Raw genomic sequence first — 138,290 nt, 5'->3', positions numbered from 1 at the left:
TCACAACAATGAATGTTTATTTCTTGATCATTTGCACCCAGCATGGGCTGCATCTCTGGCCAAATGTTTTCCTTTTGGAACCCAGCTGACATGCTAGGTAGGACATGCGTCTCTGGTGGAAGGAAGGGAAGAAATCTATGGCGGAAACATGGAAATGTTAAGGTTCCGCTCGGAGATGGCATCATATCACTCACAAAATTATGTCTTTGGGCCGAAGAAGTCACGTGACCAGGTCTGGTGTCAGTGACACAGGAAATATTAGCCTTCAGAGTAAGAAAGAGCTCTGAGAATAAAAAATACAGTCTAATCTGCAAGTTTAGTAGAGTTTATTTGATCACAGGACACTTCATGAATTGGGCAGCACCTAGAACAAGCAGAGGCTTAGCAGGGTGAGCAGCTGGCCTTTACGGGGGCAAACCAGTAGTGCTGTTGCTAGAGGTGGTCATTTGTGCTAGTTGCGTATGATCGTGCACAAAGTCCCTAGCTGGTGGTTTCTGATTGGTTAAGTCTCTAGTTTTGTTTCACTGTTTACTTTGGACTTTGGTTTGCTTACATAGGAAGCCAAGGCACTGGAGCCATCTCAGCCTAACAACCTCCTAATTAAAAAGTTTGCAGCACTGTAATTGGGAAAATAGTCAACACTTTAAAAAAATTGCCTAGTTTGAGTTGTTCACCGATCCAGAAAGCCATTCCTTTACGATAAATACAATGAATCTGTATTTAAAATTTCATCATTTCATTTTATATCTTTAGACTCAGTGGGACTTGATGTCTTTTTTTTTTTTTTGTAAGATTTATTTATTTATTTGAAAGAGTTACACAGAGAGAGAGAAACAGAGACAGAGAGACCGAGATTCAGAGAGAGAGATATCTTCCATCCACTGGTTTACTCCCCAAATGGCTGCAATGGTCAAGTCTGGGCCAGACAGCAGCCAGGAGCCTGGAACTCCAACTAGGTCTCCCATGTGGGTGCAGGGGCCCAAGGACTTGGGCCATCCTCTGCTGCTTTCCCAGGCACATTAGCAGGGAGCTGGATTGGAAGTGGTGCGGCTGGGTCTTGAACCGGTGCCCATATGGGATGTCGCAGTTGCAGGCTGTGGCTGAACTGGCTGGATTACAACATCCGCCCCAATGTTGTCTTGTGGGATGAATCCTCCTTTTTCAGGCTTGGTGTTTCTGACCCTTTATTCTCCAACATGAATTTTTGGATGAAATTGTAAAGTTCAGTGAAAAATTCTATTGGAATTTTGCCTAAAAAATGTAATGATATAATAAATCCATACACTCTCATGACTGTGCTGTGAGGATGTCACTGCCAGCCCTCACTGGATCCCCATCCATTTCTCTCCTTCAGAGATGCTGCGGGGAATGTCCTGGCCAAAGCCAGCCTGCAGACCATTTGCATGGCCCACAAAATAGGTGTCTGGTGCTTTTAGAGATGGCTGCAAACTCACTGATCCTTCTCCATCAGGAGGGGGTCTGCTTCCCCCATCTTTGGGTCTGGGTGGGTTTGAGTATGGTGCACGTTACAATGCAGGACTAGAGGCAGGGTCAGGAAGGCCATGTGGCCGCCGCCTGGCTCTCCTGCAGTGCCACTCTCGGGACACACTGTCTCAGAACCCAGTCATCAGGCTGACGAAGCCCATGGCGACGTGAAGGAGCCATGTGGAGGTGCTCCATGGACACCCCCAGCTGAGCCCAGCCTTTGAGTCATCCAACCCAAGCACCAGCTATGTGAGAAAGGAAACTTCCAGATGATTCTGTCCCAGCATTTGAGTCTTCCCAGCTGAAGTCCCAGACACCGTGGAGCTGAGTCAAACCATCCTCACTTACCCTGTCTCAATTCTGACACAGGGAGTCCATGGCCACATTAAGACGGTAACTTTACAGCACTAAACCTGGGGTGGTTTATGACATGAAAATATTCATGAGAATGTAGTGCTTCTAGGATTTTTGATTCTATTGCCAGCACTTAAGATTGGAGGATTTCACATTCAAATTTGGATTTCTAGATTTTAATGAGAAAACCGAATATCTGGTCAAGCTGGGTCTGCATCCCTATTTGGCAGAAAATGGTCAGAACTACTCCTTCGAGAAGGGACATGGATGGCCTGTGTGGCTTAACTTCATGTGGCTGGGGTTTAAGTCACCTGCCTGTTCCCCCTGTGGCCATGCAGCCCAGTGCCAGAACCATCCTATCCCCCCATGGGGCACCAAGTTTTAAGGATCTTTGCTTCTGGTCGATGACTTCTCCTTTGCTTCACCCTTGACCTCTGTGGGTGCCCCACTCTTATCCCTGGAGCTCCATAATCCTACTGAACTGGGCAGGGTTCTACCTTTTCTCTGCTGAGAAAACCGCTCAAGCGAAATGGAAACCAGGTGGGGGCTGGGGGTGGTGAGGGCTGTGTCTGGAACTTGCTGCTGTGAACAATTTCCTGGTGATAATCTTTCCAATTATCCCCCAAGCTGGAACTGCTGTGTGAAATCAAGCTGGGTGCCCTTGGCTTATCCTGTGCATCTTGGAGTCATTACAATCTGGCTTTAGATTTTAGGGTAGGCTGTCCAGGGTTCAACAAACCCAGGATGTCCAGGATCCTTGACACACATCGCAGTAGTATAGAAACTTTGAAACAGACATAGGACAGATTTTAGAATCTCAGGGACAGACTTAAAGATCAGGCTCTCCTAACACCAAGCATAGATGAGCCAAGTACAAATTCTAGCAAATATGACTTTGTTTCTTTGTTATTTTTTACACAAATATAATTTACTTTATAAGTTTCTATGCCTAAGTAGCAGAGACTTGATTAATTAGTTTAACAGATGTGTATCGAGGGCTTCTGTGAACTAGGAATTTTGGAGGGGAAAAGGGGGAGATAGGAATGGACCTGTCAATAAAAACCTCTGGTGCTGTAGAGCTTCATTGTCAATCAGTGGACAAGACAGATGAAAACCAACCAGATAAACACATGATCGAATGCATCCGTGGTGACACATGCTCTGATGGAAACTAAGAAGTAGGAAGGGACAAGGAGCAATGGAGAAGGAGTATTATTTTACAGGGGATGGTCAGAGGAGTGACCTGAGGAGGTGAGCCTTCTGTGAGTCTGGAAGCTGTGAGTGAGTGAGGCCCACGAAGACCCAGGGTCCACCTAGGTGAAGGGCACAGGAAGTGCAAGGCCTGCGGCTGGAGTTCCAGCCTTTTGTGGGAAAAACGGTCGGAAGACTCATGTGGCTGGATGGAGGAGAAAGAGAACAGGCTGAGATTGAAACCCCAGTTGGGGCTGGCGCCGCAGCTCACTAGGCTAATCCTCCACCTAGCGGCGCCGGCACACCGGGTTCTAGTCCCAGTCAGGGCGCCGGATTCTGTCCCAGTTGCCCCCCTTCCAGGCCAGCTCTCTGCTGTGGCCCGGGAGTGCAGTGGAGGATGGCCCACGTGCTTGGGCCCTGCACCCCATGGGAGACCAGGAGAAGCACCTGGCTCCTGCCTTCAGATCAGCGCAGTGCGCCGGCTGCAGCGTGCCAGCCGTGGCGGCCACTGGAGGGTGAACCAACGGTAAAGGAAGACCTTTCTCTGTCTCTCTCTCTCACTGTCCACTCTGCCTGTAAAAAAAAAAAAAGAAACCCCAGTTGGTTTAAGGTTCTTCTTCCCCGCCAGGCTGTGTCAGTGCTCAGGGGCTTACCTGACCCCACGGTGGGAGGAAGCATCCAGTTTTGGCTGCATGATGGCAGCTCCTGGACACTCCTCATTCTGATTCTCAGTCTGGATCAGTGGCTTTGATGCCTCATCTGGGCTCCCTGCAGGGGCCTGGCCCTCCTGGATTCTGTGACCTCAGGGGTCTGCAGGGGGCCACACAGATCTGTCTGGACAATTTTTTCAGCTCCGCTCCTGTGACAAGAAGGAGTGCTCTCCCAGGGACTCAGCTTCCGCCTGTCTTTCGTGGCCTGGACACCTGGGAGACATGGCAGGCAGAAGGTGGAAGGAAGGCTGGAGCTGGGTTTTGTGAAGCTTAAAGCTTATATCATTTTGGGTAACTCTCTTTAAGAAAATGGAAATTATAAATATCTGTTTAGGCCGGCGCCGCGGCTCACTAGGCTAATCCTCCGCCTAGCGGCGCCGGCACACAGGGTTCTAGTCCCGGTCGGGGCGCCGGATTCTGTCCCGGTTGCCCCTCTTCCAGGCCAGCTCTCTGCTGTGGCCCGGGAGTGCAGTGGAGGATGGCCCAGGTGCTTGGGCCCTGCACCCCATGGGAGACCAGGAGAAGCACCTGGCTCCTGGCTCCTGCCATTGGATCAGCGCGGTGCGCTGGCCGCAGCGCGCCGGCCACGGCGGCCATTGGAGGGTGAACCAACGGCAAAGGAAGACCTTTCTCTCTGTCTCTCTCTCTCACTGTCCACTCTGCCTGTCAAAAAAAAAAAAAATCTGTTTAGGCCTGAATAGTCATATTTTTAAAATGAGAAAATTAAAATACAATAAACCAAAAATTTCAAGAAACTGACCAAACTCTCAAGCAATACAAAATCTGGAAAAATATTTTTATTAACTGTCAGACAGCCCCTGTCATACTTTCCCTTTACGTTTTTGGCTGCAGATTCTGTACCAGAATCCATGCAGGTAAGAGGAAGGAGGGACAACCTATTTGAAATGCTGAAAGAAAAGAATTCAGCTCAGAATTCTATATTTAGCAAAAATATCCTTTAGGAATGAAGGTGAAATAAAGACACTTCTCAAGGGAAGGATTGTTCAATTAAGAGAATTGTTAAATAACAGAAATCAGAAGAAGGGGGAAAGAATGAAGGAAGAGCAATATAAATGATGATAACAGGTCATGAAGTGGTAAATATCTGGGTTAAAATAATGGACTGTTCTTTTCCTCGTGAGTTCTTTAAAATACATTTGAAAGTGAATTTTTTTCCAGTGGAAACTTCAATGTGTGTATTGTAGCATTATAAAATACAACTGTAATATGAGGGGGGGAGTATGGATGTAGGTAGTGGTAAAGTTGCTACATTCCACTTGGAGTGGTGAAATCTTGACTCTAATTAGACTGTGATGGGTCATAATAAAGCAGTAAACAAAATGGGTTAAGATGGAATATTAAAACATGTTTAACCACAAAAAAAAAAAAAGGGAATGGAGAACAGTAGAATGAAAGACAGAGGTAGCAAACAAGTAAACATGTTATTACAAACAAGTAACAGGCCTATTATTTAGATAAACCTAAATTCAAGTCTGTCAACAAGCACAGTAAACATAAATGGTCTAAATATACAAAAGATAGAGGTGATCAAAATGGGGTAAACAAAAACCAAGACACAACTGTGTGCTATCCGCAAGAAACTCATTTTTTTAAGATTTATTTATTTGAAAGGAAGAGATACAGAGAGGTAGAGGCAGAAAGAGAGAGAGAGAAAGAGAGAGAGAGAGAGAGGTCTTCCATCTGCTGGTTCACTCCCTAAATGGCTGCAATGGTCGGAGCTGCGCTGATCTGAAGCCAGGAGCCAAAAGCTTCTTCTGGGTCTCCCATATGGCTGCAGGGACTCAAGCACTTGGACCGTCTTCTACCACTTTCCCAGGCCATAACAGAGAGCTAGATTGGAAATGGAGCAACCAAGTCTTGAACCGGCACCCATATGGGATGCTGGCATTGCAGGTGGTGGCCTTACCTGCTGTGCCACAGCACCAGCCCCAAGAAACTCATTTTGAATGTGATGATATAGACAGGTTAAAATTGAAAGGATAAAAAAATTATATAACATGCAAATATTAATTGCAAGAAAGCTAGATTTGTGGAATCTTGGAGGGAAATGGAATGTTAGCTTTTTAGGGAATCCAGAAGATGGTACTATTTCTTTTTTTTCAAACTTGTATCCTTTTTTTTTTTTTTTTTCATAAAAGCTGTATTTATTTGTTTGAAGGGTAGAGTACAGAGAGAGGGAGAGACACAGAGGGATATCTTCCATCCCTTGGTTCACTCCCCAAATAGCCACAATGGCCAGGGCTGGGCCAGACCACAGCCAGGAGCTAGGAATTTCTTCTGGATCTCCTACATGAGTGGCAGGGGCCCAAGGACTTGGGCCATCTTCTGCTGCTTTCCCAGACAAATTAGCAGGGAGATGGATTAGAAGTGGTACAGCCAGGACTTGAACCAGTGCCCTTGTGGGATGTTGGTTCTGCAGGCAGTGACTTAACCTGTTGTGCCACAGCACCAGCCCCAGTGGTACTATTTCAAAAACCCGATAAGAAATTGTACCTCTGTATGTGCAGTTTCCTTAAGACAAAATAATTTTAAAATTTAAACTCTGGAAGGAAATAAAAGGAGTCCCTGGAGGTGAAAACTTCTCAAAGAGTCCTATGTCATTATTTTACAAATGGGGAAAAACAGTAAAATAATGCAAGAAATTGCATTTTTGTAAGTGATTACACCCCTAGTCTCAATTCCTAGTACTCATGCTCTCTGCAACCCACACCATGAAGGGGGTGACTATCGTCAGCTACGTGACTTGTTTTGTCCAGTAAAGGAGCTGCAAGTGAGGGTGTGCACATGTGAGGCCTGGGCCTCACGAAACCTCTCAGACTTCCATCTGCTGCCTGTGATTTTGCCTTCACCAGGAAAAGAGCGACAAAAGCGCATCCAGGTTCCCGCAGGAGGAAAATGAGAGACATGGGGCAGAATCGCCCCAGCTAGTGTGCCCTGGTGGATCCCAGCCACAAGCTGTGCCCCAAACCAACAGTCGCAGGAACAGCCATAGCCAAGATCAACAGAATCCTTATTGGTTGACTCCCTGAAGCATGTCTACAGCAAAAACGTTGTTTCAAGCACTGAGCTTTGGTGTGGTTGTTACACAGCAACAGCTGAGTGATAGAAGGGAGTGACCTTCAAGGCCTCACAGTGGGTTAATTATGCTGATGGAGCATAGTGAGTGTACCCCGGATGACCCAGCAAGACTCAGACAGGGCTCTGAGAAGCACTGACTCCCACAAGCAGAGTGTTACTCCATTTCTAATTCTTCCTGCACCTAGAAGGACAAAGTCTCAGTTAGGTGCTATTATGTCTTCAGCACCTCTCCAAATTTGCTAAAATATTTTCCTTTCCTTTTTTTTTTTTAAACAAAGAGAGAACAGACCTCAGGTTATATTTTCTTCATGGACAGGAGTTATTAGGAGCCGATGTTCAGCCTAACATTTAAGATGTTCATGTCCCACATTAGACTGCCTGGGTTCAGTTCCTGGCTCCAGCTCCTGACTCCAGTTTCCCTCCGGGGCAGAATGTGGGAGTTGGTGGTGGTGGCTCGAGTAATGGGGTTCCCTCTGCACGTGTGGGAGACCAGGATTGAGTTCCTGGCTCCTGGTTTTGGCCCCAGCCCAGCCCCCAACAGGTATTCAAAATAGAGCAGCATAGAAATGAAGGAAGAGGCATATCCTGCCTACAATGAAGAGGGGGGTGCAGTTAGAGTAGCTCAGAAAGCAAGCCGCTCTATTCTGGAACATTGTGCAAAGCTGCACAAGAGGGCGCATTAGGATTTAGAAGAGCTTCTTTGAACTGACTCCAAAAGCCCTCTTCCTAAATGCTCAGGTTAATGGATTTAACGTAAAAAATGAGTCTCTGTGAAGAATCAAGGTCAAATCCCATACAAAATTATAAGAAAAAATTCAACAGAGACCAATATCTCTTCTGATAATGAAAGCACTTCAGAGAGACATGCTTGCAAAGCTGATAGAAGTACAGTGCACTATTTCAAAACAAGCTAAAAGACATTAGGAACAACACAGCAATTACGTTTAGAAATAAATGCATCATTTAGGAACTAAGGGTAACCTAGGAGGAAAGAGTGGTTACACCCAACAAAGAATACCTTAAGAGAAAGAAAGGTGAAAAGGAAGAAAGTTCTTAACAAAAAACAATGAAGAAAAATATTTTAAAAATAAAAAGTAAGTGACAAATTTCATTGGCAAAGAAGATCCACTGTATGGATAATAGGAACCCTTGAAAGAAAAAATCACAACCAAGAAATGGAATAAATATTTAAACAAGATAATTAAAAAAAAAAAAAACTTCCCTGAAACCAAAAAAAAAAAGTTTGAATTTACGTGTAGGAGTTCATACTGAAAGAGCATCTTCCATCCTTAGAATGCTGGCCTCTCCTATCTTCAAGAGTTTAAAGAAAAATTTTAAAATCAAGAGTACATAACATATAGAAAAATCCTTGGATTGTCATTGACTTTTTTTTTGACAGAAACATTTTATGGTAGAAGAAAATGAAGTCACATCTTTAAGGTATTCATTGAAAGAAAATGTGAAGCAAGGATTTTATCCCTGTCAAAGCTATACTTCAAATATAAATGGTGTGCATGTTTTCAACAAGGATATTTTTTCTATGTGCACTTTCCAGAGACTCCATTAGAAAGTGAGCTACAGACAACAAAAATGAGCAGAGGGATGTCAATATAAAGACAGGATGAGCATTGATGCTGACTTTTACAACTGAGGCTAGATGGTGGTGGAAAGGAAGAGTGAGTAGTAAATATGAATCCTGATTGTAGGGAGGAGAAGAGAAATAGGGCGCACAAAAATATTAACTGTTCTCACTAATTATAAATAAGATTAGTGGCATTATTTTTATTCATTTTTAAGATTTTAAAAAAGACTTATTTGTTTATTTGAAAGGCAGAATTACAGAGAGAGTGAGACAGACAGAGAGAGAGATCTTCCATCTGCTGGTTCACTCCCCAAATGGCCACAATGGCTGGAGCTGGGCATCCGAAGCCAGGAGCTTCTTCTGGGTCTCCCACATGGGTGCAGGGGCCCAAGCACTTGGGTCATGCTCCACTGCTTTCACAGGCCATTAGCAGGGAACTGGATTAGAAGAGGAGCAGCCGGGACTCGAACCATCAGCCATATGGGATGCTGGCACTGCTGGCGGTGGCTTTTACCTGCTATGCCACAGCGCTGGCCCCTATTTTTTAGATTTTTAAAAAATTTATCTGAGAGAGAGAGAGAGAGAGAGAGATCTTTCATCTGCTAGTTCACTGAACAAATGGCTGCAACAGCCAGGGCTGGGCCACCCAAAGCAAGGAGCCAGGAGCCAGGAACTCCATTCAGGTCTCCCATGTGAATGGCAGGAACCCAAGCACTTGGGCCATTTTCCACTGCTTTTCCAGGTGCATTAGCAGGGAGCTGGATCAGAAGCAGAGCAGCTGGGACTCAAATCAGTGTTCTGCTATGGGATGCCAGCCTTGCAAGCAGTAGCTTAACTTGCTGCACCACAAAATCAGCCCCAAGATTAAGATTAGTGGTATTGTTGTTCTGAGACTGTTGTGTTTGTAATGTGGGATAGAAGCCATGACTACTAACAGACTACTGCTGTTCTAATTCTGTCATCTCTTGTGATGTTGAGAACCAGGATGCTCAGTGTTGTTTTTTAAAAGATGAATAAGGTAAAAGTAGTTAAGGAAATGAGCTGAGTTCTGAGTTAGAATTAAAGTACTAGTGTGAACTCATGAGTCCTATATGTGTACATGAGCTTTGTCTACTGAAAAAGCCTAGAAAGATGGCCAGCCCAGGGCCAGTGAGCATCCTGACCCTGAGACTGCAGTCTTGAAACGGCATCTTTCACTAGAGGGGACCAGGACTCCTTGAAGAAAATGTCTGGTTCTGGCCGGCACCATGGCTCAGTAGGCTAATCCTCTGCCTGCGGCACCGGCACACCAGGTTCTAGTCCTGGTCGGGGCACCGGATTCTGTCCCGGTTGCCCCTCTTCCAGGCCAGCTCTCTGCTGTGGCCCGGGAGTGTAGTGGAGGATGGCCCAAGTGCTTGGGCCCTGCACATGCATGGGAGACCAGGATAAGTACCTGGCTCCTGGCTTCGGATCAGCGGCCATTGGAGGGTGAATCAACGGTAAAGGAAGACCTTTCTCTCTCTCTCTCTCACTGTCCACTCTGCCTGTCAAAAAACAAAACAAAACAAAACAAAGAAATGTCTGGTTCTGACTCTCAGGCAGTACATGAGGGCAAGAAAGGCTTGGGTTGGGGTACTCTGACTTGATACAGAGAGGCTGCAAAGACTGATGCAGGATGGGCATGGGATCTAGCAGTTAAGATGCGAGTTGGGTTGCACACATCCCATATGGGAAGGCCTGGTTTTGAGTCCTGACTCCTCTCCCAACTCCAACTTCCCACTAAGATAGACCCTGGGAGGCAGCGGATGCCGATTGAAGTAGTTGGGTCCCTGCTACCACCTGGGCTGGAGCCCGAGCTCCATCTGACCCAGTCCTGGTGATTGCAGACATTCAGAGACTGTACCAGCACACAGGAGTTCTCTGGCTGTCTGTCTCTCTGCCTTTCAAACAAGGAAACGCCTACTTTACAAGAAAAGTCTAAGGACTCAGGAACCAACTTGAAGCAGTACTGGCTGAAGACAGGACAATTTGAGTGTCAGTTAGAACAAAAATGCAATATACTGAACACTGTAGTAAAATACACTTAAATCCATGACTTTTAGAAGGACAAAAGAATCAAAATGGAGACATAGGAGGATGATAGGGACTAATTCTTCATCTGAAAGCTGGTAAGTAAAGAATTATGCACTTTTTTTCTTTTATTTTTTGACAGGCAGAGTGGACAGAGAGAGAGAGAGAGACAGAGAGAAAGGTCTTCCTTTTGCCGTTGGTTCACCCTCCAATGGCCGCCGCAGCCGGCGCATCACGCTGATCTGATGGCAGGAGCCAGGTGCTTCTCCTAGTCTCCCATGCGGGTGCAGGGCCCAAGGACTTGGGCCATCCTCCACTGCACTCCCGGGCCACAGCAGAGAGCTGGCCTGGAAGAGGGGCAACAGGGACAGAATCCGGTGCCCCGACCGGGACTAGGACCCGGTGTGCCAGCGCCGCAGGCGGAGGATTAGCCTATTGAGCTGTGGCGCTGGCCAGAATTATGCACTTTTATCTTTGAATTATTTCACTGAATAACTATATTAGTTTGCCAGGATCACCATAACGAAAGTGCACAGACCGGGTGGCTTAAACAAAAGAAATCCGTTTTCTCACAATTCTTCAGGTTAGAAATACAAGGTCAAGGTGCCTGGTGGGTCCCTCTGCCTTGAATGCAGTTGGCTACCTTCTCACTGTGTCCTCACATGGCCTTTTCTCTATATGTGTGCAGGTGGAGAGAAACAGAGGTCAGCATTGTCTCTGTCTCATTTTATAAATACACCAGTTCTATCAGATGAACGCCCCACCCTATGACTGCATTTAACCATAATTACTCTGGGATCTAGCTTCAAAAACTGTCATTTGGAGGTTAGTGCTCAGCAGATGAATTTTGGGAGAGATACAATTCAGTCCCAACAGTAACCAATGAACAAAGAGAAAATAGCTCTCTGTAAAATTATTCCAGTAAAAAAGTTGGGAAAGGGGTCTGCAGCAGGTTAAAGCCCTGGCCTGCAGCGCCGGCACCCCATACAGGCTCTGGTTGGATTCCTGGTTGCTCCACTTCCCATCCATTTCTTTGCTGTGGCCTGGGAAAGCAGTAGAAGATGGTCCAAGTCCTTGGACCCCTGAACCCGTGTGGGAGACCCAGAAGAAGCTCCTGCCTCTGGCTTTGGATCAGCTCAGCTCCCACCATTGCAGCCATTTGGGGGAGTTAACCAACGGATGGAAGATCTCTCCCTCTCCCTCTCTCCCTCTCTCCCTCTCTCCCTCTCTCCCTCTCTCCCTCTCTCCCTCTCTCCCTCTCTCCCTCTCTCCCTCTCTCTGTAACTCTTTCAAATAAATATTTTTTTAAAAAGTTGGGGGAAAAAGAACCTCTTTATTTTCCATTCCCCAGTTGAATGTCAGGAGCTTGTCAAAGAGATGGTTAGACACGCTATGCCTCATGGTGAAAGAACACAGCATCTGTGTTCAGGCTGCTGTCCAGGTGCAGTAGACCCAGTGGACAGAGGACCCTGTTGAACTTCCCAGGAGTGCACAGTCAGCAAAGTGCAGACTGTGGGGCTCTGTACAGGTCAAATGGCCTGGCTTCTTCAGCAGATGGATTTTAAGGAAAGGAAAGGAATGGAGAGGGAGCCCATAGAGACAAGCCCAAAAGATATATTAACTTGTTTCATTTTTATTTAAAAAATTTTTAAAGTTGTATTTATTTATTTATTTGAAAGGCAGAGTGACAGATAGAAAGAGAGATGGGTCTTCCATCCACTAGTTCACTCTCAAAGTGCCTGCAATGACCAGAACTAGGCCAGGCCAAAGTGAGGAGCCTGGAACTCCATCTGTGTCTCCCACATGGGTGGTAAGAATCCAAGTACTGTGACCATGATCTGCTGCCTCCCAGGTGCATTGGCATGAAGCTGAATCAGAAGTGGAGGCATAACTTAATCCCAGGCACTCTGATTTCAAACTCACTGTGCCACAACACCAACCTCAATTTTTAAATTAGAACAATTATTATTTATTTTCATTTTATATGAAAGGGAGAAGAGAGAGAGCCAGACAGAGAGATATCTTTCATCTATTGGTTCACTCCCCAGGTGCTCACAACAACCAGGGAAGGGTCAGGAGCCTGGAACTCAATTTAGGTCTCTCATGTGGGTGGCAAGGACCCAGGCACTTCAGCTAGCACCCACTGCCTCCCATGGTACACATTAGCAGGAAGCTGAATCAGAAGCAGGGGAGGACCTGAACCAGGCACACTGATATGGAGTGCAGGCATTTGAAGTGGCAACGTAACCACTGTGCCGCTTTTCATCCCCCACACACCCAATATGATATGTCCTGTAAATCCACTGCTTTTATTTGCTCAGTGAAATGGGAACATGTCATCAGTTGGGATGAGGTGGGGAAGGACATGTTAAAAATTTTGAGGAAGAGAAGGTGTGACAGGATTGCCCAGTGGAGCAGAAGAGTAAATTGACTAGAGAAATATGGTAGTGGTGTCAGGAAGCATGGGACTGGACAAAATATGCAACAGGCTAACAGTGGGGGTGGAGAGAATGTAAGGGAAGGGGCTGCATTATGTAGTCACTGCTCTCTGAGGTAATTTGCCAGTTGTAGGGGAAATCAGGACGGTGATAACCCCTGGTTTCAGAGAGCAGAAAATCACTGTGGAAGAAAGCAGCAGTCTTTGGCAGACTTTGGACTCCATCACATAACCAGTTGTCTCCTGGAACACTTGCTGGATTCTGGAGCTACCTGGTAGAGGAGACTCTTGGGATGCAGCCTCTGAGAAGGAGTTGAATATGTGATTGCAGAACCACAGGGAGCCTGACCTTCCTGGGGTTACCACGCAGCCCAGACTTAGTCCCTGGCTGGATGATGGTGATGAGCCCCACTCGGCCCAGTGGAGGGTGATTCTTGCCTGGAGGAATCAGTCATTTGCACTCTTTCATTATGCATAAGGAGTGGCAATGGCTTGAAGTTAGCCATGCCAAAACCAGGACCAAATATCTGAAAATGAAAATAAAATAGACCATAAAGACAAATACATGATGCTGACTTTAAAATATTAAAGTAAAAAATAGAGAAAGATATGCACAGAACAGGTGAAAAGATGGAGAATTCCAAGATTTAGAATCGCAAAAAAAAAAAAAATCATAGTTCTGGAATGTAAAATATAATATTTGAAGTGAGAGATCCATTAGATGGGTTAACAACAGATTAGACATAGCAGAAGGCAGGATTAACAAACTTTAAAAAAGTCAAAAATGAAATAATAGGAAATGCATGAATGTGTCATAGGCATATGAGACACAAAAAGATAAAACATATAATTTGGAATCCTAGAAAGAAAGGAGAAGGGGAATAGAGAATGAACAGTATTTGCAGAAATAAGGACTGAGAATTTTTCCAAAACCAATGAAAGACATCAACCAACAACAGTCTCAAGAAGCTCTTCAAATCCCAAGTGTGATAAATACCGAGAAAATTACACACAGCAACATTATAGTAAGACCATCAAGAAGCAAAGACAAAGAGAAAATCATAAAAGTAGCCAGAGGTGAATGACCCATTATCCACATACAAGCAACAGTAAGACTGTCGGTGGACTTCTCAACAGAAGTGATGGAAGCCAGAAGACAATGAAATTACATTCATGAAGCGTTGAAAGAAGATGCCAATGACCCAGAATTCTGCACCCAGTGAAATGAAGGCAAAATAAATATTTCAACACACACACACACCTGAAATAAATTATCACCAACAGATTTACATTAAAATACATATTCAGTAAAATGAGTTCCATAATTCAAAAGAAAATTATCCCAAAGCATGAACTTTGAGGAGGAATGAAAAATTATTGGAAGGAAAATTCGAGTTTATTATGCTCCTCACATCACAGCACTATTGTCTCAGGATGTACAAATGTTCTCATTTGTTTTATTTTCTTTTTCTTCTCTTCCCTCTGAATCAACTTTTCTATTCCCCCACCTCACTCCTCCATACCAAGGAAGCACCTACCTTAGTGTTGATATAATGTCTTCTGTGATATGTGTATCTCTGGGAATCATTAAATTTTTTCATATATATGTGTTTTAAATTCATACAGATAATATTGGCTGTACTCTCAAATAACTGTACACCATCAGATGGTAATAGCTACTGTGAAGAAAAATAAAGCAGGGTTCAGACTCAAGTGATCAAGAAAGGCATCTCTGAGCAGATGATGGTTGGGTAGAGATCTGCGTGGAGTCAGAGGTAGAGGGAACAGTAAGTGCAAGGTCCTGCTTGCAGGAGATATGTGTTTCAAACGCTCCTTGGAAGTTTCTTGGAGTCACCCATCAGGCCTCAGTGGATATTGTATCTTAAGCCCCAGTGACTCATTTGGTCCTAATTTTGATGATTTGTGGCACCTGGTGCTGAGGCAGGGCTGCCCCTACAGTTGTTAACACTTTGTAAATCTGTCTCTTTTAAGTGGCACCATGTGCATATGCTTTGGCACAGATATAATTGCAGGCTTGATTTTAATTACAGGAAGCCCCCTGGGGTATTAACTATGTGCTAGCAAAGGCAGTTAGATGTCCTGCAGAGTGCACATAACGAAGGATATGCTCTGGCTGCTGGGGCAGTCGGGTCCAGTCAGTCACCGAGGACCTCTGGGGCTACGGATGTAGCAAGAGCAGCTGAGAGATGCCCTCAGGTGAAGGTGGCCACCAGACCTTTCTTCCAAGGTGGTTTCCTTACGTTGGCTGCAGCTCTGTGGCAGAGGGAGATCAGGACCGCCTGCCCCACTTATGGGGAAACTGAGGCAAGACTTTCTCATATTCCTTTCAGGCCAATACCATTCTAATAATGAAATGTTTACTGAACCCCTACTTGGGGATCAGGGTCTGTGCAAATGTCAGGGATGAGGGAGTAAACAAGTTATGATTGCTACTCTCAAGGAACTTTAAAACTTATAATTCTGTGACAGACGGACAGACAAATGGAGATCTCCCATCCTCTGGCTTACTCCTTAACTGCCCATGACAGCCAGAAGCCAAGAACTCAGTCCAGATCTCCCACATGGGTGACAGAGACCCAAATACTTGAGCCATCACCTGCTGCCTCCCACTAGCAGGAAACTGGAATTGGAAGCAGAACCTGTACTCAAACCCAGGCACTCTGACATGGGATCACCTGGGAGGGCTTTACCATACCCACGCCTGGGGCCACTCCCCAGAGAGGCTGATGTTCATGGTTTCCATCAGGTCCTGGCCACCTGCATGTTAAGACCTCGCCCAGGTGATTGCAGTGTGCCCCCAAGTAGAACCAGTGGTTAGAATATGACTTAAATGTGACGACTTAAGTGATATCTTAAGAGCTATGCCAAACACTTACCCTGCTCCTGAGGAACTTAAAAGACATTTTCACATTTTAGTTCTGCTGCCTGAATAGTCTGTCTCTCAAGGGAGCAGTTTGGAGTCACGAAGCTGGAGAGTTGAAATCTAACTGCTAACCTGAACCAACTTTTCGGTGAAGCAAGGGGTCTCTGGGGCGCAGCTCATGGGCTCGGCATACTGCCAGGCTGCCTTTCTCCTCCCTCTGTTCCTTCTTCCCTCTCTTCTCTGTCCGTTTTTCCACCCCTCCCCTCTTTTACCAAGTATCGTTTGGGCACTCACTCTGTCTCATTCACTCTTCTGGGCACTGGGCTTCAACTGTGAACCTGACAGCCACAGTTTCTGCCCTCACAGAGCTCACAGTCTAGTGAGACAGACAATGACCCAGCAAATTTAAGACTATCTAGACCCTGATGTATGGTGGATGAATACAATTAAGTGTTATAATGAAGAGTAACACATGGGATGGGGATGTCCTGGCTGAGAAGGTGACACTGACACAGACACGAAAGATGAGAAGTGGCCAGCTGAGTGGCACTCAGGGGGACAAAAGCACAAGGGAATGGAACAGAAAATTCAGGAAATAATTGGACATATTTGAGGGACAGATGGAAGGCCAGTGTGGTTGGAGCACCTAAAACAGGAAGGGAGTGGAATAACTAAAATCAAGAAACAGATAAGACCTCATTGGCCAAGGGCAAGAGCTGAGATTTCATGCCCAGAGAAGGATTTCCAGAACTTTCAGCAGGAGTGTGGGCTGGCCTGGCCATGGAGGAGAGTAAAGCATAGAGGTAGGGAGGTCAGGGTACTGTGGGATCCTCCCAGGGAGGAGGTGATGGTCTGCTGACGTTGGAGGTAGCAGTGCAGGTGGGGAGAAGACTCCGAGGATGTGTTTTGGAGGTGGAACTGACAGAATATGTCCATGTATTGAATGTGGGACCCGAAGGCAAGAAGGCAACCAAGGCTAGTGCCCAGGGCATAGCGTGAGTTGCTTGCTATGGCCATTTGCTGTGACGGGGAAGATGAAGTGAGGATTCCAATTTCTGTGTGCGATGTGTTAACCCTGAGGTGCAGGTGCAGGTGCTTGTGAGTGATCCGCATGGAGCTGTTGAGAAAGTGCCAGGCTGAAACTCACAGAACAAGGCTGGGGGAGGGAGTCATCAACATTCAGTCATATTCAAAGCACTGGTTCTCAACCTGGGGGCACACTGGAATCACCTGGGCGAGCTGTTAACATGCAGGTGGCCACGACCTGATGGAAACCGTGAACATCGGCCTCTCTGGGGAGTGGCCCCAGGCATGGGTATGGTAAAGCCATCCCAGGTGATCCCATGTGCAGCCAGGGCTGAGGACCAAGGCTGAAAATGCTGGTTGAGACAGGGGGTGGGATGTTCTCAAGGTGTGGTCCCAGGACCAGCGGCATCGGCAGCACCTCAGGCTTGTTAGAAAGGCAGAAGTTCAGGTTTCACCCTGGATGGAATGGGGGTGAGACCCCATCACGGGTTAACAAGCCCTCAGGTAATGCTGAGACGGACAGAGGTTGGGGTGGGGAGGAACAGAGAGGAGGACAGGTGTAGGCCTTGAGTCTACCTGTATCTAGAAACTAGGTAGGGGCAGAGAGGCCAGGCCTGGGAGGGTGCAGGAGCCCCGACAGGATCAGGTACTGAATGCTCAGGGGCATGAGCGGTGGATTTGACAGCACAGAGGTGTGGGCCGAGACTGTTGCCTCCTGAAGGAAGCAGGTCATTGGAGGAGTAAATGGACTTTCAGGTAAGGCACTTGCCGTGGACTTGGGACCTAGGTTGTGCCCAATCAGTATTTGCTTTTCTTTGCACCTTGGGACAGTCTGTTAAACACATGCAAAGTGTTCCTGTTCTCTTCCAATACTGATTTCTCTGAACAGGACATGACTAATAACAGAGGCCACATTGTATGGTGCGCTGGTGACCTTCGGGGTACTACTAGCAACCCACGTTGTCACAACACTCTGTAAGGTAGAAAAGTAGATGGCAACAGACACTGCAAGCGGATTCCCCAGGAGGCAATTGTAACCACTCTTTCTTTGCTTCCTCCCACTAGAGAAGCTGCAGAATAGCATTTCCACCTCCCTTACCTCCTTAAGAGTGGCCCTCTCTGCCCAGTGGAGTGTGAGGGGAGGCCTTTGGGAGGCTTCTGTGACAGATGTGTCTACAATACAGAAGACAGGTGTGTGAGTGGAGTTCACAGATTCCACCTGTGTCCAGCTTTGCCCCTGGATGTGATACCTGCAGCTGTGACAATAATCTTGCAACCATCAGGCAATACACTTGTAGATGGAGGGCAAGCAGGTGGTAGGTGGCAGAGTGGAAACTCAACAAGGAACGAGGGCGTGGAGAGAGAGAGTGTGCGTGAGCACTTAGGTCTTTAAGGAGGAAACCAGCACTGGAATTCCTTGCTTGCAGGCATTTTTGTTTGTGAGAGATTGTTGCTGCGTAAGCTGCGGTTAGAGGTTCTGCTACTTGCAGCCCCAAGCATTCCTAACTGATACAGGAGAGTGTTCTTACTTACTAATGGAGGAGAGGAAACAGGAATAGGAAGAAAACAAGGTTTTCCAAGGGCCTCACCAGGTGCATGACCTCACCTGTACAGGCACATTTCTTGGATCCCTATCTCCCAAAGGGAAAAACCCAGGCCCATAAATCTTCAAGGAGATGACATTTCAGCTGAGAGCTGAGTCAGGGAGGGAGGTCCTCTTTCAGAGAAAAGGCACAGAATGTTCAAAGGCCGAAATGCTACAAAGGACCTGGGGCTGCAGGTGTTGACTTTGCACACTGTGCCAGAGAGGAGGGCTCAGAGGATGAGGCCGGCATAGTTGGCATCCATGAGAAAACACCTGTGCCATGGTGGATTAGATCCCTAACTCCTTACCTTTCCCGGTACCTGTGCACTTTGCTGTGACTCTTCCGTCTCCCCCACTCTAGGCAGAGTGTACTTGCCTGGCCTATTGATGTGGAGCTAGACCGTGTGACCTGCTTTGGCCTGTGGCCATTGGGCCACAGTGACAGCGGATAGTTCAGAACTAAGGCCTAGGAGCCCTTGTGTGTTCCTAACTGCCCCTGTTGTGCTTCTGCTATGGCCATGAGAAGAACACACCGTGGGTCTTGCTGGGTGTCAGGGAGGATTAGAGATGCAGGCAGTAGACCTGCACCCAAGCTTGGAACACAGCCCAGCCTGGATCAGAGGACTCTCAGCTGACCTACAGACCCTGGAGTGAGAGCGAGTTGGCAAAAGCCATAGAGCTTTGGGGCAGTCTGTTAGGCAGCACTGCTGTGTAGTAGCTAAGGGGGACAAATGGGAATGCATTATAGAGGGAGAGGCGGCCAATGTGGTCAGAATATCACATCGTCCAGGAGGAAAATTGGACATAGGCATGTGTAGTGAAAGTCTAGAATGACTGATAAATAAAATGAGAAAGGCAGCGTGCTCCAGTGTGGGAGGATGGAGGAGGAGCCTGGCTCAATGGAGAAGGGCAGCCCTAGAAAGCTTCTCGGAGGCTGTAGCAGCATCATCCAGGTGCTTAGCATGGAGCAGGGCGGGGGCTGGGTGAATGGTGTCAGAGGGACCACGTCCCCATGTGCACAGGGGGCAGGGAGGGGTGAGAGGAAGCTGCAGTGTGACTGGAGCTGCTCTTTTGCAGTCACTCTCCCCTCCCCAGCTTCCTGCTCTGTTCAGGAAAAGTGGTTGGTGGTCCACCTTGTGCCTTGCTCTTTGCAAAAATCTTGTGGAAATGCAATGGGTAAAATTTACCAACTTGGAAAAGATAAAAGAAACACAGCCCAATTATTCACTCGAGCCTCTCCCTCCCTTGACAGGACGTCTTGGAGTGTCCCAGCAGAGGTTCCCGTGCCTCAGCCCCAAGTGGCAGCAGGACTAAGGAGACCTCATTCAGACATCAAGTGGAAGGGCAGCTAGTGTAGCTGGGTCCACACCACTCGTGCCACTTGCTGCCACACACTGCCTCTGCTGAGCCCTGGTCCGGTGCAGAGGGCAGGGGAGATGGCTTCCCGGTGCCCTGGATGTGCACAGCCTTTCTCTCTGGCTCCTTGCATGCCCCAGGCTCGTGTTCCAGCGATTTAGTTCTCTCTGGTCTTCACTCCTACGCTTGGTCAGTGCTCCTCTGATACGGTGATGTGAAAATTCAGTGGCCAATGTCGGCAGAGAATTTGGAACAGCGCGTGGTGTGTGTAATGTGTGCAATATGAAGACCCTTCAAAAAGTTCATGGAAAGATGGAATTAAAAGAAAATTTTATTTTGGTGCAAAAATTTGCTTAAATCCAGGCATGGTATTTTCATAAAACACATTTCCCAGGAACTTTTCAAAGAGCCTTCTTTTTTTAACTCTGTGTAAACAAGAACTGTCTGGACAAGAGTGACTTCACTCAAGGGGGCTTTTAGCTTCATCCCATAATGTGTCTACCCCAAACCTTCTGTGAGAACCCAGGGATGGTGGTGGACACTTCTTTCCTCTGGACCTTGGCTCAGCTCGGGCCACGCTCATCCCACCACGACAGCTCTCCCTAATTGTGTTGCTTGCCTTTTTGAGCTGCTCAGAGTCCTTTCCAGAAAAGGACCTTCAGCAAAATGGCATTCAGAGCTGAGACCAGCCCTGAAGGACCCGACAGCCAGAGGTGAGGGGGGACCATGGCTAGCAGGGGGCCTTTGGCATGAGCCTCAGCTCTGGGGTGTTGCTGTGTCCCCGGTGATGCCCTCCACGAGGCTTCTGCACCTGCTGAAGGGGCCAGGTGTTGATGCAAGGGTCCAGACATTTGGGCCTCTTTGGGACACTCCAGGGGATCATTCTTGCTCTCAATTTCCTCACGAGCTTAGCCAAAGCTCTGCTGGCTCAGGTTGTAGTTTTTGTCTCCTCTTCCATCCTGCATCCTCCCTCTTCCTTTCATAGATGCTTGTCCCTGAACCCTGTCATTAGCAGCTGCCTGTGTGCAACCTAGCTTGCAATGTGCAGCGCTCATCCTGACACCTGCAGCCCAGATACCGTCTCCTCCTCCTCTTCTTCCCGTGTGATCCTGGCCTCCTTGTGCCAGCAAGCCCAAGCTCAGGCAGCGAGGCCACGGAGGCATCTGTTGTACCCTACTCCAGACAGTGGTGCCAGCTGCCTGGCGTTGCCACAGTCAGCGTGTCCTCCTGTGGCCAAGGCGGTCTTGTTGTTTCTCCTCGTCAGAGCAGTGGGCGGTGGCTCTGTCACCTCGTTATACTTTGTACTTATTTGTACTCAGTCTGCTTGTCTCATTAGCTTAGGAGTTCGTTCCTTCCTTGAGGATAAGGAATATTTTACTCATCTCTAAAGAGAGGGCTCTAATAAGTGTGTGTTGAACAACTGCCTATGAGTCTTGCTTCCTGCTCTGGACTCCCAGGCCCTCAAGGATGGGAATTGTGCCTTCTTCTCGCTTGGTAGCCCAAGGCCTGGTGGTGGTGCTAATTAATGATTGTTGGGTAGGCAGATGCCTGAGTGATCAGATGCCCATGGAGACAAGCTGCTTACTGGCAGGAGGTCTACAAGTGGCCTAAAAGCACCACCTGGAAGAGAAGGAGCAACTGCAACCTGGTCCTGGGGAAGAACTTCCTGAGCTGCACTAGGAAGGGCTGGGGCTGGGTTCCTGCACGTGGAAGGGACAGTGTGAGTGTGGAGCCCAACTGTCATTTCTGCCCTCCTTCGGTAAGTACCTGTCTGATCTCCATCTGAATAACAGCCCCTACATTTACTTCGCGGGGGTTGACCCCTTCCCTTGCCTCAGCTACAAGGGTAGGTGAGCATAGAACCCAAACTTGGCCACAAGATTGGTTTGGGGCTGGGCTCTTTGCCTAACCAGGCCTGTCATTGCCAGTATGCCTGGGACATTTGCTAGAATTTATGGGAAAGAAAACATAATCTGTCCTCTTCAACTGCAATTACAGAAAGAACACAGCTGAGTAGTTTTCAAGTAGCAAATGCATCATTTCACATAACAGGGAGTTTGTGGGCAGGGTAGCCTCAGGAATGGTTACTTGATTGCCCAATAATATGGTCAGTAGCCTAGGTTTTTATCTCCTATCTGGACAACTGAAGGACTTCAGCTTTGATCACATATTCACAAGGTGGCTGCTGCAGATCCAGGCATCACATCCATCCATGATAAAGATTAAAGGTGGAAAAAAGGACCTTTTACCCCTCTGTGGTTCTCATATCTATGGTCTATATTTGCCTCATATGCCAATGTTCTAACCAGTCCCAGAACAAAGGAGTTGCTTTAGATAGAGTCATGCATTCACAATGGGTAAAACATTTCTCCTAGTGGTGCAGAAGTTGGTTCAGAGTAGGGTGTGTGACACAACCTTAGCTATTGTCATGTTTTGTTGCTATCTAAAGGACCACAGCACATAAATAGATACATCTTTGGTATTACAATACAAGGTGGGCACTGTTAGGAGACAGAATTTCTTATTTTTTAAGATTTTATTTATTTATTTGAGAGTTAGAGTTACAGAGAGTGAGAAGGAGAGACAGAGAGAAAGGTCTTCCTTCCGTTGGTTCACTCCCCAAATGGCCCCAATGGCCGGAGCTGCGCTGATCCTAGCCAGGAGCTAGGTGCTTCTTTCCAGTCTCCCATGCAGGTGCAGGGGCCCAAGGACTTGGGCCATCTTCTACTGCTTTCCCAGGTCATAGCAGAGAGCTGGACTGGAAGAGGAGCAGCGGGACTAGAACCGGTGCCCGTATGGGATGCCAGGGCCGCAGGCGGAGGATTAACCTTCTGTGCCATGGTGCCGGCCTCAGAGACAGAACTTCTAAAACGACTCCTTAGGGAGTCAGTAACAGAGGGCAATGGTGAAAACAACTGAGAGAGCTCCCTGCTGGGCTTACCTCTCTATTAGTCTGCCCAAGCTGCCCAGCAAAATATCATAGACTGTGTGCCTTCCACGACAGAACGTGTGGCCTCAGTGTTCTCAAGGCTGCAAGTCCAAGATGAAGGCGGCACCAGGTTCGTTTTCTGGTGAGGCTTCTCCTCCTGGCCTGTAGACAGCCACCTGCTCACTATGTCTGTGTATGTGTGTGTGTATGTGTGTGTGTGTGGACAGAGAGTGAACTCTAGCGTCTCTTCCTCTTATAGGTCACTGATCCCTATTAGGCCTATTAGGCCTCCTCTTTTATGACCTTGTTTAATTATCTCCATCAAGACCCTGTATTCTAATGCTGCCACACTGAAGCTTAGGGCTTCAGCATACTAATCTGGGGAAGGACCAACACCTTCAGTCCCCAACACCTCTGAAACACGCGGGTCTGGGGGATGGGCTGAAAGCAGAACAAAAACCAGGGCCTTCCAGCAGGGGAGCAGAGTGAAGGCTATGCTCTAGGGAGTTCCTGCAGCCTCTGACTCCTGGGGGAGCTTGAGTCTCCTGGAGTCAATGGCTGGGTCACGTCATAAGCAGGAGCTGTCACTACGTTCTCTTGTATAACAAGTGGCTCAGAGGCCTGTTGTGGGAGTTGGCGGTAACCTAGGCCTGCAGCACCAGGGCAAATGGCAGCCGAAGCTTGGGGGATACCCACCAGTGGCAGATGCTTCAGCAGTTGAAGTGACGGCTGCACACACATGCAGGCTGCGTCTTGAAACCTGGTGTTGAGTGAAAAAGGCAAGAAGCAATGACATTAATAGCATTTATGTAAATTAGAATCATACACACAGAAAACAACATTGCATACTTTCCAAGGGCACGTGCATGCTTAAAGACAGATGCCAAATATGTTGGGGGCTGGAGGAGCAGTGCAGAGTGGGGGAGGGATGAATAGGGAAGAGGCATGAAAGGGACAAAGAAATGGAGCAAGGGAGGGGGTCTCGCTCTGGTAACACAAGTGTGGCTGGAGTTAGGCAGGTCACTAACCTAACTCTGCCCCTGGCTTCCAATTAGGGGAAAGCAGGAAGTAGGCATCCCAGGCGGGGGCTGAGGAGATCTGTGTGACTGGAGGCAGAGGGTGGGAGGAAGGTAGAAGAGAAAGCCTGAAAGCCTCCACGGCCCCTCTCCTGGAGGGCCCTGGGACCGAAAGCATTGAGCAGTGTTTTGGAGACGGAGCTTTGGATGGTTTTGGAGCTGGGCAATCATATGATTAAGTTAGGCTTTTGGAAGGACGCTCTTGCAGCTGTGAACAGTTGGATCAGGGTGGAGAAGGAGGTGGGCAGATGCTCTTAAACATGGCCCATGGGCGATGGCATCTAACAGCGCGTCACAAAGAGGCTCTTGGCTTGGGATGGTCAACTGGGGGAATCGGAGCCCCTTGACACTTTCTACACACAGTAATGCCTAAATCAAAGCTGTGAATATGCCCAGCAACTTCAGACAGTAACAGACACTTAGGCACTCTGTGTACAGAGAATGCCATGTGTTTTTTCTCATCTGATGCTCCAGGAGGTGGGTGCTAAGATCTTCTCCCTTGCAGAGATGTGTGAGGGGAACCTGCAAGCCCACCCTCTTCACCGAGAGGGCAAGCTGATGCTTGGCCCACTCCCTTCCCATTTATTTTCTGTTTTGCAGTCTAATTTTGGGCATATTTTTTCTATTTAAAGTTATTTGCTGGCAATAGAATCCAGTTCTCAAAGAGACAAAAATACCCAGAGTCTCTGTAATGAGGAACAGGGACACTCCCTTGGGGAGAAAGGGAAGAACAGCTCAGGACACACAGAGCTAAGTGCAGGAGAGGGGCTGGGGCCGGGAGCTGCCTGAGACGGGGCTGGGGGTGAGAAGGACCCCGTGAGGTGGAGAAGGAGAGTGGCTGCACCCCAGTCAGGCTGACGGGTCCCAATTACCCTCCACGTTCTACTCAGTGAACCTCAGGTTTCTCATCTGTAAGATGGAAGCAAAAAGCCCAATTCCCAGTCTCTGCCAGGTCACTTAAAACACAGATTCCCAGGTCCCAGACAGGATCCGCAGGGTCACTCCGACAGCACAGGGCTGGGCACCAGTATTTATATTCACATGCTTCCCGGTGAGTCAGGTGGGCTGGCAGCTAAAGCGGAGCTTCCAGGGTTTGGGGGAGTAGTAGAATGTTGCTCTCATCCTCGTCCTCCCCAGGGGTCACCCCCTTGATTGCAAATCTATCTTCATGATTCCGAGACATCTTCCCCCACCCCCACCCCCTACCGAGTTTCATTTTGCTAAAATCGGAGCAAGTCTTACTCTCAGCATGATCGTTTCCTTCTTCCCCCTGAAACACTGCTCCCATGTTGAAGGTGCCTCCTGTAGGTGAAAATGTCATACAGTTAGGGAAACAGTCTAATGCGCTTCTGTGCAGAGAGTTTGAAAAACACAAACATGTTTAAAATCACAGAGGACAACAAAATCACCCATCATCCCACCCCTAGAGAGATCTATTTCCAGTTTTTTGGGTATTTCTTTCCTACCTCTTCATTCTGCTGTTCCAGGCCTCCTCCTACCATCACTGAGTCCCTTAAGCACCACCTGTTCTACACACATCACTGAACGCTGGGTTAGGGCTGGGGGTAGAAGCCCTTCACTGATAGAGTTGAGGTCTGTCATTGCTTCATTCCTCAGAGTGCTCCTGCAGGTGAGGGTATTATTTATTGTCCTTTTAAAAAAATATTTATTTATTTGAAAGGCAGAGCAACACACACATGGCAGAGGGCAGGGAATAGAGAGATCTTCCATTCACTGGTTCATTCCCTAAATGCCTACAACAGCCAGGTCTAAGCCAGGCTGAAGCCAGGAGCCAGGAACTACATCTGGCTCTCCCATGTGGGCACGTTAGCAGGAAGCTGGAACAGAAGCAGAGCATCCAGAACTTGAACCAGTGCTCTGACATGGGCTGTCAGCATCACGTGTGGCAGCCTAACCTGCTACACCTCAACGCTAGCCCCGGGAGATAGTATGTCTACTCAGCATGGCAGGAGGTAAAGGACTTGCCTTTTTTTTTTTTTTGGACAGACAGAGTTAGTGAGAGAGAGAGAAAGGTCTTCCTTCCATTGGTTCACCCCCCAAATGGCCGCTACAGCCATCGCGCTGTGCCAATCCAAAGCCAGGAGCCAGGTGCTTCCTCCTGGTCTCCCATGTGGGTACAGGGCCCAAGGGCATGGGCCATCTACTGCTTTCCCAGGCCATAGCAGAGAGCTGGCCTGGAAGAGGAGCAACCGGGACAGAATCCGGCACCCCGAATGGGATTAGAACCAGGGCTGCCGGCGCCGCAGGCGGAGGATTAGCCTAGTGAGCCATGGCGCTGGCTGGACTTGCCTGTCTTATCCTGGTTAGTGAATGGCTGAACTGAGTTTTGAGCCCAGGCAGGAGGACCAGATGCTATCTCTCTGGCAGAAACCAGCATGGCCCCTGGAGGGAGTGCTTAGGGATTCCAGGTCAAAACTGGGACAGGGAGCTCCTGGTGAATCATGCAGAGGCTGTGTTAGCCAAAACCTGGCTCTGGACCTGGGGCCCAAGCTCCAATCCAGATGCTACTTCAAAACAGCACCTCCCTCATGAGCGTAACTCAGAAAGAAGACTTAGTTCAGAGGAACTAGAACCACCAAGGTGCAGAGGAAATGTTGGAAGTCTCTGACTTGTCACTGCAAATATAGATGCCCTAGAAGGTGAGGCTGTTTTAGCAAGTTCTGTTTTGGATCTTTGGGTTAAATTCTGGGAGATCTATGATAGGCTCCTATTATAAACTCTGTGTGTGTGTGTGTGTGTGTGTGTGTATTACAAAGATGAAAAAAGTTTGGTTCACAGTCAAGTAAAAACAGGAGTAGTTTTCGAGTTTGAGATCTGGCAAAACAGTATGAATATATCTCCTTCTGGTTCTGTTCAAGTTTGACTCAGAACTGCTATCCCTTCTCCACCAGGGATGGGGCACAGATGTCTGTGCTCTTCAGTGTCCTACAGTAATGCTGTTGAGTCGCCAGCATGGAGCTGGGCCATCTGAGTCTGCTATGCACAGTCCCCCACCTGCCTGCCTGATGCCCATACTTCTAGCACCCTTCCCTTGGCTGGGCAAAACAAAAACGGAGGCTTTAAGTCTCGAACGGGGCAGCTAAGAGCACCTCCAACCCTCGCTCTTGAAGCACAGGCAGGAGGGTAGAACACAGCAGTGCCACCAATCCCTGATGTCCAAGAGAGGAGGAAAGACCAAGGTGCAATTGGAAGCAAGGAGGTAGGCACTGTTGGAGCACCTGAAGGGAGCCAGGCACTAGAAAGAGCTGGAAGATGTGGAGCTGGGGTCGGGATGCCTGCGTTAGAATCCCAGCTCCTATACTTCCCTGTGATGTCCTAAGAGAGCTCCCATCTCTTGGCCTCTCCATTCCCTGTCTGGAATGGGGGTTGTGCAGATCAAACAAAGGGGTGCACACAGGAGCCTGGGTTGGTGCCTGGTGCGCTGCAGGACTCACTGAGTGTTAACTGCTGTGTCCTGGTCCTCTTGATTCCTTATCACAACCTCAAAGGGTCAGTGCTGTTATTTCTGCCGCTTCACCAATGAGGAAATTGAGGCACAGAGAAATTAAGTGGTTTGCCTAAGGTTGCAGAGCAGGAATTTAGACTTAGATCCATTTGCTACCGAATTCATGCCTTCCTTCTATTGGCTGGGCAACAAATGGAGACTGCAGTCCATGAGTGGCAGTGCTGAGATTTGAACCCTGGTCAGCGAAGCCCTGAGTTCTGCACTCAATGTGACCTAGGAGAACGTTGATCCTTGCACTTGATTGAGGTCACACCCACCAGACAGGACCCCGAGGAGGCAAGGCTGGGGAGATTCCAAGGCTGAGGGTTTTCTACAACTGGGCCTTGTTTTGAGTTAGTTATTTTGGAAAGCAGAGGGGGACCAGAAGGGATGGTCTCACTCCCAGGCATATGGGAGCCGGCTGTCAGCTAATATGGAAAATGATTAAGACAGTTTAATTTTTTTTATTTTTTATGTATACTAATAATGAAGCAGGAGGAATTTGGAGGAAGGAATTCTACGAGGCGAGGGGAAAGTATTACAGATGTTGGAATCACGCATGGGGATGGCTCTGGCCCAGGTGGCACTGCAACTCCTGCAGCCACGTGGGATGGAGGACGGAAGGGTCTGGGGACATCTGACCCAGGAGCCCTCAGCAACTTAGGAAACCCCCAAGGTCTCTCCAGGGGCAAGAGTATGTCTGGCCTGTTGGCCCGAAAAGCAGGCATTCTTCTCTGGGCTGGTTCTGCTCTCCAAGTCCCGGCACAACCCTTACACACACTAGGCAGCAGGGCGGGGAGTGGGGGGCAAGGGCGGAGCATGTGAGAGGCAGGCTGGGGAGGTCAGTGGAGAACTTGGCCTGGGGAAGCTGAGGCCTGAGGCACGAAGGGCCATCACCAGATGCCGCAAGGCATGGAAGGGCTTGGGAGACGGAGAGGCTGGGAGGGGTGAGGACCAGCATTTTTTGAGCATTTAATATGTGCCAAGCACAGAACCAGAAATTAGAATAGAAATGCATTTACTCAACCAAATCTTTTAGTATCTACTGTGTGCCAACCATTGTGCTGGGCACCAAGGACAAAGCAGAAAATAAGGCAGACCCCTTCTCTCAGGGAGCCTGCTTTATCAGGGAGGACAGGGTGATAATCCCATCAGCAGATGAACACACTGTCGGGTGATGAGTGGTATTGCAGAGAGAGACAAGGACCCTGTCCGTGCTGAGTGCCCACTGTGTACCAGGCCCGGGCTGAGTGCCCATTGGGTTCAGGCTCTGACTTCAGCTGGTACTCCTGCATCAACACCAGCTCATGTCTCGGCCACTTACCATTGCCTGGCACTGTTCTAAGTGCTTCTCGTGCATGAACTCATGTGATCCTGACAAGACAGTAGAAGGACCATGCAATTATCATCATCCCCATTTTACAGATGCAGAAACCAAAGTGAAAGAACTCACAGAGGTCATGGGAATGATGAAAGGGTGGGATTTGAACCATGCAGACTCCAGGATCTGAGTGCATAACCAGAAGGCCATACCACTACGGAAACACATTCAGAGATTGAGTGTCGTGCCATGGTCACATCATGGGATGACCCCCTGTGACCCTCAGTATTGGCCCTTCCAGACCTCCTTCCCCCTTCCCTCCACACCTCCCCCCTTCCCACTCTCCAAGAATGCCCCAGTCCCTTCCCTCCTCACCCAGCACGGAATCTGCACCTTCTTCTAGTGTGGCACTGCCAGCTTCTGCCCTCTGGCCTTTGGTTCCCGCCTGGCCTCTGGCCTCCCCTGTGGCCACACTTACCATCTCAAGTAGTACAGGTGTGTGTGCAAGTGCACAGACAGACTCAGATGTGTATCTGGCTCCTGCCCCAGAGTCTGAGAACTGCTTGAGTCACAGGGACTGTGTTTGAGTTTGAGCCATCACGTGTTCCTGGTGCCCACACGGAATCTGGCACAGAGCAGAGGTGGCAGAGAGGAGCCACTCCCTACTGAGAGCGTTCAGCTTCAGTGGGCTCTGGGCATTCAGCGTCATATTGCATAGTTTCACACGGAATGCCTAAGGTGCCAGGATCTGTTCCACGCGCTGGGGCCCCAGTGGCGAATGAGTCAGACACTGTCCTTGCCTTGGGGAGCTAACGTTTCTAACAGGGGATGTAGGACAAAAACCAAATAAACAAACACAAAAACAAAGTTAGAGGCCCAGGAAGGAAGAGAACAGAGGTTTAGGATGAGAGTGGTTGGTCGGTTGGGGAGGGGGGCCCAGGAAGGACCCTCTGAGGTGAGAGTGGAAGGGTAAAAGGAACACACAAATCTTGAGAAAGAGACTTTAAGATGCAGGGAACAGCAGGTGCAAAGGGCCTGTGGTGGGAAAGAATGTGATCCTTGTGGTTTCAGGCCAGGGGTTGTGTCTACCAGGCCTGCCTATTGCAAACAGTGCCTGTCCACGCGAAGACTTGGTGTTTTCTGAATGAATGAAAAGGGCCTTCTTAGGTTTCAGGCCCAACCATGCCTCTCCAAAAGCCTGAGGTTCTTCTCACCCCGTCCAACCCTGACACTTAAGTCTTGATGCACGTTTGAGGGAAGCACTGTGGCCCATTTTAGGGAGACACAAGGCTGGGGGAAATGATCATGGGCTTGGGAAGAGATTTGACCCGAGGGGAAATAGGGAGTCAGCAGAGGTGCTTGAGCCAAAGAGTGACTTCTGCAGCAGGGCCCGTGTTCCACACCAGTGTTTGGAAGATCTCCGAGAGAGGCCTCAGGTCACAGACAGGCCCGGACACCAAGAGGAGTGTCTGGAAACTTAAGCAGAGTGGAGACTATGACTGAGCTCCCCAGTTTGACCCAGTGTTCTGAGTTCTGGTGCTGCCTTCCTGATCATCCCCGAAATCAGTGGTATCAAACCAGAATTTGCTGTGCCCACATCTTGTGCAGAACAGGAAGCTAGGCAGGGAATGGTAGATAGAGACGACTAGGAACTGGACGCAGCTGAAGGCCCATACTCTCGTGCTGCCTTATTGACTGTTGGACAGACTGCTTCTCTGTGGGTGCTGGGCTTCCTTACAACATGGCGACTGGGTTCCCAGGGAGAATGTGCCATGACAAAGAGTTAGGGAGAACTGACTGACTTCCAGCCTTGTGAGTGTCACCTCTGCTGTGTTCCATGCACCAGAGCAGTCCCAAAGTCCCACCCAGCTCACAGGGGAGGTGAAGTAGACTCCCCTTGTTGGAGAGTGACAGAGCTCAGAAAGGAGAGGGTATACAGTGGTGGCCTGTTACGGAAAACACAATCTGTCATACTCAGCCACTCAACAGGTGGGGAAACCATAGTTCTCCCTTCCTTCTCAGGGGTGTGACTTGTCTGGGTGCACACATGGGCAGAACCCAGTGGTCATGCCTCCCAGCCTGGGAGACACACTCTGTCCTGGCAGGCCACACTCTGCATGGGCCGGCCCTCTCTACTTTGAGCTGGTGAGGGGCCTGTGGGTGACGGGGCTTGGCTCCACTGGCAGCTACACATTTCTCCTCCTGTGGGTGGATAGGTGGCTCTTGGAGCGCTCATGCTTTCTCACCATCTAGGCCCACCATCCTGGAGTCTTCCCAAGGAGAAAGCCCCAGAATTTGGCCCCATTGCCATGCCAGCTCTGGACTCTGAACAATCTGATTGACTGAACCCCACTCGGGTCCATCTCTGGCCTAATCTGTTGGGGCAACAGAGGGACCAGTCTATCAGGTAAGTGTGGGTAGGAGCTGTCCGGGCAGAGAGATTCAGAGCTGGGAAAAGTCTAATGAACATGCACTGATTTAATGGTTTGTGGGTTACCTTGTTTCCGTCACCCTCTATATCTAACCCTGTATTTCCTGAAACCATTTAGCTTACTCCCTCTCTACTGCCCCCAGCCACACCCAGGCCATCCTGGCTACAGCAGCCCCTCTCTGGTCCCATGTTCACACCTGCCTTTTTCCAGCTTCTCTGCACAGCATAGCCAGTGGGATCTTTTCCAAGTGTGAGCCGTGTGGCATTTCTCCCTTGCTCATGAACGCACCCCAGCTGACCTTGCCTAAAGTCCGGATTCCTAAGGGAGGCACCTGCCATCGTGTCTTGCCTCATCTCCTACCTCTTGCACCATGCACTGTGGCCACACTGGCATCTTTTCTCCTCCTACAACCTGCCAAGTTCAGTCTTGCCTTAACCCAGTCCATTGCGTCTTTCAGGTCTCGGTTCAAGCGTCATAATATGACTTAGGTAAGGCCAAATCACTGTGACAAAAGGGCCCTGAAGCCTGTGATGGCTCAAGTAGCCTAGTTTACTTCTCACTTCTGTAGTGGATGTGCCGGGACCATGAGTGCCTCTCTTCCAGGAAGTGACGCAGGGGCCCAGACTCCTCACCTTGCAGTTCCTCCATCCAGAGACATTGTTGTCATTTGCATTCAGGCAGAGGAAAAGGAAAGAGAACATGCAGGAAGCTCATCTAATAGGTTCAGAAGTGGCTCTCCCGACTCCTCCTGTGTGCCATTGGCGAGAGTTAGTCACGTGCCACACCTGGCTGCAGAGAGGACTTGCAGGTGTTGGCCGTGTCTGGCAGCCACTTGTCAGCCCCAACCATATACCAGCAAAGAGGAGAATGGATTTTGATTCCTCAGTCCAGTCACCTTTTCAGAGAGACCCTCCTCGACTCTCATCCTAAGAACGTCCCTCTGTCACTGTGCATCTCCTGGTCCTGTATGATCATCCATCTCCTTATTTATCTGTCCCCGTCTCCTTCTAGAAGGTCAGCCTTGTGAGGAGAGAAGCCTCATCTGGCTTGTTACTGCCAGACCTTGATCAGTGCTGGGCCTGTAGTAGACATTTAATCAATGCTTCTTGAATCAATGAAAGAAAAAGCTAGTGTCTGTTTTGCCAGTGGGGACACAGAGGAGACAGATGGCTTTGTGAATGGAAAAGGCTTTGTGCAAGGGTATAGCACTCAGTAGGAGCCCCATTCCTGCCTCTTCCTCTCCTCCCCATTGTCGGTCATGGGACCCTAGGTCTCAGGGAAGGGCTAGGCTGTGGTCGGTGAATCCATAGCCTGGGTTTGAGTATGGCTCTATCCTGATTCTGTGTGTGCCTCTCTTCTCTTCCATATATACCTCGGTTTCCCAGCCTGCAGATGAGGGTGCAGCAGATCGGCCAGACAAAATTCCACATTCCTTGTGGCCCGCCGAGAGTAGACGACCACCCCAGAGCATAACTGTGCCTTCTTTTTCCAACTGCCGACCTTTGGGAACAAGGTTCCTCCCCTTCTTGGTCCCATTCTGGGCTTAATAAGGCTTAATGAAGGGCCTGGGTGGGTCCAGCTTCTCAGTGGCCACCAGCTCATACTTCTAACTCGGAGGCGGGGTAGGGTAAGGGGAGCGTGGCTAATGACAGGGTCCTGGAAGTGGGGGGAGCTGCCAGCCTCGGCTGGCCTTTCTGGGCCTTTATTAACAGACCACACAAGGGAATGTCTTCCCAGGGCCCATGGTTTTTAATTTTTCCACTGGAAAAGGCAATTGGAAAGAGGTGGCCAAAAGGCCAAAGACAATCGCCTGTGCTTCTGTCAGCATTATCCTATCCGCCTGCCTGTCTGGCCACCCACTCATCCTTCCAATTGTGCATTCATTTACCCACTCAAGCTTCCAAGCATCTACCCATCTCTCCATCCATCCTCCCTTCTCACCATCTACCAGTTTACCTATCACTCAGCCAATAACCCATCTTTCTAACCAACCTGCTACCTATCTTCCACCCTTCCTACTTACCCATCCATCTACTCCCCATCTGTCCACTCCTCTGTCCATACATCCACCCATCCATTTATCCCTTTATACACATACACCTATGAGTCATTCCAACACAGGGCTATCCAAGATCTGCCTGTGCCTTGAACTAAAACAGAAATGAACAATTCACTCGTGGCCTTCCCTTCAGCCTTTACATGATATCATGTGATAAAAGCACACAGTGAAAAGCATCACTTTGTTGGATGTCAGACTTGAGTTTGAATCTGAACTTTGCTTTTACTCACTTTGTGACCTTAGATAATTTTGTGCAAATTTAAGTATCTATTTTTGAGCAACTATATACAGACTTCATGATAAATAAAAATTCTAGCTCAATTCTTACAGCAGCTTTTTGAGATGGCTCCCATACTTCTTATCTTACAGACACAGTCCCTTGACTGGGCCTCCACATAAGATTGTAAAGGTTGCCTACTGCACAACCCTTGAGAGTGTCTTTCACATCCCAGTCTACAGTAGCAGTATCAGAGTTGCAGCTGAGATCTACCAGGCTCAAAGTCAGCAATCTTCCTAGAGCACGCTGCCCCCTGGAACCTAAGAGGACCTTTCCCCTGGCCCCTGAGGTGTGGTCCCAGGAGTCTAAGCTCAGGGTGACCCTTTTCCAAATTCTGCTCTTTGTTTGGGTGGAGGGAGGGAAAGAGGAAGGGAAGAGAATGAAAGGGGCTGATCCTGTGATGTGGCAGAATTGGAGTCTGTGAGGGCTGGCAAAAGCTATGGTTGGAGGAATGGAGTCCAGGAGACACCCACAGATCCTCAAAGACCCTCAGATGCTGATGACAGCCAGCAGCATTGCCGAGTTCTTCCTGTGCCACACTGGGCCCGGTTTCCATAACTCAGCAGTGGGGAAAAGAACAGCACTGACCCCACAGGCTTGCGGAAAAGATGGAGTAAATTCAGACAGCCAAAGATGTCAGCTGGTGCCGTCGTGGACAGTGCTCAGTGAACCTCACTCATTAGCATTAGTTCTAAATGACCCCACGGAGTTCTGGCAGGACAGAGCCTTTCTTCCCCCTGCCCCCTTGGCCTGAGGTCCCACATGCCAGCTGTGGTGGCCGCCTCCCAGCTCTTCCGACTCCCTAGATGGTCCCAAACTGGTTTGGTCTCGATGTGGTTTTGTGTTTTAAATATTTTCATTTATTATTTTTATTTATTTGAGAGACAGAGAAATCTTCCATATACTGGTTTATTCCCCAGACGCCTATGCCAACCAGGACTGTTTCAGGCAGAAGCTGGGAGCCAAGGAAGTTAATCTGGGTGGCAGGGACCCAAGTACTTGAACCATCACCTGCTGCCTCCCAGGGTGCACATTAGGAAGCTGGAATTGGGAGCAGAACCAGGACTTGAACCCAGGCACTCTGATATGGGATGCAGGCATCCTGCTGAGTCAAACCCTGCTCTCTAAGTGTGGTTTTAGCTCAAGCTAAGGCCACCAAGGGTCAGATTGTCTGAGAGAGCATCAAGGAAGACTCCCTGAAAATGTCAACCTCTTCTAAGTACCCTTTATCACACCCCAAGGTCAAGCAGATGTTGCCTGGGAAGCAGGATGGAGGAGCACTTCTGAGCCCTGGCTCTGGGGCCAGACATAGCTCACTGTCACTCTTTTCTAATTGTGAGGGTTCCTTGGCCTCCCTAGGGCTATGTCCTCATATGTAAACTGGCAATTCCCAGCTGCCTAGCTGGTGCCCTCCTCACAGAAAATATCGCTTCCCCACCTGCCCAGAATTTGTTCCCATTCTACTGAGTTCATTCTTTCTTTTTTAAATATTTATTTATGGAGTTGAAAGTCAGGGTTACAGATAGAAAGGGAGAGAAAGGGAGAAAGAAAAAGGGAGAGAGAAAGAGAAAGAGAGAGAGAAAGAGAATCTTCCATCCACTTGTTCAGTCTCCAGATGGCCACAACAGCTGGGGCTGGGCCAGGCTGAAACCAGGAATCAGGAGCTCCATCGGGGTCTCCCTCATGGGTGGCCAGGGCCCAAGCACTTGGGGATCTTCTGCTGCTTTCCCAGGCCATTAGCAGGGAGCTGGATCAGAAGTGGAGTAGCCAGAACTCGAACTGATGCCTATATGGGATGCTGATGTCACAGGAAGTGGCTTTAACACTATGCCACAATGCTGGCCCCTCTACTGATTTTACTGATTTCAATTTGTGGACTCCCTTTGATTGGTGTCACTGGGGTGCCCTCAGGTCTCAGTCAATCAGGGTGTGCCATTCCTTGCCCCTGGTGATTGGTTCAGGGTCACGTGTGACTGTCCTGGCCCAGTCACTGTTGTGACACAGCCATCTGGCCTCCATAGAGCCCTGGCAATGAAGTTGATTCTGAAGGGTGCTGAACAGGAAGGTAGAGAGAAACCCCAGCCCTACAACCATCGCTGGAGCCCCTGGATCTGCCGCACCTGTGGCTACAGCCTGAGCTTTCCAGCCCAGCAAACTGTCTTGTTGCATGAGCCAGTTTTCCACAACCCATAGAGGCCATGGATACAAACTCAGGGAACATTAACTGGGGGGCAAGGCACGTTCCTCTCTCACGGTCAGTGTGTCTGGGTTCTCAACTTCTTCCTCGGGGCCTCGTTTGCCTTTGTGTTGTGCACTTGAGCTGCCTGGCTCCCTGGATTCAGGGCTCCAGCCGGGTACAAGCTCTTGCTTCAGAGTCTTTGTTCTGATGGTGCCTTTAATTAAGGGCTTCACAAGCACTTCTGTGAAGAGCTGTGCTGTCTGCTCTGTGAGGATTTAGGGGCCATCCCCAGGGAGATTGTCCCTGCTTCCAATTTTCCAAACTCTGAACCCCAGTTTCTCCCAGATGGTGCCTTATGAGGGCTAATAAGTGGGTAATTCTGGCTGCTGGGTGTGTTCTCTGTGTCCACCTCAAGGCAGCCACTGGCCTGGCACTGAAGACTGCAGGGCTGGGCTTGGAGCACTGGCCTCTGCGCACAGAAGCTTCAGGAGGGGAGAGGAAGTGACGCTCTCGGTCAGACTGCCCGGGGGGAGCAGAGCTCGGGCAGCCAGAAAGCGAGCACAACTTGGAGATGCCAAGGGGCAAGACAGGAGATGCGACAGGATGCAGGGTGCAGGGGTGGGAACAGGGGTGAATTGGGCCCTGCAGGTTCACAGCTCTTGCACTCTCCCTCTCTCTGATTGCTCCATTCCAGTGGTCCCTACAGGTTAAGCCAGTTCCCTCTCACCTGCACAGTTGCTCTAGAATCCCCATTGGCCTCCCTTTCCCCTCCCTGGATCCTCCGATCCACCGTTCCCCAGCGGTACCCATCCGTTCATCCACCACATATTCATGGGTATCCTGCAGGGCCCTAGGTTGGGAGCCAGTCCGCCTCCATAACCTTGCCTCCCTTCCCCCACCCCCTGCATCTGTCCCAGGAGACCATGCCCCAATCCTCTTTTGCCTGCTCTATCTTTGCACCTGGACTACCACTTTGCCCTGCCACTTTCCACAACGTGCTGCCTGCCCACCAAGGCAGAGTTCACCTCCTGTGTCACATCATGGGCCCCCCGCCCCTGCCACCAGCCCCAGGGGCTGCTCCTCAGCCTACTCTTCATCATTTTCCTAGGGTGCACATCTTGTCTTCCTTGCTGGACTGTGAGCTCTTTGAGGGTGGGAACTGTGCCCCCAGGGACAGAGCTGAGTTGCAGTAAAGGAACGCATTCTGACCAGCACGGGATCCTGAGGTCTCAGTGCTTTGGGTTAGAATCCTGGTGGCAGTGCTCTCCAGCCAGGTGGCTCTAGGCAAGCTCCTCATCCCGCTGAGCCTCAGTTTCTTCTCTTCTTTTATTTTTTATTTTTTGTAAGGGAAAGGGTTTATTGGGGGAAACTGGCTGACTGGAGGGAAGGAAGGGACAACAAAGGAAAAGAGGGAGAAAGAGAGCGTAAGAGAGAGATCAACAGAGAGAGAGAGAGCAAGAGAGAGAGAGAGAGCAAGATAGAGAGCTACGTGTTCAGGAACAGGTCCTGTTAAACCTTTGCTGGGGGGGGGGCAGGCAGGTAAATAGGAGCAGCGAATCCCATTAGGATGGGGATGGAGCTAACACCAGTGGTTGGGCCATGGGGTCACCTGGCTTCCAGCCATGACGATGTGGGCTAGATCCTAGGATGATATCTGGGGTGTATATGGCACCATAGATAAGACTGTGCCATTCTACTAACATTCCCCCCTTTTGTTTTTTATAAAGCAAGAGTTATATGGGATTACATCAGCCTCCAAAAGTCCAGGAGGGGTAGAGGGACACGGGGCAACAAGGTAGTCTCTGCTGGCATGGGGCGTCTCAAGCCACTTCTACTGGGTGGGGAGCCGAGTATATCCTTTAGCAGCATTTGGTTGACTGCCTGGTTGCTAAAGGCCTTGGTTCATTCCATTATCAACTCCTGTAAACACTTAAACAGACAGTAGTATAAAAGACAGGGTGAGAAAAGCAACCTAAGAGTGGCATTAACCAAGTAATGAGAGGATTTCATAGAGGAGAGGAAGTGAGAGGGGTCTTCGGGCCCTTGTGAAGACTGTTTGATGGATGTGGTTTAAAACTGATCTCAGCCAAGACTGGGAGAAAGGAAACTCATCTTTTGTGGGTAGAGAGGTTTGTCTATAGAGAAAATTCTGAACAATCATAAACATTAAGTGGGGGAGAGGACCATCAATACACACCAGTCAGGAGTAAGCCATTGAAGTTAGAGTATAGGCTATGATTACAAAGGAATGAGGCCCCAGGTGGGCCAGACAGGGTCTAGAACAAAGGACAGATTCATTATTAGGGGACCTAAGAAAGGTGCTGTCTAAGCCACGAATCTGTTCTCCGATTGAGGAGCCTTAGTTTCTTCATCTGTAAAGAGGGGATCACAATGTCCCCTTCTCATGCTTGTCGTGAGGACAAATGAGAGGATCCCAGGGCACATGTAGCAAGGCACCTGAGAGGTGGACAGAGCCTTGGCTGTGGGAGCCCCTGCAGTCAGGATTGTGGCTGGGAGGTAACTGTGACCCGGTCAGGTGGGAGCCAGGACTCGCCTGGATTCCCTCTGCAGACACTGGGAAGAGCAGCTGCTGACAGCTCCTGGCTGGGAATAGCCCTGCCCATGGACAGCTCCTTTGCCAGGGGCAGTTTGTGGCTGATGACTTGTTCATGTGTAACCCAAACACCTGGCCCAGCTGTCAACAGGGGACAAGTCTGGGGGGCACCCCAGCTGCCGAGCTTCCCAAGGACCAGCTGGGACCTTGGTTGCAGCTCCATTGTGTGGAACCTTTTCCCTCATCCCAGCCCTGTCCTTTCTCCGTCTCAGGTGTTATTCTCGGGCGTTCACTGCAGCAAGCACCCAGCACACTAGTCTCCACCCCCGAGTCTTTCTCCAGGAGCCCCCAGAAGGCACAGCAGGAGTCCCAAGTCATGGGACATCCAGGGATGGTTCCTAGGACTCTGGAACACCCGCCCGTGTCTTCCTTATTCCTTGGTTGTTGATCAGAGTGGCTGGCATGCTGACTTTGGGGCTTGCCCTCGAGTTTGAGTCTCAACTGCTTTGGACTGCTTTGAGGCCTTGAATGAGTCCGTTTATGTCTTTGAGACTCAGTAGTTCCATCTGTATAATGGGGCTACAAAACTCTTAGCATAGTGCCTGCAGTCCCTAGCCAGGTCCCATGAGGACTACTTCATACACAATCTCTCCTAGGGGACCAACAAGTCAGTTTAGATTTCAACCTGTGTGGGCACCAATGGTGTATTTCATCCCAGGCCCTTTCTCTGCAGCCTCCATAGCTGAACAAGTGTCCCAAGACTTTCTTTTTTAAGATTTATTTATTTATTTGAAAGGCAGTGTCAGAGAGAGAGAGAGAGAGAGACAGAGAGACAGAGAGAGATCTTCCCTTTGTTGGTTCATTCCCCAAATGGCTAGGACAGGCCAAAGCCAGGAGCCCAGAACTCCAACCTGGTCTTCCACAGGGTAGTAGGGTCCCAAGCATTTGGGTCATTATTTCTGCCTTTCTGGACAGTTAGTGGGGAACTGGATCAGAAATGGAGGAGCCAAGACTTGAACCGGTGCTCCTCTATGGGACGCAGGCATCAAGAAGCAGCTGTTTAACCCACTGTGCCACAATGCGGCCCCACCAAGGCTTTCTGAAAAAGTGTGGGAAGTTTGTCCATTTGGGAAGCATTATCCTATACCCTTGCATTTCACAGTGGCTGACAGAATATCAGGCAAGGATGGGTCACCTGTGTCATTAGGTGCCAGGCAGGAGTCCGTGTGCTCTGTACAAACCACGTCCTAGTAGCCCTCCAAGAGGGTTACTATTGTAAAAGTTAGAGAAACTGAGGCTCAGAGAGGTGAGGCAATGTGTCCTGTTCACACAGCAAGCAAGTGGAGGGAGGCTGTGTGGGGTACTGGCTCAGATGCTGCACAGACTGGACTGTGTAAGAATCCAGCTCCACTCCAACACTATGTTTCCTTGTAAGGTACCAGCCTTCAACTTGGCTGTTCCTTATCTATAAGATGAGGCTGATAATAAGCCTTACCCACTGATCATTGAGATGAAATAAGACAATACACACCTGCTGGCCGGCGCCACGGCTCACTAGTCTAATCCTCCGCCTTGCGGCGCCGGTGCACCGGGTTCTAGTCCCAGTTGGGGCGCCGGATTCTGTCCCGGTTGCCCCTCTTCCAGGCCAGCTCTCTGCTGTGGCCAGGGAGTGCGGTGGAGGATGGCCCAAGTGCTTGGGCCCTGCACCCCATGGGAGACCAGGAGAAACACCTGGCTCCTGCCATCGGATCAGCGTGGTGCGCCGGCCGCAGCGTGCCGGCGGCAGCCATTGGAAGGTGAACCAGCAGCAAAAGGAAGACCTTTCTCTCTGTCTCTCTCTCTCACTGTCCACTCTGCCTGTCAAAAAACAAACAAACAAACAAACAAAAAACAATACACACCTGCTGCAAGACAGACCTTTATTCAGACACCACGGCCAAAGCACCTGCCCCGCGCCGGGCACTGCTGTAGATGCTGGGGGCAGAGAGTGTACAGACACAATCCTGTCCCTAGGGAACAGACATCTGGAAGCAACAGCTCACCAGATGTCAGTAGTAATAGCTAACTGATTGTTGGCTGGTAGTATCTGGTGGAATTGGAGCCCACATCTGTGTATAGGACCCCTCAGAGAGGCTTTTCAGAAAGACCTATTTTGCCAGAAATATTTTTTGCCATAGCTCTTACCACCCCCAGCACAATACAGATGTGTTTATTCTGCTTGTGACCATCTCCTCCACTGGAATGCGAGCTATTTACTTTCCTCATCTCTACAATGGGACTGTGACATACAGCTAGGCTGCCACATTTCTGTAAGCTAAAGTCTTCAAACAAGGGTGGTAGACGTGGGTGGCTGTCCTCATCAAAGAACACACAGAACAAGGGGGCCTTGTGGTGATGGGGAGAGAGTTGAGGGAGAGCCCCAGGTGGCAAGGGTCTCTGAACTGACAGCTGACCACAGATCAAACGTGAATCATTGGATAAAAATGGAGAGGGATTCCTGGCAGGAGCAGCTGCCTTGGCAAAGACCTGGAGGCTGGCATTCAAGCCTCAGGTCGGCCAGGATCTCGCTCATTCTCTGCTTCCACGCCATTATGGGTGGTGGGGTTAACACCGACCACTTAGTGCTTCATCACTTGTCACTCACCACTCAGCCAGTGCCCTGGGGATCCTGGTGAGTGTCAGCACCCCTAGTCAGAGGGGCTCGCTGATAGAATCACTCATTCATTCATTCATTCCTGATGAATTTGTTTGTTCAGCAAACATTTCTCAAGGGCCTCCTCTCTGCCTTGTGCTGGTTCAGGTGCCGAGACCCAACACTGGGACAGCCGGGAGCTGGGTCATGTGGAGAAAAGCTGAGAACCATCCACACCAATGAATAAATGTAAAATAGCTGGTGATGCATTCCGAGAGAGCAAACATGAGGCTGAGTGTCAGGGAAATCCTAATTTCTATGGGGACATCAGAGAAGGCTTCCTGGAAGAGGCAAAAGTCAAGATGAAAGTTGACAGATGAAAGGAACATCTACTAGAAGAGTGTTAGGGGTCGAGGCCAGGGGAGGGGGTGGGGGTGGGGGTATGGTGTAATTCCACACAGAGGGAACAACACGCACAAAAGCCCTTGAGAAGGGGTGTGAGGGAAGGCAAGGGAAGGCTGGAAGGAGGCTAGTGTGGCAAGAGCAGAGTGAGGTTGGGGTGAGGGAGTGGGACTCGGGCCTCCAGGCCTGCAGGACCTCATAAGCATGAGAGAGTCTGGTGTTGCTCAGAGGGTAGTGGGAGACCATTGGAAATTTTGAGTAGGAAATGGAGATGATCCCTTAGCTGCTGGGCGTGGGAGACCGTTAGAGGCATTTGGGCAAGCAACGCCAGCCACCTGGTCCCTCCTCCAGGCCTCGTTCTTGAATCCCTGTGTTTGCACACACACTGTCACAAGGACTCAGTTCTTGGAACGTCAGCGTTTCCACTGTGGGACAATCTGAGCTGAAAGGCTGTTGCCATGTTGATCGGCGTTTCTCTATCATTTTGGTCCTGGGACCATTTCACTCTCTTAAAAACTATTGAGGACTCCAAGGAGTTTCTGTTTAAGTCCAGCGCCAGGACTAGAGTGAACTAAACAAGGCTCGCCTTGAGGGTAAAATTAAATTGCGCCAAAAATCTCAGTAATTAAGATGCAAAATTTAAGGCAATATCTTGAAAAATCCACGGTGAAGCCAAGGCAAAAGGAAAACCAATAACGTTGGACATTGACCTTGTCATTTCATTTTTTTTTTTGCATGAATTATTTCATTGCTGTCAGAGTGTTGGCATCATCACGTTTCACATCAACTTTGCAAAACTCCAGGGAGTGAAAGAGTGAAAAGGGCAAACAGTCTGGGTATTATGATGACAGTAGTCTTGTCCTTGTGGACAGCTGTAATGGTCTTGGGAACCCCAGGCTCTGCTTGAGTGGACAGAAATCTCCTTGTCATTTCCACCCTTCAGTCTTCTGTCTGCCCCAAGGGGTCCACCCATCCCTGCCTTCAGGGGCAGCACCTAAAAGGGCTGAGCTTTGGAGGCCCCATCACTTCTCTCTATCCTTCCTCTGAACAAGCCCCGCTGGGTTGATGAGTCTTAGATTGAGGACCACACGTTCCCAGGTGTGGACTGAGCAGCATTGAGTTCCTGTGTACCTGTCACCTCCCCTCCTGGGGCCACTGCATCTCGGTCCTGCCCTTGGGCCTTTCCCTGCTGCTAGCCACCTGTCCCACAGTGCCTGTGCCCCATGCCTCCTGGGCTCATGATTCAAGTTTCATAACCTTCCCAGGGGCTCTTGGAGAGCTGGCATCTAGCCAAGAAACAGAAAACCTCTGCCTTCCTTAGGAGGCCAACTTCCGAAAATTCTGTTTGTTGGTGGTGTAAACAGGATGTGGAGGCTAGCGAGGGTAGGCTCCGAGGAGGGCATCGACGCAGGAGAAGCGAGGCAGCAACCTGCGGGGGTAGCGGTGACGCCGCACACATTCCTTGCAGCAGTAAAACCCACGGCTAATCACAAACAGATCCTATCTGGCTGAAAAGCCCATGAGAGTATTTCAGGCATGGAAAGCCAAGACACTCTGGCAAAAAGATCTCTGTGAGTGAGATCCCAGTGGAAAGAACAGGTCTTCAAAGAGGGAGGTGCCTTTCTCTGAAGGGAGGAGAGAACCTCCACTTTGACTATGACCGTGTCTAAACAAGATAAGAGTCGGAGAACTCAAGGGGCTTCCATAGCCTTGGAAACTCATAACTGGTGCATAGGGAGATTACTGATGCCATAAACAGGAGTGTCAATTGGTAAAGTCAACAACAGGAGTCACTGTGCACTTACTCCTCATGTAGGATCTCTGTCCTTAACGTGCTGTACACTGAGGCTTAATGCTATAACGAGTACTCAAACAGTATATTTCACTTTGTGTTTCTATGGGGGTGCAAACGACTGAAATCTTTACTTAATGTACACTAAACTGATCTTCTGTAAAAAAAAAAAAAAAAAAAAAAAGAAAGAAATTATCAATTCCCAACTTGACTCTCACTGGGATTAAACATGACAATAGGTCTGATCTGATTTCATCATCATTTAAAAAAAATCATCTATTATTTTTCACTTTATGTTTCTGTGTGGGAGCAAACTGTTGAAATACTTACTTAAGGTATACTAAGCTGATCTTCTGTATATTAAGATAATCGAAAATGAATCTTGATGTGAATGGAAGGGGAGAGGGAGTGGGAAAGGGGAGGGTTGTGGGTGGGAGGGACGGTATGGGGGGGGAAGCCATTGTAACACATGAGTCGTACTTTGGAAATTTATATTCATTAAATAAAAGATTAAAAAAAAAAAAACCTTAACACATTATTGGAAGTGCTATCCATCCACCTGATCAGTCTGAAAAGATGGAGAAACAGACAAGTGAAGGTTATTATCTATTCATATTTTATTCTGTTAATGTTTCTGTTTCACAAATAAATGTTGAGAACAAAATATAAAAAAAAAAAAAAAAACAGATCCTAGCTGGCCCGGGCCCTTTCCCTGTCCACGCGGATTTCCTTCTTCAAACACCAGCGAGTCCACCTGGCTCTGCCTCTCTGGGGCATCTCCCCTCCCTTCCAGGAGCCTCAGTTTCCCTATATGCCAGATAAGGACTGGGCTCGAGTCACCAGCACAAGGTCCCTTCCGGCAAGCTAATATCCCAGGATCCAGACTTCTCGGGCTCAGAGTCCACAAGAGTCTGGAATTCCAGGATTATAAGATGCCCAGATTTTATGGCTACAGAAGTTGACGAGTCAATGGTAGTGGATTCTGAAGTGCTATGATTTTAGGATCCAGTGACTCCAAGAGCCTGCCCTTGTGACTTCCCAGGATTCTGAAATTTAGAGAGTTCTTTCATGATTTTAAAGCATTAGGGTCAGCATTGCAGACCAATGGGCAAGCCACTGCCTGAAGTGCCTGTTTGAGGTCCAGCTGCTCTGCGCCCAGTCCACCTTCCTCCAATATCTCAATTTCCACATCTGTAAAGCAGGGATCATGATAGCTGCTACCTCGTGAGTGGGTGGAAGGGTTATATGAGCTGAGATCTGTGGACAGTGCCTGGAGCGTGACTGCTTTGCACCTGCCATGCTCCAAGATGGATGGCTGTTTCTACAATCCTGGAGTCTGAGCTGTGTGTTTCTGGGCCTCCAACACTCCAGATTATAAGTTTCTAAGAATCCAGTATTCAAAAATTCAGTGGCACACCAATTCTCTCAGCTGCCTACGGGCATACTCTGATGCACACTCATGAGGATTTGCTGAGGGCAAGCCGAGGAGCCCAGCTGATCTTACTGACCCTGGCACTCTCAACTTTGAATACAGTGAAGAAGAGAAGTTTGGGGCCCCAGTCTTCTGAAAAGTGCCCTCATCTGCCCACAGCTCATGTCCCAGGAAGTAATTCAACGTCTGGCCAAAGTTTTCATCGGCATTGATGATTGTCTGTGCAAAGACAAGAAGACCATCCCTCCATAGCCTGGAACTCCCCTCTCGAGAACCTGCTGTGGCCCCCACTTTCCCTTGAATCAAGTTCTGTTCCTCATCCCAGTTTTTCCGGTCCTCTTGGCCACTTGAAGCTAAGGTGAGGTCACCTGGAAAGGGGGGCAGGGAAGAGGGATGGTTTCTTTGGGTCCGGATACCTCTGTTCTTTCACGTTCACACTACAAGTGTTTATTAAAACATCTAGTATATGCCAAGCTCTGGATTAGGCTCTAGGGACACAAAAGTGAGTAAGACAGACAAGGTCTGTGGTCTTGGAGGCTTGCAAAACCCATTTCAGACCCCATCCACTATGGAGTGTTCTCAGGGGCCATTTCCTGGATGTAGAACTTTGGGTTAGCACTCTGTGCCTCATTTGTAAAGTGGGCCAATAACACCATCGCCCACCTAGGTTACTGTGCAGCTCAAAGAGAAGGTGATGGTAAAGAGGTCAGCCGGCTCAGTGCCTGGCACACAGCACGTCTGCATCCACAGAAGCTGCTGTGGGGGAATCACTGCATTTCTACCCCCAGCCCCTTTGAAAGCACAGCATGCAGTGGGTAAAAGCCAGGTGGGCCTGGGCACAAGTCCTGGGGTGTAAAGGACGGGTAAGCATAGTGCCTGCTTCCCACGGCTGGTGCCTGGCATATCAGGCTCACCAAGCCAAGGCTTGGCCAGTAACAAGGACACATCTTCACCTCCCGTCAGCTCCCTCTGAGAAGTCATCCCCCCAGCCTCACTACTAGCCCAGGCCTTGTGCAGCACATGCTATGAACAACTCCCTGTTCCCTCTGGACTCATGTTTTTCACATTGGGGCTGAGCAAAATCTGCTGTCAGAAGTAAGCAGAGACTTTTTAGGCAGAATGCAGAAGGCAAGAGGGAATTATGGCTGGTTCTGAGAGAGGGACTCGCTAGACCAAGGGCATCCCCTGTCTCCCGGTAGCTCCTCTACGCCCCCCACGTCTCGTCCTCGTGGCTGCCAGGGGCTCCTGCCAAGGCCAACCATGAGTCCTTGGCCTCTTTAGGGATTAGGTTATTCTTTCATTAAGTTTGTAATTATTAAAAACAATGCAAGGCAAATTGCGCCGTGCTGAGCTGCGTAGAAGAGATTGAGGCTTTTTCCCTACCGGTGGCCTGTGGGGCCCCCACCCTGTCCTCAGTAACGGCAAACATTTTTAGGAAAATAAACGAGGACTTGGCCTTCGGGGGACTTCATGAACTTGACGCCTTCCCCACTCGAGACACTACCACATTAGCATGTCTGCTTGATCTCCCTGTTAATTAAAGGGGAGACTCGCTTCCAGGGCAGTTTCAACCCTGACCAGGCCTGTGCCCGCGTCCTAGAGGGCCAGGCCATGGTGGTGGGCTGGCTGGGCAGCTGGTGAACTTGGAGGTAACAATTTGTCTTGAGATGGAGTCCATGTTCCTGAATAAAGGGATTTTATGTTCCCTCGAATTCTCAGAGTACCCCGGCCTCCAAAGAGGGAGTTATTGGAGGAGAAATAGCTGTGAGTCCTCAAACCAGGGGCGCCATGCTGGAAAACTCTAGACCACTCACTGCCTGGACCAGCAGAACTCTCCTTTTCCCCTCTGCATCCTCAGGGCTCCCGCCTTCTTGGGAAGGCTGTGTTCCTGTGACCGTTCTTCTGCACATGTGTTCCCTCAACAAGTCTTTACTGAGCAACTACTGAGCATGAAGGGTTGGGAAAGAAAAGGCTCCTCCCCCAGTCATGGCATGAGTATGAATCAGCCATGTGTAGGCCATTGCCAGGTGGTAAGACGATGGCACAGTAAAGTAGAGCTTACGGCTGGAATGTGCTGGGAGGGCGGGGGCATCCTCCCAGGAGGTGATATGGAGCAGAAAGTCGCCCAGAAGGCAAGGGGAGCTGTGGGCTCTGGGGCACTTCCCCGAGGCAGGCACAAATCAGCCTCACACCTCCAATCCTCTCTCCCACTTCTGAGCTGCCTGGGCTGTCCCACTCTCCACTCTTGACCTGGCCAGCGATGACTTCTCTGTGTTTTACTTAATACATAATTTGTGTCTTTACTGACTGTGTCCAATGCATTTGTCAAACCAGAATGTAACACCACAGGCTGTGCAGAGAAAGTCCCCAAACCCACATTGCCGATTCGTTCCTGCTCAGCAGAATGCTATTTTCCACGTAAAATGCTAATGAAATGGTTTGCTGACCTGCGTCTGCTAATATAAAGGTGTTTTTCCATTGAAGACTAATGAAACAGTGGTTTTAAGATGGCAGACTAAAGGCCTCGCTACTTCCCTTGTAAAAAGTAAGTCTCCCCAAACACAAACAAGAAACAGAAATGCCAATTCTGTCTTTGAGAGAACTGGGAGACACTTATAACCCTGAACCACAGCGTGCAAGGAAGGAGAGTGGAGGGAGAAATGGCCTGGGGTGTGGCCTAGAAGAAAGTCAAACCCAAATGGTTGGGCTGCGTGGCTTCTGCACCGGTGAATTGCTGCACAGAAGCAAACTGACTTCCATAAAGGCTTAAAAACTGGGAGGTACCAGGTGTCAGAGGAGGCGCCGCTGAGCCAGGGACTGGACCTGGGGGGATGATCCGGCAGTCTGTACCAAGGACCCCTGGACCCCCAGGTGGTCAACCCTCAGCCTGCCCAGCCTCAGTCCCCAACAGCCCCACTCACATCTGGGCCAGCAGAGGGAAATTTGTTGTCTGGAAAAAGAAAAACCAAGACTCTCCAAAACCAGGGACAGCAGGCCCAGAGAAGGTGAGGTGTTCTGCCCCCTTCACTTGTCCCCGTTCCAGAGCATCACTGGGAGGGCTCAGGCCCTCCCCACTCAGGCAGGAAATGACGTGGTGAACCACTTCTAACACAAAGACCCACAGATGCAGCAATATGGGGCAGGAAGAGTGCCCCATAGGAAAAACCAGCCAGCGCCTTGATCCCCACCCCACACACAAGCCCACCAGCCAGCCACCGTCTGTACCCATAGCTTCCCATCAGATTGGTAATGTGACTGTGCAGCCAGGGATTGCTGGATATTAAAGACATTTCCAACATGGGAGACAGAAAACAAAACAAACCAAGAATGTAGAGGAAAACGACTTCCAATAACAGAGGATTTAGGGAAGAGGAGAAAACCTAAAACTAAATTCTGCCATTAGTATCTATTGAGACAGAAAGCTATTGTACCTATAAAACATGAACAGAAAGCAATTAAAAAGGAACAAAAAGTAAGAAAGTAACCATTAAAAATATATGCATCTGGAGCCAGTGTTGTGACACAGCAAATTTAGCTGCTGTCTTTGGTGCTGGCAACCCATATCAAAGTGCCAGTTGGATTCCTGGCTACACCACTTCAGGTCCAGCTTCCTGCTAATGTGCCTGGGAAGGCAGCAGACGATGGCCAAGTATTTGGGCCCCTGCTACCCATGTGAGAGACCAGGATAGAGTTCCTAGCTCCTGGCTTTGGCCTGGCCAAATGCTGGCCATTGTAGCCATTTGGTGAGTGAACCAGCAGATGGAAAATCTCTCTCTCTCTCTCTCTCTTTCACTCTCTCTGCCTTTCAAATAAGTGAATCTTTAAAAATTATACATGCCGTGATTTTCACAAATGGCCCCAAGTCCCTTCTGTCCTAGGATGCTTACCTCTTTCCAGTAAGACTGCTAATCCTCCCATCAGGAGATAGAGTTGGTCCTGGTTATCTGTTATCTGGTTATCTGGTGTGTTAACAAACCACCCCAAAATGAGTGGGTCAATTTTGTGAGTTATAAATATGGTCAGGGCTCTGTCGGATGGTTTTCCTGTTGCATGTGGTATTTTTTTTCTTTTTTTTTTTTTAATTTTTTGACAGGCAGAGTGGACAGTGAGAGAGAGAGACAGAGAGAAAGGTCTTCCTTTTGCTGCTGGTTCACCCTCCAATGGCCGCTGCGGCCGGCGCACCGCGCTGATCCGGTGGCAGGAGCCAGGTGCTTGTCCTGGTCTCCCATGGAGTGCAGGGCCCAAGTACTCGGGCCATCCTCCACTGCACTCCCTGGCCACAGCAGAGAGCTCGCCTGGAAGAGGGGCAACCGGGACAGAATCCGGCGCCCTGACCGGGACTAGAACCCGGTGTGCTGGCGCTGCAAGGTGGAGGATTAGCCTAGTGAGCCGCGGCGCCGGCTTGCATGTGGTATTAATGGAGACCACTCAGTGGTATTCAGCTAGGGGTGAGCTGCTCTGGAAGATCCAAGATTACCTCACTTACACATCTGGTGCCATTGCCTGGAAGGCTGGGCTCAGCTAGGACAGTCACTGTGGTGTTTCATTGGGACCTTTCCAGCTTGTTGGTCTCAGGTAGTCAGAACTCTTCCTTGGTGGCTGGCTTCTCCCGGAATGATCATTCCAAGGTAGAAGGGACATGGCCTTTCCTAGTTAGCATCAGAGGTTGTGTAGCATCACTTCTGCATAACTAAGGTCAGTCCAGACTCCAGCCAGGGAAGAGGTCCCGAATCCCCTCTCCTGATGGGACCACTGTGGATGGACTTGTGGGTGTGTTTGAAAACAGCTGGGCTGCTGAAGGGTGTGCCCCACCCAACAGGAGTGCAACCAAGAAGAGGGAGACACGTGTTCCTTGGCTTTTCCTGGGTGACAATGTGACTCAACTTGGTGGCTTAAAAAAATAGCCCCCATGTACTGGCCTTTGTGCTATGCTCCCTGTGGTTGTGGCTTGCCTCCCTCCCATGTCTGTGGTCAGTTGGTAGTTGGTGGCCTCACTCGCATATCTGGCAGTTGGCGCAATGCCAGCTTGGGTAATGGAAATGATTTGGCCATGGGTCTCTAGTCCTCTAGCAAAGCAGCCTGGGTTCACTGCCAGCTTGGGGCAAAGGCCCAAAGGCGTGAGTTCTCTTGCATCTTCTGCTTGCATCATGTTTGCTGTTGTCCTATTGGCCAAGGCAAATCACATGAGGAAGTCCAGGGTCACTGCAAGAGGAGCTTGGACAAGGACACAGGCGGGAGAATATTGTCATCTTTATTCTGTAAATAGTGTACAACTTGCAGTACAGGAGACTGTGGTTTCACCACAGGAGAGAGAGGGAATTCCTGATGGTATCTGCAGCCCGGGCCCAGAGCAAAACAAGTCCAGATGGGCACTGCAGGTCAGGGAGCCCGGGGGGAAATGGTAACAGCCTTAAATCACTGGATGGCTTTGTCTGTGGGAGATCATGTTGAGGGGTGTTTTTTGGGTCAAATGTTCAAGTAAAACTAAACAAACCAAAAAAGGCAATTACTAGTTCAAGGAGAAAGGGCTGAGAGTTTCAGAGGAAGGAAATGTCATTACAATGTAGTGCTGACTCAGCAGGAAATGATATTTGCATGGTCATAATAATGAAAACACAATATGAAGTCAACAAATTTCAATATTGATTGTATTGGGAGGAGAGGAGAGAAAAAAACAGGTATAAATGAGTTAAAATCCCTCCTCTTTTGTATTGGGAAGTCAACATATGATGTTAAAAATGAGTACATTATACTTTTCTCTAAAGGGAGGAGAGAACTTCCACTTTACTTATGGCCTTGTCCAAATACTGACAGAGTTTGTGGACTCCAAAGGCTTCCATAGCCTAAGCAGCTCATTTCAAGAGCCTTGAGTGGTCATTGATGTCATACATAAGAGTGTTAATTGTTAACAACAAGAGTCACTGTGTACTAACTCCCCATGCAGGACCTCTATCCTCAATGAGTTGTATTGAGAGTTAACTGTAAAACCAGTTCTCAAACAGTTTGTGTGTGTGTGTGTGTGTGTGCATATTGAAATCTTTACTTAGTATAGAGTTGGTCTTCTGTGTACAAAGTAATTGAAAATGAATCTTAATGGAGAATGGGACTGGCAGGGGAGAGGGAGCAGGAGGAGTGGTGGGAGTATGGGTGGGAGAGCAGGTATTGAGGGAAGAATAACTATATTCCTGAAGTTGTACTTATGAAATTTTAAGGAATACACCTTAAAAAATAAATTAAAAAAAAGAAAATGGGTACATTAAAGCTATGTATTTGTAAGATTCAGGAATATGGAAGTGAACCCCAGGAGACACAGCTAAATGCCTTTGGATCAGGAGAAGGAATGATCAAATCCTGGGAAAGGTGAGCATTTCATGACATTGCTCAAAGGCGGGATAGGTGCCAGAGTCTCGGCCCTGCTACCACGTGCACTCATATTCTTAGAGCCACCAAGGGCACGTGCTGAGAGAACTGGCCCTGCCTTTGCTCTGTGAGGTTGAAGGCATCCCCTGGGCTCCCGATGCCCCCTCATGTTGTCTAAAGGGCAATCACATCCTTATATCCTTGTCACTATGTTGTGGGGTCCATCTCAATTGAGTTGAGCCTTGCCACCCCCTCAGCTTTACACAAAGGTAAACTGGAGCTCTGAGAAAGGATTTGATCTTGTGGAAACTGGAGGCCTAGAGAGGGGTGCGGTGGGCAGAGCAGTGCTAGCTCTGGCTTAGCCATGAGGCCTTGGAGCCCTGAACTTCCTGGGACTCAGTTTCTTCACCTGTAGCATGAGTCACATACCAGGTCCTCAGGGTGCTGTGAGGGCCAACGGGGATCAGGTGACCCAATGGGTCGTTAAAGGTTTTCGTCTCTCATTCTCTTCAATGAACACTACCCTTAGTGTGTATATTTATATATTACAAGTATAACACATCACTCTATCAATATGTTATCTTATTATATAATATATACATACATACGGACCTTTAAAAATATAAGATCAAATATACAAATAATAGAATATATTATATATTGTTATAAATTATAATACTATGAAATATATTTTTAAAATAGAATTATCCATTGTTTTTCCTGTAACCCAGTGGGGTATGCCCTGCAGTCTAGGAACTCCACTTTGGAAACTGCTGGTCTAGGACGTAGCAGGTGTTTAATAAATGTAAGTACTTTAAAATATATAATGATTCTTACTATTAGAAAAAAATCTTTGCTTTTCTACTACACTATAAGCTCAAGGGAAGTAATGACCAGAGAAAGTTACCCTGACATGTATACAACAGGAGCTCGATAAATGTGTTAATGGATGTGCGTAGGGGTGAGAGAAGTACAGAGGAAAGAGCACTGGTGGAGAATGGATCACAGGCTCATTGTGTGACTCCAGACAGGGCAGTGCAACTCCCTGGACTTCAGCTCCCTCACCTGTTGGAGGAAATTAACAAACCCTCTCCAGTAGGACTGAGCTGACGGCAGGGGTTGGCTCTGTACATCCATCCCATTCCCTGCACCGGTGCTGCTGCATGGTCATTGCCATTGCTCACCCAACAAAAACCTTTCTTCTGAGCCTCCGCAATGTGCAGAGGAACATATTGAACTTAGCGTGCTTTCGGCTGCAAGTAGCAGAACACCCTATTAAATGTGGCTTAAACCATCGGGGCTACTATTTACACTGGTGTTGCATACATACAGTGAACAAATCTTTTTGTTTGTTTGTTTGTTTGTTTGTTTTGGACGGAGTAGACAGTGAGAGAGAGAGACACAGAGAGAGGTCTTCCTTTTCTGTTGGTTCACACCCCAGTGGCCGCTGCGGCTGGCACACCATGCTGATCCGAAGCCAAGGGCCAGGTGCTTCTCCTGGTCTCCCATGCGGGTGCAGGGCCCAAGGACTTGGGCCATCCTCCACTGCCCTCCCGGGCCACAGCAGAGAGCTGGACTGGAAGAGGAGCAACCGGGACAGAATCCGGCACCCTGACTGGAACTAGAACCTGGGGTGCCGGTGCCACAGGCGGAGGATTAGCCTATTGAGCCACAGCGCTGGCCAAATCTTTTTTTTTTTTTTTTTTAAGCTTATTTACTTATTTGAACATCGGAGTTAAAGAGAAGGAGGAGGGGCCAGCACAGTGTGTGGCATGTGAGGCCACTGCTTGCAGTGCCAGCATCCCATATGGGCTCCAGTTCGAGTCCGGGCTACTTCATTTCCAATCTGGCTCTCTGCTGTGGCCTGGGAAAGCAGTAGACGATGGCCCAAGTCCTTGCACCCCTGCACCCGCATGGGAGACCTGGAGGAGGCCCCTTGCTCCTGGCTTCAGATCGGCACAGCTCTAGCCATTGTGGCCAACTGGGGAGTGAACCAGCGGATGGAAGACTTCTCTCTCTCTCTCTGCCTCTCCTCTCTTTGTGTAACTCTGATTTTTAAATAAATAAATAAATAAATCTTTTAATAAGAGAGGGAGAGAGAAGGAGGAGACAGAGAAAAAAGATCTTCCATATGCTGGTTCACTCCCCAAATGGCCATAAGGGTTGGGGCTGAGCCAAGCTGAAGCCAGGAGTCTGGAACTCCATCCAGATCTCCCCCGTGGGTGGCAGGGCTCCAGCACTGGGGCCGTCTTCCACTGCTTTCCCGGCCATTATCAAGGAGCCGGATTGACTGTGGAGCAGCAGGACTCAAATAAGCACGTACATAGGTTTCACCCTCTCAGGGCAGCTTACCCCGCTGTATCACAGTGTCAGCTTTATAGCGTACAAATCTTGAGCTGTATGGCTCAAAGAATATTTCACAAATTTATCCACCACTTGGATCAAGATATGGGATGCTGAGGCCGGCACTGTGGTGTAGCATGTAAAGCCACCGCCTATAGTGCCAGCATCCCATATGGGCGCCGGTTTGAGTCCAGGCTGCTCCACTTCCAGCTCTCTGCTATGGCCTGGGAAAGCAGTGGAAGATGGCCCAAGTCCCTAGACCCCTGTACCCCCCTTGGAGGCCCAGAGGAAACTCCTGGCTCCTGGCTTCAAATCAGCGCGCTCTGGCCATTTCCGCCATTTAAGGAGTGAATCACTGGATGGAAGACTTTTCTCTCTGCCTCTTCCTCTCTGTAGCTCTGCCTTTCAAATAAAATAAATAAATCTAAAAAAAAAGTTATGGGATGTTGTTGACATCCCATCTGGCTCCTTCTTGCCCCTCTCCCAGCTTTTCCTCCCCCCCAGCCCCACCCACCATTGTACTAACCTGACTTCCAACAGCATGGATTGGTTTCCTGGTTCTTGAACTTCATAGGAATGGAACCATGTAGTATGTGCTCTTTCCTATGTAGTTCGATTTTTTAAAGATTCATCATGTTGTCTATGTCTGTAGTTTGTTCTTTTTTACTGCCAGAGAGTAAGAAATCTATCCTTTGATCCATGTAGTATATCCAATATATCCATATTATGTGTTCATGCAGTAAAAGGTGTAGTTGGTGCATAGATCTCACAACTTATTTTTCCATTCTCTTGTTTTCAGATATTGGTGGCATTTCTGCTGTTTTGCTGTTGTGAATAAAGCTACTATGAACATCTATGGGCACATGATTGTGTGGATATGTTTCCTTTCTTGAATAAATACTGAAGAATGCTGTCACCTGGTCATCAAGTAAGTTTGTGTTTAGTTGTAATAGCTACTGCTCAGCAATCTTCCAAAATGACTGTGCAATTTTTCATTTCCAATGAGTTCCAGTTGTTCTACATCTACACTAAAACTGTATTGTCAGATTTTTTTTTTTTAATTTTAGTCTTTCTGGCAGATAAAAGACTGTATCCTATTGTGACTTTAATTTGCATTTCCCTGGTGACTAATGAGCACCTTTTCATGTGTTTATTGGCCACTTGAATCTCTCTTTTATGGCTCCTGTTCAAGTGGAACTGTTTTTGGGCTATTCTGTATTTGAGGCCTTTGTCACAGAGATATTTCAGATGTCTTCTCCCTGAACATGGATTATTGCTTTGTTCACTTAACGATGCCTTTTTGAAACTCAGAATTCTGAATTCACTTTATCATTTTCTTGACAGCATCTTTTTGTCTTCTGTGTCAGATAACTCATGATGGCCAAGATTATTAAAATATTTTTCTATATTTTCTTCCAGAAAAAGCTTATTAATCCCAAGAGCTTTCTTACTGTCCCATCATATATGAAATATTTGGTCCTAGGCTTGTTCAGAGGCTTAGTTATGTCATTAAAGTGTCATGTTCCCTCAGTCCTTCACATTTACACTCTTCGAGTGTGGTGAAGATGTTTCCTCATGGTTGCAAGATGGCTGTCATAGCTCCAAGCATCACATCCTCACAAGACAATATCCAAAAGCAGGAAGGAAGAAGGGATGCAGGTAGATAGAGGGAAGGCAGCCTCTCTGAGAAGCCCCTAAAATCATATTGGCTAAAATTAACCATTCTCACCACAAGGCAGGCTGGGAAAAATCTGCCATCTCGGCCTCTGTCCTGGGACATAGCCTCTGCCAGGATGGGGGAAGCAGAGGGAGGAAAAGAATGATGTCTTAAGTATGAGCAATTATGTCCGTCCTGGAGAATCAGCAGCTCAGGTAGGGTGACCAATTGCCTGAGAAATGGAACTTTGAGAGCTGAAAGCAGCTATGTGCCAGGCAGAACAAGAGAGTCAGGAACCCTCCCTCAAGAGCTTTCACTTGGCCCAGTCAGGGGTGGACGTGACCCCGTCTCCAGCCTGGACAAGGAAAGGCATCCAGGCATGGGCAGAGGAGACAGTGTGAGTGAAGCTTGCCTGCTTCTTGGTTTCTCCCAGCCTCAGACTCCAGCCCCTGGCTCTGCTCTCTCCAGTGTGGTTCAAACTGTTTTTGGGTGTCTCACGTGTGCACCGAGGCACTGTGCTAAGCCTGAAGATTCCTGGACGAATCAGATCCTGATCCTGCCCAGAGGAGCTCCAGGCCAGATGAACAGAGAGGCATCAGCAAGTGTTGCAACGAAGCAGGCCGATAGAGGGCAGGTGCTCCTGGCAGGGCTCTGGGGATGTGCAGGCGACTGCAGGGGGAGGAGCAGAAAGGGCATTCAGGGCACTGTCCTTGCTCTAGTTTTCTCTTAAAGCCCTTGGGCAGTTGCTTCTTGGGAGTTTTATCTTTTCCTTAATGAAATTTTTATTTCCCCCTTAAATATACTCCCATGTTTGCAAAATGGTACATGCATAAGGATAGGCAGTGCACCGTCAGGGTAACAGCAAAAGGCAGGAAACAACCTAAGCATCCATCAGGAGGGGTTGAGTAAATGAGAGCTGGTGCATCGCCACCGTGGACTGTAGACAGCTGTAAGAAAGAGGCTGCTCTCCATGTGCTGAGAACAATCGCACACAGGGAAGCACGGGGAGCCACAGAGCATGCTCCCATTGGGTGAATGGAAACGGTGCACGTGCTCACAAATGCGTGAGCCATTTCTCAGGAGAAATGCAAGAAACTAACAACAGCTGTGCTTCCTGGAAGGGGAAGTGGGTGGCAGGGGACAGGCAGGCCGGAGAACCACTTTCCTCGGCGTGCGCTTTGGTACTCTTTGATTTGGGCAACACATGTGTGTGTGTGTGTGTGTGTGTGTGTTGCATGTTGGAAGAATGAGCAGGAGGAGGAGGAGAATAAATGCATACCCACAAGCCTACAAGCATAGTTAATAAAATGCTAATTGACCAATTGATTTCTTGTGTAAACCGAGTGTCCTGGCACAGGCACACGTTGGAAATGCAGATAACAGATTAGAGGGGGCTGTTCACTGCTATCTCCCCACTGACTGGAGGGAAAGACTGAGCCCCCCCCACCGGCAGGATGCAGAGAGGCCTAGAAGGTCCAGCACGAAGGTGCATTTGGCGTTTGTGTCCCTGGGTGCCCCTCAGCCCATACTGTCCCATTCTCTCCCCACACCCGTCCCACCACGCCTCCTTGGGCATGGATTGCTGCACGGCCCATCAGGTCTCCGTTAGCCTGATTTCATCTTTTCCTCTGCTACCTATTTTGCCTTCATCACTGAACTTCTAAGTGCTGGCTAAGGGTTCAGGAGGTAAGGGCAGACTGCGCTGAATTTGAATCCAGCTCCCCCAAGGCACCTCTTCCATCTGAGTATAGCTTGAGGCTACGCAGCTGCCTGCAGAGATGGCAGGGTGTCTGGCCCCAGTGGTCTCACCATGGGGAAGCTGCTGTTATCATGGAAAATGAGCACCATGGGCCAAGCCTCCCACTCTCACAAATGTCTCAGCCAAAGCCCGGAAAAATCCACAAAAGAGATTCTGGGGCAACCACTGATGCTCTGGGACGAGGATTTGAAAGGAGCTGCCCCAGACCTGCCCCACCGTCCCCACTCACTCAATTGTGCGACCTCAGGCACCCCACCGCCTTGTACTTTGTGAAGGGGAGGAGTTGTGACACGGCCCCAACTGATGTCACACACAGTGTGGCTGTGGATGGATTTTATTTAATAAATGGTGATTCTCCAACTTGCATGGGTGGAATGTAAGTGATGCATTCTCTTTGAATATTTGAAATGGACAGGAATAGATCAGTGAGAAAGGAAAATCATGAAATACACAAACAGAATATTGCACCAAAGAAGGAAAAGATGCAAAAGTGCACTCACTTTATGATATATAGTGTCCATGTCTATAAATTTCAGGCACTGGCAAGACTAGTCTAAGGTGATCAAGGTCACACGAGGGTGGTGGTAATGGTCTCTGAGAGGATACTAGGCAGGGCCACTCAGTGCTGGCAACTTCTGTCTTCATTGAGTGCTTGTCCAAGATGTGGGGGTGTCTGATGTGCAAAACTCAATTTGTGCACATTTTTTAAAAAGGCTTATTAATTTTTGAAAGGCAGAGTGGCAGAAGAGAAAGAGAGAGATCTTCCATCCACTGGTTCACTTCCCAAATGACCACCACAGTCAGGGCTGGGAAAAGTCAAAACCAGGAGCCACCCAGCTGTTCCATGTGGGTGGAAGAAACTCAGGGCCATCATCTGCTGCTTCCTGGGCATGTTAGTAGGGAACTGGGTCAGAAGCAGAGTAGCTGGGACTCCAAAATGGGATGCAGGCATTCTAAGTGGTAATGTAATCCACTTCACTATAACATCTCCCCACCTGTGCACATTTTAAATGCATTTTAAAAATACATTAAATGCATTTTAAAGTAAAAATAGCCCATTGCACAGATCTCCATTTTATTCTCTTTGTCAGAAGCTACCAGTGTTAATAGTTTAGTGCTTCCTTCCAAGATATTTTTAAATTTTTATTGATAGGTGATGGATGGTGATGGCTGGATGGAGTTTTTTTTTTTGTTTTTCCTGTAAATGTTGCATACTGTTGTTCTGTGACTCTCTATTTTCTTGTAATAATATGTCTTAAGGCTCTCACCACATCAAAGATCTGCCCCCTTCTTTTCAAGAACACAGAATGTTGCACAGTGAGGATATACCACAACTTATTTAATTCATGTGCATTGTTGGGTATTTAAGTCATTTCCAGCTTTTGCCATTTAGACAGTGCTGCAAAGAACATTCTTTTACACATGCCTTTGAGTGCTGGCGTGTTTCTGTTGAGTATATGGCTGGGGCAGGGCAGGGAGTGGAATTTCTGAATCAATTTATGTGCATTTAATTCTCAAGGACAGTGCCAAAATGCTTCCCCAAAATGTTGTACCAGTTTACATCCCATCCCTCCATCATTCACCCACACACTTGGTAAGTATTTGTTGAGCATCTACTGTGTGCTTGCTTGCTGTTCCAGGTTCTGGGAATTCTGTGTGAATAGAAGATAGTTTTTGCCCTTGTAGAACTCAAAATCTTGTCATGGGAATGCCCCCAAACCAAATAAAGAGTTAAATGTATACCATGACCTGTGGTGGGAGGTGCCAAGAGTAAGCGCAGGTGTCTGAGAAGGGCCGCTTGCCCATGCCTTTCCCATTACTGCCCTCATACGCTCCTTTTATTTTTGCTGATTTGATCGCTGCTGCTTCTGTTGTGAATTGTGTGTTCAGTCGCCTTTGTCCATTTTGTGATGGAGGATTTTGTCTTTTCCTTATTGATTTGTAGATACTCTTGATTTATTATGGATTTTCATCCTCTGTCTGTTAAGTATGTTGCAACAATTGACTCCAGCCTGTCACCCGCCTTTTATCTTTACCCATGGCATTTCACAAAGTCCTTTTGATGGAGAATCACAAGGAAATTTATTTCAGACTTTTATTCCAGGGAAAATTGGGCTTCTTCTTGGGGACTGTGTTCTGGTGTTTTTTCCCCACTGCGAATCCATGTAACTGTGTTTCCTTTCTCTTGCTTTGGCTGCCAGGGGTCTCAGCACAAACTCTTCTGTTTACTTTTAGCAACTGTCCAGAGCTTCAGGGAAGGCACATGCTAACCTGACTTCATCCTTGGGTTCACCTCATTCCTGTTCCCACAATTTCATTATCCTTGTCTTTTCCTAACCTCTGGTTGTATTTCATCTATAACCTGCTTAAAATCATTTTTTCAACAAGGTGGGGGGTGAAAATAAATAAGTTTATATCCTGCTCCCAGCTGCCCATCTCACAGATATTGAAACTGAGTCCCAGAGAGGAGCTTAACTTGAGCCAGGGCTGCAGTAGTCAGTGGAGAAGTACAGGCTGTTGCTCAACCTCTCCATGCCTGCTGGGGTCCTTCCCTGCTCTGTCTGTCTCGGAAGAAGAGACCCACCTCTTATTTGCCCACTGCATTCATCAGAATTCTTTCAGTTTTCAAGCACGACAGACATGCTGTTAAATAAGCTTATCCACAGAAGGGACTGCAGGCACGGCTTGATCCAAGCACATGAACAGTGTTGCCAGGCAGGTCTCCCTCCACACTCAGCTTTGCTTCTGTCTCATTACTCGGTGGTAGCACCCTTTCTTGCTTCAGACAGCTCCATTCCATGTGGCAGTAAATCGGATGCCAGCAGCCCCTGGGCTATATCCTGAAGAGGCAGACATCCCTCACAGCCCAACCACAGAAAGGATTCTGATTGGCCCCACCTGGACACCCTGAGGGACTGGCATCTTGATTGACGGTTCTGCCCTGGCTCATGGAATCAGGAAAGAGTTCCCAGGAGCCAGAAGAAAGCGAAAAGGAAAGCATGGTGGCCAAACCCTGTGCAGTGGCCAATGCTAGTGTCCCGACAAAGGACTCCCCAGCGCTGAGGAGAGAGGCGCTCACTCCAGAGATAAAGCAGCCAGTGAGCCACTCTGGGGCCTTCTCCCATGGAAACTCCTCTCCCCTCCTGCTCTCAAGCTCCCAGCGGCTTTGTAGCTGATCTGCCCTCTCTGCCTCCACCCACGGCTTCTCCTCTCAGTCCTGCCTCCCCACCCTGGTGTTGGCTGTTTCCTGCCCCTTTATTACCACCTCACCAAATCCTAGCATTTCTTCCCAGAGATCCTTCCTGGAGCCCCCAGTTCTGATGGCTTTCTCTCCTCAACTGCCCACCCGTGCAAAGACCTTTTTTTGATAGCAACAACAACATCGGTGGTTCTACCAGGAGAGACTAAGCTACACCAATGTCAGAAGGTGCATCAGCCTTGACAGGAAACTCCACGTTAGAGGGGTGGCTGCGTGGGTCCTGGGAGGCCTGAGTTCATGCTGGAGAAAGTCAACAACACACCTAGCACAGACCCCACGGTTGTGTTGGAGACTAACAGAAGAGAGATGCAAAGGGAAGGTCTTGAATATTTATGAAACACCTACTGTGTTCCAGCACAGGAAAAGAATTTATAGGTATGATGTCCTTTAAGCTCCCCAGATCCCTGCCAGGCAAATATTCATTTACAGACAAGGAAATTGGTGTTCCGAGAGGTAAAGCGGCCCGGCCAAGTTCACACAACCAGTGACTCAGAAGAACTAGGCTTTGCACTGTCCGACTGTCCTGCTCTCTCCCAGCCATTCCCTATTAAACACCCCTCCCCCCGTTATTAAGTGATGACTCACACCGCAGAAATGGCTCCTAATTAAATTTGAAAATAGGAAAAGCATTTGGAATGCACTCTGAGGAGGCTGGCCCTAGCGGAATTGCTTCCATACCAAGAATTTGTTCCCTAACCAGCTGCTTGTTTCTTCCTCCTTTCTTGATGCTCCCAGTGAGTGGATATATGGAGTAAAGAGGAGCATGGGTTTCTACCCTGCACTTCCTTCCCAGGCGCCTCGAACTCTTTGTACAACATAGACATGCAAATCAATGGATCGATTCATTGAGAAACCTACTGATGAATCCATAAGGTCCCACTCTTGCCGGATATGCTTGTTTGGGGGTGGCCATTGACATACCATGCACACAGCAATGTCCTCAGCTCCATCTCTGCAACAGTGACAATCAGTGGGGGACAATCAGTTTGTTTTGTAGCCAGTGGTCCAAAAACACATCTGTTATCGAGCTCAAAGTTAAGCCTCTAAAGCTGTTGAGAAAATACGGGCTCCTTTCCATCTCCTACCATGGAGAGGTATCGCAAAATAAGCTGTAAGCTGGGTTTCGGTGCACTGGCTTCATCTGCCCTAAGCTGTGTGGCAGGAAGGCTGTGCCTTTGTGACCCTGATCCCTCCTGGGACAATGTAGGACTCTACTGAGTGACTGTGAACTCCCTAGGCTGGCTGGGAGTGACTGCACCTTCAAGTGTCTCTCGCTCTGAGACTGCTAACTACTAGGCACTCAAATAATTTTTTGAAAGATTGAAATTGAAGTGAAAAGGTTGAAGAAGGGGCTTGGGCGAATGTGGTGCCTCCTGCTGGCTGTGGGACCTCAAGCCAGCTGTGTGACCTCTCCGGGCCTCACCCTACCCTTCTGTCACAGGTTTCCTGATGGTGTCTTACCTTAGTCATGCCTGGCACAACTCGTGTTCAGTGTGTACATGTTTGCCAGTTGTCTGCATTCCACAACCAAAGGTATGACTTTATCTAGCTCAAAGTCATAGCTCAGGCCCTGGCACAGTGGTTGGTGGGTGGTAAGCTCTCAGCAACTATCAATGAAATGGATGGGGGAATGTGGGATGGGGATGAATGGTGTGTGTGTGTGTGTGTGTGTGTGTGTGTGCTAAATCTACTTAAGCTGATGGTGAGTGGGTGAATTTGTGGATGGCCAGATGGGGGAATGGTGGGTGATGAATGGGAGGATGGGTCAATGGATAGAGTAGAAAGAGCACTGTGTTTGGAATCACACTCAGAGTTTTGTTCCTGTCCTACCCACACTCCCTGTGTGACCTTAGTTGAGTTACTCACATCTCTGACCTGTTGTTCATACATCTGAAAAACACACAAAGTGATGGGTCAGCGATGAAGAGTGAATGATATCGTAGCAGGAAGGTTTGCCTCTGGCTGTCCCTGGGTTGTTTGCTACTTCATTAGAACAAGAACTTTCCCTCTGATAACCTTGAGGTCATGTTAACTACAACATTCTGCAGCCCGCAGGCTGAAGCCAAAGGAAAGGCGGTGACCTGCCCATGGCCATAGATGAGCAGAGATCAAGCCAGACCTTGAACCAGTTCACCTGACACCAAGGTCCAGGCATTTGTGAATGCAGAGAGCTGAACAAAGGGAATTATTTGACTACTAATTTTATTGGTGACTGGTGATAAGGCCTGATCAGGAAGTGCCACGGTAGTGCCTTGGGTGCATCTGGGGCCTTCCTATGTCTCCAATCATTCTTGGCACCTCTATCTTCCAAGAGGATGGGCAAAAGGCAGTTGTGGCCGCATGAGGTGGAACACCAGCAGGAAGCACCACCTTGGAGAGCTGGTCTCCAGACAGGAGACTGGAAGTTCCCAGAGAAGACTAAAGCAGTGGGAAAGAGGAAGAGTGGGGTGGGAGTATTGGGAAAAAAGGCTGTGAGCAGAACCAGCTACTCACTTGATAGTGGGTCTGGAGAGGGTGGAGCCCACACATGGAAGGAGACAAGAGGTCAGAATCACACTAAGTGATCCTGGGTTGCTGGGCACAGATCATTTGCTGGAACTCTGCGATGATTCAGGAAGACAGCCCAGTGTTTGGAGCAGAGCTTTGGAGCTGGAGGGACCGGAGATCCAGTCCTACTCCTGTTACTGACAAGGGAAGGGCACCTCTGTGGTCCCTCAAGCACGTTTGTGAGGCTGTGTGTCAGTGCTTAGCATGGGAGCCCTTAAAGGAAACCAGCTGCCTGAAGTGGTCATCGGTGGGCTTTTTTGTAGAGCAGGAAGGTGGCCAGTAAGGCCCAGGGCAAGAGGCAGAGAAGTCAGATAGAGGCTGCAGAGGGCATGCCTGATGGCCTTGTGAACTATGACAAGCAGTAGGGTTCATGCTGAGAGCAGTGGGAAGCCATAGGCAGGCTTTCTTTATGTCAAGCTCCCATGGCTCCCAAGCCTCCCATGGCTCCCACAGGGAGGGAAGGTAGGCTGCAGGAGCAAAGTAGGAGCAGCGTGGGAGGCCTTGATGTGTACGCAGATGGGAGCCTCTGGGGCATGGACCAGAGCTGGCCCTGTTGCAGAGGCGATGGAGGGAAGGAGAAGAGTTTGAGAGTTATCCTGCAGGTGGAATTGACTGGGCGTCATGGTGCTCTTAGCAGTCCTGGAAATGAGAATCCAAGAACCAGTGGATGACTTGGGGGCAGATCCCAGGAGGTACCAAGAGGGAGCAAAGAAAGAAAGGGAAAGGAAAGAAGCAAATGCAGGAGTGGTGAGGATTAAGTCTGCCAGTTGGGCCTTCGTCCCAGTCTGGTGACAGAGCTGTCCCAGCCATGGATGAGAGAACTGGACTGTTTATCCACCAGTCCCTACCATCATCCGTGTGGGGCTGCTCCTGGGGGCTGGTAACTTAGCAACACCATCAGCCTGCCCTGTGGGCGGATGGAGTCCTGGACCAGCAGGTACCTGAGACAACAGTGCCAAGCTGGTAAGGGCAGGACACCCAGCGATGGAATCAGAGAAGTGGAATAGGGGAGGCTTGGACAGCTCTGCCAAGGATGCCCCAGGGCTGACACCACCAGAATTCTCACGGGATTGGAGGGGAGCTGGGAGGACTCCCAGGTGGGAATTGGTCCTGGGACCAAGGAGCTAAGGAAGACCTGAAGGTTAGTTCTGCTTTGGCTGAGCCGTCCAGGAAGTAGGAGGCTGACGATGTGGTGGGCCAGGGAGCTTGTGGGCCTGGAGGCAGAGGCCAGAGAAGATGAGGAGCTCAGGAAGCCAGATCCATTATCTCTGTGTGACTCAAGGCAAGTCACGTAAGCCCTCTGGGACCTCCATTTTTCTACCTGTGACAGGGCCTGTTGTGAGAATCAAGAGAGACTGGAAAGACCCAGAAGCCCAGCTTTCCAGGGCCAAGGTCTGATTCTGTCCAGTGTCCCTAGTGGCTGCCAGTAGCTTTGGGACAAGGTTGGAAAACTGGCACCCAGGCAAGCAGGGGCCCTCCCCCTCTTCTGCATCTCACCACCTCCACCACCACCTCCACCACCACCACCACCTCCACCACCACCACCACCACGATGCACACTCCCTGTGAGTCCCAAAGGCAGCGGCTCCTGCCTCCTCTCCCTTCCCCTCCTTGAATACCCTCAAAGCCCAGCATGCCCCTCTCCCCTTCTCCTGCTCAGCTCCCCTCCCACACAGCCCCTCACTCCCTCCAGTCCAGCCATCCCCCCTCCCTTCATGGCCTTCATTACCCCAAGTTCATTGCTTCCGCCAGGCCTTTGAACCTGCTGTTGCCAACACCTGAACACCCTCCCCAGATCTTCCCAGGACCTGCCCCTCCCTGTAGTCAGGCCCTTGGCAAGTGGCACCTCTAAGAAGCCTTCCCTGGCCACCCTGGCCACACTCTAGCCCCTCCCCCTGCAGCCCCCACATCACCAAGGCCACATTAAGTGGCTGTCTGTGTATTGTTCCTAGACCCTTAGCTCCAAGGGGCACAGATCTAGGCCTGTTGTGTTGTTGAATCAGTCCTCAGCCTGGGGACCAGTGCTCAGTCAGTGTTGTGGAATGGATGAAGGGTTAACTCCTGCAAGCCTTAACAAGCCTGCTGGGACATCAGTTCCAGGAGGCCTCTCCAGCACCTCCACTGGGCTCCCACGGGCCCTCCGGCAAGCCTGGATTTTAGAGTTCATCCGACTTCTCCTCTTTTAGAGTTCACTCTCTCCCCACCAGGCCATGAGGACCTTGACAGCAGCTACTGTGCCTTTAACTCTCACTGCTCCCTGGCATGCAGCTGGTGCTCGGTAGTGAGTGAGTGATGCCGTCAATGAATGAATTGCTGATGACAGGAACTGAAACACCAGACATGTGGCAGTAGAGGCTGGGGGCCCAGTATCCTTGGCTGCCCCTCACGTGAAGGAGTCTTTCTTTCTTCATATAGATAAGCTGCAGTCTGCACATGGCAGGTGTGCAGGAAATGGGTTTCTTTAAGATTTATTTATTTATTTTTGAAAGAGCAAGAGGAAGAGACAGAGATCCTCCATCTGCAGGTTCACTCCCCAAATGGCAGCAATGGCCAAGCACTAGGCCAAGCCAAAGCCAAGAACAAGAAGCTTCTTCTGGTTTCCCACATGGGTGGCAGGGACCCAAGCACTTGGGTCATCTTCTGCTGATTTCCCAGACCATTAGCAGGGATCTGGATTGGAAGTGGAGCAGCCAGGACACGAACTTGTGACCATATGGGATACCTGAGTTGCAATCAGTGGCTTTACCTGTTACCCCATAATGCCAAACCATGAAATGTTTTTGAGCAGATAATCATAGCTAACATTTTGAGTCACTGACTATGCGCCAAGCCCCTTTCTAAGTGCTTTGCCTGTATTAAGTCGTTTAACTCCCACAACTCAATTACTGTCCCCATTTTACAGATGAGGAAGCTGAGGCTCACGGGTTTAGCAGCTTGCCTGAGCTCACATAAATAGTAAGTGGCAGAGCTGGGACCTGAATCTGGGTGTTCTGAATAGCGTCCCTGCCTCATCAGCCCCAATGCCTTAAAGCTGACAGTATGCAAATACGAGGGGGGTCTTCAAAAAGTTTATGGAAAATGCGTATTGTGAAAAAACTGTGTGCAGATTTTGAAATTATTTTGCACCAAAATTAATTTACCTTTTCGTAGTTTTTAAAGAATGCTTATTTATTTGAAAGGCAGGGGAACAGAGAGAGAGAGAGCTCTTCCATCCATTGGTTGACCCCCACAAATGCCTGCAACAGTGGAGGCTGGGCCAGGCCTGAGCTAGGATTCAGGAACTCTGTGTCCAGGATCTGTGTCACCCACATGGGTGGCAGGAACCCAAGTAGTTGAGGCATCATCTGCTGCTGGATTGGAAGTGGAGGCAGGACACAAACCCAGGCACCTGTTGTGGGAGGAAGACGTGGCTTTAACCTGCTGCACCATAATGCCTGCCCCATAAACTCATCTTTTAAATCGATTTCCAAGAACTTCTTGAAGTCCCCTTCTAATAACAATGACACCAACTATTACATACACCATTATTATTTTTTTTTTTTGACAGGCAGAGTGGACAGTGAGAGAGACAGAGAGAAAGGTCTTCCTTTGCGTTGGTTCACCCTCCAATGGCTGCTGTGGCTGGCGCGCTGTGGCTGGCACACCGCGCTGATCCAAAGGCAGGAGCCAGGTGTTTCTCCTGGTCTCCCATGGGGTGCAGGGCCCAAGCACTTGGGCCATCCTCCACTGCCCTCCCGGGCCACAGCAGAGAGCTGGCCTGGAAGAGGGACAACCGGGACAGAATTCGGCGCCCCGACTAGGACTAGAACCCGGTGTGCCGGCGCCGCTAGGCGGAGGATTAGCCTAGTGAGCAGCGGCGCTGGCCCACACACACCATTATGCTCTGTGTCCAGCCTCATGCTAGGTACTTAAAGCCACCTGTCCTTTAATCTCAAGAGCCCTCCTCAGGCAGTGGGTGTCGACTCCCTGTGACAGTGAAAAAAGTTCCAGGCACCAGCAGGTCACTGGCTGCCGGTCCTGGCTCCTTGCAGGGCGGGAACATTCGGAGGCCTGGCCTCGGCTTCTCTCCTCCACCTTCCCGGCCCAGCTCCTTCCTTCCCACCCACCCACCTGCCCCTCCTCACCTCCCTGTAGACTGAGAGCCAGGGCTGGGCCCCACAGCCCACCAGAGACCTGCTCTCCCTTCGCTCTGCGAAACCTCTCTTTGTTCTTCCCTTCTCTCCCCAGTCAATTACCAAGGGATCAGCTTGATTGCGAACATATTTTGGAAATATTTTCACTGTTGTTTTTAAAAATTTTCCTTTGTTTGAAAGAGTGTTACAACTTCGACCGCAGGGGGAAGAAGCTCTACCCCAAGCTGCCCAAGGCTGCGAATGTCAAACCAGAAAGGATGGTATTAAATAATCTGGCGGGAAAGCCACCCCAACAACGGAGCTGCTCCGAGTCCTGGCGCCGGGAGGACCTGGGCCTCTGAGGCCGCCCCGCCTGGTGTGGGGTGAGGGGCCTTGCCTCTACAGGGCTATAAATCCTATTCTGATGCCCGGGCCTTTACTGAAGGCAATGTTCTTGGTGTTTCCTGGGTAGATGGACTGAGACTGGGGAAGATGGAAATCGCACTCACCCAACAGACCCAGGGTGGAGTCAGAGGTGCAGCTCCACATGAGAGGTTCCGTGGGTGCTCAGTCTGGGGCCCAGATCGTTCAGCAATCAGCGTGGGACCAGTCTGTAACGAGAATCAAGGCTCAGTCTGCCACAAGAATCAGAGCTTAGTCTGAGGCTGGAGTCAGGGCCTTGGCAAGACAGGATTCAGGATTCTGACTGAAACCAAAGTCGAAGCTTACCCTGGGACTCAGTGTATGATCACAAATGGGGTCATTGGGGCTGGCGCTGTGGTGTAGAGGATAAAGCCACCGCCTGCAGTGCCAGCATCCCATATGGGCGCTGGTTCAAGTCCTGGCTGCTCCACTTCCGATCCAGCTCTCTGCTATGGCCTGGGAAAGCAGTAGAAGATGGCCCAAGTTGTTGGGCCCCTGTACCCGTGTGGGAGACCTGGAAGAAGCTCCTGGCTCCTGGCTTTGGATCGGCGCAGTTCCAGACACTGTGGCCAACTGAGGAGTGAACCAGTGGATGGAAGACTTCTCTCTCTTTTTCTCTCTCTCTCTGCCTCTCTCTGTGTGTAACTCTGACTTTCAAATAAATAAATCTTAAAAAAAAAAAAAAAAAGAGTGGGGTCAGAGCTCCATCTGGGGCTAAAGCTATGATTTGGTCTGGGATCAGGTTCAAGCCCGAGTGTGTGATCCAGGATCAGGGCTGGATCTGAGACCAGCACAGGGCTCAGTATGTGACCAGCATCAGGATTTGTCCTGAGTCATCAAACCGTCAAGATGCAGTCCTGACTCTGCAGTGGCCTGGGACCAGGAGCGGATCAGTTCACCGTGCAGGCCTTGGTTTCCTCTGCTGTCAACTGGGGCTGCTGATAGCCCCATCCTGGATGCTCCCGTAGCTCCAGTCAGGCCAGAGGAGACGGCAGATGGCAGAGTGTTGGGCACACACTTACGTAAACACCCTGGAGGAAACTCCAAAAAAGGCTCATTGTGGAAACGTCCAAATGTCACTGAGCCTCCTGTTGCATCTTCTATCCTAGTTTCTCTTCCGCCTGTAAAACTAATAATAGCCAGCAGTTACACAGCGTGGCCCGCTGCCATGGTCCAAGAGCTTCATGTACATTACTTAATCCTCAGACAGCCCCATGCAGCAGGTACTAGCATCATCCCTGTTTCTCCCTGAAGCAGGGAGAGGGTTGGTAACTTGCTTCAAGTCACAGTGCGTAAGTGGGAAACCGGAGACAAATGCAAGCGCTTTGGCTGCTGAGTCTGCGCTGAATGTAGGAACCGGGGTGGGGTGGGGTTGGGGGCTGGAGGCTGAGTCTCGGGGATGCTTCCCGGAGCAGACAGGGCTGGGAGGTACAAGTGAGACCCAAGGCCCGGGGCTGACTCGTGGTCCACAGCAGCCTGCCCTGGCTCAGGAGGCTGGCTCCCAGCAGACCCCACTCCCACATGGAGACATAAAAAGCCAGGGAAGGGATTGGCGGGTGGCATTAAGGCATCTCCTTAAACGGCTTGTTTATGGAAAGAAATTTCAAGCCAGCTGCGGAGAACCTGTATTTTATGGGTAATTTTTCAATTTATTTCACACTGGTATTAAAAAACAACAACAACCCAACCCACCATGAAGGCCGCGATTCCATGGGGGTTGGTGAGGGAGGGGCAGCTGGCTTGAAGCAGTTCCTTTGTGTGCCTGCACAGACCCACAAGGAGCAGTGCCTTCCCAGGCAAAAACCAGGTGACATGAGGAATGGCGATGGGGGTCGCGGAGATTTGGGGGAAGACAAGAGCAGTATGAGGTCCAGGGGAGCAGGGAGGGGGTTCCTACCTCTGTTCTGTCGACCATGGCACTGGGGCCTATAGTGGCAGTTTTAGTGAGAACCTGCCACGCTGAGTTTTGCCTGCATATCTGATAGGTTGTCACGAGGCTTGTCAGAACTCTCTTGGTTTGGGGTTGCCAGAAACAGACCCTGAGACAAAGATTTGCTTTCAAGAAGTTAATTTGGGAACTGACCCCCAAAACATGGCCTGGGGCATAAAAAGTGAAACCAGAAGGGAGCGCAGCTCACGAAGACAGGATCATCCAGACGGTTACCACGTGGGCAACTGGAGCTCACACCCGCGGGGCAGCTCTGGGAGACAGCGTGGAACACGTCTCGGGCCATCCTGCCCATTGACTGAGGGAGGTGGGACGTCTGTCTATAATTTCTGTTTGGTTCTTTTTTCTAACTTCTGCTTCATTCCTGAGATTTTCCATGTTTTTACTTGTTTCAAGAGAATTCATAACTTCTGGCCAAAGTGTATTTATGATGGCTACTGCTTTAAATCTATGTTAGATAATATCAGCATCTGAATCATGTTGGTATTAGCATCAGGCAATTATCTTTTCTTGTTAAAATTGTGATTATCCTGGCTCCTGATAGGGCACATAATTTTCCATTATGTTCTGGGCATTTTGGATTTTGTGTTAGGAAACCTCAGGTCCTGTTAACGTCTTTTATCTTTGAGAAGAGAGACAGATAGAGTCCCTATTCACTGGTTCACTTCCAAATGCCCATAGTGGCCAGGACTGCTCCACGTGGAAGCCAGGAACCGACAAGTCAATGCAGGCCTCCTACCTGAGTGGTGGGAAGCCAGCTACAGCAGCCATCACCACTGTGTCTCACGCTCTGTGCTGCCGGGGTGCTAGAGTCAGGGCCAGAACCAGGCACTGAATACAGGTGCTGGGATACAGGACAGTGTCCTCACTAGCACCTCAACCTCTGGGCTAAATGCCTCCCCACTCCCTTCATCTTCCATTTCAGCTGGCAGCGCCACTGTTGAGGTGTAGCGCGCAGGTTCTCGTCTGCTTTGTGGGCTGTAGGTCTAGTGGCAGAACTGTAGCTTAGTTGTCACAGTCCTTGCAATTCTCTTCTGGTGTGCTTTGTTCTCTGGTGCTCCTGGGGCTAGTATTACCCTGATACCAAAATTAGACGAAGATAGAACAAAAACCCAAAATAAAGATCAATGCCCTCCATGAGCCTAGATGCAAAATATTAGCAAATAGACTTCAGCAATACAAGAAAAGAATGGTACACCATGACCAAGTGGGGTTTATTCCATCAAGGGAAGGCTGGTTCAATATTTGAAAATAAATCTACATCATACACACAATGCATCAGCTAAGGAAGAAAAATTAAATAGTCATATTCATATGCAGATATGCAGAAAAAGCATTTGACAAAATTCAGCATCCCCTCATGATAACTCAGAAAAATGCTCTAGAAATTTTCCTCAGCTTGGTAAACAGCATCACAAAAACACCAGTGCTAACATCGTTCTCAGTGAGGAAAAACTGACTGTTCCCCCCACTAAAATTGGGGCAAGTCAAAGAATTCCATTCTCATCACTCTTATGCAGCATAGTACTGGAAGTCGTAGCCGGTTAAAAGAGGGAGGAAGACGAAAGAAAAGGCACAAAGATAAGAAAGAAAGAGGCAAAACGTACCCTGTGTGAAGATGGCATAATTGACTACATTAAAGCCAAGAAGCCTACAAAAATGCTTCTAAAACTAATCAGTGAGTTCAGCACAGTGGCAGGAGATAGGATCGACACACAAAAGTCAATTGTATTTCTGTATCAATTGCATTTCTAGATCAATTGTATTTCTATATAGTAGCAATGAACACAAAGTACAATGTCATTTCTAATAAAATGTAATTTACAACTTCTAAAAGAGAAAAAAAGAAATACTTAGATGAACAAATATGTACAAGACTTGTATGCTCAAAATGACAACACGCGGGGCCAGTGCCGTGGCTCACTTGGTTAATCCTCCGCCTGTGGCGCCAGGTTCTAGTCCCGGTTGCTCCTCTTCCAGGCCAGCTCTCTGCTGTGGCCCGGGAGTGCAGTGGAGGATGGCAAGTGCTTGGGTGCCTGCACCCGCATGGGAGACCAGGAAGAAGCACCCGGCTCCTGGCTTCGGATCAGCACAGCGCCGGCCGTAGCGGCCATTTGGGGAGTGAACCAACCGAAGGAAGACCTTTCTCTCTGTCTCTCTATAACTCTACCTGTGAAATAAATTAAAAAAAATAAATAAAACTGAAAAAAAATGACAACACACTGATTAAGAAGCCAAAAAAGCCAAATAAATGGAGAGACACACCGTGCTCATGGCTTGGAAGACTCGTCCTAGCAAAGATGACAGTGCTCCCCAAACTGATACACACTTTTAATGCACTTCTGATCACACTCCTGGCCAGATTTTTTTGTAGGTATAATATAAACAAGATTACTCTAAAATTTATATGGAAAAGCAAAGGAACTAAAATCACTTTGAAAAATAAGAATAAAGTGGGAGGGAGCAGTGGACCCAATTTCAAGAGTATTTTCTAGCCACAATAATGAAGGCAGTGTGGTAATGGCAAACAGGAAGGTTCGCAGTGCAGGGAACAGAAGAGATAGCCCCGAGTAGATCCGCAAAATCACACCCAATTCGTTTTTGGAAAAAGAGTAAAAGCAAAGCAGTGGAGGTGGATGAGGCTTCACAGCAAATCAGACTGGAGCCGCTGGACATTTATAGGCAAAACCTGAACCTTGGCCTGAGCTTCACTTTTTATACAACAGGTATTTCAAAATGTATCATGGGCTGAAATGTAAAATATAAAGCTATAGCACATTTGAGAAAAAATAGAAAATTCTTGAGCCTTGGGACTGGAAAGTGATCTTCAACTTGACACCAAAAGCATGACCCATGGAAATGAAAACTCGACATAAGGAACCTCATCAAACAGAAAACTGCCCTGGGAAAGATCTTGGTTAAAAAAAAAAAAAAAAAAAAAAAAAAAAAAAAAAAAAAAAGATGAAAAGACAGATACAGCCCAGGAGATCATGTTTGCAACTCATATCTCCAACAGGAAACTTTGGCCTGAAACTCTTAGAACACACTAACGACCCAAAAATCTAATTTAAAAATTGAAAAAGTGGTTACCCAAAGAGGATACACAGAAACTTATACACAAACGTGCATGGTAGCTTTACTCTCTCTCTCTCTCTCTCTCTCTCTCTTTTTTTTTTTTTTTTTTTTTTTTTTTTTTTTTACAGGCAGAGTGGACAGTGAGAGAGAGAGACAGAGAGAAAGGTCTTTCCTTTGCATTGGTTCACCCTCCAATGGCCGCCATGGCTGGCACGCTGCGGCCGGCGCACTGCGCTGATCCAAAGGCAGGAGCCAGGTGCTTCTCCTGGTCTCCCATGGGGTGCAGGGCCCAAGTACTTGGGCCATCCTCCACTGCACTCCCTGGCCACAGCAGAGTGCTGGCCCGGAAGAGGGGCAACTGGGACAGAATTCGGCGCCCCGACTGGGACTAGAACCCAGTATGCCGGCACCGCAAGGCGGAGGATTAGCCTATTGAGCCACAGCGCTGGCTGGTAGCTTTATTCTTAACAAGCAAAAGCCGGAAGCAGCACATCTGTACCATAGGACACAACTCACCAGGAACAACAACTAACGACTACATGAAATCACTGGAATGAATCTCAAGGAAGTTATGCAGAGTGGGGAACGCCAATCCGAAAAGGATCTGTGCTGCAGGATTCCAGTCTGTAATATTTGCGTAGCAGCATAATTACAGAGACGCAGAGCAGATTAGCGGTCGCTGGAGGATTGGGCTGCAGTAGAAAGGGGAGACTGGAGCCATAACGGGGTTCCCTGAGGGGCTCTGGTACATGACGCAGTTCGGAATCAGACTGGTGGTGGTTATACAAAGCTGTCCAGAGACTGCATCCAGGAAGCTTTTCAATCTCCAGCAATCCAGGACGCTGAGCACCCGACCACGGGCCATCCACAGCCCTCACCATTCTCGGGAGGAAGTGGTACTTCCCTGAGTGAAAAATCCAGGTCCTCCGGTTGCTTAGGAAGAAGAGTTTATAGGGCCCAGGGCAGACAGAGGCAGGAGCTACTGCACCCCTGAGGCAAGCAATGAAGATGACCCAGTGTGTTCAGTGGGCCAGATGTTCACCACACTCTTTTGCTTCCCTTCCTGGGGGTAGTCTAATGCATGGCTAGACTGTATTTCCCAGACACCCTTGCAGGTAGTTGTAGTCATCTGACATTTCTGGCCAATAGGATGTGAGTAGACAAGCTCTATACCTCCAATAAGTCCTCCTCTTCTCAGTGAGCATTTTCTTTAGAAAAGATTTATTTATTTGCTTGAAAGAGAAGGCAAGAGAAAGAGAGAGCGATATCTTCCATACTCTGGTTTACTTCCCAAATGCCTGCAGTGGCCAGGTCTGGGCCAGGCCAAAGCCAGGAGCCAGGAACTCCATGTGGGTCTCCCATATGGGTGGCAAGGCGCCAAGCACTTGGGTCATCTGCTGCTTTCCCAGGCACATTAGCAGGAAGCTGGATCAGAAGCAGAGTAGCCAGGACTTGAACTGGTACTCTGTTATGGTATGCTGGTGTTGCAAGCAAGGCTTAACCCACTGCACCACACAACACCGCCACCCCCCACTTCTCAGTGAGCTTTAGCCCTGTCCAGCAGTCCCTTTTATAGTGGGGTATGTTCCAAGACCTCAGTAGTACCTTTCAGAACCTTCAGTACTGAAAGTACAGATAGTACCAAAACTTAAATATATATATATATATTTTTCCTATACATGCATATCTATGATGTTTAATTTATAAATTAGATATAGTAAGAGATTAGCCACAATGACTAATAATAAAATAGAACACTTATGACAATATGCTGTAGGAACAGTTATGTGAATGTGGTCTCCTTCTCCCTCTCTCTCTCTTAAAATAAAAATATTGTAATGTCTTTGTTTCACTTCAAGCAAGCACATTCAGTCCCTTTGGCTTATCTGAACTTGTCAGTACCCTTCTGACGTATAACAAGGCTACCTGAACGCAAGCACCACATTTTTGCACAGTGGATCTGATGGCCACATGGGCTTGTACAGCGAGGAGATGCTAGATAGCAGATTCCCAAAGGGACAGAGTGACACTGTGAGATTTCATCACCGCACCGCACGCAGACCAGGGGGGGGGGGGTGTGCTGTGACACTGCAGGATTGTTTCTTTCTAGGATTCCCATTTTAATATCTCCAGCCCACTGCTGACTGCAGGCGCCTGCAACCCCGAGAAGTGAGACTGAGAAGGCAGGTGCTAGTGTACTGCAGAGGGCGGGACGGAAGCTGGGAGGAACCCGAGCCCCTGCCCCCAGGGTTTGCTGAGCAGGACGCGGGCTGGGAGCCTGGCACCTCTCCATCTATTTGTGACTGTGACAAGGTCTGGTGGTTGAGGGCCCACAATGAATCAGGGAATGGATGAGTGCTCATTCATTCGGACAGTCATTCTTTCATTCACAAATATCTATTAATCATTTTGTGTGTCAGGCACACGGGAATAGCAAAGGAGACTCCCATGCTTGTAGAACTCACCAGCGAGCAAGTGACAAACAGAAGCGGCCTTCTGATGCTTGGTCATCTAGAGAATAAAGCACAGCATGGGGATAGAGGGAATGGGTGTTCTGTTTAAAAAAACAAAAAGCAAGAAATCTATGTATTTATTTAAAAGGCAGAGTTACAGACAGAAGGAGAGACAGAACTTCCATCTGCCGGTTCACTCCTCAGAGGGCCGCAATGGCCAGGGCTGTGGGTCAGGCTGAAGCCAGGAACCGGGAGCTGCCTCCAGGTCTCCTATGTGGGTGCAGGGGCCCAAGCACTTGGGCCATTTTCTGCTGCTTTCCCAGGCGTATTAACAGGGAGTTGGATTGGAAGTGGAGTAGCTGGAACATGAACTGGCACCCACACGGGATGCCACAGTGCCAGCGCTGGGTGCTCTATTTTATGGGGAGTGGTCAGAGAGGGCTTCTCTGAGGAGGCAACACTGAGTGTAGACAAGTTCTGAGGACATCTGGGGAGAGTTTTCCAGGCAGAAGGAAAAGCCCTTGGGAAGACATGTTTGAGAGGTGAGAGGAAGGGCCTGGGTAGCCGGATCAGAGGGAGTGGGAAGTGGGGAGTGGGGTTGAATGGGGTGAGAAGCTTCGTCCCATAGAGCTGCACCCCGGGATCTGCAGGACTCCCTGTACTGGCTGCTCCTCCCCAGCCCTGCTCATGCCAAAGCTGCCCCCTGTGGGTTCTGGAGGTTCCAGGACTAGGGGTGGGAGGATAGCAGGCAACTTCTCACTTTCCTAAGGTTTCATCTTCTGGGGTGACCCTGTTTCTCCAAGAGTCTGCATTCTGTGTTCAGACTGGGAGACTCTCACACCTGGAGCATTGACCGATTCGCCGGCTCACTCATTCGCTGCACATTGTGCACACCTGCTCTGCGCCTAGCACCTGCTGGGCTCCAGGGGCCCAGGTAAGACTTCATCACTGGCCTGAAATTGGCAGTTTACAGAGAGGGGCAGACACATCCACAGTCACCCCCTGTGAGCAGAGCTCTGATAAGGGGAGTGCTGGACTTGGCCCTGAGCATCAGGGCAGGCTTCCTGGCAGAGGGGCATGCCAAGCCTGGGTCTTCAGTGAGTCACTGGAGATGGAGGGTGGGATTTCAGCCACCATTCCCTGAAGAGGCCACGGAGGCCAAAGGAAGAACTGCAGCCCTAGTGTGGAGGGGACATTTCTCTGGACACTGACCCACACCACCGCTGGTCTGCTGTGTGGCCTTGAGCATGCCCCGTGGCCTCTTCAAGCTGCCCTTTGTCCCCCTGAAAAGGGCCGTTCACCAGAACAGAAACTCACTGGGTCGTTGTGAAGGATTTGTAGCATGCCCAGCACAACACCAAGCACTAGGCCTTGAAACTGACAGCTAGCATTCATTGTCCTCCCGGCCGCTAATGGGCCGGCCGCGGGCAGGGAAAGTGTGCTGCTGGTACGGAGGAGGGAATCAGCCCCGAAAGGGTTAAAATTCACCCAGCTGCTCCTCAGCCTGGTGATAAGGTTGGAGGAGACACAGTGCAGGTCCCCGGCCCTGTCACCAGCGAATTTATGAGGTGCTGGTCACTTTGCGCCAAAGAGCAGGGGCTCCCCCCCAGGAGGGGCAGGAAACATTCAGGGTCGGGGGCCAGAGGGAGCTTAGGGACTTTTTTGAAGAAAGAAAGCAGAGAGAAAAACAGAGTCAGGCAGTGCAGCCTCCGCCCCACACTCCCCACCCTGCAGAAGAGGGATGGGGCGAAGGGAGAGGCAGGCGGGAGGGAGTCCCGAGCCCTAGCCAGGTGCAGACGGAGACCTTGAACCTGCGAAGGGAACGCGGGCAGAAGAGGGGCAGTAAAGGCGCGGACCAGAGAGGAGCCATGGCTAGACAGAGGGGCAGGGAGCTGTGAGGCAGAAAGCAGGGGAGCCAGAAGAGGCGAAGGATGGTCCTCAGGCCGGGAGGAGGAAGGGAGAGGGGTGTGGTGCGAGGGAAGAGAAAGAAAACCGCGGGCGGGGGCGGGGAGAGCTGGGACTTCGCGGCTCTTACTCGGTGGCCCTGCGGGCGTGCACCCGCCGATGTACCTGCAGCTACCTGGCCGCCCGGGAGACTTTGCACGTGCGCAGGGCTCGGGAATGACGCACGCTCGCGGGCTGCGTAGTCGTCGGACCTCTGGTACCGCGTCCAGGAGACCCCCCCGCCCCTCGCCGCACACGCCCCGGCCCCGAGCGGGTTAACGCGCCGCCCCCGCCGCGCCGGCTCCTCCCCGCAGGGGCAGTGCCCGGGTTTAACTGACGCCCTCACTCGACCTGGCGGCAGGCCCCTGGGCGGACTGCAGGTCCCTGGCGGCTGGACCGACCCCGCGCTCCGGCGGATGCGCACGGCGCTTCCTGAGCAGCTCCCGCGCAGCTGCCGGGCCGTCGGGTCGCCCGTAGAACTCCAAGGCTCACGCCCAACTCAGGTCGCCCAGATGCGAGCTCCACTTTGCTGGCTGCTGCTCGTCGCCCATGCCGTGGACATGCTGGCCCAGACCCTAAGGAAGAAGCAAGGTACGAGGGGCGGCCGGGCTGGGTGACCAGGCAGGCGCAATGGGGAAGACCCGAGGATGGCCCTTTGGGCACCTGCCGGGTTCGTGGCGTTTGAGCCATTGGTTTCTCCAAATAGGTGTCAGTCCCACTTCACAGATGGGAAGACTGAGGCTCCAGGGTGCCCAGTCAGAGAGCTGTGGAGCAGGCTGGACCGAGGAGGCCACCAAGGAAAGAAGGGTCTCGCAGCCTCTCTGCCCCCCACCCACCGTGGTAGCAACTTCACTGGCGGTTTGGAAAAATGGTGGCTCTGTGCAGATTCAGGAAGCCTCAAGTGGCAGCCTGGGGGGATGAGAGGCCAGGGACTTGGAGACAAAGTTGGTGTCTTAGAAGCCATCTCAAGCATCCATGCTGAGCCCTGGACGGAGTGTCAGCCACATCACCTTGCAGAGGGTTCGCCTGCGGTGAGCTGAGCCACACTGAAGTCTGCATTCGAGTTCACTGGTCTGGGGATGACCCAAGAGAAGTTCAGCCCCTCTGGGAGCCTCATCTTTTCTCTCCTAACCTGCTAGGGTCATTAAGAAGGTGAACCAAGCAAAGTTCAGACTATAGGTGACCAGGGACTCCTCGGGGTTCTATGCCCCAGCCCCTGGCTGCGGGTCAGAAGGTCTTTGGTTTGGGCAGCCTGTGCTGGGCAGCCTTTCAGCCTAGGGATGCCAGTCTGAGGGTCAGCATCCCAGCGCCAGCCACTGTGCCCCAGCACTGTCTCAGCAGAACCCCGCTAATCCTCCTGGCGTCTAGGTTGTCCTGGTTTATGAAGCTGGGGTGCTGAGATGCAGACAGGTTAGGTAACTGCCAAGTTGTCCAGCGGGTGAGTGGAAGATGCAGTGTCTCTCTGCATAAAAATCCGGGGACTTCTGGTCCATTTGGGGAAAGCCCCGTGTAGACACAGTCATGCCTAGAGTGGAGGAAGCACCGAGGGGCTGTGGGAGACCTGGGGGTGGGGCATGGGGGAGCCTGATATGGCTGCAGAGGGACTGCGGGGTAGACAGGCAGGTGGGCTTCAGGTGAGCTGGGGGCTTTGGGGCCCCATGAGGATACCCCCTCCTCTGTGAGTGGTCATTGTTAGTGGTTGAGAGTGTGACTCTGAAGTTAGCCTTCCTGGATCCAAATCCCAGTTTCTAGCTGCCTCTCCTACCCGCCGCTGACCCCTCCCCAGGGCCCTTTAGACCTCTAGGGGCTTTCTCAGTCCTAAAAAAAAGATGAAAACAGAATCAACCAACAAACAAAACAAAACACCATCCACTCACAGATTCATTTTTTTAAAAAAACATTTTTATTTATTTGCAAGACAGAGTTACAGAGAAAGATAGAGACAGAGAGGTCTTCCATCCGCTGGCTTACTCCCCAGATGGCCGCAACAGCCGGAGCTGCGCCGATCCGAAGCCAAGAGCCAGGAGCTTATTCCAGGTCTCCCAAGTGGATGCAGAGGCCCAAGGATTTGGGCCATCTTCTACTGCTTTCCCAGGCCATAGCAGAGAGCTGGATTGGAAGAGAAGCAGCCAGGACTAGAACTGGTGCCCATATGGGATGCTGGCGCTTAAGGCCAAGACTTTAACCTGCTGCACCACAGCACCGGCCCCATGGATTCATTTTTAAAATGGGACTAGTAGCCCCACTGGTAATGAAGGTTGTGGTGAACCGAGCTAGTGCATGTGTTAAATGAGCAGCTGAGTACCCAGGCTCCTAGCGGGCGTGGGTCTCTGTCCTCATGTCTGTGGTTATGCACGACCGCCTGGTGGAAGGAGGAGGGACATATTTTCTGGATGAGGAAACAGATTCAGAGGGGGAAACAGACTTGTCCAAGGTTGTACAGTGATCCCAATCTGTCTGCCGCACTGCTCACATGTCTCCTGGGGTGGGCACTCTGCAAGCAACCCATATGGGCGTCGGTTCTGGTCCCAGCTGCTCCACTTCTGATCCAGCTCTCTGCTATGGCCTGGGAAAACAGTAGAAGATGGCCCAAGTGCTTGGGCCTTTGCGCCTGCATGGGAGACCGGGAGAAGGCTCCTGGCTCCTGGCTTCGGATCGGCACAGCTCTGGCCATTGTAGCCATTTGGGGAGTGAACCAGCGGATAGAAAACACCTCTCTCTCTCTCTCTCTCTCTCTCTCTCTCTAACTCTGCCACTCAAATAAGTAAAATCTTAAAAAAAAAAAAAAAAAAAAAAAAAAAAAAACCTGTCCCCTGAGCTGTGTGCTCAGAGCCCGAGTTTCCCCACCTGGGAAGAAGCTGTAGTCTAAGATCTTTAAGATGCTTCTCAGTTCTAAAAGACGAGAGAAGGAGAAAGAGAAGAAAAGGAAAAAAAAAAGGAAGAAGAGAGAAGGAGGAGGACAAAGAAAAGGAAACATGAAAAAGCAAAAAGACAACTCTGGATCCCTCGCCTCATCCCCAGCTCGCCACCACCTGGCAGGCGCCCAGTGAGCAGTCAGGACGGCTGCTCCTCCCACCCGTAGCTGGCCCCTTGCCTCCAGGACACACACCTGCCCAGCGTCTTCTGAGAGGCCATGGTCTTCTTATTAGTCTGATGCGATGGCGATGGCCTTGGCTTGCAGTCCCACTCCTTGCTGGGTGGTGCTGGATGACTTTGGGTGGGGGGTGGGGGGGTTTCTCCCCCGGCAGCTCACAGCATCAGCGCTCCCTGCTGTCACTGGGGGGGGGGGGGGCAGATGCACACTCTCTGTGGCAGCTGTAGGTTTGGGCATTGTTGGATTTAGCAGATTCTGGGCCGCATGACTTCTCAGAGCCTGGTGGAGAAGTGGGTGGAGAGGACATCCCTTCTGGAGTTTTTGACACATCGGAGACCGTTTCTCATAAGGCATCTGCTTGCAATCCCCGAGGGGCCCACAGCTTTGGCCTCTCATCTACCCTCGGCAGGAGACAGTGCGTCATTCATTCATCGATTCATTCATTGACTCGTTCCCGTGCTCATTCAACACGTGCTACAGGGCAGCCTCTGTGCCAGGCTCTGGGTTGGGCCCCACGGGGACGCCGAGGTGTGCAGGCCTGGGCCTGCCCTGTGTGCAGGAGTGACCATTCCATGCCCTTCCCTGGCCTCTACCCGGTTACTGGGCCTGGCCGCAGCCCGGCCTGAGCCTCTGCCCTCCGGGCCTGGCCCCGCCAGACCTGGCCTTGCTCACCCGCTAGCGTCACTGGTGTTTGATGAAACCCAATTTCTGCGTTCCTAGGACAAGAAAGAACCAAAGAAAGGGCTTGAGAAAGGTTCTTGGATCTCAAGTGTCTCTTACAAAACAACGTTCTGATTAATTAAGTATAAATGAATAAGAACCAGATGGGGACATTTCCCTTGAAGCGTACTGGGGTGTCCTTCCTGGCAGTGGGACGTCCCCGGCAGTGATGGGACTCTGCCGCGCGGCTCCGGGGAGAAGCCAGCGTGTGACCAACTTCCCCTGACATCCAGGGGATGTCATCCTGATGGGGAGAGGCCCTCATTCACCTGGGCTTTTGGATCCTGCTGGACCTGAGACAGGCAGGGGCACAGAGTGGGGCCTTGGAATGCAGGAGCCCCGTCTTGCCCTAGATACGTGATCTAGGGCAGGCCACGTGGCTTCTCTGGTGCCCAGCATCCACATCTGTGAAGTGGGAATGACTGTACCTACCTCAGCGGGCCGAGGAGAAGACTGACCCCAGTTCCAGAGGGAACAGCCCCACAGGCACACAGTAGGGCTTCACAAGGATTCCCCCACAGTGTGGCGGGGTGTGCCTGGGCGGGCTGGAGGGAAGCCTCGTGTGGTTTGAATCTCAGCTCTGCGTCTAGCTTGAGCTGCAACCCCAAGCAAACCTCCTTCCCTCTTGGAGCCCCTTCTGCACTGGAGCAAGGCCCCAGCGGTTCCCACTCCAGGGCCTGTGCTGTGGCGTGGATAAACACCCGGCACAGACTGCAAAGCCCCGTGTAGAGGACCAGGCAGGTAGTGCCGTCTCCTGTGCCCAGGCAGAGAAGCCGAGGCTGGGCAGGCAGGGGGCACCCCGTTTCCGGTATCCACGTTGGCCGTGGCTGGGCACAGAAAAATGTCCCTGGAGCGCTGGTGTCCGGGTGGGACCAGATTCAGATGCACGGGGCGCAGTTCCGGCAGGGAAGAGGGATCCCAGGGGCAGAGTCAGGGGTATAGCTGGGCACCGAGGCCGCGGGAATGGTGCTGGGTCTGGGTCGGATGCCGCCTCGGCCGAGTCATCCTGGCCCATTGGCCTGGGTTTCCTCCTAACCCAGGGGCTTCTTGAGCAATAGAAAACTCAGCCCTTGGCTCAGGGTCAGTGGTCACAGTCACTGGGTCCCGCCCGCCTCCCTCTCCCTCTGCAGCTAGGCAGAGCCACAAAGGAGACACTGAGTCCCCCTCTCACTTGCCCACACCCCCAGGGAACCCCTCTATGTCCTGTGGTTGGAAACCCCCCACCTCCTACCGTGGGGCCGCTGAGGGAGGGCTGGCCAGGAGCTGAGAGCTCTGCGTGTGGGGTTGTGAATCCTTTTGACCCTGCTGAGGTCGTACCCATTCCCCAGACCAGGGAGCCGAGGCTCAGAACGGGGCAATGCCCTGCCCAGGAACTCACAGCAGCGGGGCTGGGATGTGGACCCAGGGTGTGCATAGAAATGGAAGTGAGATGTGCTAGGGACTTAGCAAGGGCATCTCAGAGGAGGCTCCTCGGAGAGGGGGAGGATTTAATCAGGAAGGGAGGCAGCTCGGCGGGGACTCCTGCAGGAGGAGGGCTGGTCCAGCCAGGTGGCAAGGGCCCGAGGGACTCCTGCAGGGTCGTGGGTGCCATCTGACTGTGACGCTCCTCCTGGCCAGGCCAGGGTCCCGTGTTGAGAAGGACAGCAGATTTGGGCGTCCCACCGCCCTGCCTTGGCGGGTCCAGCGTCTCCGGGAGCTCTATCATTGAGAAGGCCGTGGCCAGGCCCCCCGCTGCTCCTTAGCATGGCCTTGAGAGGCAGGAGGGCGGCGGCGGTCACGGGCCCAAGTGAGGAACTCAAAGACTTTGAGGGCTCAAAGACTGGACCTGGTTTGGCTGAGATGTCCCCTGGCTACAGTGTACTCATCCATCCTTCTGTGTAGTGCAAAACAGACGCCCACACTAACTCAAACGTTTTTGAACTGAGGTTTGTAACCCATCAGCCATCGGGGAACAGAGTTAGTAACCTGCAGAGCATCTGTGAATGGAATGGAACAGAATGAAACTGAATAGAATAAAATGCCTGGGGGTCAGCAGCGTTTTTGTAAAGGGCCAGATGGTAAATATTGCAGCCGTTGTGGGCCGCACGTGCTCTGTCGTTCTCACCACTCTCAGCTCACCAGCGTGACCCAACAGCCAGATTCGGTCCTTGGGCTATGGTTTGCCAACTTCCATTTTATAAGGGTGCCTTGCATGTGTTCACATACCTGTGTGAACGTGTACACAAGCGAGTGTGCACATGTGGATGGATATGTGTGTACCAATGTGTGTGCTCTGTGCATTGTGTGTGTGCTTAAATAAAAATGTGTGTTTTTAAAGATTTATTTATTTGGGGGCCAGCACTGTGGCACAGCAGGTTAAAGCCGCGACCTGCAGCTCCGGCATCTCATAGAGGCGCCGGTCCAAGTCCCGGCTGTTCCACTTCTGATCCAGCTCTCTGCTATGGCCTGAGAAAGCAAAAGAAGATGGTCCAAGACCTTGGCCCCCTGCACCCACATGGGAGACCCGGAAGAAGCTCCTGGCTCCTGGTTTTGGATCAGCTCAGCTCTGGCCGTTGCAGTCATTTGGAGAGTGAACCAGCAGATGGAAGACCTCTCTCTCTCTCTCTGGCTCTACCTCACTTTATAACTGTCTTTCAAATAAATAAAATATATCTTTAAAAAATATTTATTTATTTGAAAGGCAGAATAACAGAGGAGAACAGGCAGAGAAAGAGAGAGAATCTTCCATCTGCTGGTTCACTCTTCACATGGCCATAATGGCTGGGGCTGGGCCAGGAGCTTCTTCTGGGTTTCCCACGGGGGTGCAGGGGCCCAAATACTTGGGCCATCTTCTACTACTTTCCCAGGTGCATTAGCAGGGAGCTGGATCAGAAGCAGATAAGCCAGGACTTGAATCAGCTCTTGATACAGGATGCCAGCATCACACACAGGAGCTTAACTCACTGCACCACAACGCTAGTCCCCAAAATGCAGGGTGTTTTTTTTTTTTTTTCATCATTGTCTGAAAACTGTGGAGGCTGCTCTGTCAGCTGAGCTCAGCTTTTGTGCATGGCCCATTCAGTCGTGACCTAACGTGGGTTTTCCTGAAGTCAGAGGTTGGCTCTGATACCCACCTTACAGATGAAGACGCTGAACCCCACGGCTCACAGCGGCAGGCAGGGAGCTGGAATGCGATCCCAGGGGGTCTGGCCCGGGAGCTCCCAATGCTGCATCCAGTTGCCTCGGTAAGCAGCAGCCCTTGGTTCAGATACTTGTTTCTTTTATTAGATTTATTTTATTTATTAGAGAGAGAGAGGTTTTCCATCTGCTGGTTCACTCCCCAACTGGTCACAATGGCCAGAGCTGAGCCAATCCAAAGCCTCCTGGGTCTTCCACGTGCATGCAGGGGCCCAAGGACTTGGGCCATCTTCTACTGCTTTCCCAGGCACAGTAGCAGGGAGCTGGATGGGAAAGTGGAGCTGCTGGGACTCGAACTAGAACCCATATGGGAGGCTGGCACTGCAGGCCGGGGCTTTAACCCACTGCACCACAGCGCCGGCCTCCAGATGCTTGTTTCTAATCACCCTGAGTCTGGTGCCATGAGCATTTTATCCCCGGAAGGTGGAGTGGCGTGAGGGGCCCTAACCTTCTGCGTCAGACAGCCTGGAGCCCCAGGGCGTGTCAGCCGCACACTCCTTTCACCTTGACCCTCACTGCAGCCCCCCGTCCCAACGGAGAGGAGAACCGGTTTGAAGAGGGGCCTGGTGTGTGGCCTGGGTCCTCTGGATCCCCTAGGCCCGCAGCAGCAGCAAGTCCTGCCTGCTGTAGACCTCCCAGAAAACCCGCCCAGTGCCACTATCAGCCGTGCTCTCGTGTGTCCAGCACTTTCCATGTGCAAAGTCCTGCCTCCTGTCCTTGGAGTTCTGGAGCGTTCTAGAATAATGAAGTGTGAAGGCTGAAGAGGCCACGTGAGCCTTGAGAGCAGTTCTTGTCACACTGGAGGCTCCGGGGTCAGCCGCCTGGGCTTGCAGGCGAGGTGGGGACGAGGGCGGCTGGGGCGGTGGAGGACAGCAGCCGGCCCCAGAATAGCTGACTGACCTTGCGGATCCGAACCCCAGGAACCAGCTGCACTTGGCAGTCACTGGCATCCAAGGCTGGGAACAAAGTCTCTTTCTGATGTGGCTTTAGGATTAGGCATTTACCCCTCGCCAGATGTCACCTGCATTGTTTCATTTTTAATGTCAGATACTGTTCGAAGCATTTCATATGTATTAAGTGATTAAATTCTCTTAATGAATCTGTGAGGTGGGTATTATTATTTTTATCCCTATTTTACAGATGAGAAAACTGAGGCACAGAGAGGCTAAGCAACTTGCCCAAGTCACACAGCCAAGGTTTAAAGCCCACTTGCTCTAACAGCCGGGCTCTCATTGTATCCTCACAGCGTCCTGCAAGGGGCTGTTCACAGCCACATGTTAGGAGAATGCAGAGAGAGGAGCACTGGAAGAGGATACAAAATTGCTGTTTTTGTAGGTCGAAAACAGCCCAATAGCTACCTCATGTAGAGTTAAGTTTGGCAAAACCAAGATTAAATCCAGACCATTGATTCCCAAGCTTGGGTTCACAGTCGCCACGCCAGGCCTTCTCCCAGCTCATCCACATCATAGCTCCGTGAGGCGCTCTGGTCCTATTATTCTATTACTGTACAGATGAGGCCCTCCACGCTCAGAGAGGGGAGTTAACTTGCCAAGGGCACACAGCCAGAATGGGGAGAGCCTGGGATGTGGCCCCAGGTCTCCATGGGCCAGGGCCTCCATGACACAATCGGCACCGCCCAGCACACATGCCGTCTGGCCCGCCCTTGGGGATTTCTCCAGATCCCCCGGAGAATGGTCTGGTGCTCATGTCAGGATGGGTGAGGCCACCTCCTGGGCCCTGCTGCCCCAGGCTGTGCCGCCACGGCCTGCCCTGGAATGAGTGCTGGTAGGGATGCAGCATGATTCACAGGCCCCTGCTCCGCCGCCATGCTGGGGGCCCCTTGGCGCTTTTGTGGATGGGGTGGGGGCGGGGAGGGGTTCTGTTTCCCCAGCTCAAAAGAAAGGCATTCCACGGCCAGGGACCCAGACCGCATGGGGAAACCACTCCCTTTCGCCCAAAGCCTCCACTTTCCCTGGAGCCTGACAGTGGTGCCACATCCGCCAGGGTGGGGACGCAGAGAGGCAGAATGTCACAGCCACCCTTCTGCGCCCGCTCTGCTGATGGCCAAGTCCAGCTGAAGGCCTTGGGCTCTGCTGCTCACTTGCGGAGGCACCTCAGGCAGGTCGGCTCCTGTCTGTGCCTCTTTTGGTTCATTTGCAAAATGGGATGTGAAGCACACACTCCCTTTCCTAGCCCGTAGGGAGCGCTCCGTCTGTGGCTGCTTCGAGCGTCTGGTGCCGGGCAGGGAGCACAGGCTGTGGGCCACGACAGGCCTGGGCTCAGCTCCCAGCTCTGCCACTGCCATGCTTGGGTGAAGCAGTTTCGCTCCTGAACCTCCGTGGTGTCTGTCAGCACGACGGGGACAATAACGGCGTCCACACGGTGCCGCTGGCAGGAAGGTCAGGACGGCTGTGCACGGGTCCCAGCTGGCAGAGGGCAGCTGCTCCGTGGTGGTGCCGATGGCCGTGCGGCGTGGAAGGCTGGCACTCTCCAGTGTGCAGAGCATCTGAGCTCATGGTAGGCATGGTCTGAGCCTGAAAGTCCTCAGCAGGCCAACTCATCTGAAGACGGTCGTTCTGAGGGGGCCAAATTCAGAGGGTAGGGTGATCCAAAGCGCTGTGTGACTGTGGCACAGTGGGCCTCCCTCTCTGAGCCTCTGTGGACTCCTCTGATAGAATGGGCCGTGGGGACAGCTGTGAAGATGGAATGATGGTGTGTGTGTATGCACATGTGTGTATGGTATGTGTGTATGTGTATGAATGTGTGTGCGTGTGTATATGCATGTGCCTGTGTGTGAATATATGTATGTGTGTATGCATGTGTATGTGTGTGTGTGCATGTGTGTATATATCTACGTGCCTGTGTGTGGCCGGCACATTGCAAATGTATAAATGATGTGTTGTCTATTTGTGAGTGAGGCTGCGGCAGGCCTGACGTCCTGCCCTCTGTACACAGTAGGCTAGAAAGACCCAGTCAGCTGCTGGCTTTTCCTTCCTCTCCCCTCCCCCCTCCTCCCCTGCCCCTGCGGGCATTTGAGCCAATTGGACTCCTTAATTCACAGATGTTATCATCATCGCTTCTGTGGGACCTTGCTCTTATTTTGTGTCTGATTTTCTTTTTCTTTGTTTTTTGATTGTTTGTTACAAATTGATGAGTTGGTTTTTAGTCTTAAAATTTATTTCACCAGGGGTGGGCATTTGGCCTAACAGACGCCGGTGACGCACATCAGAGTGCCAGGGTTTGATTCCCGGCTCTGACTCCTGAGCGAACCTTGGAGGCAGCAGTGTTGGCTCAGGTGGCTGGGTTCCTGTCCCCGATAGGGGAAGACACCTGTGTGGAGTTCCCAGCTTCTGGGCTCAGCCCTGACCCAGCCCCAGCCAGTGCAGTAGTAGGGGAGAGAACCAGGGGGTGGGAACTCATTCTCTCTTTCTGACTCCCAAATATGTAAGTAATGGTTTCAAGTGCCCATAAATTTTAAAAAAATGTGTCACTTATTTTAGATATTTTTATTTTTTAAACATTTTGATTTTTTTAAAGTTTTGATTTTTGTTGTTAGTGTTCAAATTTATTTTTCAGATTTTTAATCGACTGTTATACATACGTGTTAATGGGGGTATTATTTGATGTTTCAGTACATGCATACACTGTGTAGTTATCAAATCAGAGTAATTGGCATATCCGTCACCTCAAATGTATCCTTTCTTTGTCGTGAGAGCATTAAAAGATTTGCTCCTAAGTATTTTTGAAATAGACAATACATTGTTAACATTTTATATTTAGATTTTTGTATATTTTTACAAGATTTGTTAATTTATTTATTTGAGTGACAGAGAGTGAAAGAGACAGAGAGAGATCTTCCATCCACCGGTTTACCCTCTAAATGGCCCCAGCAGCCAGGTGCGGACCTGGCCAGAGCCAGGAGAGCCTGGAACTCCATTCTGGTCTCCCATGTGGGTGCAGGGGCCCAAACGCTTGGGCCATTGTTCGCTGCCTTCCCAGGTGCATTATCAGGGAGCTGGATCAGAAACGGAGCAGCTGAACTCAAATGGGCACTCAGATACGGGATGCCAGTTGCAGGTGGCAGCTTAACCTGCTGTGCCAGAACGCTGGCCCCAGTCCTTACGTTTTTAAATTTTTTCTAATTTTGTTAGAATGCTATTTTAAATAAAATATATTTTATATTTTAATATTAATATTGTATTTTATATATTTTATAATATTTTATATAAAATGCTATTTTATCTTAGAACTGTGTATTAATTTTAGTTCTATTTATTTTTAATTCATCTTATTTTAAATTTCATTTTATTTTTAGCTTTTTTTAATTTTTTTATTTTATTTATTTATTTATTTATTTTTGACAGGCAGAGTGGACAGTGAGAGAGAGAGACAGAGAGAAAGGTCTTCCTTTTGCTGTTGGTTCACCCTCCAATGGCCACCGCGGCCGGCACGCTGTGGCCGGCGCACTGCGCTGATTCGAAGCCAGGAGCCAGGTGCTTCTCCTGGTTTCCCATGGGGTACAGGGGCCAAGCACTAGGGCCATCCTCCACTGCACTCCCGGGCCACAGCAGAGAGCTGGCCTGGAAGGGGGGCAACCGGGACAGAATCCGGCGCCCCGACCGGGACTAGAACCCAGTGTGCCAGCGCCGCAGGAAGATTAGCCTATTGAGCCACGGCGCTGGCCTTTATTTGTGTTGTTTTTTTTTTTAATTGAGTTTCTTGACTTTTCCTTGTCATCATTGCATTGCCCACGGGTGACTCTGACATTGCATGTCTCTCCCGGGTGTGCGCCACCTGAATGGCCTTTGAAGACCAGAAGTCATTACTTAGGCTCTTGTGAAGGGGGTTACCTCTGTCGGCGTCTTTTGCGGGGTATACAGTGGAGGGGGCGGGGAGAGGGGATTGTTCCGCCTTATATTCTGGGTTTTGGTCTTAAGCAAAGTCCTTCTGAGAGGGTCTTATAAGAGGTGGCCCCTGACCGTGAGCCTCTGAGTCCCCGGCCCCAGTCTTGTAGGGCTATGGGGGGTGGGGGGATGGGAGCGGGTCAGGTGGTTTAACTCAGGGACCTGGGTAGCACAGGGCCTGGCATGCTGCGGACACTCGGCCTCCCTTAGCCTGGTTCCACCGCTTGCCCTTCTGCTGCCTTCAGAGTTGGCCTGAGGCCCCCGTGATCAGCGTCTCCATGTGGGCGGGGGTGGAACAGGCTTGGTAGCCTCTCAGTTCAGCCCCGAGGGTCCAGGGGGTGACTTCTTGGTGGCCCAGGCCCTCCCTGCTATCACTCTGCTTCCTCTGATCCACTGCCCCCTCACTGTCTGCAATGGCCCCTCTCCTCTTGTCTTCAGGGAGTCTGCATTTTGGATCTAGCATTATTTCATGTCTTTTTCTAGAATTTTTCTCTAGGCCAGTGATTTATCATTTCACTTTATTTAATAAATCCAATAGAAAACAAATGAGACCCTTTTTAAAAAAAAAGATTATTTATTTATTTATTTGGGAGAGAGAGAGAGAGGGAGAGACAGAGAGAGAGAGGTCTTCCATCCGCTGGTTCACTCCCCAAATGGTCGCAACTGCTGGAGCTGAGCTGACTTGAAGCGAGGAGCCAGGAGCTTCTTCTGGGTCTCCCATAGGGGTGCAGGGGCCCAAGCACTTGGGCCGTCTTCTGCTGCTTTCCCAGGCCACAGCAGAGATCGGAAGAGGAGCAGCCAGGACTTGAATCGGCATCCATATGGGATGCTGATGCCGCAGGCGGTGGCTTTACCTGCCGCGCCACAGGATTAACCTGCTGTTCCATAGCGCTGACTCCAAGGCTTTTGTCTTGTTCTTACCCTTTTATTCCTGGTGTTGAGAAAAGAGCCTGGTACATGATAGGCAGTTAAAAAACATCTGCTGGGTGAATGGATGGATTTATGGAATTATGAACACTGAGCTGAACCGCTCACTTGTCATCTGGAGAAACAGAGGCAAGGAGGGACTTGCCTGAGGACCACTGAACTGGACGAGGCTGCGTACCTGGGGCGTCTCCCTTGTCCTAGGCCTTGAGAAGGGGAGGGAGAGTCTGGCTCAAAACGAGACCCCTGAAGATGCCCACCCCCTGCCTGCTGTGGCTAGAAGCCCAAACTGGGTTCCTGACTCCTAGTCACCCCTAGGAACTGCCCAAGGCCCAGGACCCATTGTTGAGGCCACACGTGAGCCTGCCCCGCCCCCCCAAGATGCTCACTGGCAGCAGGAGGTCCCAGGTTCCCTCTGTGCTGGGACCCGATCCTAGTCTGCAGCTTCCTTAGGTCTTCATTTTCTGTGGTGTGGGGATATTCACGCTGAGCCTGTTCTGGGGGCGAGAGCCTCCCTAGAACTTCATAACTTCCAGTCACTGTGCTTGCCACTTAGAGCTGTGTTAACCAGGGCCACTTGCTCACCTTCTCTGTGCCTTAGTTTCCTTATCTGATCAACATACCCACCTTGTAGGGGCGTTTCAGTAGTCTGCCTACGTGAGAGCCCGTGGTCATCCCAGTCCTGTGCACCTGCCCTCAGCCAGACCCTGTTCTGAACGTGTCACACCCCCAGCTTCTGGAATCTTCACAGCCACCTCCCAGGGCAGGTGGAGGCTGAGGCTTGAGAGATGAAGCCGTGGGGCTCCAGAGCCGGTGCTCTGACTGCTCCCCATACTGCACCGCTTCTCCTGCTGCCTTTGGTGGGAGCGTGGAGGCTCAGGAGCTGCCTGCAGAACAGGCAGAAGGCCGGGATCACGACCCCCAACCCTGGCCTCAGCCAGGGCAGCTCAGCCCTTATCTGTTTGATCAGTTGAATTCCCGTATCACAGCTCCCCGTAGGTAAGCTCCGCTCATTGACAAAAAACCCAAAAGCCTTGTGTTAAGACCAGTCGTCTTGCTTTTGGATGAGGCATGGGGTCACGCAGTGCTGTGCCAAAGGCCAGCCAGTGAGTGGGGCCGAGCCAGGGCTGGAAGCAGGGTCCTCATCCCTTGTCCTGGGCGCTGTTAGCCACAGGGCTGCAGTGTGAGAAAGTGAGGAACCTGTCAACCTGGGCCATCTCAGGAAAACCTTGTTCACCAAGGAAATCCTCCTCACCTTCCCCAGGATCCTGGCTCATGGTGGGCCTCATGGATTTGGACACATCCCAGCTTGTGTCACTGAGCACGACAACTGGCTGGACATGTCCCGGCAGGGTCCTAACCGCCGCAAGCGTCCTGTGGGCCGGATAGAACCGTGGAGTCAGCTGGTCAGGCGCCTGGAAATCCAGTTCATCTCTAGCAGGCAGTTTTTAAGTGGGTCATTTTGGAAGGCCCGTGAATGATGTTATAAACATCTCAGTTGCCCTTGGCGGGATAAAGATTCCCAGTGTAGCTGACAGCCTCCCTCAGAGCCCCAGAACCACAAGCAAGAGGCTTCCCTGGCGTTAAGAAGGCGCAGGGGTCCTGACCCCCGAGGGAGGGAGAGGAAGCAGCAGCTGGCCTTTCACGCCCCTCAGTGTCGCCCAGCTCTTCATCCACAGGCCCCCTGCTGCTTCAGGGGAGGCTCCTAGAGGGTCCAAAAGGCCAGAGACCCACACAAGGTCACTTCACCGGAACACCCCACCGTGGAAAAGAGCCAGAACCTGTGTGAGCCCAGCCCCCCACCCCAGCCCCAGTTACTCTACAGGTACTCATTAAGCACCAAATGTGTACCAGCTACTGTCCACTAGATAGTGGGACTAGAGCCAGGGCCTAGCCAGATCCAATCCTGCCTCGCGTAGAGCCCACTGCACTCATGTACACAGTGTGTGTATGGCAGGGAAGGAGGCTGTGAGCTCTCCCGAGCCCAGCTCGGTGAGGCCGGGCACTGTTTCGAGCCTGATGTATTGAAATAGCCCTGTGAGGTGGACCAGTCCCGAGGATTCATTCCACAAGGCTGAGTTGAGCACCTGCCCGCCCCAGGTACTAATATTACAGAAAACGTAGCATGGGGCACTGCCGCAGCTCGGTCAAGGTTAGACGTACAGCACATCCACCTGTATTACATGAAAAGAAAGGGCACAGTCTTCGCAGTATTTTTTTCTTCAGATGCATGGCCACTGTACCTCCCCAGCAATTGCTTGAGGGTTTTACCTGTAGGACAATGGCGAGATGGCTGCTCACGCTGTCTCACACACTTGGTGACACTGTGGCGCTTTCACACCGGAGATCTTTTTGTGACAGTTCCACACTCGGCTCCAGGCAGTCCTGTGTTTGTAGGTGATAGGGTGCTGGGCTCTGGGCGATTGGGAGCTGGAGGGCCGGCTGCTCCACCCCTGTTCCAGACTCAGCCAGCTGCTCCCGCCCCAGCACAGCTTGTCGAATGATAAAGAATCCAATTATGATCCTTTCCTTTAAAAAAAATAAAATGTGCTCTTTTCCGAAGGTCATTTGTGGCTGCTCTAGGCTGCCCAGGGCTCCCACCAGGGAGGGAAATGTGACTTCTACGAGGAGCCAGTGATGGGCTGATTGAGCCTGGTGGGTCTGGAGCAGGCCCTTGAGGGAGGTAGAATCTGAGCTTTGGGTGGGGTGGGGAGAGATGGCCGGTGTTTGCAGCCTGCTTTGTGCTGTGTGCCCCCAGCAGCTACGGGCCAGGCAGGGGCAACACAGGGCAGGGACGTGGGTCTTCCCCATGCTTCCTCCCAGGGGCACCAAAGCCCTTTAGAGCCATACCTCATCCATCCATCCACACTCACCTGCTACTGTCCCACGGCACACATACTTGATAGGCACACACAAGGCCCGCCCCTCCTCTTCCGGTCATGCCAAGCAGGGCAGGGACTGTCTCCATGGGGTCCACTTGGGAACATGCCCCTTCTGTGAGTGGTGACAGGAGTCAGGCTGCCCCTTCCGAATGTCACCTCCACTGCCTCTCTGTCTCATCCATCCTCAGGACAAGGCCATGTCGCCCAGTAGAGTCTGGCTCCATCAGCCGTGGGTTTCTGTTTGGCTGCGGCACCCACAGCTGTGGGTCTGTGAGCCTTGGCTTGCCCAGCCACGGTCGAGGAGGGATAGCAGCATCCACACCCTGCTCGTTGCAGTGGGTCTGGGGCCAGCACCGTCAGCATCTCTGGGAGCTTGTTAGAAAAGCAGAGTCTCGGGCGCCAGCCAGACCTCCGGCCCGCACTGCTGCATGTTTGGCCCTAGTTCATCCCTGGGCACTCTGTGTGCCCTGTACAGTTGGGGAAGCCCCAGCTGAGCTCCAGGAGTAGTTTCTGGAGCTCTCATGCGTTAGTGCCCATAACACCAGGCACCGTGCGAGCGCTATGCCAACTGCGTGTATTGAAAGGCAGGGTCGGCCGGCACCGTGGCTCACTTGGCTAATCCTCCGCCTTGCGGCGCCGGCACACTGGGTTCTAGTCCCGGTCGGGACACCGGATTCTGTCCCAGTTGCCCCTCTTCCAGGCCAGCTCTCTGCCTTGTCCCGGAGTGCAGTGGAGGATGGCCCAAGTGCTTGGGCCCTGCACCTCCTGACTTCAGATCAGCGCAGTGCGCCGGCCGCAGCGTGCTGGCCGTGGCGGCCATTGGAGGGTGAACCAATGGCAAAGGAAGACCTTTCTCTCTCTCTCTCTCACTGTCCACTCTGCCTGTCAAAAATAAATAAATAATAATAAAAAAAAGAAAGGCAGGGCCACCTCTTGCTTTTAATAAGCAGCCTCGGGAGATTCTGATGCAAAGCCCCACCGCCCATGAAATGGACAGATGCAAGTGTGAACCCCTACCCACCCCCACCTACCCCAGCCCATCTCAGCCAGGGTCTACGAAGAGGACTCCCCCCCAAGATCGTCCAGCAGGGACTAAGCACGCATCACCCCCTCCCCAGCCCAGGGGTCAGCAAGAGACTCCCTTATGGGGAGCTGGGCGGGGACCTGAGAGAGGGAAGTGAGCGTTCTAGCCCCTTCTTGAAGACGCACGGATCAGTTCGTGTCTGGTGGTGAGGACCGAGGGAGGAGGAATGCAGGGAGGGTGAGCCCAGTCCTGGGCAGCCTGCGCTGCAGCCGCGTGGCCAGTTTCCTGTCTCAGTTAAGGTCGAGCGGACACTGGAGGAGGCAGTGGCCATGGCACAGCACAGGGAACTTAGCAAGGCCTTCACTAGGCCAGGGGTGTTACTCTGCACGGATTAAGGGGGGCACATGACGAAGTGCAGGGCAGCCAGGAGGCAGCGTGGCCAGGAGCTCAAGCCTTCAGGGTCTGCAGTCCCACTGCCTGCTTCTTCTTCTTCTTCTTCTTCTTATTCTTTTTTTTTTTTTTTTTTTTTTTTTTTTTTTTGACAGGCAGAGTTAGACAGTGAGAGAGAGAGAGAGAGAGAGAGAGACAGAGAGAAAGGTCTCGTCTCCGTTGGTTCACCCCCTAAATGGCCGCTTCGGCTGGCGCGCTGCGCCGATCCAAAGCCAGGAGCCAGGTGCTTCTCCTGGTCTCCCATGCGGATGCAGGGCCCAAGCACTTGGGCCATCCTCCACTGCACTCCCGGGCCACAGCAGAGAGCTGAACTGGAAGAGGAGCAACCGGGACAGAATCCGGCGCCCCAACCGGGGCTAGAACCCGGTGTGCCGGCGCCACAGGTGGAGGATTAGCCTAGTGAGCTGCGGCGCTGGCCCCACCGCCTGCTTCTAAGCCTCTCCTCCCAGCCAAACCTCACTGCCCCGACCCTCGGTTTCCTCCCATCTCAAATGGGTGTGATGGCAGCACCGGATGAGTTCTGCAGCCTCTGTTCGTGGGCCGGTCAGCAGCCGTCAGAGGGACAGAGGCCGCGCTGGGCAGTGTCCGCCAGGGTGACTTAATCGGTGAGCGTGGCAAGGTGCCGCCTGCGGCTCTCCTGGAACGGGTGGGGAAAGGACACCAGAAAGCAAACAGAGCAGCCTGCACGCAGTCAGTGATGAAAGACAGCAGAGCGGGGGAGGGCTGGGGGAGGCTGGGGGCAGGGGAGCTCCCTTAGGTGGAGCTCAAGGGGTCTTACAGGAGGGGGCATCTGAATAGGGCAATGCAGGGAGCCCCATGGATGCATGTGGGCAGACTGAAGAGGGAGTGCAAAGGCCCTGAGGTGGCTTTGGCCTTGGCGCGGCTGGAGCAGGGTGAGTGGTTAGAGAGGCGGGCCGGGATGGGCTCGGGCAGCAGGGGAGGTGGACAGCGGCTGTCAGACCGTGGACACAGCTCAGAAATGGGGCAGCCGGGTTTCTGATGGGTGAGATAGAGGGGGTGAGAGGAGAGAGAAGAGACAGGCTGGCTCCAGGGTTCTTGCCGTGAGTGGAGAATTAGTCTCCAAGGTGCACAGGTTTGGAGGGCAAGGGATGTAGAACCTCCGTTTTGGATGCTGTCCCTACGATTAGCCTGTTTTCAGTGACCCGAGGGTGTCATGGGCTGGTGCCCAGCTGCACTTGCTGTCTGCTGCTTGCCAGGGCTTCCTCCTTGCTCCCAGCCTCGCTCCCTGTGGTCTCACCTCCTCAGAAACCTTCCCTCTGTCTGCACGCACCAGTCTGGCCCCAGGCTCCACTTCCAGCCCTAGCCCTCAGGTGTGCCCCACACACTGACACCATCCCTCTGTCTCCAGGAACCGGCGTTGTCCACATTCCCGTGGGTCTGATCCTTCCGACCACGCTGGGTGTCATGTCCAGTGCCTGGAGGCAGTTGCTACGATTGTCCCCATTGTGTGGAAGAGAAGACTGAGGCTCAGAGTGGTGACGCCGCTTGCCTCAGATCCCCCAGCCAGGAAGCAGCCATGTCAAGTGCCCAGGAAGAAACCATTTCCACGTTCTGCTCAACGTGGAGCCCTCTGAGTCCTGAGCCCTCCCTCTTCTGTGCTGAGAGGGGTCCAGTGACCTGGAGACCCCAGCTCTACACTCCTGGGGAGCCCCCAGGCTGGAGTCATCTCCAGGGCCTGCTGCTTCGTGGGGATGGTGCAGTCTGTCCCCAGGCAGGAATGTGCCGGCGGCTTCCCAGAGCCAGTCTCCAGTGGTGGCGACTGCCTCCCATATGTGACGGCCCGAGTCGGCAGGCGGGCCTCCAAATGTGGTTTATGCCCATTGGTCATCGGTGACAATGCGTCCTCCACTGCTGGGGGTGGGCAGAAGATGCCCTGCCCAGCTCTCTCTGTGTGGGGCCCTCCTGCACGCCTCTGGAACCTTCCCAAAGACAGAGCAGGGACAGGGCCAGGCCAGACTGCCCTCAGTCTGTCAGTCTTGGGGGCAGGGACAGTGGCCTCCTTCTGTCCTGCTCATGCTTCATACCCCCTGGGGAGACTCCAAGACAGCTGCATTAAATCCGTAGTCCACCGTGACAAATGATGTTCTCACGCAAGACTGAATTCCCTGGGCACACCCCAGTTGTGAAGAAATTCTACCCCCTAAATGTTGGCCTTGAAATGAAAAGCTCTTTACTGGTTGTCAAAACCAGTGTCCAGGATCACAAAACACCGAAGGAGGCAGGGCAGGTGGTGAGAGCCTTAGGAGGGGCAGTCGGATGTGCAGAGAGTTTCAGGCACTAGTTCAAGGTCACATGGCCAAGGACAAGAGTTAGAACTGGGACTTGAACCCAAGCAGCTTAGCTCGGAGCCCTGCTCCACACTGGTGGCTATGAAAGTGTGGCCCCAGAGCCAGCCGCGTTGGCATTGCCTGGGAATCGGTGAGCGGAGTGGATTCGTGGGCCCCACCGCACCTGCTGTGGCGCAGCCCCAGGGGGAGGTCCCGCAGTCTGTGCTGCTCACGAGACCTCGTTGTCTTCCATGTGAGTGAGGGAGGTCGGCCCATGCGAGGCAGCTCCAGGGTGATAGCATCCGGCAGCCCAGGTCACACAGCTGTCCCGGAAGCTCACAGACACTGAGCCCCTAGTGGACTGACACAGAGTAGGGACTGGTAATTATTTCAAGGGAATGAAGGGAGGGATCACTAACCCTGGGTTAGCCTGTGAATTCAAAGTTGTCACAAGCCCGTATTGCTTTGTAAACCATCAAGACTGGCATGATGAATTCCACCGTCATTCTCAGTAAATGGACATCCAAGTGTCAGCCCACCCCCCTGGAGCCTGGGGAAAGACAAGTGACTCAGATGTCATTCAAGCCTTTCCAGCTGCTGGGGCAACCTGGGGCCACATTTCCGGGGTCAACTGGCATCTGAGTCGGGGAGGATGGTCTTGATGGTGGGGGGTAGTTGTTAGACGGTTTACGTGGGGTACCTTGTGCTCTGATGCTTCAGGAAACCCCAGGAAAGCTGCAGTTAGAGCTCAGATGCCTGGTTGGAAACACATGCCTGAGCTGAGCGAGGGCCACGGCAGCTGGGTCCACTTGGTGTGGAGGACCCAGGAGTTCTCAAAGTGCGCTCTCTGGAAGCCCAGGGTCCCCTGGGGTAGCGTGGAGGTCAGGCTGGGTGGGAGATGCTCCAGGCTGAAGTGGAGCTGCTGCACTGCGGTCTTTTCCCTATCTCGCGAGCTACACCCATTTGTTAGTTAGCAGAAGAGAACTTACTCAAATGAAAAAGTGACTTCCTCTGGAGTTGGGGGACTAGCCAGGCCTTGGGGGGGGGGGGGGACTGGAAGGCAGTCAGAAACTCTGTCTGTGTTTTAGAGCCCATGAGGTTTCTGGTTGCCTCCTGTCTGCATATGATTTATATTCTCTCTCTCTCTCTCTCTCTCTCTCTCTCTCTCTCTCCCCTCCCTCCCTCCCTCCCTCCCTCCTTCCGTCTTTCTGTTTCTGTATGAGTCAGGAATCATTCGGTTGCAAGTGATGAAAACCTAACTCATAGTGGCTTGAGGAAAGTATCGATGGCTCCCCAGAGTAGATCCAGGTGTGCAGGTGGCTCCTGTGGGATGTGTCTGGTCTCCTCTTTCCTAAGGCGGTGCCCACCCTCTCTGGTCTGCATCCTCCTGGATCCAAAGAGAGGGCAAGGACACACACACTAGGCATCCACTGACTTAAGCAGAAATCCAGAGACTTGCCATGGGGATGCGTGCCTGCCTCTCTGCCTCCGAACCAGCACCCATTGAGGCTCTGACTGGCCAAGGGCAGGTCAAGTGCATCTGGGTGGAGAGGACTCTACATGACCCTCCAAGTCGGGAGGGGCCGTGTGTGTGTGTGTGTGTGTAAGCAAAGAGGGACTGTGCGCGTTCGTCCCCCTCCCCAGGACTTCTCACACCACAGCCCCCACCTGCAGGAGTCCTTAGGGCAGAGGCCATCCCATTCCATTCTCTGCCAGTCCGGAGGCAAACTTCTCCAGAGAGATGGTGTGACAGTCCCGCCATCGGCCAGGCTGTGTTGTACAGCACCGGCAGGATTGCCAGCGCCGTTTCTCAGGGAAAAGAAACTGTCACTGGAGAAGACACTTCTGAAATCCTCCTACAGTTATTGTTGGGCTTCTTAGAATTCACATTCTTGGGTCCAAACCAGACACTTTACAGCCTGCCTGGGTTCTGATGCAGAGTCAAGTTTAAGAACCAGTAAGTTTGGACCTTTTTAGAGTAGTTCTGTACAAACTCTAATTGTCATCACTTATTATTCATAATGTGAACGTCCAAGTCCCTACACCCGTGATCTTGGAGTTAGTGGGGAGAGGGGAAATAGCGTTGCTCTTTCTAATGAGTTACAGAGATGTAATGAAATGCCAGATGGAGGTGCCATTACCAGATACTGACACTAGAGGGCACCCTAGCTAACATCTGAGGACAGGGATGCAGTCGGCGAAGCCTCTCTCCATCCTGCATCCACCCTGCACCCCTCACATAGGCGAAGCCTCTCTCCATCCTGCATCCACCCTGCACCCCTCACGTGTGCGCCCGCATGCTCGAAAGTCTGGGGAAGGCCTCTGTTGGGTTATTTTGCCTTCAGAGTGTGGAGTCATCATTCTACCCGTAGTGTTGTAGCTCTAACGCGGGCTTCTTTGGGGTTTGGTTGCCTGACCTTGGGGATGACTCCACCCCTTCTGGCTCTGGGGTCTCCCAGAAAACTGCAGGGGTCAGGCTGAGTGGTCCCTAAACCCTTACCAGAGCCTTGCTTTGTCCCCATCTTGGAAGCCTTATCTCACCCTGCTTTGCTGTCACTACTGAGGGCTTCAGTCCCTCCACCAAGCTGCGAGGGCAGGAGCCACATGTGGCTCACCCAGGAAGCCCCAGCTGGCTGACACAGAAGAGGCCTGGAGCATGCGCTGGAAAGGCAGAGTGGGGCAGACTGAGGTGGGCGCCCACCCCCGCCTGTTGGGTCGACCCTGGGCATGGCATTCCACTGCCTGAGCCGCAGCGTCCTCAGCTGCTGAGTGGACAACCCCAGGCAGGTCAGGATGTGAGCCTGGGCCCACAAACTCAGTCTGTAGGAAATGTCACTTTATTTTTCTAACATTGGGCAGAATTCGTAATTTGAACTCATTCTGCCCTGTGACAGAGAACACCTCAAGCCCATGGAGAGTCTCAGTGCTCTTCGTGGGGTTGCGTCCCTGGCCAGCAGGCTCACGTGGTGGGGAGGCACACAGAAAGCACCCTGGTCTCCAGATACCACCTGGTGCTGACCGGGGAGGCTGAAAACCCGGTATCACCCATCATGCCTGTGTGAGCACCCTCAGTGAGATGGGCAATGTTTTCCTCCCTCTCGCGTGAAAGACTCCATGGTAGGCATTCCTCAGTCTCCATGGCCGCACATGTTGTCCACATATAAGGTCCCACTGCCACCTCAATCTGCCATGACTCCAGCTAACAAGTCTACAGTCCATCCTGTGGAAGGGAGAGAGAATACAGCAGGATACTCCCATTCACATCCCATTGGCCAGACTAGTGCATGTGACTACATGTTGCTGCAAAGGAGTATGGGAAATGTAGTCTTTTCTTAGAAGACGTAAAGTCCACTAAATATCAGGGCTCCACTATGGAGGATGAAGTGGAAAATGGACACGGGTACTTCCAGCCCGGTGCTCAGGGCCATGGGTCTCCACTGCTGTCAGAACCCCCTCCCACGTCTCCAGAATTTGCCGGCTTCCCTGCCCAAGGCCTCACGTTGGGGATAAAGCAGAGTCCTGGGGAGGGGAGCTGGACATCGACCCCCACCCCAGGGCCAGTGGAGGTGAACCCCGTCTTTGCTCTCACTGTGAGCTGTTTCGGATCTGCCTCAAGTCGGCAGTAGCATCCTGAGCATGTGTGTGCCCACCAGCCATCAGATCTTGCCCTTGTAATATTTACTTTAGATTTTAAGAAAGTAAGCATTAGAGATAGAAGTCTTCCCCGGTCCCTCACCCACCCTGTGGCCCCGGCGAGTCCACCATCCAGAGTCCAGTGTGTGCGATCCTTACATGGCCTTTCCTCTTAATACACACGCGTGTGTCATAAGTGTTGCAAGCTGTGATTCTGCAGGCTTATGAAATTGATGCAAATGGCTCATAGTGTACCTCTGATTCATTGTGTATCTCGCCTTTTCCGCTCAGCATGAGTCTGGGATGTATCCACAATGACAACTGTAACTCTGCCTATGTCATTTATCACGGCTGTGGCATGTGACTAAATCACAATGTATTTGTTTATCCATTTCTATCTATATCAGAGGCAGAGCGAGACAGACATACATAGACTCAGAATCAGAAAGACAAGCAGAGAGCTCCCATCTACTGGTTCACTCCCCTAATGCCCGTGGTGGTCAGGGTGGGACAGGCTGGGGTCAAAGCCAGGTCTCCCACGTGGGTGGCAGGAACCCAGTGACTTCAGCCATCAGCGCCGTCTCCCAGGGTCTGCTCTGAGGGGTAGCTGGAGTCAGGAGACAGAGCCAGGCATGAAATTCAAACCTTTCAGTATGGGACACGGACATCTTAATGAGCGTCTTAACTGTTAGACTAAGTGCCTGTCCCGTGTACTTGTCTCTCCTTTTGCGAGGTTAGCTTTATGCAGCTGTTTGTTGTTGGGTAGTGCTGCAGTAAGCAGCCCATGTACAGGAGTTTCTCTAAGCCAGTGACCCTCAAAGTGTCCCTGGACCAGCAGCATCAGCGTCCCCTGAGAGCCGGTTAGATATGCAGATTCTCGGGCCCCAGAGCCATGAGGTGGAGCCCAGGGGTGTGCACTGTGCTGAGCCCCGGGGGCTGCCGATGTGCGCTAGAGCTGGAGAACTGCTGTTCTGAGGTCAATACCAGAAGCCAGACTGCTGTTTAGAAAAGACACCCCCTCGAATTTTCTAGATTCTGCTAGGTTGTTCTCCAAAGTGTACATTCATCAGAAGTGAGTGCCTCCTCACGCCTTTCGCCCTTTGGCATGGCAGGAATCTGGGCGGGAAGTCTGGGCCCTGTTCCGTCCTCTGTCACTGCTCTCTCCACCCTGGGACCCCCTCCTCCGCCAGCACGCCTCCTCCTTGCCCTCCAGCCCCTGCCGCTGTAGCACTTTGCAAGAACAGAAGCCTTTCCCCTCGCTCCTGCTGCCGAGAATCCAGGCCACAGCCGCCCTGGCTCACCACGTCGGGGCAGGCTCCCAGGACACGTGGTAGCTGCTGCAGGCCTCCACGTGGGCCTGCCTGGAGCGGAGCCTCCTCCAAGGTCTACGACAAGAGGGGACAGGGGCTCCCAGAATCCAGGTTAAGGGAAGTGACAGCAGGGGGACAGAAAGGCCCCGGCCAGGGCTGGGCAAGCCTGCCCCGCCTCCCCCACCACCTCTGTGTGTCTGTGTGCCGTGCCCAGGGCTTGCAGAAGGGATGGGCCTCCTTGGCTCCTGTTCCAGGGGGAAAGGCCAGGAGCTCACACAATGGAGACTTCCTTTCCTAGGGCGACGGGGCCCCGGTTGGAACAGGGGAGCCACGGGCGTCACCAGCTCACTGCACTCTGACCCCATGAGGGTTGGAGCAGGAAACAGTTTCCCTTACTCAGCTGCTGTCTCTGGGAAGCTACCCTGCACTTGCCCACCACTTAGTGACTCCTGGTCGTGTCCTCTGTTGTTTTCTTTTAATATTTATTTATTTAAAAGGCAGAGTGGTAGAGAGAGGGAGAGACCGAGAGAGACAGAGCAGGAGGCGGATCTTCCATCCAGTGGTTCACTCCCCAGATGCCTGCAACAGCTGGGGCTGGGCCAGGTGGACGCCAACAGCCAGGAACTCCTTCCTGGTCTCCCACGTGAGTGGCAGGGTCACAAGCACTTTGGCCATCGTCTGCTCCTCCCCAGGCACACTAGCGGGGAGCTGGATCAGAAGCAAGGGTAATTAGGACACGAACTGGCGCTCCGATGTGGGAGACCGGCATCCCGAGTGGCAGCTTAACCCGCTTTGCCACAGCGCCCACGCCCACCCCTGGCCACTTGCTGACTCTCCCCACCTCCCACCTAGAGTGGTCTGCCCTGCTGCCGCCTCCTGCCAGGACACCTGCCAACGACCAGCCTTTCCGTGGGCAAAGGCAGCAGCAATACCACCTGGACTCAGCTCCTCCTACCAGCACTGCGGCCCCGAGAGCGCCCTCGTGTCGCCATGCCGAGACGGGGGCTCTTGGGCGCGGTCTCCCCTCCTGGCCTTGCCTGCTTGCTCCTGCTGTCCTTCCTTCCTCTGTTTGGAGAGATGTGGGAAGCCGACAGCTGTGCAGGGGCACAAGTTCACGTCCAGACTGAGCCAGAGTGCTGGCGCCATCCTGTAGGCACCCCCATCTTTGGGAGGGGTGGGGGTCCCCTGACATGGCCTCAGTTGGCTGGGACAGGTAGGGAAGGGGAAAAAGCCACAGCCCCGTTTCCTGCACCCCTGGCTGACCAGTCCTGACCCCTCGAGTCCCTCCTCCACCCCCTGGACTTGAGCAGGGACCCTGAGGTCAGGGCTGGGGAGAAGCCGGGGGCCTTGGGGAGAAGCCGGGGGCCTTGCTCAGACTCTGCGGCGTGGTCTGCCTCTTTCTCCCCAGCTCTGGGTTCTGCTTCTCAGCTCGGGGAGAGCAGGAAGTTCCTCCTCTCAGCTGAAGTCTCATGGTGATGGGAGCCCTCGACAAAGGTGACAGCGAGGGGTGGAGAGAGCCTGGAAACCCAGCAGGAGGGCCAGGGTCTCGCCCTCCCCCTACTGCAAGGGCACCCCACACATGCCCAAAAACACACACTGCTTTGGTAAAGATGAAGTTTGCCTGTGAGTGATAGAAAGCTCCAAAGAACAGTGATTCAAGTACAATAGACCTCGATGTCTGGCACGTGTCAACAGTCCACACAGCAGGCCTGCCTTCCGCAGGGACCCAGGTTCTTCTTAGTCCTATTATTCCACCATCCCAGGACATGGTTTCTGCTTCATGATAAAAAAAATGACTGCTTCTGCTCCAACCATCATATTCACGTTCCACCCAAAAGAAAAGATGGGAGGTCGGGTGGCCATGTGACACCACAGTGTCCCCTGCATCCTGTGTCAGTGCTTGGGTCCAAGTCCCTGCTGTGCTCTAGATTCCAGCTTCCTGCTAATGTCCACCCTGGGAGGCAGCAGGTGATGGCTCGAGTAGTTGGGTCCCTGCCACTCATGTGAGATCTGGATTGAGCTCGTGGTTCCAGCTTTGACATGACCCAGCCCCTGTTATTGCAAGAAGTGAACAGTGAATCAGTGAATGAGAGCTTGCTCTCTCCCGCCCCGCCCTGCCCTCTCCTTCATATATATATATATATATAGAGAGAGAGAGAGAGAGAGAGAGAGAAAGAGGATATATATATATATATGTATTCATATATATATGAGGATGACAAAGGGCATACTCCTAGCCTTTAAGGAAACTTCTAGAAGTTGGACATGCTGCTTTGCATCCATTGGTCAGATTTCAGTCACATGACTACCTAGGTGCAAGGGAAGCTGGGAAATGTAGTCTTTCTTGGGTGGTCATGTGCCCAGTTACTATCCCCACGAGACAGTGCAGCTGCTCACACACATGTTGACCGTTTCTCTCTCCCTTCCCTGCACCCTGCTCTGGCTGGCAGTGGACACTGGCCTCGGGGGCAACTGCACGGGCTGCATCGCCTGCTCCGAGGTGAACGGCTGCTCCAGCTGCCAGCACAGGCTCTTCCTGTTCATCAGCCGGGAGGGAATGCGCCAGTACGGCAAGTGCCTGCACGACTGCCCGCCCGGCTTCTTCGGCGTCCGCGGCCAGGACTTGAACCAGTGCAGAAGTACGTGGCTCCCCCTTGTCCCGTGCTGGCCTGGACTCCCGGGCTCGGCCGGCCCACAGCCCACCCTCTCCCCCAGCGCAGCCAGAAAGGAAGCGGGTGTGTGCCTGAGCCAGGACTCTCATATCCACTTGGTCCCAGGGTGGCCGCGCAGCCCTGGGCCAGGAACCTGCACCTTGGCCACAGTCTACTGTGCAGCCGGGACCATGTTACTCACCTTCTCTGGGCTTGGGCCAGATGGGAAAGGAGTCCCAACTCCACCTCTATTTTCACTGTCACCTGGGACGAATCATGCTGTCTCTGAGCCCTGGTGGAAAAGGAGCAGGAAGTCCTCACTCCCAGCCCAAATTTGCTATGTGACTTCAGGCAGGTCACTTGCTCTCTCTGAGCCTCAACTCCTATCCAAAAGGGAGTTCTCTGCATATGCAGCCCAGTTTGGTGTTGACGGAGGCCTGAACCCAATGCTACAGAGCCGGGGACTGCTCAGAGCTCAGCCCCACCCCCCTGCCACCTCAGTACCCCCTCCCTGGCAGGTGCCTCAGCTGGGCTGTTACTGGCTCTGTTACAGAATGTCGAAACACGTGCGAGAGATGCTTTAGCCGAGACTTCTGCATCCGGTGCAAAAAGAATTTTTACCTGCACAAGGGGAAGTGCCTGTCCACCTGCCCGCCTGGCACCCTGACCCAGCAGAGCTCACGGGAGTGCAAGGGTGAGTGGGGGCCTCCTCGCCCTCCTGGCGAGAGGTGGGAGACCTGGAAGAACTCTTGGTAGAACGTCACGGGGGGATGGGCGGCCCAGGCCCCGCACACCAGGTACAGCAGGCGCCTGCACAGAGCAGCCTTCAGTGTGCCGCAGCCAGCACAGTCCCAGAATGGTGATCCCTGTCACCAACGATGCTGGCGTCATTGTCATGGCCAAGGGAGGCAGCAGGGCGCACAGAGCCCTGGCCGGGAGTGAGGCACTCCCAGGACCCAGTCCCCGCTCTAGAACTCACCCACGTGTGACCCTCAGCGAGTCACTCACCCTCTCTGTGCCTCAGTTTCTCCAAGTGCGCACAAGGTTACGGGGCAGGCGTTTGGCCGGGTGCTTAAGCTGCCACTTGGGATGCGCTTCTCCCTACTCGAGTGCCTGAGCTTGAGACCGGCTCTCCCAGTCCCAGCTTCCTGCTAATGTCACCCTGGGAGGCAGCAGGGGACGGCTCGAGTACTCAGTCCCTGTCACCCACGCGGGGGACCTGCATGGAGTTCCAGGCTCCTGGTTTCAGCCTGGCCCAGACTTGGCTGTTGCAGGTGTTTGGGGAGTGACCCGGCGGAAGGAAGTCCTCTCTGTATCTCTGTGTCTCTGTCTCTTCCTCTCTCTCAAATTAAAAAATAATAATAATAAATCAGAAACAAGTTACAATAGAACACAAGACTCCCTTATCTCATGGGGAGACGTTATTATGAGGATTAAATGAATTGCTGCAATTTGAAGTGCTTAACTCAGCCCCTGGCGCTGTAGATGCTCGGACGCGGCCACTGGCACTCTGTCTGCTCGGCGCTTCCAGCTGCCCCTGTCTGAGGTCCTCCTCCACAGTCTGGCCCTGGCTGCTCCTTGGCCTGCTCACCTGAGCCACGGTCTCGGCCATGTTCCCTCTGGGCACCCAGACACAGGCACCCGGCTGACTCGCTGTCTCCAGCCCCGCACGCCGCCGCTGCCGCCGCCACCCCAGCCCCAACCCCAGCCCTAGCCCTGTGCTTCCTCGCTTCCTCGCAGCTTCCTGAGGAGGCCAGAGGAGCAGGCATCCCTGTCCTTTGTATGCAACGGGGTCCGTTCCTCCATTCAGCCACAAGCACTTGCGAGAGCGGCTGCCCTGCGGTGCGGGGCAGTGAACAAAGTCCCTATCTCTCGCTGACGGACAGCGCAGTGGGAGGCGGAGGAGACAGAGAGTAGATCTGTAGTGCATCCTCCGACCACAGGGCCAAAATGAAGCCGCACTCCCCCCCCCTCCCCCCGCACCCACCCCCACCCACCCACCCCCGGTCACTAGAAGTGCAGCCGCCACCTCCTGCCCCTCTCCCTGGCTCGCGTTTCAGCCTCTGCAGCCCAGGCCTCCCTGCAGCCAGGGGGATCATTTCCAGGTGACAGTGGGCTCTGCTTTCTCTGTTGTTCAGGGCCCTTCTGTGGCCGCTGTGGCTCCCGTTGCCCACTCAGGCAGAGCCCGCCCAGGTCCTGGCCCCCACCTGCCGGTCCCTCCACCCCACTATTCGTGTCTTCCTGTGTGAGTTCAGGCTCCAGCCTGCTCAGCTCTGAGAGTCCTGGGAACTCTGCTGGAGTTATTTTATGTCTTCCACCTGGAGCACCTCCTGCGCCTCCTTGAGCCTGGCTAACGCCCCTCGCTCGCCCCTCCCCCCACTTCAAGGTTCACTTCAGGAGTCCCCTCCTCCAGGAAGCCTTCCCGGTCACCCCGGCTGCGGCCTGTGCCTTCTCTGGGCTCCCACGACTGCCTGTGCTTGCCCCAATACCGCATGGAGCACTCTGCCCACCCCCTTCAGCCTAACACCTCCAGGGGATACCCCTGGAGCAGGCCTGGCACACAGTAGGTGCTCAGCCTTGACCTGCAGATGAGTGCACCCAGACCCCCCCACGGCCTGGAGACTTCCATCCTGGGCCTCTGCATCTTGAACTTGCTGTGTACACTGTGCGAGCCCCTTCCTGTGTTCCCTTAGCAAATCTCTCAGCGGCTGCAGGCCTCAGTGTCCTGATCTGCGACAGGGGGGTGTTCACAGCTACCTCTATTCCACTATTAAAGGGTCAAATATGAAAAAAAAAAAGGTATATACACATGGTCTTGTTAAAGTTCATGGAAATGCATTATTATGAAAAAACTATGCATGTATTTCTTTTTTTTTTTTTTTTTTTGCACCAAAATAAACGCATCCTTTCATTCCATTCTCCATGAACATTTTGAAGTTGTAGGTTCTAAAATGACCCGATGCTGGGGCTAGCATGTGGTGCCACCTCTGTGGTTTGGGTCCTGGCTGCTCTGTTTCCATCCAGCTCCCTGCTGCTGCACCTGGGAAGGCAGCAGAAACTGGCCTAAGTCCTTGGGGCCCTGACACCCATGTGGGAGACCGGGGTGGAGGTCCCAGCTCCTGGCTTCAACCTGGCCCAAACCCATCTGGCCATTTGGGGAGTGAACCAGCAGATGGAAGATTCTCTCTCTCTCTCTCTCTCTCTCTCTCTCTCTCACACACACACACACACACAGGCTTCAAATAAATCTTTTTAAAAAATTTTAAAAAACGATTCCATAAGGAATTTTTATTTTACCTTTATTTTTAATTTTATTTAGTTGTTTGAGAAGCAGAGAGACAATTAGAGAGATCTACCATCCACTGGTTCCCTCCCCAAATGCCCACAACAGCCAGGACTGGCTCAGGCCAAAGCCAGGTACCTGGGACTCAATCCGGGTCTCTCCCATGGATGGCGGGAACCCAGTTACCGGAGCTGTCAGTGCTGCCTCCCAGGGTCTGTGTTAGCAGGAAGCCAGGGCCGGGGGCTGGGTACCGAAGCCTGGCGCTGCCGTATGTTACGCAGGCGTCCTGACTGCGGCCCACATGCCCCAGCCTGCTAGGAACTTCTCTGAGCAGGGCTCCTTTCTCCTTACAGCTGCACTGGATGGTTTCTGCCTTGATCAAGGTGCACAGTCAGGTTCAAAACCTTGTCCAGTGCTGAAGGCTTCCCCGCCGACCTTCCAGCCTTATCCACACCTCTCTCCCGAACCTTCACGTCCCATCCCAGCCCCCGCCTCCCGAACACTGTCAGCCAGGCCTTTCACACCTGCAGAGCGTGTGCTTGCCCCTGTGGCTGGCACGCCACCTCCTCCAGGAAGCCATCGCTCTGGCTTCTGGCTCATAGTGGTCACTTTGCTTTCGTGTAGCTCGCGCACAGCGTTGGAGGGGTCTCCTCACTGCTCCTGGTGATAGACTGAGTCCCTGGCAGGTGGAGCTGGTGTCACGGGGGGACTGAACTCCTCACGCCTGGCCCTGGGAGCTGAAGGGCCCGTACCACCAGCTGACCCCGTCTGTCTGTCTCTCCCTTCACCCCGCAGAGGAGTGTGAACATGGGTCGTGGGGCAGCTGGAGCCGCTGCACACACAAGGGGAAGACCTGCGGCTCAGCCTGGGGCCTGAAGTCGCGGGTACGAGAGGCCGGCCGGGATGGGCGGGCGGCACCCAGCTGCAAGGTGCTGTCCGAATGGAAGAAATGTTCCATGCAGACGTCCTGTCCCCCAGGTGAGTGCCAGGCAGGCATCGGGGCCACAGCAAGCAGGGCCCGTGGGTGGCTCTCGGGGGCCTCAGGACTCGGCCCCAGATACGGCACCTGTAAAGTCCCCCATGAGCCACAGCCTGGTGTCATGCCGAGGAGGGTTGTCCTGGCTGGAGCCAGCCCCAGACACACAGACAAGCCTGAGTTCTCGGCTTCCAGTGGAGCAGCCCCCTTCCTGTGACCCCGTACCGCTTACTGCTCTGAGATGAAACCCATGGGCACCATCGCTGCCCTGCACACACAGGGCACCAGGGAGGTGATGTCATGGCGAAGGCGGTGGCCATGGTCAGCAGCACAGTACATGGCCATGTGGCCAACCCGAGATGCCACTTCCAAATGGTGGCCAGTAATGAGTGCAGCCAAACCGATCTCCTGATGGATGCCACAGGGATGACCGCGAGTAGCTGGAGGACAGAAGTGGTCACCAGCACTTGGCCTTCCAAGCTGAGACGGGTGCAGCTCTGAGCAAGCTCCCTGAGGGCAGTGCAGGCCCGAAGAATCTTGGGCAAACTGGGGCCAGCCCCTGGGCACTGACAACCAAGACCACCACTCAGATTTCCCATGTGCCCCTGGGGCTATTAGAAACCTCTGACTTCTTTCGGAGAGAGGCCCCAGGGTATGGTGGGCGGGGAGGTGGATGGGCGGGCGGGAGGGTGGCTGGGTGTCTGGGTGGGTGAACGGATGAGTGCATGGGCAGTTACCAGGCAGGCGTAGGGTGGGGATAGGGACATGAAGCCACCCACCCCCATAGCCCGCCTTCCAAGCAGCCAAGGGCCTCTCAGGCTGCACCCGGCCCAGGCCCTGGCCCAAGATGCTGTCCTCGCCCAAGGGCTGCCCGGCCAGTTGCTGAGCATAGAGTGAGGACCTGGCTTCAGTGCCCACTTAAGGCTTGGCGTGGACGTGGGGAACCCCCAAGGTGGCAGCCTGGCCTAAGGGATGAGCCTGAGTCTGCATAGCTGGGGGAGGAGCGGAGCTGACTCCCAGGACACAGGCACCGCGGACCCTGCGGAGGCGGGCTCAGACCTCCGCGTGCCCACTGCGGCCCGCACAGCGGCTGGCTGAGGCTCTGTGGGCGGGCGTGGGATGCTGTGGAGGACCAAATGGGGGCCTCGCTGCGTACATGCCCTGTAATGTGGAAATGTGGGGCTGTCGTGCTCCCAGCCTTCTTACCGGTAAATAATGGTGACAGAGGACAGCTGGGAGGAGCTCCAAGGTTCGGGGCCAAGCACAGCCAGTCCTGCGACGGGGAGGTGGGGGCGAGGCATGAGCCACAGGAGGGGCTGAGGTGAGGTTGGCCAGGCCGGGAGAGGCCCCAGGCGGCAGAGGAGTTTGGGCACGGGGACCACCAGGGCTTGTCTGCTTCCGCGCAGGGCGTGCTGGGACTCTGCACCCCTCCCAGCCACGCGATTCCAGTCACTGGCCCCATCCCTCGGTTCCAGCTTTGCCGCCTGGACAAGAAAGCACAGGAGTGCCCTCCAGAAACCCCAGTTCAGGCTGTGCCCCTGGGCAGGTGGCTCCCCTGGAAGGGCCTCAGTCAGCCGCTCAGAGAAATGGGACTGATCAGGTGTTGGGTTGGGCATTCAGTGCAGGGGCGGGTGTTTGGCCCACACTGGGGTGCTGAGGTTCCATTCCCAGCTCTGGCTTCTGACCCCAACTTCCTGCTAGTGCACACCCTGGGAGGCAGTGCTAATGGCCCAAGTAATTGGTTTCCTGCCACTCACGTGGGAGATCTGGGTCGAATTCTGGCTTTGGCTTTGGCCCAGCCCTGGCCATTGCAGGCAATTGGGGATGAAACAGAGCATGGGATGTCTGTCACATGTGCTCTCTCGCTCTCTTTCTGCCTCTGAAATAAATAAATACTTTATTGAAAAACAATTCACCCCAGCTCCACTGGGGGTGATGATGGGTGGGGAGACACATGGTTGAGGTCCAGGCAGGGCCAAGGGTCAGAGTTAGCCATGGGTTCGAAGCCCAGCCCCCTCCCCAACAGGGCAGTGATGAGGCCAGAGCTCCTCTGTGCCTGTCCAGTGGGGGCCGCAGGGCTGCGCCCACTGCTTAGCCTCATGAGGACCCCTGCACATCGTGGGTCCCGGGAGATTATACAGCCTGGAGACGCCGCCTCTGTGATGTTGGCATGATGAAAAAATCGTCTAAGGAGGTGGTTGTGTGGGTAGGCACCGCCTGCCTGCACCGAAGCTCTGGGGTGCTGGCGCAGGGTGGGCAGGCAGCAGCGGCAAAGCCGGCGCAGGGGCCCCGGGAGCAGGTGCCCAGCCCAGGGGAACCCTAAGAAGTGAAGAGAAAGGCTCAGCTTGGAGCAGCTGACCCTGCAGCCACCCTCGGCCAGCACGGCTGTCCTGCCGGCCTCAGAGGACACAGTCTGCTCTCTCCTTGCAGGGAGAATTCACCGCCCGAAGAATGGCCGCAAAAGGATGCGCCTGCGCCTGGCCCGGAAGTGAGGGCCGGACTAGAAGTCGGGCCGCCGGCCAGAGCCGACAGAGCGGCCAACAGAGGCCCCGAAGCCGCCATGACCGAGCGCTCCACCACCTCCTCTCCCGCCCACCCGTCCCGTCCTGTCTACCCTGTCCATCTTCCTCCTGTGTTCCCCGTATTTCTTCCATCTCTGTTTTCCACTCCCCCCTCCTCTGCCCCTCGCTTTTCCTTCCATCCTGTTCTTCACTGTGTTCTCCGGCCCCACCCCCCACACCCTTTAAGAGAGATTGTGAGGGGCCGGTGCTGTGGCGCAGCGGGTAAAGCCGGCGCCACAGGCATATGGGCTCCGGTTCGAGTCCCAGATGCTCCTCTTCCGATCCAGCTCTCTGCTCTGGCCTGGGAAAGTAGTGGAAGATGGCCCGAGTCCTTGGGCCCCTGCACCCACGAGGGAGACCTCAGGAAGAAGCTCCTGGCTGCTGGCTTCGGATTGGCTCAGCTCCGGCCGTTGCGGCCATCTGGGGAGTGAACCAGTGGATGGAAGATTTCTCTCTGATCTCTACCTCTGTATGTAACTCTGTCTTTCAAATAAATAAAATAAATCATAAAGAAAGAGAGATACTGTGAGTCCGTGACCTCCCTGCAGATCTCTCTCTCTCTCTCTCTCTCTCTCTCACTCTCTCTCTGAAGAAAGCAGACCTTTCTCTTACCCTTGCAGGAGAGGGGTTCCCCAAGGCCAGGGCACAGGTGAGCCCCTCACTCTCCCCGGGAGACCCCAGCACCTGCCCGGAGCACCTTGTCTGCCCCCTGCTTCCTAGAACTACAGGACAGGGGCGACCAGGGGCCTCTAGCTGGAGAACCCCCCAGACCTGACTCCTGGAGCTGCCCCCCTGAGTGCACCTGTCTATGCCAGCCGCCCCACCCAACTGTGCCCCAACCCAGGTGCTGACTCAGGTGGGGCTCTCCCCACTGCCGAAACCAGTGGCTCAGCCCCAAAGAGGCTATCAAGGCTTACAGGAACTCTGGGGTGACCCTGCCCCTCTGTCTCCTCCTGGGCTCCTCCTGTCCAATGTACTCATGGGGAAACTGAGGTATAGGAAGGCAGGGACTCGCCTGAGGCCACACCGGGAGCCTGGAGCTCTGCTCCCCTCTGAAGGCTGCCCTGATATGCACCTGCACGGGGAGGAGAGGGTGGCGACCCCCACGCCTCCAGCCTGTTTCCCTGCAGCCTTCCTCCCCCACCTGGGAGGGAGAGCACAGGGAGGAGTCTCCAACTTAGACGCATAAGTGCTTGGTGCTCAGTGCCTGTCACTCAGCCATCACCATGGTAGCACCCCCTTCTTCCTCTGCTCCCGGAAGTCCTAGGAGGGGCCCTCGGGGTTTGCAGGTACAACTCGGAGCCAGAGTGAGAAGAGGCAGGAGTCTGAGCCCCGAGTGGGAGGGTGGTTTGGGCTGAAGGAGCCACAGGCTAGGGGAGGGGCTGGAGGTGCAACACCCCATCCCCACCCCCCAAGAGAATGGCCCCTCAAACCTACACCCCAGCACTGCTTCTGGGCAGACCACCGGGAGTCCGTGTGACCCCCAGGCCACCCCCTCATCCTCACACCCACGGCTCCCGGCGACAGCAGAGCCAGCTTCTCTCCCGCCAGCACAGCGCCTCTGACAGGCTCTGCTGACACCAGTTGTGTTTTAAATAAAAAGAAAAGAACAAAGAAACTTGGAAATGCTTTTCTGGCATCATGCGAGTAGTGATGAGTTTGGAGCAGCAGAATCTAGGGCGAGGGCTGACGGGTGCAGGGTCCCTGGAAGAACCGGGCAGGGCTCCAGCTCAGGGGGTGGGCACCTGCCCATCCAGGCCCCTCTCAAGCAGGGGGCTCCACCAGAAGCAGAGAGGACGCCTCCCTGCCCCGAGGCCCCTCCAAAAGTGGCCCCGGAACTGGTCTGAGTGGCCAGGAGCCCACAGGGATGTCCCACGGGACCCTGGAACCCCGGACTCTAGTGAAAGTCGCCCAGCATTGAAAGGCACAGGTTCGAGTCCCAGCCTGCCAGGCAGTGTCTGGGAAACCTGAGCCCAGCTGTTTCCCCATCCTGGATGGAAGTTTCTCCACCTGATGGATGAAGAAGAGGCGTGGCTGGATGAACTTCACCTCTGAAATCTGGGACCCGCCCAGAGCATCTCCTGGGGAACCTGTTGAAAAACTGACTTGGCCGGCGCCGCAGCTCACTAGGCTAATCCTCCGCCTGCGGCGCCGGCTACCCCGGTTCTAGTCCCGGTCGGGGCGCTGGATTCTGTCCCAGTTGCTCCTCTTCCAGGCCAGCTCTCTGCTGTGGCCCGGGAGTGCAGTGGAGGATGGCCCAAGTCCTGGGTCCTGCACCCGCATGGGAGACCGGGAGGAGCACCTGGCTCCTGGCTTTGGATCAGCACAGTGTGCCGGCCACAGCGAGCAGGCCGCAGCAGCCATTGGGGGGTGAACCAAGGGCAAAAGGAAGACCTTTCTCTCTGTCTCTCTCACTGTCCACTCTGCCTGTCAAAAAACAAAAAAACAAACAAACAAAAAAACTCAGACTCCAGGGCCCCGTCTCAGACCTGCAAGTTGTGGACAGGTTTGGGGGCCGGTGGTGAGGACAGAGTCCCTTGTGCCAGGAGCGGCTGGGGGAAAGGCACTCTGGTGGCCCCTGGCCCCCCAATCTCAGAGTCTAAATCTTGATTCAGACCTCAAGGCTCAACAATCCTTTCAGACGCAGCTACTTGCAAAAGTGCGTGGAAAACAGAATTAGAAGATAGCTTTATTTTGGTGCAAAAAACAAATTTGCAATCCGTGCTTAGTTTTTTCACAGGATGCATTGGCCATGCAGTTTTAAAGGCTCTGTGTGTGTGTGTGTGTGTGTGTGTGCTGCTAAGAATCAAATCCCACGGTGCTGGAGGTTCTGATCCCACACTTCTAAAAGGTAACTGTAGAAGTTTCTAGTCCTTCAGTTCCCTGGCCACGTTCTCTCCCTTCTGGGCCTGTCTTCTGTCCCCAGCTGGGGGCTGTGAACAGATTTCTTAAAGTTTTCAAATTAGAAGGCAACATTTCAGGGGCCAACGCTGTGGCGCAGCAGGTTAAAGCCCTGGCCTGCAGTGCCAGCATCCCATATGGGCACTGGTTCGAGTTCTGGCTGCTCCACTTCCAATCCAGCTCTCTGCTATGGAAAGCAGTGGAGGATGGCCCAAGTCTTTGGGCCCTACCACCCACGTGGGAGACCCAGAAGAAGCTCCTGGCTCCTGGCTTCAGATCAGCGCAGCTCTGGCCATTGCAGCCATCTGGGGGAGTGAACCAGCGGATGGAAAACCTCTCTCTGTCCCTACCTCTCCTTGTAACTCTTTCAAGTAAATAAAAATAAATCTTAAAAATAAAAAAAAAAAAGAAGGCAACATTGTCTCAGCGTGCAAGCCCCTCCTCTCATAGGCGCTGCCTCCCTGGCTCCTAAGCCTTCCCAGTCCCAGGCTCTCCCACTTTCACGGGAGGACCAGTGGTCACCACCTATTTGCCTCTTACAGGCAGAGCTCAGAGAGGTTCACAAGCTCAGATACTAGCTGGGGTCACACAGCTTTTGCACAATGAGAGCTAAGCCCAGAGGAAGGCTGCAGTAGCTCTGGCTACTGGATCCCCCAGTGGTGGAATTCCTGCTCCCTCCCATTCCAGCTGGGCCACACCAGGGCCCTCTCTGTAGACCGCCCACCACCACACCCCACTCTGCCCATCCTTGCCTGAACCCAGGCCACTGCCTGGCTTGTTATTACCACATCCAGACCCCAGAGGGCGCTGCTCACTCAGGAACAGGCAGCAGCCAGGCCGGTCCCTTCTGGTTTCTGAAACAGAGAGGCCTGGGACCGCTGAGACCAGGGGAGAGGCTGCCTCCCGCCTCCGGCTGAGTGACAACAGCGGCGACGGGGGCCAGGCCCTTCCTTGCCCAGATCGGAAACCTGCCAGTCACCAGGAAATGGCTTCTCACCCAGCTCTGCAGACATCACATTCTTCATTTTTCCCTTCTGAGAAAATGTCACGGCACCCTGGGTGGTCCCACGGCCTCAGGAAATGTGCCTGCTACTAATAGCAAAAATAGTGGTGGCGATGGCGAGAAAATATGAGAGCTTCGAAAAGTTCGTGTGGAAAATGCAAGGACAAAGCTTGCATGGGTTGCAGAATGTCTCGTTCCGCGTGGCACGACCACGCCCTGCGGTCAGCTGACCGCGGAGCCCCTGCAGGTGCCAGGCGCTGCCCAGAGCCCCGGGGGCGGCATCCTGTTGGCTTCGATGTTCTCCGTGCACACTTTCCCGACTTCCTCCCACCTGCCCCCATCTTCACCTCCTCTGCCTCCCGCCAGCGACCTTGTAGAAGAGACTGAAGTTCCAGTTAAAGCCATCGAGCAAACCAGCAGTCTCGCCCATTCAATAAACACACACCAGGTGTCTGCTGGGCGCCTGGGGCTGTGCAGGGTGCTGGTGGTGAGGCCCCGGCCTGTCCCCCGAGCCTTCGCTCTGTGGACAGGGCAATCCCGGTGGTGTGACAGGCCTTCCCGAGGGGACAGGACCCCTGAGGAGGGACAGCAGGTCTGGCCGCAGCCTCCAGGGGCCAGGGAGCTCCCTGAGACAGATGGGCAAGGCGGCGTCGATGAGCTGAGACAGAGGGGAGGCTGACCCACCTCGCAGCTTCCAAATGGGGCCCTGGGGCCCGCTGGCTCCCCCACCCTGCTCCACGCCTCCTGCCTTTCCACCCGTGAGGTGAGTGGATTCTCATCATGTGGGAAGGGAGGCCACAGCCCCCGCTGCTCCGCCCTGCTAAGGCTCCCTGGAGCTGGGCTCCCCACTCCGTCCCATCTGAAGTCCTGACCTTCAGAAACCACGAGCAGACTACAGTGGCTGCTGGTTTACACCCGCGAGACTGGGGAGGGTTGTTCGGTGCCCACTGGGACGGGCTGACGGGCCAGATGACGCACTTCTCTCAGTGCCTAGCTTCCCTCTTCTAAGAAAGGGGCACAAGAGCTTTCCTCATGGTGTTGCTGCTAAGTTTAAAGAAGTTACTATGTAAGAAAGGTCTGGGACTGGCGCCGTGACTCACTTGGTTAATCCTCCGCCTGCGGCGCCAGCATCCCATATGGGCACCAGGTTCTAGTCCTGGTTGCTCCTCTTCCAGTCCAGCTCTCTGCTGTAGCCCTGGAGGACAGTGGAGGATGGTCCAAGTGCTTGGGCCCCTGCTATCCACATGGAAGGCCTGGATAGAGTCCCAGGCTCCTGGCTTCAGCCTAGCTCAGCCGTAGCCATCCATTTTGTCCATTTGGGGAGTAAACTAGCAGGTGTAAGCTAGCAGACCTCTCCCTCTCTCTGTCTCTCTCTCTGTCTCTCTCTCTGTCTCTCTCTCTCTCTGTAACTCCACCTTTCAAGTAAATAAATAAATCTCTGTTGTAAAATGAAGTTCAGCCCTCTGAAGTGGGTCCCAATTTTTATGGACCAGGAATCCAAAGCTCAGAAGGCAAGTGGTGGAGCAGGAGCCCCAAACCCTGTCCCCCGTGGAGCAGCCACGCCCGGTGCAGGTACCCACGGGGGTGCATCCCGCTCCGCACCACATGGCGTCTGGGCCGGCACAGAGCCCCTGCTGCAGGGCAAGCATGATTCGTCCAGCAGAGAAGCTCCACGTGGCTTCTAACCCTGCCCAGTAGCCTCACCCAGGCGAAACAACAGCGACGCCACACAGCACGGCCATCTCTCCCCTGTGTCACTGGTGAAGAGCCCAAAGCTTGAAGCCTGGGGCCTGGGCCATGCTCTCCCCTGGCCACCCGGTGCTGTCCCTGCAGACGTGAGCTGGGGACATCCACCAGAGTTACGTTCCCACCCCAGCAGTCCGTGCCTGGGGATTTATTGTCTACTTAGCCTGGTCCACGTGCAAAATGACAAGTGTGCCTGGCTCCACGGCTGCTCCTCGCATGCAAGCACAAAGGGCTGGCGAAAGCCAAGCCATCTGGAGGCCATCTGCTTCCCACGCAACCTCAGAACCCTCACGCCGTGCAGCTGATGCGTCCTTAGTGGGCAGGTTAGGTTGAGAACAGAGCACAGTAAGGTGCCGGGGGAGGGAGGGAGTTGGGGCGAGAAAACACACACGTGTGCGTGTGGTCCAAGTGTGTGCAGAACACGCCAGAAGCCAGGGTCAGTGCTGGCGGGGAGCTGCCTGGGGTAGCGAGGGAGGAAAGGAGACCCGGGCTGCTTTCTCGTGCCTTTTCAGTGTTAAGCCACGGCAGGGCAGGGATTACCAAGTCCCGAAAGGGTTAAGATGCAATCCTTTCGGGACATTTTGCAGGCTGGCAGTAGCTGCCCTGCATAAGGATGAAGCCTTTTGCACCTGGTGTCTTGGAGAGGCATCCTCGAGCCCCCCTCCCCCTCCGCGGCCCCCAGGTGTGGTGCCCTGGCTGCCCGAGCCACAGCACCTCCTGCCGTGGAGGTGAGCCTCGTGTGCTGCCTCTGCACAGCCTCCATCTCCGCCCCTGGGCAAAGCTGGTGTGAAATCTGGCTGACCCATCATTCCACGGCCAGACTCAGAGGTAAACGGTCCCTGAGTTCTCTGGGGCTCCTAGCTCCGCCCCAGAGAGGGGGTGCAGAAACCCACCAGCAAGTCGTATGGAGCCAGGGCTGCATCCCAGCTCCACACCCAGCCAGCTGCTTGACCTTGGGTGAGTCATTTGCCCCGCAGGCCCTCCCTTTCTGCACCTGCAGATGAAGGCAGAGCACCCCGTCCCCTTCCCAAGGGCAGGAAGTAGACAAAGCCCCAGTATGGAGTACGGCTAAGTAAAGTTGTGAGGATCTGTGGTTCCAGCCACTCGGGGTTGTGTCCCGTGACCAAGACAGACGAAGGAAGGGTAAGCAGGAAGGACAGTTTATCGAGCAAAGAGAAAGCAAAGGAGAGCTCCCCCCGTGGAAGGGTTCCTGAGCAGGAATCCCTCAGGGGAAGTTGCCTAGGGGTTTATAGCCCTTGAGGCAGGGGAGGCTGTGCAGGGTCTTGCAAACACGTCAGGAACCGAAGACCTCCTCATGGCTGGGGCATCAGCTCCTGGTCCAGCCGTGAGCACACCCTGTTTTGTCTTTGGTTCATCTTGTTCCAGGAGTCTCCCTCTGCACATCAGGCTGTGTGACTTATCTGGGCCCTTGGTCCCTGGCAATCTACCTAGGGTTACATCTCGGCTGTCTCCTGTCTCTGTTGGTCCCCTCCCTGAAGCAGTATCGCTAAGTGCCGTTAGGGACCGGGGTGCCGGTCGCTGTAGTGATTCTAGCATTGCTCATGGAACAAAGGCAGAGAAGCAGGCCGTCTTGTTTTCCAGGCGTTTTTAGATACAAAAATTAATTTTAAGATCATTGATCTTTATTTTTTTTACTCGCATCCATCCTAACCGTCCATAGCATTTAGCTCCCATAAACCTCTCACAACATGCTTGTTCCTTCATTTTATGAGTTTTCTTTCTTTTTTAAATATTTATTTGACAGGCAGAGTCTGAGAGAGAGAGATCTGCCACTGACTGGCTCACTCCCCAAATGGCCACAACAGCCAGGGCTGGGCCAGGTTGAAGCCAGAAGCTTCTTATGGGTCTCCTGTGTGGGTGGCAGTGACCCAGGCACTTGGGCCATCTTCTGCTGCCTTCCCCGGCAGTAGCAGGGAGCTGGATCAGAAGTGGAGCAGCCAGGACGTGAGTCAGTGCCCATATAGGTGCCAGCACTGCAGGTGCCAGCTTGGTCTGCTACGCCACAGCACCGGCCCCCAGTTTTCTTTCTTACCCTTCTTTTTTCATCAAGAATTCTCATGCTTAGAGCTTTCCCCACAACTTTCCCCGCTACTGGTTCCTTTAATTCATATCCTGAAACAGTCCTCTAACACCTCTGACTTCAGGGAACACCTTTTGTAGCGTGTTAGCCCAGAGCTACTGCAGAGTGGGTTTTGTGTCTGATATCGCAGGGCAGAGTAGCGCCTGGGTGGAACACCCGAGAGGCCTCGCACAGAAAAGGCGACTTTGGTTTCCAGGAGGGGATCAACTCCCTTCCTTTCAAAGCCGGGACCCCCGCCCCTGGCTCCTGGTGCTGACGGTCTGGGTGGCAGGAGGTTGTAGGAGAAGCTCCGGCCCCTTCAGTGCCATTGGGTCATCTGAGGAAGAGCCCGACCTGGATGGAGGCCGGGGTCTCTGGGACCAGTCAGCCCTCCAGGGCCCCCCACTGCAAGCAGGACAGGGCCTCGGCGGTGTCTCTGCTGACCGCAGTGTCCTGCCTGGCCGCAGTCACAGCACTTCGTAGACCCCCGGGGGCCCTCGGTGCGGCCTCTTGCTTATCCCCTTTCTGTCATCGTGGGCTCTCCTCCTTGTTCCGATTGTGAAAGACCAAAGTTGCAACTTGCAAGAAATTTGTGGCGACCCTCGGGAGACATTTGGTGACCCTTGGGAGATTTTCGAACGTGCTCTCAGCTACGACAGCCTGGTTCTGAAGCTTCCTGCTAACATCTGTCCCTCCAGAGTCAGGAGACTGGGACGGATGCTTGACTAAAGCCTCTGTGACCACGTCTACCTTACAGAGCTGGCACGCGCCTGGCTCATCTCACAGGGCAAGAAGGCTTGGACGTAAGGGATCTTGGGCCACGTCCCTGCTCTGGGATGCAGTGCAGGAAGTCCACCTGGAGGATGGCGTCATGGTCAATACTCCCTCTGGGGGCCAAGTCTCTGTCCTGCAGCTGTGTCCGGGCCACACCGTGTTGTAGAAAGAGACCAGGCTTGGCCGGCGCCGTGGCTCACTTGGCTAATCCTCCACCTGCGGCGCTGGTACCCCGGGTTCTATTCCCGGTTGTTCCTCTTCCAGTCTAGCTCTCTGCTGTGGCCCAGGAGGGCAGTGGAGGATGGCCCAAGTGCTTGGGCCCCTGTACCCGCATGGGAGACCAGAAGGAAGCACCTGGCTCCTGGCTTCAGATCGGCGCAGCACCGGCTGTGGGGGCCATTTGGGTGGTGAACCAACGGAAGGAAGACCTTTCTCTCCATCTCTCATTGTCTATAAGTCTCTCTCTCTCTCTCCCCCTCACTGTTTAACTCTGCCTGTCAAAAAATAAACAAATAAATAAAGAGACCAGGCTTTTTTTTTAAGGCTTTTGTTATTGTTATTGTTTGAGGGTCAAACAAATCCCAGTGGCTGACGATGCATTCCAAAGGGCTGTATGTCAAAGATGACCTCTTGCCCATCTGCAACGAAAGGACGAGAAATGCAGGCGTCACTAAGGTCCTGCCTCTGCCCACGGGAGTCCCTGGGCTGTGGGAGTTCTCCCGGCAGGGAGGGGGCAGAGGACAGGAGCAGGTGCCCTTACCTGCCCTCGATTCCCTGGGACGTGAACGCCCTGCGTAGGTGGCCTTATGCTTGTCACGCATGACTGGAAGACTCTGATCTGAAACTGGGCCTCCTGGTGAAGCCCTCAGCTAGGCGTGTGTGGGCAAGGGTTTGCAAGGGAAGGGCGCTTCCTCAGTGCAGGGGCATCTGACAAGGATGCTGGCGGGAAGAGGGCTCCGGGGGAGGAAAGAGACTTGCCCCAGTGGCTATCTCTTAGAGATGGGTCACAAAGAGAGCCTGCTGGGAGAGAGTTCAAAAATAAGGGGTCTCTGGACAAGAGCCACCTGACCAAGATGAATGAGGAGTAAACGAGGAAGGGTGAACGGGCAGGAAAAGTTACTGAGCAAAAAGAGACGGCAAAGCTTTATTGAAGTGCCCCCCCTTCGGTGGGGGCTCTGTCAGGGGAGGTTGCCTGGGGGCCAGGAGAAGATGTGCAGGGCTTCGCAAACCCATCCACCATTCACTGATGACCTTGAGCCGGTATCTGCAGCGGGATGGCTCTAGCTGTGACCTGTGTTGTTTTCGGTTTCCCTATCTCATTTCTGGGAGGTGAGGCATCTTGTTCCAGGCGGGGCCTTCTGTCCATCGGCCTTGCATCTCCCTCTGCTCATCAGGCTTGTGTCACTTGGGCCCTTTATCGCTGGACATCTACCTAGGGTTGCACCCTAGCCATCTCCAGTCTCCATCAGTACCGGCAGTTCTTGACCAGATAGCGAGCGTGGGTGACTGCACATCCTATGCCTCCTTCGGCACCTGGAAGGTCAGCATGCTCCTCCTCCTGGAAGCCTTACCTGATCCACCATCTCTTCTTCTCCAATTACAAGTCACCCTTCCGGGGCCGGCGGTGTGGCACAGTGGGTTAAAGCCCCAGCCTGCAGCACCGGCATCCCTTATGGGCACCGGTTCAAGACCCTGCTGCTCCACTTCCCATCCAGCTCTCTGCTATGGCCTGGGAAAGCAGTAGAAGGTGGCCCAAGTCCTTGGGCCCCTGCACCCACGTGAGAGACCTGGAAGAAGCTCCTGACTCCTGGCTTCGGATCAGCTCAGTTCTGGCTGTTGCAGTCATTTGGGGAGTGAACCAGCGGAACGGAAGACCTCTATTTCTGTGTCTCTACCTCTCTCTGTAACTCTGTCTTCCAAAGAAATAAAATAATTGTTTAAAAACAAAAACAAAACAAGTCACCCTTCCTCCTGAGGCTCCACCCCCTCAGTCTCCCTTCTGCACGGACCAATTTCTGTTCCGTCCTGTAAGTCCCTGGCCACCAGGGGGCAGCACTGCCCCGGAGGTGGGAGGAGCATGACAGGGGCCTGGCGAGAACACCGGCCTGGCAGCTCACCTCTCTGCAGCCCCACTGTGTACCAGGCACTGAGTACTGGGGTGGCTTAGCTCACGGGAGCCCCACAGCTCCGCACGAGGAAGCCACAGCCATCACCACCCGTCCCTCATCCCCATCTTACCTTCTCACCTTTTTTTTTTTTTTAACCTGGATAGCAAGAGCTGAGTTTATCATTCTCAATTCTTGCAAACTATTGCTTAATTCAATGTAATTTCTCTCCTGACAGCCTCCCACTTCCTCCCCTCCCGGTCTACTCGGTGATCCTCACTCACCGGTTAAACGCGTTGTTGGGGTTCTGTGGGTCGCACAGGGAGCTGCAGATCCCCTCCCATCTGTCTTTATTTGCTTCCCCTCTGCCCGGTGTGTCTGAGGCAACCCTGAGGTTTGCACTTCCTGACACTGGACGTGGATTGCTGCCCACCACTCACTTCCGGGGCCCCCTCCCATCCCCTCTGCACCTGCAGGAGAATTGCTCCAGGATTTACCGAGGAGGAAAGCGCTGGGTCCCTGGACGTCCTTTTCTAAGGGCCCTCGGTACTGCCCCAGCCCTAAGGCCTAGCAGCACCTGCAGTCACCGTCTCCCACTCTCACTCGCTAACCCTTGGTGCTCCCTGGTTTTCCGGTGCGCATAGGGGGCGGGGGCTGCCTCGTCCTCCTGGAGCTTGTCTTTCCCTGGTGACTGCAGAGGCTGAGCGTCTATCATCACGAATGTGCGCCACACTATCCCCATTTCACAGGACAGCCACTGGAGGCTCAGGTCCCGGGTGCTGGAAGTGGGAGCCAAGGGACCCCCCACAGCTCTGAGCCCTCCCAGCAGGCCCCGCCCTCCCAGCGGGCAGCGATATATTTATCATCCGTTCAGCTGCCGACAACTTGCTGGCAGCTTCAGGATCTCAGGGGACTGTGGGTGGGGACAATGGCTCTGGGTAAACAGAAGCCGCTCCTGTGGGCTCCCCAGCGAGGCGTGCAGTCAGGGAGGCGGGGCCTCACTGCGGCCCGGGGGCGGGGCGGGCGCTGGGGCATGGGGTCAGTGGGTGGCCAAGCGTGCCCCCAACAGTGAAGGATGCTGAGGAGGAAACAAGAGACAAAAGTCGCCAGGACTTCTGTCTGGTGTCAGCTGGGTGTTTCCCCACTCCTGGAATCCGACCCAAACTCCCCACAGTGGCTATGACGCCCTCCACAATCTCTCTCTCTTCCCCTCCGACCTCCTCTCCCGCCCTCTCCTCCTCACCCCTCCTGCCGTGCTGGCCTGATGGGCCCCTGGAACACACTGGGCTCATTCTGGCCTCAGCGCCCTTGCACCGGCTTGCTCTCTGCCTGCAATGCCCCCACCACCACCGGCCCCCCTCTGCACCTGACTGGCTCCTCCTGTTCTTCTAGCTCCCGCTTCAGATGTCAGCTTGTCGAAGAGGCCTCCCTGGGACCTCATCTGAACGGCACGCGCCCCTCCAAGTTGGTCTTCTGCTTGGCCATTGCTATGAGTGAAGTTGTCTTCTTTAGTTCCGTCCTGGGCGGTTCGCCTCCCACCTGACGGCGCTCGGCCCTGAGCAGAACAGCACAGGGACGTCTGCCTCACTGCCCCCCGAGGAGCCCCGCTCAGGGCAGACGCCGGGTCATCAGTGGTGGCACGAATGCAAGCAGCAAGGGAGGCACCAGGCCCAGGCCGCCCCGAGACAGACGGAGAGGAGAGCGCGGCACAGACGCGCAGTCACGCAGCTCAGGAGGTTGGCTGGGTGCGAGGCTGCCCACGGCGCCACTCCGTCCACGCCGTGCTGCACCGGGAGGGCCTCTTATCCCAAGCTCCCACCCCACCCCAGCGCACTGTGTCCCTGCCCCTGCCGGGGCTTCCTGTGTTGGCCCACAGAGGTGCCTTCTCGTCCTGACGGCCTCCCCAGTGCCCTGGCCTGTTGAGTCCTGCTCCTGCCCTCTAGGTAAGGCTGTGAGCTGCACCTGTGCATTGGCAGGTGTGCGCAGTTCATCCCTTGGTGTTGCTGAGCTGTGTTCCAGTGTCTGCGCTCAGACAGGGGCAAATCATTGTCTCCAGTTGTGGCGGAGCAGCAGAAAAGCCAATAGCAGGGGCCGCACGCAGATTTTAGCACGAACACAATTCTCATTCCTCAAGTAGGCCAACGGGTCATAGGAGAAACGTGTGCTTAATTAAAAAAAAAGTATTTATTTGAAAGGCGGTTATAGAAGCAGAAACAGGGAGGGAGAGAGAGAAGTCCATCTGCTGGTTCACTCCCCAAATAGCCTCAATGGCCAGAGCCAAGCCATTCTGAAGCCAGGAGCCAGGAGCTTCTTCCAGGTCTCTCATGAAAATGCAGGGGCCCAAGGACTTGGGCCATCTGCCACGGCTTTCCCAGGCTATAGCAGAGAGCTGGATCAGAAGTGGAGCAGCCAGGACTCAAACCCATGCCTATAATGGATGCCGGCACTGCAGGTGGTGGCTTTACCCACTGCACCACAGCACTGGTCCCACATAGGTTTAATTTATAGAAAGATTTTCCAAACTGTTTTTCCCAGGGGCCAGTGGCTTTGTAGCCACACCAGTACTTGGAACAGGGGGTCCTTCAAAAAGCTTTGGGGAAAATGGAATGAAAAACGTTTATTTTGCTGCCAAGAAATTTTATTTTTTAATTCAGGCATAATCAAGGAGGGAGGCACCTTTCTCTGAAGGGAGGAAGGAACCTCCACTGTGATATGGCCTTGACTAAACAAGTTCAGAGTTGGTGAACTCAAGGGGCTTCCATAGCCTAGACAGCTCATAGCAAGAGTCTCGGGTGATTGCTGATGTCATAAATAAGAGTGCCAATTGTTAAATCAACAACGGGAGTCACTGGGTACAGGCTCCCCATGTAGGATCTCTGTCCTTAATGTGTTCTACTATGAAACCTAAAAACAACACTATTAGTCGAACAATACCCTATACCTTGTGTGGTTGTGTGAGTGCAGCCTGTTGAAATCCTTGCTTAGTGTATACTAAGTTGATCTTCTGTATATGAAGGTAATTGAAAATGAAACTTGATGAAGGGCGGGATGGGAGAGGGAGTGGGAGAGGGGAGGGCCGCGGGAGGGAGGGAGGTTGTGGGGGAGCCACAACAATACAAAAGTTGTACTTTGTAAGTTCACATTTATTAAATAAAAAAACACAAGTGGCTAAAATTTAAAAAAAAATCAGGCATAGAAGAGGTCTTCAAAAAGTTCATGGAAAACACATATTACAAAAAAAATTAATGAAATTCAAAGTTTCTTTCACTAATATATACTTACCATGTAAGTCCATCATTCCAGAGCCTGTGTGACATGGCTTCATATTACAGTCCTGCCATTCCAGCAGGTGTGCAGGTGCATGCCATTTTTTTTTTATTTGACAGGTAGAGTTAGACAGTGAGAGAGAGAGACAGAGAGAAAGGTTTTCCTTCCATTGGTTCACCACCACCCCCCAGTGGCCACTATGGCAGGAGCTACGCCGATGCAAAGCCAGGAGCCAGGTGCTTCCTCCTGGTCTCCCATGCAGGTGCAGGGGCCCAAGGACTTGGGTCATCCTCCACTGCCCTCCCGGGCCACAGCAGAGAGCTGGACTGGAAGAGGAGCAACCGGGACTGGAACCCGGCGCCCATATGGGATGCCGATGCCGCAGGCGGAGGATTAACCAAGTGAGCCACGGCACCGGCCCCAGGTGCACGCCACTGTCACTGTGACTGGCGTTTCCCTGAGGATGAGGCACACGGAGCAGCCTTTGTTGGGTGTATCTGTCACCAGTAGCTGCTTCTGAGTGAAGTGGCTTTTTAGATCTTCTGCCTATGTTTTACTGGACTCTCTGCTTTCTTACTGAGCTGTAAAACCACTGAACACGTGGTTTGAATAGGAGTCTTTTCTCATAGATAGATGACTTTGTAAATATCTTCTCCCAACCTGTGGCTTCTCTTTTCATTTTCTTTTTTAAAAAAAGATTTATTTATTTGAAGGTGGGGGAGGGGGCTGGGGAGAGGTCTTCCATTTGCTGGTCCCCTCTCCCAAGTGGCCACAACTCCAGAGCTGGACTGATCCAAAGCCAGGAGCCAGGAACTTCCTCTGGTCTCCCATGTGGGTGCAGGGGCCCAAGCACTTGGGCCATCCTCCACTGCTTTCCCAGGCGCGTTAGCCGCGAGCTGGCTCAGAAGTGGAGCAGCAAAGATTTGAACCGGCGCCCATATGAGGTGCCTCCATGGCAGGTGGCAGCTTTACCCACTATGCCACAGCACTGGCCTGTCTTTTCACTGTCTGACAAACAATGCCATTAGAAGAGCAGAAACATTCCCATATTAAGTCAAGCATCGTTTCTTGTATGTGATGCTCAGTGTGTGTGTGTGATATCTAAAACATCTAACCCAAGATCACAACGATTCCTGCCCACGTTTTGACCTAGAGGTCTGGCAGTTTTAGGTTTGACATGTAGATCTATGGTCTATTTGAAGTTGATTCTTACATGTGGAATGAGGTGGAGATTTTTACAATTTTTTACAAATGACTGTAGAATACCATTCCACTTCCAACAAAATTACCCTCAATGCATCTTCCCACAGATGTGCAAGCTGGGCATTCATTGAAACCTTAGCTGAAAGAGAAATGTTGGAAGCAGCCTGTGTCCCTCGCCCGGGCATCGGTTAAGGACACGTTGGGCAGGCGTGTGATGGGAACTATGCAAACACAGAGCCAACCCGCAGCCACCGCCTTGTACGTCTGTAGGGGCTGTGCACTGCTGCAAGCTATCCTGGCTGGCCAGTTTCTAAGCTGAACAGTTGTGTGATGTTTTGACAACGTTTTGGTCAGGCGTCATAAAGCAGGGGGTGTTCTTTATGGAGTGATATCAGCTCTCCGAGCGGCTGTCACTCTGTAACAGAGGAATGTTGCACAGTAACGTGTGTGTGTGTCTGTGTGTGAATTCACCACCAGTGGGTAAAAGGTTCCTTTGTGTATTTCCTTGTAGGGGGACAAAACATCTTAGATGTTTTCACAAAAAATTAGTGATGGGGATTCAGGGGGAAGAAAGAGACAGGCTTTTCTTTTTTTAAACACTTATTTGTTTATTTGAAAGGCAGAGTTACAGAGAGGCAGAAGCAGAGAGAGAGAGAGAGAGAGATCTTCCATCTGCTGGTTCACTCCCCAGATGGCCACAACGACCGGAGCTGGGCCTTTCCAAAGCCAGGAGCCAGGAGCTTCTTCCAGGTCTCCCACGTGGGTGCAGGGGCCCAAGGACTTGGGCCATCTGCTGCTGCTTTCCCAGGCCATAGCAGAGAGCTGGATCGGAAGTGGAGCAGCCAGGACTCGAACTGGCCCCCATATGGGATACCAGCATTGCAAGCAGAGGCCTTACCCGCTACGCCACAGCGCCAGCCCCAGGCTTTTCCTTTTTTTAAGATTTATAAATTTACATATTTGACAAACAGAGTGATGGGGGGGGGGTGGCTTCCATCTGCTGGTTCACTCCCTAAATGGCCACAATGGGTGGGGCTGGTCCAGGCTAAGGGCAAGAGCCAGGAGCTCCATCTGGGTCCCCCATGCGGGTGACAGGAACTCGGGTACTTGAGCCGTCATCTGCTGCTTCTCGGGCGCATCAGCAGAAAGCCGGCCTGGAAGCAGAGCAGTCAGGACTCCAACCAGTGCTCCGATATGGGGTGCCGGCGTCTCGAGCAGCAGCTTAGCCCACTGCGCCACAACACTGGGCCCGAGAGAGAGGGACTTTTCAATGTGTTCCCCTCTTTGTACCTTTGAGATGTTGTACCGTAGATATGTATTAGACAGGCAGACAACAATACAAAAAGAAAATAAGCAAGCCCTGCTCTCCTGATGCCTGGTCCGGAAGGTTTTGTTCCACGAGCCCAGCCCTGCACAGTCTGGAACATTCTCTCCCATTCTCCTTTCAGCTTCCCAGCACCCAGCTGCTCTGCCACGCTGGCTTGATGGAAAATGCCTGTTGTTCAGATGGGGAGACTGAGGCTCTGTGTGGTGCTGACACCCCCAGGGGCACCTAGTTCAAACCTAAATACTGAGTCGGGCATCTTCCTGGGCCAGCAGGCCTGAGAGCCAGAGACACAGCCGAGTCACTTAAGGTACCGCTCAGGGCCAAGCCATCTGGAAGCCATCGCCACGCCCCTCCCTGGGCTGCAGGGGAGGGTTGGGCAGGGGCCCCGGGCTCTGCGTGCATCTGGTCCTCATCAGGGCTCGTGCTCTGGACCACGCGCCAGCCCTGGAAATCCCATTTCCCAGGCGGGTCAGGCCACCCTCAGGCCAGCCACCCTCCCTACCGGGACCTGCACAACCCCACCGCGCATGCGGGTTTCTGGCGGAGGTCAGCTTGCCCCTTTACCGCTCCGAGCTTTAAGTTCCCCTGGCGGTAAGGATTGCGCAGGCCTGCTAACGCAGAGCGCTGGGTACACCCCGTGTAACAGCAACAGCAACAGCAACAGCTGTCGTCACTGCCTGACCTCCCCACCCCCCACCTTGCTCTATCACTACACTATAGGCACGGACATCACGCACACAGCCAGCTAACGTGCCCGGTGCTTTCGCAATCACTGAGTGCGCCCTGCCACACCCACACTTCCCAGCATCCTTGCTGCTTCCACCAGCTTGTCTTAGAGATGGAGACAGAAAGCCCCCATCCCCTCGGTCTCTCCCCAGATGCCTGCAACAGCCAGGGGTGGGCCAGGCCAAAGTCAGGAATGGGAGCACAGTCTGGGTGCTCCATGTCGGGGGCAGGGAGGATGCATATTTGAGCCAGTACCTGCTGCCTCCGTGGGTGCACAGCAGCAGGAAGCTGGAATGGAAAACAGAGCTAAGACTTGAACCCCGCTCTCTGACGTGTGATGTGGGCGTCCCAAGCGGTGTCTTAACGGCTGTACCAATTGCCCCTAAAACCTGGCTTTAGGACCTAGCTGAGGCTCAGAGACACTGAGGAGCTTGTCCAAAGCCACACAGCCAGCCGGGGGCATAGCCAGGATTTCAAGCTAGCTATCTGGCTCTAGCACTGGGCACCGGCCCTGTCTTCCAGGCGTCCCTGGCGCCTCTGGGTACCCGCAATGTCGTCCCCCAGAGACGACAGCCAGTGGCCCGCAGCGGTGCTGGTTGACTGAGAGACAAGCATCTACTGTGCGGCCGCGGGAAGAATCTTGGCCCGCCAGCCACCTGGAACCCAGCAAGAAAACAAGAGGCCGGGAGGGTGGAGGGCTGGGGGCCCGGGCATCTCACGCGCAGCAGCATGGCTTGGGACACAAGGAGTGGCGTGTTTGACGGATCCCCTCACTCATGAGCCCCAGCTGCCCACCAGCCTCATGCCCAGGAGCCTGGCCTGGAGAGGTGTGCCCGTGTGGACACAGAGGTGGGAGCAAGGCCATCCCTGCTGCCCTGTTGGGAGCAGAAGGGACCTGGACAGCCAACTGGGTGGTGTCTGCACTGCGGGTGGCCCAGCCACAGTACTGGGGGCTAGGCAGCGGTGACAAGGCCTGACGCAGGGCTGCGCACTGACAGGGCCCGGCCAGAGCCCATTGTTCCACAGACAAAGGCAGCCGCGGGCTGCGTGCGCAGTGCACCGGTCACACAGCCGCAGCGGTTGGCCAAGGAGCTGGGGAAGGGCGGAAAGGGGGCCGGGAGCCGAAGGGCGCCACGCGGTTGCAGTTCCTTGCCTTACACCCGCCTGGAACTCCTATCACCCAGCCAATCGCCGCTGTGTCAGGACAAGGGAAGAGCAGGCAGCCAGTGCGTGGGTGAGAGCAGTGTGGATGGATGGCAGGAGAGAGCCAGGAGAGGCGGGGGAATGGGCAGCTGGGCTCGGAGGGCCCAGGTCTCCCGGGATGCGTGGAGTGCCCACGCCCGTTCGGGCACTGCCGCACGTGTGAACTCATCCATCACAGTCCCCATCTGACAGACGAGGAAACAGAAACCCAGAAGGCACCCCTCGCTCCCAGCAGGCACATGGCAGAGCGGGGCCACAGACCCACGCGGCCCGCCATGCCGCCCTCCGCCAAGCCCTGCTCAGGCCGGCCACTGCCCTCCACGCGAAGCCCTGCCTGAGCACTGGGCCGGGTGTCTGAAGCCCAGCTTGCGGTCCACGCTGGCCTCTGTTGCTTCGTCCCACCCAACGCTGGGTGAGGGCAGCCAGCAGCCAGGGGCCACCCAGCCAAGAAGGCTGGGAGTGATTAGGGCCAAGCGGAACTTCCTGAACAGGGGCGCCCTCTGCATTCTCCTCAAGCGGGGCTGGGGTGGGGCTGGAGAGGGAGCAGGAGCATCCCCTGGGGAAGGGGAGGAGGGGAGGCGGGGAGGGGACAGGAGCCAGAGGAACGCGGAGAGGGAGAATGGGGGACCAGTGCCCTGGGCACTGGAGAGCAGAGGGGCTTGGACATTCTCTCCTTCCTGGGAGGCCAGGACTGTGCCCCATCACTGTACCGAACTCGCCCAGGCCTCCTTCTCCCAAGGTGGGGGCAGGAGAGAGAGGAAGAGAGAGGAGGAGGGAGAGGGAGAGAGGGGCAGGATAGAGGGAGGCGGAGGGGGCGGGAGAGGGAGCCCTGCCTTCCCCCCACTGCCCACCCAGACTTTCCTTTTGACCCATCCCATCTCCCTCTGCAGCTCCATCAGCCTCTCCACACCCCTGCCCTGTCCCCATTTCTGCCTCCAGCCTGTGACTCACCCAGCCTCAGGGCCTTTGCACTTGCTGTTCCCTCTGCAGGAGCACCCTTCCCCCCATCTTCACAAGCTCACTGCCTTCACTGCGATGGTCTCGACTCAGTATCAAGGTTCCCAGTACCCCTCCGCTCTGGCCCAAGGCGGCCTCCTGACTTCCTGTCTTGGAGGTCTTGTGTACTTGCCCATGCGTCTGTGGCCCGTTTCTCCCGTTAGAATATCAACTCCGAGAGAGAGAGGTCCAGGAGCCACAGCCATCTGGCTCACTGCTGTAGCCTCAGCCCATAAATAATGCCTGGCACGTGATGGGTGAAGGCGCGCGCCACAAGGAAGACAGCATGTCTCAAGGAAATGCTGCTGCTCCAGAAAGGCTCCTCCATGGGCCTGTGTCATGGTCCGTGCAGCGGGGCCGACGCCAGCACAGCCTTAGATGCTGGGGCACAGGGAGAATTAAATGAGGTCTGGCCAATGAGCCAGCAGCCGAGCCCTCGGCAGGTGCTCGGCGCCCTCAGATAAAGCAGCGACCCCCTTATTGTCTTTGCTGTTACTGGCAGGATCCGTCTTTGGCCCCACACTTGGGGCCCATCAGGGGCTGCTGTCTGGTGGCAGCACCACAGGGGGTCACTTCCCACCCTCCACCCCTGCTGATGCCCACGTGGAGTGGTCTCCTGGCCCACACACCTTTTTGGGTTGGTGGATGTCAGCCCGAAGGTGCAACCCACCCAGCCCTGTGAGGTTTGTTCCTCACTCATCAGACTCCCTGCACAGCCACGCGGGGCAAGGGAGCTGCTGTCTCAATAGTCAGTCCAGGACCAGGCTCTCTCCACCCCACGGCCCTGCCACCCTCTGCTGCAGCTCCCCAGCCTGTGTACATCGAAGCCCGTGGAAGCAGAAGGAGAGTGGTGGATTGGAACTCAGGGCCAGGATCTCATCCAACTGCAGGGGAAGCGAGGGATACGGCCCAGCCACAGGCCCAGTAGGGAATAGCAGGGGCTTTGCCTGCTGCTGGCCAGGTCCTGCTTCGAGCTGGAGCAGAGCTTCTACCTAGGCTCCTCTCAGGGACAGGTTCGCAGTGACAATGACAGCTTTGGTGGCCACTGGACGGGGCAGGCCTTCAGTCCACTCAGCTATGGAAGCGAGCCCTTCTGTCTCTGCCTTAGAACGCAGGGTGCAGCGTGGTAAGGTCATGTGCCAAGGCTGCACCCACCTGCACTGTGTGTGGCTGGTAGAATCCTTACAGGCAAAGGGGTGGGACTTGGGGTAGGGCAAGGCTTGTCATCATCTTCTTCCAGGGCGGTGAGGATTGAGATGGGTTGATGGGTTGGGATGAGATGCATCCCCAGAGTTTAATGGGGTTTTTGTGGCTTGGCCTCTGCTCCCAGGAAGATCCCCCGGTTGGGAAGTTCCGTTGAATTCTCCCTCCCCCACCCCCCACCCAGCGCAAAGCTTGGAGGATAACTGAGCCTACGTCTCCACAGTCCCGGAAATGATGGCAGAAACCTGAGGCCAGGGACAGGACATCTGTGGTGACTGCTGACCCTGGGGTGCAGGGAGGGGAGCCGCCTCCCCCCAGTCTGCTAACAGCTGCTCCTCACTCCCACTTCCACTCTGGGGAACCTGCTCCCTACCCTCTCGCAGCCTGCACGGTGAGGCTGGTGCTGCAGTGGGCATGGCCGGCTCTGCTGGCCACCAAGCGCCCTTCTGGGCAGGAGCACGACCCCTTTGGGACCAAGGCGGTGCCTTCCCAGGAATGCAGCTGCCAACCACGGGACAGAGAATGCAGCGGCGTCAGTGATAAGGGTCAATGCTCCTCTCTAGTCAGCTTAGCACTGTTGGGACTGAGTCACGGGGACAAATTTCAAGGAAGAGGGGCCTTCCTCTCCTGGTGGAAACGTGATCCCCACTCCAGGCTAGGCACAGGGAGCGAGGCAGCCCCAACCGAGTCTCCCCACTATCAAGTAGCAAAAACTCGCCCCTGCTGCTGGCTTGGGCTTCTGCCTCGCTGGCCAGAGCCCGGACTGGGGGCCGCCCAACTGTAGGCGAGGCAGAAGGGTCAGGCATTGGAGCAGCACGTGGGCTCTCCAGTGAGAAAAGCTAACGGGAATGGGCACTGGGTCAGCCAACCCCGTGGCCTGCTGGGAGGTTCCTTCTCCCTGTGGACTTGATTCTTTATGGGGTAGGGTGGGGCAGGGTAAGGAGGGCTGGTGTGGCCAGCAGCCGTCTTGAGAGCCCAGCTAGAAGGGAGCCAGTTCTGGTGATGTGGAGACCCTAGAGCAACCATGTCTGAAGGCGAATCCTGGTTGTGTCTGTGACATGGACAAAGTGATGACGACTGTTATTGTTACACATGTACTGTGTGTTGTGCGTGTGTGCACACATAAGCTCCACACGCAGCCTTCTTGCTTGAGCTCTCGTAGGCTGAACTTGACCTTTCTCTTAGGCAAACGAGGCCTCATGGTAGAGGCTCTTGGGCCGTCCGCCATTTTGGATGGCTACGAGTAACGTGGTTCCCAGGAACATTCGCATACGCTTGCGTAGACATTGGCTTTCATGTGGGGTGGGGGGCAAGGGAACTAATATCCAGGAGGAGAATTGCTGGGCTGTGTGTAAGTATACGTTTACCATTGCAAATGATCACCACACTGTTCTCCCAAACAGCTGTGCCGTGTGGCTTGGCCACCGCTCACGTCTGGCACTTCCAGTCGCCACAGAGCCTCACCCGTGACTCCAGCCAGTTCCTGGGTACGGCCACCATGGGGCTTGTGCAGGGTGTTGTTTCTTTTTGTTTTGTTTTTTAAAGACTTATTTATTCATTTGAAAGGCAGAGTTACAGAGAGGCAGAGGCAGAGGCAGAGGCAGAGAAAGAGAGAGAGAGAGGGGAGAGGTCTTCCATCTGCTGGTTCACTCCCCAGTTGGCCGAATGGCTGGAGCTGAGCCAATCCGAAGCCAGGAGCCAGGAGACTCCTCTAGGTCTCCCATGTGGGCACAGGGGCCCAAGGACCTGGACCATCTTCTACTGTTTTCCAGGCCACAGCAGAGAGCTGAATTGGAAATGGAGCAGCCGGGACCCAGAACCGGCACCCACAAAGGATGCTGGCACCGCAGAACTAGGATCTCTCTGAGCCCTGGGGCTGGGAGTCTGAGAGCCACGTGTCTGCAGAGTCTTTCCTTGGCTCTTGCAGTTCCTGGAATGTTGTCATCAGTCTCTGAGGTGCATTGGCTTGCAGGTGCATCGCTCCAGTCTGTGCTTCCATCCTCCCATGGTGCCCTGCTCTTGCATTGTTATATCGTGTTCCCACAAGGACACCAGGCACCTCAGATTAAGGGTCCAACCTACTCCATCATGACCCCATCTTCATGTAACCAGCAATGTCTACAATGACCCCATTTCCCAACAGCTGCATTCTGGGTGCTAAAGGTTAGGCCTTCCATGCATTCTCGGGGGAGGGACACAGTTCGCATCCTAACAGTTGGGCTCAGAAGCCATCACAGCCCGAAGCAGAGACATGGCCTTTCTCTCTCATGTTTTTGACAGATGGGGCTCATGAGGTTAAGTCTTAGCTCATCAAAACCTCACAGGAACCGAGGCTCGCAGGGCCTGGGCCACTGGATGTTGGGGCTGTCTCACCCCAAGGCTTCGGATTCTCTGCAGTAGGGGGAGGAAGCCCAGAGACCCACACAAACGTCCTCTTCCATTTCTTGGCCAAAGCCAGTCATGTGGCCATGCTGCATCTCAAGTGGAAGGGCCCTGGGCAGGAGGGGGTCCCGGAGAACACAGGGGAGGCGCACCACCTGCCACGTGTGCACACTGCTGCCTCCCAGGAAGCCAGGCAGCATGAGTCTGTTTTGTATAAAGAGGAAGCTGGTAGAGCAGGAGAAATCAGAGGTCATAGGTCATGTCCAAGATGATGGGCATGTGAAAGAAGAGCCCTGAGGTTTTATGTTTCTTCAGAATCTAAAAGCTTTTAATTTTTTTATTTGTCAATTTATTTGTTTGAAAGAGAGAGATCTCCCATCCTCTGGTTCACCCCAAGATGTGCACAACAGCCTGGCCCAGGCCAAGGTTGGGGGCCTGGAACTCAATTCGGGTCTCCAGTGTGGGTGGCAGGGACCCAAGTGCTTGCGTCACCACCGGCTGCCTCCCAGGGTGTGCAACAGCAGGAAGCGGGGATTAGAAGTGGGGCTGAGACTCGATCCCAGGCACTCACTAAGAGGTGGGGTGTCCCAAGCGGCATCGGACCCGCTGTGCCCAGCACCCCTCCCAGCCGCAGCACGTGACGTCACTGTGCACCGCCTCCCTCGGTCCTCACAGAGACTCTAAGGGCAGACATCATCCCCGTTCTAGTGAGAAGGGTGCTGAGGCTCAGCCTCTTGGCCAAGGCTCACAGCCAGGAATCGGCTGAGCAGAAGAAGGGGCTGACCAGAGCTGTATCCGCTCCTGCTGGTTACCAAATCCCTCCCAAAACTCGGGCTTAAATCAACAAACGTTCATCGTCTCTCACATTTCTCCAGGCCAACTGGCCTGGGCCTGCACAGCGGGCTGGGAGTCCAGTAGGGCCTCGCTCACCGATCAGGGGGTTGGTTCCAGGTCATGAGGAACGGGGTCCAGCGGGTCTCATCCCCCAGCAGGCTAGGCCAGGAGACCCCCGGAGAGCAAGAGGGAAAGCCCAGTACACAGCCCTCTCCAAGCCTCTGCTTGCCTCTCATCTGAAAATGGCCGCAAGTCAATGTCCACAGCCAGATTCCAGGGAGGGAGAGGGGAGACAAACTCCGCATCCTAACAGGAGGAGCTGGGTGCAAAGGCACGGGCTTCAAGGCAAGGGAGCAACCCGAGGTCAGCTTTGCAGCCCAGTGCGAAAACAAAGCCTGGAGAACCCACAATGGCGAAGCCATGAAGAAAGCAGCCGCACCCCGGGGAAGGCTTGGAGACTTCTGCCCCTGGGAGGCAGGCGCTTGCAGAAGACCATTCTATGAGAGCTTTCCAAAAGTTCATGGAGGTAGGATTGAAAGAGCAGTTTACTGTGGGGTAAAAAAGATTGAAATCCACACATGGGAGCTGACGCCATGGTGTAGTCAGCTAAGCAGTAGTAGTAGTACAGTAGTAGTGCAGGCTAAGCCTGCACTTGGGGTGCCAGCATCCCATATGGGTGCCAATTGGAGTCTCAGCTGCTCGTCTTCTGATCCAGCTCTCTGCCATGGCCCGGGAAAGCAGAAGAAGATGACCTGAGTGCTTGGGCCCCTGCACCCACGTGGGAGACCCGGAGGAAACTCCTGGCTCCTGGCTCTGAATCAGTTCAGCTCTGGCTGTTGCTGCCATTTGGGGAGTGAACCAGCGGATGGAAGACCTCTCTCTCTCTGTCTCTCCCTCTCTCTGTGACTCTGCCTGCCAAATAAATAAATTAAAAAAAAAAAAAAAGAAAAAGAAATCCACACACTGTTTTTCTCATAATCTACATTTTCCATGAACTTCTTGGAGACGCCTTTCATACACATGGATTTCAAAAAAAATTTGCATCAAAGTAAACTCATCTCTTAGTCCCATTTTCATGAGGTTTTGGAAGCACACGCGTACATCACTAAACAGAAGCTGGCGATAACATTCCGAGGGCCCTTTCATAGCCGTCCGATGGGCAAAAAGGTGTAGCCCGGCAGGGCTGAGGTGCAGCGGGGAGCCTCGGGCTTGCCGGCCGGAAGCAGCTGGGAGCAGCCACTCGGAAGCACGCTGTTTGGGAATGGACTCAGACCAGCAGCACACAGTCCCCAGGTGCCAGGAGAGGCACTCCCTGCTTAGTGCCCAGAGAAACCCTGGCTTTGGGCAAGATGGTAACAGCATCACCATCAGGAACAACAAAAGAACTGAGGCAGCCCGCAGAGCCGCCCACCAAGGCTGGCTACACAGCCGGCAGTGCGATTACGTGATGCGATGCTGCTCAGCAGTGAAAAGAAAATGACTTTGGTCACAAGATCGCTATGTGTAATTTAGATGGATCTGGAAGACAAAGCGTAAGCAGAACACTGCATCCCGCACAATAGCTTATATTTTCGCTTGTTCTTTTTTAAAATATTTGTTTGCTTGAAAGGCAGAGTTCCAGAGAGAGAAAGAGAGAGAGCTAGAGAGAGAGATCTTCCATCTGTTGATTCACTTTCCAAATGGCCACTACAGCTGGGGCTGGGCCAGGCTAAAGTCAGGAGCCCAGAATTCTATCTGGGTTTTTTCACATGGGTGGCAGGAGTCTAAGCATTTGGGCCATCTTCTGCTGTCTTCTCATTCACCTTAGCAGGAACTGGATCAGAAGTGGAGCAGCCAGAACTTGAACCTGAACTCATATGGAATGCCAGTGTCACGGCACCCTGCTGCGCTGCCAGTGCCGGCCTGTAGCTTATATGTTTTGAAAACACAAAAATATACACAGTTTCCATGCATACGTATGGAGCTGCGGGCAAGAAGGGAGAGAAAAGGAGGCTGGGGAGGCACCTGGAGGGCTCCCAACACTACCTGCAACGTTGCATGTCTTTAAGAACTTGGAGCAAATTTCAAAATGTGCCCACTTGGCATGATGGCCATATAGGGGTACATTATATTTTCCTGTGCACTTGTCTGACATTTCCCCTAAAAGATAAACCCAAAGTAAATAAAATTAAATTAAAAATGGTTCAGAGTGTTCCTTTGCATTTTTTTTTGTTCTGTGCTAGAGCAAATCCATGCGTCCGTGTGCAGAGGGAAGCGAGGGGGGAGAACAGTTCCCGTGCTGGCCAAGGCTTTTGCCCCTGGCTGGTGAGAGCCCAGGCGGCATCTGCTTTCTCCTGCTGGTGTATATTTTCTGACTGGTCTACTGGGGACACATTGTGCCTGTGTAATTAAAACAAACACAGCAGGCCACAGGGTCCTCTGGGCCTCCGTGGGGTCCCCAGTTCCAAAATAGATGTGCCCTCCGACCTGGCAGATACATTCTTCATGTCCTGGAGCCAGTGCCAGACAGCGGCTCAGAGCGGCTGAGCCCCCCTCCACCCCCAGGCCTGCAAAAGGGCAGGCATGGCTGGCAGCCCAAGCTGAACACAGCCAAGGGAGTGCCTGTCCTCTGCCCCATCCCCTCGTTCCCTGAGGCAGCAGGACTGGGACACTCCCATTGTTCAGAAGGGAAACTGAGGCCAGAGAGGACACCCTCCCAGGAGCAACAGAGCTCTAACAGCAGAGGCAGCTGAGACCCAGGCCCAGCTGGCTAGGACTGGGTGCCAGTGTGCTGGGTGTCTTGGGATAAAGCCCACTGCATTTCTGGACCAAGTTCTCTGGCAGCTCCAGTGGAGAGAATCCTACTTCCTGCCTGTGGCACCTTTGCATCCAGGGGGTCTGACGGACATTTGCAAGCAGAGGGATGGGGCCTTTGCAGCACTCGCCAGGAAAGTTACAGCAGCTACAAGTCTGGAGCGCCGCAGCAACGCGGGTTGCCTCTGAGCTCTGGAGCAGGCACGCTCCCCTCCTACCCTCCCACGCCATTGCCTGTTCCAAACTCGGCCCCAGTGACGTACCCCATCCCACATCTCCTTCCAGAACCTGGCCACTCCCCATCAAGCAGTAGAGTCTGTTCCCTCTGCCCTTGAACTTGGATAGGACTTTGCATCTCCACGATCAGAACTGCACCCTACAGGTCCCACGCTTTCTGCTCAGCTCTCTCTTGGGATGCCCACCCTCGGAGGCCAGCCGCCGTGCCATGAGGAAGGCCCGGCCATGTGTGCGGCTGTCCTGGTTGCTCGCCCCCGCTGGGTCTCAGACAGGGGAGTGGATGAACTTTCAGAGCCACAGACCCCAGGCTTCAAGCAGGGTTGAGCCGTTCCCACTGAACCAGGCCCAAACTGCAGCTCCCTGAGTAGGATGGCTCTGGCCCCTCTTCCAACCCACAGAGTCTCAGGAAACTGCTCTGCCCAGCCCTGGCACCCAGAGGACACCCCAGCCATCCTTGCCAAGCTGGATTGCTCTTTCCACTTTGGTGTATATGTTTAAAAAAAGACTGGGGCCGGTGCTGTGGCGTAGCAAGTTAAGCCAGGTCGAGCCAGTTCGAGTCCCAGCTGCTCCACTTTGAATCCAGCGCCCTGCTAACGTGCCTGGGAAAGCAGCAGAGGATGGCCCAAGAGCTTGGGCCCCTGCACCCTTGTGGGAGACCCAGAAGAAGCTTCCGGGATCCTGGCTTTGGCCTGGCCCAGCCCCGGCCACTGCAGCCATTCAGGGGAGTGAACCAGTGTATAGAAGATCTCCTCTCTCCTCTCTGTCTTCTGTCTGTCTCTTCTCTTTTCTCAGTAATTACCTTTCAAATAAATGAAAAATGAATCCTCAAAGAACAAAAAAGATGTACTCGTTTATTTATCTAAAAGGCAGAGAAGACAGAGATCTTCCATCCTCTGGTTCATTCTCCAAATGGGCTGGGTCAGGCCAAAGCCAGGAGCCAGAAACTCCACCCAGGTCTCACAACTGGATGGCAGGGACCCAAGCACTTGGGCCATCTTGCACTGCCTTCCCAGACGCATTAGCAGGAAGCTGGATCAGGAGCAGAGCAGCTGGGATTCCAGCTCTAACCTGGGATGGTGACCTCGCAAGCCACAGCCTTAACCCACTGCAGGGGACAGGGGAGAAACAGCTGTTGTCTGGGGCAGAAAAGCTCATGGGGGCACCATGATGCTTACCCACAAGCTTCACCCCTGACCTCTGGGGGGACACTGACATCCCCCACATGGCCAGCAGTCCTGTGGCTTCTGGCCAGGGCCTCACCACAGGCCATCGGAGCCTCTGGGAGGTGGCCAGACAATGCCCTCAGGGACAGGAACAGTTCAGCCTAGGAGCCTGGGACTTTCCCTGATTGACCCTCAGTTGTCAACCTGGGGGTTGAACTCCAGAGGAGGGGCTGGATGGTGTA

The 138,290-nt window shown here is 52.6% G+C and overlaps 1 protein-coding gene and 2 long non-coding RNA genes across 3 annotated transcripts; 2 read left to right on the top strand and 1 right to left on the bottom strand.

Moving 5' to 3' along the window:
• Positions 1 to 23,383: 23,383 nt before the first annotated feature.
• On the bottom strand, positions 23,384 to 29,140 carry LOC149123390 (uncharacterized). Its single transcript, XR_016217098.1, has 3 exons — positions 29,068 to 29,140; positions 25,006 to 25,065; positions 23,384 to 23,447 (listed from the first exon to the last, which is right to left on the bottom strand). It is a non-coding gene; the product is annotated as an uncharacterized LOC149123390 (long non-coding RNA).
• A 21,479-nt stretch (positions 29,141 to 50,619) lies between these two features.
• On the top strand, positions 50,620 to 53,915 carry LOC138844320 (uncharacterized). Its single transcript, XR_016216635.1, has 3 exons — positions 50,620 to 50,708; positions 51,440 to 51,513; positions 53,851 to 53,915. It is a non-coding gene; the product is annotated as an uncharacterized LOC138844320 (long non-coding RNA).
• Positions 53,916 to 76,578: 22,663 nt separating this feature from the next.
• On the top strand, positions 76,579 to 110,036 carry RSPO4 (R-spondin 4). Its single transcript, XM_051845158.3, has 5 exons — positions 76,579 to 76,819; positions 103,085 to 103,273; positions 103,839 to 103,979; positions 107,364 to 107,546; positions 109,975 to 110,036. Exons 1-5 carry the CDS (start codon positions 76,645 to 76,647, stop codon positions 110,034 to 110,036), a joined length of 750 nt encoding a protein of 249 aa, XP_051701118.3. The 5' UTR covers positions 76,579 to 76,644.
• The last annotated feature ends 28,254 nt before the right edge of the window (positions 110,037 to 138,290 follow it).

The sequence above is a fragment of the Oryctolagus cuniculus genome, chromosome 11, assembly GCF_051225735.1.
Source record: "Oryctolagus cuniculus isolate XC-2025 breed Fujian yellow rabbit chromosome 11, ASM5122573v1, whole genome shotgun sequence".
NCBI lineage: Eukaryota > Metazoa > Chordata > Mammalia > Lagomorpha > Leporidae > Oryctolagus > Oryctolagus cuniculus.
This window is presented reverse-complemented; position numbering and strand designations above follow the sequence as displayed.

Excerpts from the sequence above, each read along its gene's own strand:
- RSPO4 (XM_051845158.3), top strand. The coding sequence starts at position 76,645 with ATGCGCACGGCGCTTCCTGAGCAGCTCCCGCGCAGCTGCCGGGCCGTC. Across the intron at positions 103,274-103,838 it reads GGACTTGAACCAGTGCAGAA|AATGTCGAAACACGTGCGAG; the intron begins GTACGTGGCTCC and ends GCTCTGTTACAG. Across the intron at positions 103,980-107,363 it reads GAGCTCACGGGAGTGCAAGG|AGGAGTGTGAACATGGGTCG; the intron begins GTGAGTGGGGGC and ends TTCACCCCGCAG.